This window comes from Halichoeres trimaculatus, unplaced genomic scaffold (genome assembly GCF_033239565.1).
Source record: "Halichoeres trimaculatus isolate MK-OKI-2021-1 unplaced genomic scaffold, fHalTri1.1 fHalTri1_scaffold_21, whole genome shotgun sequence".
In the NCBI taxonomy this organism is placed as follows: domain Eukaryota; kingdom Metazoa; phylum Chordata; class Actinopteri; order Labriformes; family Labridae; genus Halichoeres; species Halichoeres trimaculatus.
In genome coordinates this window covers 3971217-4115395 of record NW_027437199.1, presented here as the reverse complement: position 1 = coordinate 4115395, position 144179 = coordinate 3971217, and the positions used below count along the sequence as shown (strand labels likewise).

Here is a 144179-nt window from a genome sequence, read left to right as displayed (position 1 = left end):
TCTTAAAGTTGAATTCCATCAGTTTTTACTGATGTGAATTCAGCCTAAAGTCGCCTCCTGGTGGACAGAGTTGTAACTACAGCTACATGTCTGCTTGAACTGAGCCCAAACTCTCAGATTGCCTCTGTCATGTGTTCCTGAGCATGTCAGGTATTCATCGTTGTTAATCTGAAAATATTCTGTTAAATATTCAATCAGGTTGTTTTTAATCTGCATAATGAAACCACAGAGACTTGGCTTTGGGTGTTAAATAAGCCCTCATAAATTTGACTCCCTCAGTCTAATGAAAAGTGGGGTGTCATTTGTCTCCAGATTAAAGCTTTGATATCTGAGGAAAGTGTTCAGAGTCTCGTTTACCTGAGAGCAGGTATCCTTTGAGGCGTGGCAACAGGGTTTCTGGATCGATCAGCGTCAGTTTCCCGAGACACTCAGCCACCACGTTCCTGGTCCCCTCCTCCTGACACTCGCAGTGTTTGAGCAGCAAAGACCAGACAGACTCCACGTACGGCTTCAGACCGGACACAGACGCCGAACCTGCACAGACACACAGATTAAAACCAAGCCCACACACACTCACACACACAGATTATTTCCTCTTCATTCATAAACACAGTCAGTGATCGGCTCTTACTGATGATCTCTTTGAGCGAGTGCAGCAGCAGATACTGTCTCTTGGAGGAGGAGATCTCCTGCAAGACGAAGGGAAGATACTCCGGAAGGTTCCCCACCGCGATGCTGCCCAGCGCGTACGAGGCTGCAGACTTCACCTGAGACACAAACAGAGCGGGAAAGGTGAGTCTCTTCAAACTGATGTTACTCTACACCTGTTTCTGTTGAGTTATTTGGCTCTGATCGACATTTTCAAACGTGCATGATAAATCTGATTATTTAGTTTACGATACTTTTTGTGTAACTTCTTCAAAAGTTCCTTCTAATTTTAAAATATTATGATGTTGTTTGTATCTCTTAAAGACTTCATACAGGATTTAAATACACACAAAAAATCAGTTTTGATCACCAAACAATGACAAATAATATCAATTTTCACACTTATAAAGAGTTAAAGCTATGGTGTACGATTTGGAAGCTTTGTACATCTTAATAACACCGGTTATAGGGCTGTTATGGTCCTATGGTCCAATCTACACAATATAAAAACCAAAAAGAAAGAAAAAAATCCATTCAGTATATCCGCTGCAAAGCTGCAGACTAGTTGACCAATCCGAACCGCGCATGGTATGCGCAGTTCAGATTGGTCCGTGAGTCCATCCAATCCCCTGTCTCCCTCGCTCCGCACCATCATGCCCATGGTCCCACCTCGTCCTTCCCCACTACCCCTCTCACGTCAGCTAGCTGCTCAGCTACCGAAGCGTCATGGAGCCAGAGAAGACCGAAACCAGGAAGCTGTTACTGTTACCCTCCACAGGGGAGGGAAGAAAACAAAAACAATTCAGACAAAAAGGCTGAAGCAAGGTCCCAACAGAGACTGAATATTGGAGAAATGTACGACCTGTGGAAAAAGCTGCAGAAGAATTTGGGACTGAAGACTGACGCTGAGACAGCTGAGTTTCTGTTGAACAGGTAATGACTTTGTTTACCACAGTGGGAGATGTCAGCTGAATAACTCTGGTTAGTCTGTGCATGTACTGGCAAATGACTGAACACTGCTGGTCAGAACAGGTCGGCTCTGTCAATAGATTTTAGCATAAGTTAGCCACGCATCTTTAGCATTGTAAACTGAGCTGGTGAAGACACGCAGAGAAAGGTAAAGCCTCGCCCACAGTCGGCTCTGCTCTGGTCAGCTGGCAGTGGCAACGCCAGACCTGCTTAGCCTTAGCTTAGGCTAACTCATGGTTTTGATCGCGTCGGTCCAATTGAAAAAGCTACCACTGTGTGTTACAAGAAGGATGACTGTCTTGTTTGTTACATTTTCTGCCGGCCGCTTCTTTCTCTGTCGGAGGGGGCGTGTTGTTAAGAGGCGAAGAAGGGCAATACAAGCTGGGGGGCGGGATCTTAGAACACAGCAGGGAGGGGTGAGTGAGGCTGCGTTTTTCAAATGTGTCTCATCAGCCAAACTGGGTTTCAGATCGTAGACCATAGCTTTAATATAAGTAAATAATAATCTCCATTAAAACTTTCATTTTCTTTACATTAAGTAAAAAAGTTTTTTATAATTATATTAACGCAGGTCTCACTTATGGAGCAGTCACATAAACGTTACCTCTTCACTGGAGGAGGAGAAAGCGTCCAGGATGACCGTCTTCAGCTCTGGTTGGCTGCTCAGGTCCACATGGTGTCCCACCTCGCCCAATGAGAGCAGAGCGAGCAGCCGGATGGAGTCTGTGGAGCGGCTGTTCTTCACGTCCTGTCGGCGAGGAAATGAAAACACATTCACACCAGCTCCAGATTGAAGATTCACAGAAGAAGATAGACCAACAAACGGACAGGTGGTCTCACCTGGATGAACTGTCCGACCACAGCCGGCCCCTCCGTGGGACAGGCTCGGGTCAGAGCGGCGACACACTTGGCGATGGAGCAGTACGCCTGTTTGTGAGGCAGAGCGGCACTCTGGGAGTAAACTGGACCCGTTAGCATCCTCAGGAGGTCCATGTAGCCCAGACCAGGGGTCTCTGTGGCTACCAAAGCCTGAACACACACACACACACACAACATAGTTTTACACACAGATTTTTATACAGAGAAAGAAAGTAAAATTCCTGATGCTGGAATAATCCCTGTGTTCTGGTACCTGGTAGAAGTCCAGCATGGCGGCGAGCGCGCCCCCCTGCAGCAGCGGGGATCGAACCAACGCGATGAGCTGCTGTAGGATGTTCCCCCCGCTGAGCTGACCGAGCGAGGACGGGTGAGTCACCGCCAGCGTGGAGAGGAAGCTGAGCGCCATCTGAGACACATGCATGTCGCTCTCTGAGATGAGAGGAGGCAGCTCGGCGAGCACGGCGTCCACCATGACGGGGGTCACCGCGGAGCTGCAACATCAATGCCGTGTTACAGACAGCAAGGGGAGAGCGGGGTTTGGGCTTCAAAGAGTGTGTGTGTGTGTGTGTGTGTGTGTGTTACCTGTAGTTTCTGAGCAGGATGTCCAGAGCAGCCAGCGTGCAGAGCTTCAGGGCTCGCTGGTTTTTGCGGAGGAATGAGGCGAGGATGGGAACGGCGTCAGGAAGGACCGGCCTGAGATCGATTTTCAGTGGAGAGCCGGCGATGAGCGTCAGAGCTGCACACAGAAACATACGAAAACATCAACAGAGTCAAGAAAGTCAGGAAACACAGTCAGTCTTTTTGTTTGTAATTCACGGATCAGAGTTTTGACACATTATTAACGTTAAAAACAACTTGTCACTTATTCAAACTGTGTCAACACCACAAGCTCATGTGTTTACATCACTGGTTAACTGTCTTATCAACTATAAGCGGTGGTGAGCTAGTTTGCATGTCTCAAAGTAGTTGACAGTCGTTTGACGTTTGTGTTTGGGCACGTTGTTTGAATTTGTCACTCTTGCTCTTTAAGGAGGTGAGGAAGCTGAAGGGTGAGGTGCTTCATCATGTTCGTAGTGTTTCCTCCGTGTGTGTCAGAAGTAAGCTTCATAGACGGGCTTTGATGGGTCTATTGGTTTAAGAAGTCGCCCGACTGTCGGGTTCCTCAGCCATACTGAAATTTCGGTCTGTAGTGGTCAAAGTAGTATGCAAAAACCTGCAAAATCTGCAGTATGCCAAAAATCCGTGGTTGCTAACTGATCCAGGAAAATTTCTCAGGATGCAACGGACCAGTCTACCTGGTTTCCCACAATGCACGGCACCAACGCTGTTTGTCTATGCGGGTGACAGGTTTTGGTGAATTACTGCCATCGACTGGAATGAGTTGGCATTACAACTACAATACAACAACACTAACGCTTATATGGTCTGTGAGATAGAAGTGAAGTGATACGAAGAAACTAGAGGTGTCCCAGTCCGATATTGATATCGGACTGATATCAGCAAAAAAACAAGTATCGGATTATATCAGAATGCATCTAAAATCGATTTATTTATTTAATTGATTTATTAGGTTATTTTCTGGGTCTTCTAATTTATTCTTTATTTCATTCAATTACTAGTATTTTTTATGTTTAATGTTAAAATTCCTGTTACCCATTGGTTAATAATAAATGGGTCAGTTTTTCCTCATACCTACTGTTGCTGACTACTGCTCTTTGTTTGAATAATATCACTTAATCAAGCCTTTTCTAACATGACAGACATACCACAAAATAAGTAATAAAAGTATGCATGTTTAATGCTGACATTGTATCGGATTAATATCGGTATCGGCCAATACTCAATGCTGCAGTATCTGTATCGTATCGGAAGTGAAAATGTAATATCGGGACATCACGAGAAGAAACACCAGTAAATCTTGTCACTTCCAGTTATAAAAGAGGTGTTAACTTCTGCAAATTCATTAAAGCCCATATACACTTTTATATAGGATATAGGATTATATAGAAGTGTTTTTTTCGTCAGTTGTAAAAATAAAAATCCCTAGTAAACGATATAACTTTGGTGTAAAATTAGAAATCAAGTATGATTCTGTTTGATATAATTAACAAAATAACTAAAAGGCCGAGATCTGCCCGTAGTTTGTTTCGTACATTTATAATAAAGGCAAAATAACATAATCGCAAACCAGAGTAGTATACTACAAAACAGACCCAACTAATCAATCATACTATATACTACATGCAAAATCAGTAGGTAGTATGTAGTGTTAAAATACCAAACCTCATTTTTCACACAGCTCGTTTATTTTCCGTAATATATCAATAATTATTTGTGTACAGATCTAAACACACGAGGCGCCAGGAGTCCTCAGAGAGACTCGATTAGACACGAATCCACCTGGGACGTAACAACCTGAGGCATCAGCACGAGAGAAAAACGATGAACATCCTGGGATTTCATGTGTTTACTTTATGCACATAAAAAAAAGGGAAGCGAAATCTCTGGAATTACCCTTTAATTGCTAATCAGGGGGCGGGGTTTACCTTTCACTGTGGTCAGTCTGGTGATCTCGTTCTTGAGGCGTTCTAAGAAGATCAGCAGCGTCCCCGGCAGCTCGTTGGGCAGCCTGTCTCCTAAACACGCAGACAGGAAGATAAAACAGCTGTTAGAGAAACAGGAAGCTGCACATGATGACATCACTTCCTCATGACTGACAGGTGGCGCTCACCTAGGTTACAGATGATCTGCCCCATACAGGAAATGGCTCTTTCCTTCACTTCCTGGTCGATGTCGGCTGCTTTCAGGCGTCTGATTGTGCAGGTGAAGAGGTCGTTGATGTAAGGGGAGGGGTCGAAGCTATCGCCGTTCTCTGATTGGCTATCCAGAGGTCGGATTACCTGGAAGGAATAAAGAAACGGAGTTAGACCCAGGTGTGATTTCAGAGACAGACTCGGAGCAGGAGGTTTGATTCTCACTTTAACGAGCTGCTGGGTGACGAGCAGAGCCTCTGAGGTGATCTTGTAAAAGGGGTCTCCCACGCAGGCGACCACGGGGGGGACGAGGGCAGGGACGTGAGGGTGGAAGGCGTGAGCGGGGTGCGTGACCATGATGACGTGGAGACACGCCAGGGCGTCGATTTTGAGGTTTGAGCTGCTTGATTTATCGTTCAGAGAGAAGATGATACCTGAAACACAAACGGCTCAAGTTTAAAAACTGCGATCCTTTTAACACAGACGTGCCTCTTTTCCCCCGCCATGAGGTCGTCACAGGTCGTCATGACGTTACCTGGTATTAGTACGGGGATGTGCTGCGTCAGAGCTCCCGGCAGAACGTTCACCAGCTCCGTCAACATGTTGAAACAGCACTGACGAGTTTTCACGCTTTTCTCCTTCAGCTGCTTGTGCAGAGCTTTGACGATCATCGGCACCTGCACGCGGCGAGACACAGAGAGGAGACCGTCACTACTTAATCGTTGAGTCTGAATCAAAGCTGCAAGATGGACATCTGCTGCAAAAACACAGAAGTCCGAGGTCTTTCTGCATCCATCAGGAGAGAGCTGGTGAATTTTGGCAGCTGCAACAGCTAACTTTATTCATGCTCACCTGGCTCTGCAGCATGGTGAGCGGCGTGTCTCCCTGCTCCATGGCGTCTGGATCAGCCAACCAGCTCTGAGCCGGTCTGGTCTGTTTGAGCAACGACAGGTAGGCGTGGAAAACATCCGCCTTCACGTTTTCCTCCCGCTCCTGAAGTCACACAGATTAAAAAAAGAAAAAAAAGGTCAGAATTAGGAATCTGGATTACTAAGAGCAGAGCGTAGCCCCGCCCAAAATCCTTCCCCGTCTTCACTGTCTTTTTAAATCTTCAAGAAATCATAAGCCACTAAACATACATCGCGCTGAATTAAAGAGGCTGTGAGGAGTTTGAAAGTGATCTTGAAAAAGTCTCCCTTCTCCACACTTCAAAATGAGACTATCAGCGCTAATGTTGCTGGTTACGGGTTATTTTAAATTGCTACTTCTTAGCTTTCAGTTCGGATTGATCTACAGCACGTCTGGGTCTCCATGACAACACCACGCCGGCTGATGAAGTTTGATAAAGAGAAGAGAGATGTGTGTTTTTCTCTGCTGAAAAAGATTTCTGTGATTAATTTTGTAGTGATGGTGGAGACAGGAGCCTAACTGTCAGACAGAAAAAGGACAGAAGAGCAGAAGAAAGATAAACAGGAGAGAGATAGAGCACGAGCTACAGGCTAATTAGCTTGATGACTGGCAGGACATAGCTGACCAGGATTCGTCTACTAACGTTACACTTTGCAGACATGTCTTAGAGCACTGGGCTGTTAGCTACGCTAAATATAAACAGCTACTTAACTACTTACAAACTGACAGTGTTTACTTGTAGTCACGTTAGTCTACAGATACAACTAACTAATATACAGCTAACATATAGCCAGCTACTACAACGTTAGCTTGATGTCACGTTTCAAACCATAGAGCTACATAACTGTACTGCTAAATACCTTAACTCAGCACGTTGTATCCAGTAATAAGTTGACTTGAACAAAGGAAATTTATTTTGATCCGATCTCCATTTAATTCCAAAACTAACACACACCACTCTAAAAGTAATTTACCACAGTGTGCGGAGACTCCGGGCCACAAGGTGGCCAGGGAGTGCAATCAAAACAGATCCTCCTCACAGCATCTTTAAAGAAGAATTTCAAATAAAATAAAACCCTCTGAAGTGGGATCATTTTACAGTCTGTTTCAAATCAAACATCCCAAGACATCGCCCTCTGCTGGTCATGAGGAAAACTGCAGCTTTACTGTCTGACGTTACCTTAAAGCGACAGACGAGCGCAGGAGAGACGGAGCGATAGAACTCTGGCAGCATCTCATGACGAGTTGAGACGACGGCGTCCAAACACTTAGCGGCCGCCCGTCTGACCTTCCAGCTCATGTCGTCATCGTCGCTGTACTCATCGTCACTTCCTGGAACAAACAAGTTTAATGTTAGCATGCAAGTTTGTGGTTTCTAAAGTCAGTTTGAGAAAGAAATCATTAAATTTTTAAATTTTCTGTCAATTTCTTTTCCTTTTCTATCTTTTTTTTTGTCCCTGTTAGGATTTTGAAATATTTGACTCAAAGCTTCAAGACTTTTTCTAGTTTATTTCTTCAAAATGTCAGATGAAATCACCACTGAACAGATTTTAACCGTTAGAAACTTCTGTTTTTAAGAGCATTCCTCTTTAGCTGCTAACTAAACTAGTTTTTAAATCATGAAAATTTCAGTTAAACCTTGGTAGTCTTCGTCGTTCTGCTCGGCATCCATCGCGTTATCATCCTCGTCTTCATCGTCAAAGTTGTAGTTGGGGTCGTAGGTCAGGTAGCGCAGGCAGATGGAGATGACAGTAGGAACGTGGGGGTAAACTTCTTTGGGACACCTGCAGCAGCATCACAGATATTACAGGTCAGACGTGAGGAAAACAGGAAGTGGAGAGCTTAAGGAAGCTATGGTGTGTGAGTGTGTGTGTGTGTGTTACCTCCTGACGAAGGACTCGAAAGCCTGGATGCAATACTCTCTGAGCTCGTCATCGTCGACGTTACAAAACTTCACTACGAGAGGGATGATCTTCTCCAGATACTCTCCTGAAGAACACAAACAAGCGGTGTAACGATGCTGCTGTAGAGCTGAGATTTCAGAGTCTTTCCGTCTCCAACTCACCGATTCTGTGTCCGGCCTGTCTGCTGATGGCCGCCGTGCACTGGATGTACGTCCTGGTGGTCGACATGTTGTCGTTCCGCCCGAGCTCGGTCAGCAGGTGCTCGATCAGATCGATGAAGACCAGATTCCCACAGGACATGACGAGGTGCCCCAGGGCCATGATGGTCCTCTGAAAACAGAGTGAGACGACAGCGGTTAAAGGTTGAGGATAAAAACACAAAGCGCTGCTGTGAGGTGAAGGTCAGACGTCAGCGGCACCTTTCTGACGGCCAGTCTGGGGGAGGTGAGCTGAGGGAGCAGACAGCTGAGGATGGAGGGATGGAAGTTCACCAAGAGGCCGCCCTGTCTGCAGAGAGTCACACAGAGAGGGGGAAAGGTTACTCCCAGCATGCATCAGTACAGAATATTAGCTCTCTTTAATCTCCAACAGCCCATGCTTGTCTGTTGTTGTTAAAATCTTTATTCAGGCTCCGCAGACTGAAGCTCAAACTGACGCTTTGTCATCGTCTGCGCTTACGTAACATCATCTTAAACAGTGATGTTACTGAAAGTTTAACACCCACACGTCCACCAGCCCAGGATTAAACCTGCCTGGAGTGTTTGAAACACAGAGAGACAGAGACGGGCCGTTTACCTGCACAGCATGTCAGCCATGATGTCGAGCGCCTCCAGCTGGACTGACACGTCTTCCTGTTTGGCGATGGCACTCGTCAGGCGACCCGTTATCTTCTTACAAACGCTGGCAGCTAAAGCCGAGCCTGAGACAGGGACAGAGGAAACATTAAGAACAACTGATGCTAAAAAAATACAGGTGGAGTATTCTGATACAAGATGTTGTTGATTGTTTGTAGTTTTTGTCAAAAATGTGGAGTTTGTTTTTTGGGTAATATCTTTGTGATCTCCAAGAAAATCTGTGTTTTTTTGTAGTTTTCCTTAGAATGTTTCCTGTAACAAATCTGTAGTTATGTTTTATGAAGTTCTTGTGATTTATTAACAGTTTTTGAGTTGTATTTTAGTTTTTCAGTACATTTGTGGTTTCTGGTTATTAGGGATGGGAATTGATAAGATTTTGTCCATACCAATGCCCCGTATTAATTCTGCTTATCGATCTGATTCTTTATCAATTCCTGTTGTGAATTTTCTTGGTACAAAAAGTAGCTTTACAGGTTTCCTGTGTCAACAACATTTAATTGAGTTTATACTGTAAGTGAATAAAATGTAACTGGTCCCTGAGTCTGGATACTTCTGGGCATAATTAAACAGAAACAGGTCAAAATTTCACACAATGTGACGTTGATGTATTGTGTTGTAATATATTTATAATTCAAGTAGGCCATCTAGTGTCTCAAAGTGGTTATAGCAATGGTTTAAGTTGTTTGGAACCTTTCTGTAGTTATGAAGTCAGCCATTAGCCTTTCATTAGCCTGTTAGCTTTTGACATTTGAAACTCTCAGTGTTTTTTACAAAGAGTTGATGTGATATGTTTTTGTGATGAAAGTTGAAATTCTATTCTGAAGCTGAAGTTATACTGATGTATGCTAACTGCTAGCATATCAATGCAGTTTCCCAAATAAGTTAGCATCAAGCTTGCGCTATTTTGTTATTTTGGTAAATAAGGCGATTTATACCATTTTGAATGTACTGAATATGAATCTCCTTTTCATTTTTTTGTAATCAACTTGAAATATTAGTATCTAAGTTGTTTTTGTCAAGTTTTTTTGTAGTAAATCTGTAGTACAGTCAAAGTATGTTTGCAGTCTTCGATAGTAAATTTGTATTTTTAGCAGTACAGTTTTTGTCATGTGTTGGTAGTGTATTTGCAATACACTAGAAGTTTATTTTCAGTTTTTGCAGTGAATTCTAGTTATTTTAAGTGTAGTTGTAGTTGTTTTATAATAAATTTATAGTAAATTTTTAGTTTTAGAAATGTATATGTAGTGTGTTTGTAGTTTTTGGAAGTACATTTTTAGATTCCGCTTGTTAATTTTGATGATTTTGTCATATACTCATGGTTTTTGCAGTTTTTTGTAATATACTTAAAATATTAGTAGTATCTTTGTTGTTTTTGTGGTTTGCCTTTTTTGTTTTGTTGATAATGTTTTTGTAGTAAATCTGTTGTACAGTCAAAGTATGTTTGTAGTTTTGATGGTCAATTTGTATCTTTAGCAGTATAGTTTTTGTCATGTGTTGGTTACGTATTTACAGTATACTAGAAGTATATTTTTTAGTTTTTGCAGTGTATTTGTCGCTTTTGGAAAGAAATTTGTCGAAACTTGTAGTTTTGGTAGTGAGTTTGTAGTTTTTTGCAGTATTGCTTTAGTATATTTGTGGTTTAGAATTGTAGTAAATAAGTTATTTTTGTTTTGAATATTTGAAGTTTTTTAGTAAATCTGTAGTTTTGTTGAATACCTATATTTTTTGTTGTGTTGGGGTTCAATATGTAGTATTTCCATTTGAAGTTGTCTATCTGTAATTCTTTTTGTATATCTGTAACTTTTGTAGTTTATTTGTAAGTTCTTTTATAAATTTCTGTAGTCGTTGTAAAAATGAGTAGTTTCCTACCGCTGGAGGCAGGCGGTAACTCTCCGATCACAGTTTTGAGTCCGATGGAGGAAATGTCTCGCAGTTGCTCTTTGTCTGACAGCATGTTGGTGCACAGAGTGTCCACGATCGTCTCCACCTGGTACTCCTTCACCTTACTGACCAGGGGCCCCAGGCTGAAGAAAACAAACGCACCCACAGTTTAACAAACACAGGGAATAGACTTTCTGAAATAACAATCCATATGTGTGTGTTTGCATTTTTACCATTTGACAGCCAGGTTCTGAACTTCTCCATTTTTGTCTTCCAACAGTTTGAGAATCATCCTCACCACCTGTCGATCAATACATCCATCAATCAAAACATCGATCATAAACGACGCAGAGGAGTCGTTACAGTATAAAAGATTTACTAACTGACCTTTCTCTCGCTGTCGTCGTCCAGTTTGATTGAATCTTTCTGTAACTCCGTCATCAGGTCGTTTGTGGCCATAAACCTGCAGAGAAATCAATAATCAATTAATCAGAGAGTCAAAGCTGCTGCGGCGTCAGGTCTGCTGTTTTACTGCAGCTGACAGGGAGAGATCAAAGACCTGACGATGGAGCTGCTGTGCAGCCTGCCATGAGTTTATTAAATATTAAACCAATTAAACAACAAGTTTAAAAGGACGCAGTAAAAGCTGAGGGTGGAGATGGCAGACAGGAAGTCAGTGCAACTACTTTTCTTTGTGCATGTGGCTCCTTTACCTGCAACAAAACCAAAACATCTGAGCATTTTTTTATGCATTTTGTTGGGAAAAAAGCTCATAAGTGCTGATTTTATGAATTTGCTTAAAGCTACCAACTTCAAAAAAAAATTGGTTCCTCTTTTTTTGAAAATGTGTTTTTTTGGTGTGTGACTCTTCAGGTTTGAGGATCCAGAAAAATCACATTCCTGAATAATAAGGATGAAAACTGGAATGAAACCCTTCTTCTCAGCCGGTTTGTCAGGGGTTACAGAGTCTGAACACCCTCTGGAAAACACGAAAACCAGCTGAAGACAACCAAAATCACAACATATGACGAAGATGTCTGGTTTGTAACGCTGTGAGGATTGAGTCGATTTTTCCAGATAAAACCGACACGAGCATTTACTCAACCTCACATCCGCAGCAGGCTGTCAGGGTTTGGTACTTGCTGCAAAAGCTGATTAACTTATATCACACGGCGTCTGCTCAGCTCAGCCTCCGCTATCTGATGCACGGCCTGACAGTCTGAGCTCAGGGCGAAAAGATGACGGCGCTCCAGAGGAACTCCGACCATTTCTGTTATTAGCTTTTAATGAAACCAAAATATCGATGTTTGAAGTCCAGAAACTGCTGGCTTTTATAAACGGGGACTAAATTTAGAAAATGAGGTCATCTTTCTGGCGACAAACGAGCTGTTTTCTGGATCGTGATGACTTTATGTCTTTAGAGGAAACCCTCCCCAAAGGTTTTACTTCAGATCCCAGCCTTTTAATCCAGAGTTACATCTGCTGCCGCGAGCGTGTCCGATCCAATATTTGTGTTTTCCTCCGCTGCCTCCGAGCACACAGTAAAATTAGAAAAGCAATTTGGATCTGTGTGACAGCCGAATAAGTCTGCTGAGAGGAAACACACAGCCGGAGTTCAGAGCAGAGACACATCACCTAAAAGCGGCAGTGTAATTATCTCTCCTGCAGAGCCGCCGCTGATACAGACGCAGTATTAAAGCGCTCAGATCAGGACTGAAATGACTCGTCGGGCTTTTTCTCGTGCGGGGTCAGCAGCTATTTCTACAGCGACAGGAGCGGATACTGACAAGCTCACAATTTCACGGATTTCTGGCACTGAGACGGCGGCTGTCAGGGGGGCGATGAAACTGATTAGCTGAGCTGTGATCGTCCTCGAGCGGCTTAGAGAAGAGGCTGATGGCTCTGAGTTTTATCTGTTAACATGAAGGTTTTTACTTTGCTCTGCTCTCTGCTTCAAGGGGAATCAGTTCTGTTTAAACCTGGGATCTCTGAACATATTCGAGGGTCTACACAGACCGTTCTGGTTCCTGAAACAGGCAGTGATGGTTGCATAAAATATGTCTTTTCAAAGTCTATAATTCACTTTTAAATTCTTTGATTATTATAAAGAATCCCTGCAGTGATAAAGCTGAAATATCAGGAATTAAAGTCCAAAAAATTGACTAATAATTGTTAACATACAAAACAAAACAGATGTTTTCTATTTAAAAAATAAACCTGATTTTTTTTCTTTTTGAAGCCAAAGATCTGCTGATATTTTAATAAAGATTTTTAGACAAACCGTGTTTTTTTTAATCCTATTTTACATTCTAAATCAAAATCTGAGAAATAGCTAATGAACAAACTTAAAGTTCTCTATAAATTCAGTGCGGTAAGAATTATATATTCATTAAGTATGGTTTAGTTTTGATCACTCCGTTCGGTTTTTCTTTTTCTTTTTTCTTCGTTTTGTGGCTCAGTTTGAAGCGAGTGTGTAGCTGCGCTCATACGCATGCGCAACGCGAGGTGAAGGATACAGCGTAACAGTTGTGAGGAAGCATGTGTGTTGTTTACATGACAGAGAGTGTACCTGTGGCGTTGAGTTTTTCTGCTAAATAAGGCTCTAGTTCTCATTGTGTCTCTTCATCCTGGCAGACTACCTGCGTTTGTTTATATCTGGCACGCCGTGCCCGGACTGATACACTAAGCAGCGAGCGCCTCGTAGCCAGCGCAGAGGTAGCGCCGTTTTACGACACAATGAGAACTAGAGCCTTATTTAGCGGTGTTTTTGTGTGAAAGTAACGTGCTGAAAATTCTCTAAATAAAGCGTGGGAGTCCGTTTATTTGTGTTTTTGGTCAAGTAAAATATGGCCCCGTCTGAGTGCAGAGGAAACCGGCAGAAGAGCAGGGAGGGGGTGTTTGGTGCGAGCGCTCTGGGCTTCTGCTGCACAAAAACACTGCTGTAGGGGTAATTTCTGCCCTAAACCTTGTGATAGGACCCAACTTGTTCCATCCCGAAGTATCACTTTAAAGTAGATATAAACCACACAGGGTGAAAGGGAGAATTTCTCCTCGTGCTGACTTTATATACAGATAGAAACACTGTGATACAGTAAAGAAAACTTAGTTTACTCCGAAACTGATGGGATATATATGATGTGATTTGCATCATCACAGCGAGAAAAAGCGTGGGGCGTATCTGTAAACACTGATTGATGATCAAAGTAAACACAGGGTCAATTTTCTCCAGTAACTGCACGTCTTATGTGCGAATTGGGGTGAAATTCTGCCGTGCACGAAGAAGAAAGCAGAGAATTGTAAACTATAAAGATCCGCCTGAGTTCTGTCTCCACTAGTTTTGACCACTTTATGATCCTACTATGAGCGTGAAATTTAGTCAAGGCAATTTTAGTCGCTTGTTCAAGAGCCCTGTACAGTTTAATTCACATTTAAAATATCTGAGGAAAAAAAGATCACTTTCCTGTAGGCATGGCGGCTTTTGTTTTGGCGTGGTGGAGCGCCACGGTCATTTACATGAAGCGGAAACCCTGGATATAAGTTCTGACTGTAGCCTGCAGTGAAATGCCACAGAAGCAAAACTACACTAGTGTTACAGGATTCAGATAAACACCGATATCTTTTATCTGACTCTGACAAAAAATATAATAATTCTGAAATTGCTGGTAATCCATCAGAGCAATGAAGAACTTAAAGCTATGGTGTAAGATTTGGAAGCTTTGTACATCTTAATAACACCGTTTATAGGGCTGTAATGGTCCTATGGTCCAATCTACACAATATAAAAACCAAAAAGAACGAAAAAAATCCATTCAGTATATCTGTTGCAAAGCTGCAGACTAGTTGACCAATGTGAACCGCGCATGGCATGTGTGGTTCAGATGCCCATGGTCCCACCTCATCCTTCCCCACTACCCCTCTCACGTCAGCTAGCTGCTCAGCCACCAAAGCGTCATGGAGCCAGAGAAGACCGAAACCAGGAAGATGTTACTGCTACCCTCCACAGGGAAGGGAAGAAAACTAAAAATTTCAAGGAAAAGGCTGAAGTGAGGAAGAATTATGAGCGATACAGGAGCCAACAGAGACTGAATATTGGAGAAATGTCCGACGGGTGGAAAAAGCTGCAGAGGGATTTGGGACTGAAGACTGACGCAGAGACAGCTGAGTTTCTGTTGAACAGGTAATGACTTTGTTAACAACAGTAGGAGATGTCAGCTGAATAACTCTGGTTAGTCTGAGCCTGTACTGGCTAATGACTGAACGCTGCTGGTCGGAGCGGGTCGGCTCTGTCAATAGATTTTAGCATAAGTTAGCCACACATCTTTAGCATTGTAAACTGAGCTGGTGAAGACACGCAGAGAAAGGTAAAGCCTCGCCCACAGTCGGCTCTGCTCTGATCAGCTGGCAGTGTGTGTTACAAGGAGGATGACTGTCTTGTTTGTTACATTTTCTGCCGTCCGGCTTCTTGCTCTGTCGGGGGGGGCGTGTTGTTAAGAAGCGAAGAAGGGCGATACAAGCTGGGGGGCGGGATCTTGGAACGCGGAGGGGAGGGGTGAGTGAGGCTGCGTTTTTCAAATGTGTCTCATCAGCTGAACTGGGTTTCAGATCGTAGACCATAGTTTTAAATCCCTGAAACACTCTCTCTTCTAAGATCCCCCAAAAAGGTTATTTTAACTGCAGATCGACGGAGCTCCACTCCCTCAAAGGTCATCTCTGAATCAACAGAAGTCATATTTTCTCACTCATTCCATCAGTTCAAAAATTGACTCAAATTTTCCAGAGCAAACACAGATCTTCTTCTATTTCTACCAAAGTCAACAAGCAGAGACTTGAAAGTTGCTGCAGGCAGATGATCCGTCACAGAGAACAGAGTGTCCACTTTATTTTGGACTGATTTACAGACTCTTAGAAGCTGTTTTTCAAAGTACATCTGGCCTGAACTCATGAACATGATTCGTTTAGATCCAACACAGAAAATATAGATCTATTGCATCTTTCCTGCTTCGGATTAAAACCTTATCAGATAAGTCTTTTTCAATACAGGGTGAAGAAATCTCAGATCCTGTTGCTCGGTTGTGACATTTATCCTGTGCCTTAGTTTGCAACATCCTTCTGTTAACACATCCTAAACTGCAATTTATTCCTGTTCTTACATTAAAAACACATTTACTAAGTTAATACAATACCAAAACATCTATTCACCCTAAAACCGACACTAAAGCATACACTGGAAGGCTCTAGAAATGTGGTGATGAAGCCTGAACTCACACCTCACTTGTGAATCATTTATAGCGTACAGCAGAAGCTGGAGATTAATGTGATCACACTGAACCGTCTGACTCTCAGGCTCAAACCCGGGTGCTCAAACTGTACCAGCGAAACCAGGATGTGAAGCTTTTATTAGCTCATAGCGCTAAATTAGGAGGAACAAGATTGAATGAGGAAAGAATCCAAATAAATAAATTATTTTGTTCATCAAATTTTAAAATAATCGCTAAGAAAAGCAGGAGAGAATAATCAGAGGAAGTTGGGTTTGAGGTATTTATAAAGCAGCACTTGAGTGTTTGTTTGACCCTTGTTTGACTCCTGCAGTGAGACACATTTAAAAGAAAGACAGAGACGACAGATTCCACCTTTAGGCTGGTCTACTTTCAGGACAGGGACCTAATGGATCATAAGAACACTCCTCAGGACCACTTCAAGCACTTAAGGGGAAAAAGAACATTTTCAGTGACCGCTACAACCTCTGAGGAACCTCCAGACCTCACACACTGACCACAGAAACATCTCACACAGACACTGTTTTTTACCTGACAGCAGCAGCATCCTGCGCTTGTTTACATTTAGCATGTGCTCACTTCTTACAACCATGTTTGAGTTTCTATAAGAAGTTTTAAGACACATCCAACCATAGTGAATGCAATTTCTCTACAGCACACCAAACAACACAGGTATAGCATATTTAACACATTTACAAGTTAAGTCCAGATGTTTAATTTTTGCAAATCTCACAAGTTGTCTTGTCCCTGCTAGGCCTGTCACGATAATCAATAAATCAATTAACCGAACGATAAATAAAAACGTCCTCGGTAAGTTTGCCAGCCTCGATAAACTGACACGTGCATGCATGTTTATTTTCCTCCTCTCTTTCCACCAATGAGGCTGAATGAGAAGATGGCTCACTACGTCTATCTTTCCTAACATCGGGGTGCATAGGTTCTATAGCGGATTTAGCGGATTTATAGCGGAGTGAGCATCTGTCAAAGATGCAATCTTTGGGGTGAAGACAGGGCTGCTCGCGCATACACACGGAGAGAGCTGAAGCGAGCGTCCTGAGGGGTAAGGAGGAAACACAGGTTAATATGAGTGATGGCACGAAAGATACGGTTCTTAAGCCGCCTGCCACAGTCCCAGTGTGGGAATATTTTGTTTTTTATCAGAATGAACAAAGTGTGAGCTCATGAACACCAACAAGCTGATATGTCCCATTTGTTTGAAAATAGTGGCAACGAAGAAGAAGAAGGGGAGGTGCAGCGGAGCCTTGTTCTTTGACAATCCCCTCTTACTGAGGCTTTTGGTCTGCAAAGTAAATAGAAATAAAAGCGCCAAATGGTGGGCGCTCAAAGACAGCTACATTGTCAAAGAAATGCAGCCCTTCAACACGGTTGAAAGCCAGAAATGTTAAAAATGTTTGACAGACAGTACGGATTGACTGGGACAAAGTACATGTTACAAACAATTCAGGAACTGTATAAACTCCCTATTATTTAGGCTATAGTTTTTATTGTTGTTGTTTTTTTCGGGGGAGTTTTGTTTTTTCTTTAGAGACAGGGTCTATGTTTTATTGTTTTTGATTAGTACTAATTATTTTCACTGACATGTATTTTTTTCTAAAAGAGAGTCCATTTCATTTTCATTGTATTTTTTTTGCTCTTTCTTGTTTGTTAAATTTATTATATTTTTTGTTTAATTTATTTTATTTAAAAGATCCTGATCTTTTTATTACAGTTAAATACTCTTTGGTATGGTGTACTCACTTTATTATCCCATTTATCATAATTACATCAATGAAAAAATGTGAAAAAAATCAAAATAATATTGACAATAATATAGTTTATCAGCAATAATATTTTGGAAAATTATCATCTAGCAAAATTTGTTATCGTGACAGGCCTAAGCATGATCTCATTCTCTTCTCCTCCTCTGTAATGCTCTCTTGAACAAGCAAATCAACAAAATAGACCGTTGAAAATAATATACCATTGGGACAGTGCAAAACTGATAAAATATTAATACTCAGACATGTCCTGCACAAATCATCAAAAATTCAAGGCCTCTAAGAAGTAAAACTTACGCAAGGACTGTCTGTGACCTTAGGTTTTCAAGACTTGCTTGGACTTTTTCAAGGGCCTGCAAGAACCACAACAAAAGCAGACTGCTTGTGTCATAATAAAGCAGGATAGTTTTCTTTAAATTTCCAGATTCTCAGCTTCTCCAAGAAAAGAGGATTTGCTGAATTTGGAAATGGACTGGCCAGGTCCACATCAGATATTGAGATTGCTGATCATCTCATTTTAAACTGTGGATTATGTTGAACAGGCAAATATATGAAAATGAGACTTTTCAAAATCACTTTTAAATTACTCACAAGATCTTTAAGAAAGGGAACAGAACTAATGATCATTTCTACTTTTTTTGCATCATTCTTTCTGATTGCTTTTCAGAAACTACAAATTAACATTACTTAAGATCATCATACAAATGTACTCAACAATTATGAAACTAAATAATACACATCAAACATGCTAACTGTGGTTATAGACTATCATCGACAAGGTGACACCTCCACTCTTTGCATCCTCCCTGACAGCATCGTTGCTGGTCTGCAGCTGTGACCTGCTCGTCTGTTTACATGTTGTTATTAAACGGTTAACTATGCTATGCTAACGCTACCACTCCCTCAGAGCACCTTGCGCTTTACCTGTCAGAACACGCTAATTTCAACTGTTTGCATCTGAACTACAAAAAAAGACAAGGGTATAAGTTGGCTGACACACTGCCTTCAGCTTTAAATCCACTGTAAAGCATGCATTCATGCATACTCACACGGTAGCTTACATCACGCTAGCTTGCGGCATGACAGAAGTTGGAAAGCTAGCCAGCTAAGCTAACAGCTAACTAGCGGTATTTACGTACTGTAATGACTGTTTGGCGTTGTACGTGGTGAATTAGTGTGCTAAACGGGTAATGACTAGTGTTTAAAACGCTGTCAAGTCAAAGGATATCAAGTGATGGAAGCTAACGAGCATGCTAGCGACGTGACGATGATCAGACAGGTGGCAGGCTAGCTGTTAGCATGTTACCCTGAGGCCTGACAGAGCCACTGCAGCTAACACCGCAGACACTAATATCAGACTGTTTTTAAATAAAAGTGCAGTTAATTTAAAGCAGTGAGGTTGTATTTTACCTGAAATCCTTGTCGCTGGAGGTCATTTTCTCCAGCAGGTTGGAGATGTGGTACGAGGCGCTCGCCATGTTGGTGCTGTTAGCCGTTAGCCTCCTGCTAGCTCAGAGAGAGAAGGAGAGAGTGTGTGTGTGTTCCGGTTGCTGTCTGTCCGTCCGTGTCTCTGTGTTTCTGGCGGTCTGGAGGCTCTGGTTTCTGGAATAAATCGTGTTTTTTGCTTCTCCTGCTGCAGATGCCGCCTCTCTCTGCTTCTACAGCGACTGTCGCATCCCGGGGCGCGGAGTTTGGTTTGTTTGAATGGAGCTCCCGTTCTCTCTGCAGAGGGGCGGGGTTAGCAGAATGGACGCTGCGGGGTCGGAGGGCAGAGTTCGAATTTTTTTTTCACACGGTGTTTTATTAGTACAACAACAATTAGTCTGACATCAAATATTAAGACAATTATAACTTGATTAAATACTAATAATGTAACCGTAAATTTGATAATAATAGTCCAAAAATAAATTATTAAAGACCCTGAGAGGACTTTTAAAGGGGACATATCATGCTGATCCCCGATTTAATACTTACATATAATATAATTAATTTGAAAACAAGACCTTACACCCCCTGAATTAAAAAAAAATGAGATATTGTATTTTTTCTGATATCCTAGAACGAGATTTGATGCCTCTGAAGATAGGTCATTGCTATTCGGCTGCGAGATTTCGACCGTCGTGACGACACGAGGATCCTTTCTTTTTATTGGAGTAATCTGATAAAGCAGCTCCTCCTCTGTCAGTTAGTCACACAACTGCCACTGAGGGATACACCCACCAAGAGCCAACTGACTGAGTGCTGGATGCAGGGACTCTGCTCTGCTGAGCAGCTTGGCTTTACATGGTGAATTAGCAATTAAAACACTGTAGTTTTAGCAGACGTCGTAATACTTGTGAGACTATAACATAGTGATAACATAGTGACGAACTGACGGTAGAGGCGATCTTTAGACTACACTTTCAGCATGATGGATAAAACAGACAGAGAAAAGTGAAGGAGCAGGATGGAGCCCTGTTATAGAAATAGTTTATTGGTGAAGTCTGCCTATATTTCCATGTATAAACTCTACATGTTACAGTACCGGTTTGACTCACCACACTGAAGCGTCCTGAGATGATCTGTGTCCAGGTGGATTTTCTTCCTCCTGAGCTGCAGAACCGTCCGGGTCTGACTCGGGGTCCAATACAAAAGGACGTATCCTACACTCTGCCATTTTATTAGTGCTATCAATGCCTTATGGTGAAGTTTTGGCAAACAGCAAACTCGCTCGGTCTGCTCCATTCAATGTGGCGATTTTTTAAATACTGCCATGCTGCAAAAACCGCCCCCTGGCTCTACCCCCTCCGCCCCTCTGATAGAACTGACCAATCAGAGCACAAAGGGCTGTGACATTGCGAGGTTACTGGAGGTCATTCTCCAAACGGAGCGTTTCAACGAGATCTTCAGAATGGCCTAAAATGAGGATATTGAGAACGCTATTGTGGGGCAATGAAGGAACTAAATGACTTGTACTGAGGGCAGAAATGCTTTACAGGCATCCTAGTCTGGCATAGTGAAAAGGAGAAACAAGCATGATATGTCCCCTTTAAATTGCTGCAGATAATGATGGAAATGACCAACCAAGATCATACTGGGAATTAAAGACACTTTATCCAGTTGTGGATGAATTAACAAGCCGTTTCTCACCGTATTGAATTCTTATTAGTTCTCTTATACTGAAGGACAAGGTCTGAGCACCTGAAAGCTTTTGGTTATTCTTTATTTTGTTCTAAAAGGGACGTCAGATTGAAAAAAATATTGTGGCCTTGAGTTCTCTAATAGTGCTTTACAACGTCTTCCAGTGGTGCACATGGAGACAGAGAGTTGGGCGATTTTTTAAACACTTAACGCCACATTGATGGTGCTGAAGTGGTTTTATTGACTGAGTTTGAAGCAGGGATTGAATTTTACACACAGGGTTACAATGATTCTGAAGACCCTGGTAGTTTTTATTTTATTTATTACTTTATGAGAGCTGCAAAAACTCTTACCAAAGCGACAATATGTTGTGGAAGCAGCTGGATCTGCTTTCCCCATACCATAATCAGGGGTGTATTTAGTCGTTTGGGGGCCCAAGGCAAACCCAGTCAATGGGGCCCTCCATGTCCTTGTAACTCATCTTCCTCAGAGCTAGACTGGCCTTCCCTGAGTCCACTGTCTCTTTCCCAGAGTCAAGGCATGAGACAGTGCTAATCTTGTTCATGGTAACTTAACTCAACTAAATGCATTTCCTCAAGTTCTGTACTTTAGTTTGATTTAGAAAAAAGTGAATCCACAATTTAGTCCACTTTGTCCTGGATTTGAAATCTTTTATGGTCAATGACAGCTTATTTGTCCCACAGTGGGGAATTTACAGAGTAACAGTAACAAACAAGAAAGTATGAAGTGAAAAACATTACAATAGGTGAATATTGAAAAAAAAATTAGTCAAGAAAAAATGTGTAAATATCAAGCACAACATAAAACTGGGAAAAAAATCTACTGAAAGAGGTGATATTTACAGTTACCATACTTTTTGGTGCTATTATTTTAAAGTTAATGTATTTTATTAGACCCCCTGTCCAGTGAGTTATGTTTCCAAAAAAGAGATTTTGTACAATAATGTTTATCACCAACTCAAAAAGTTTGATTTTGAGAAAATGATCCTGTTTCCTGGGCTAGATAAAGTTCTTAAAATCCTAAAAGTCTGATATGTTTATCTCAGATCTCAGAGCAACATTGTTTTTATTTCCTACTTGGTTGAAAATAAGAAAGAAAAATGGGGGAAAAAAGTGTTTTTTACCACTTTCTTCCTGAATCAAATTTTCAGATGTGTTGTAAAATGGAATAGCCCATTGAATAAGAAGGGAGGGGGAGGACCCAAAACCATCATTTAAGATTAAGCCTTTTGATGTATTTTGAAGCATTTGAAGTAAGATTTAGAAAAAAGAAATGCTTTCAATTGAAGAGAACTTCATAAATCAGTTTTTAAGAGATGCTTTGGGGGCCCCTGGGAATCTTGGGGCCCCAGGCAACTGCCTGTGTTTGCCTGATTGTAGATACGCCCCTGACCATAATTATCGCTTTTTAACAAAGAAATTAAATATCAAAACAAATTCATGTGCAGAGAAAAAGTACCACATCTGAATAACAATAGATGCTCATGGGTAATGTAGTCTTAATCCCAAAAAAGCACAGCAGGGGAACACTACAATAAAGTTTCTTACAGTGCCTTTAATCTTTCATACTCCACTTACTTCATGTGCAACCTCTTTTTAAATTTAATCATCAGAGGCAAAAAAGGATTTGTAACAAATTAAAAGGCTTTCAGTTGCAAATGACTTCTCATGGAGCATGAGTTTGCAGCTTTCTAGCTCAGCTGTTACAACAAAGTCAAGTAGATTTTAACATCCCTGTCCTGACTGGAGTCATCACCTGCTTCACCTGCTGCAGGTGTCTCCATTCAGCCGCCTCGCAGAGAAACCACTTTCAGTTTGAATCAAAGAGACAGAAGCAAGTACAAATATGGAGCTCTGCATCTCTCTGTTTGTGTGTTTAGAGCTATATCGAGCACATTATCCTCCAATGAATCACCCACACGCACACACACACACACACACACACACACACACACACACACACACACACAAACGCAGGTGCACACACAAACACGGTTAAACACACACACTGATTTCATACGTGGAGCAGAGGGATTCAGGATATTCAGGATGCTGTTGTTGTTTATTCACGCTCAATGAATGCATTCAGTGTGTGTGTGTGTGTGTGTGCGTGTGTGTGTGTGTCTGTGAGAGAGAGGGAGCGAGATGAGTCACAGATCAGTTGAGTGGGATGTTTACAAACCCCCAGGCGCTCTCTCTCTGTCGACACATAATGCAGCCACTGACATATGCGCGCTGTGATTCTTCTGTGTGTGTGTTTTTGCGTGTGTGTGTGTGTGTGTGTGTTTGCAGATCGGTGTGTTCTTGTGTGTTAACGCATTGACAGCATTTGACAGTAATCTATGAAATGAGGCTGCAGCTGCATCGCAAACACACACACACACACACACACACACACACACACACACACACACACTCTCTCACAGTTTCTCTTCAGATGTCTCGCAGGAAATGATCCTGATTATGATTGTGATGAAGATGATGAGGATAAAATTAATATGATGAAGGTGTGATGAATGAGGATCCATTCCGCTGATGATGCTGATGATGCTGATGATGCTTCGCTTTGGATGATGAAAATGATGCAATCAGGGAGAAAAGGATGAGTAAAGAGAAGAAGAAGATGTGGTTAATGATGATTTCGAGGATGAAGTTGGTAGATTAGAGCTGAAAAAAACGTTTCATATGGGAGCAATGATCAGGTGCTTATTCTTGACCATGAGATGTACATTATGTATATTTGGCTTATTAACAGCAGCACTAAACAGATGTCAGCATTAAGTGACTGATTGAAGGAACTTTGAGCAAGGAAATAAATCAATCTCTAGACCATGGACTGCAAAAAAGATGGCCAGCACAACAGCTCACCAGAAGTGAAACCAAAGCCTTCACAGTCTGAATGTTCATTGTCATCCTTCTGTATTAACATCTTGCAGGGCTGTGCACTCTGGCTTTTTTTTTCAGATTTCAGGAGGATAAGAATTAGGGTCATAAAATTCTGGGCATTATGAAGTCGAAGGGGATTTTTGGAAATTAACATGAATATTGGGGAATTTCTATTGACTGAATTTGATTGGTCACATAGCTACATGTATAAAAATTAACCATTTTTTATGAGGAGACATGCATGCAAACATGTCCAGTACAATATTTTTAAATCAAGTTGCTAAGAAAAAAATCCAAAACTTTCAAAACAAAATTTTCTGGGAACTTTTAGAAAATTTAATTAAAGTTGACGGGACTAAAACCCAGAAAATTTTCCAATTTTCCTGCACTAAAATATCCATATAAATGTTCAGGAAACTTTCCTGAAATTTACCGGAAATTTTCTATCCCTTTGTAACCCCAGGCCCCATTTACACGACAACGTTTCATCTGAAAATGCTAAAACGCAGCGAAAAAAGAAATTGCGTTTACACGGAAACGCTGATGGACTGAAAACGCTGTAATAAGCATGCCAGGCCTGTAGGTGGTGCTGTAACTGTCTTGTCCAGAAGCAGCTTTTGGTAGATCTCCACTGAAGTAGAGTTGAGCCGATCATCTGGTGTATTGATGAATACTAAGTTAAAAAGTGGAGCAAAAGATGCACTTTTTGTGGAAAGACGGTCACAGATTCAGCAGGACAAGCACAACATGGTAGTTCGTGACGATCGTAACAACGGTATTGTTGTCCTGTTGCATGCGAGTGTGACGTAGAGTTTCCACTAAAAATGCCGGCTTACCGTTCACACAGCAATGGTGCTGGCAGCGTTTTAGAAAAATCCCACTCTGGAGGCCGTTTTCAAAAGTTTGTGTTCAGGTCATCTGAAGTGCTGTTTCCGTGTAAACGTGACAAAACTTTTGCGTTTCACCCTAAAACAATTGTCGTGTAAACAGCCCCCCCAGCCTAAACAAACTTCAATTAGTGCATCTCCAGTATTACTTGGAACAAGCATTTAAAAAGTTCAAAAGACTTTGAAAGCTCCCAACTTTCGTTTTTTTTTTTTTTTTGTGAAATTCAAAACTTCTTTTTGCAATTTCAAGAGTAAAACTGAAGTTAGCATTTGCTAAATCCTTTGTATGTATTAATAAAAACTAACCTGCCAGTCATTTTGCTTTGAATGCCTGAACAACAATAATGAAGCAAATTCAATTTGATATTAGCAACAATGATTAACTGTAATGAATGCTTTCTAAACAGATGCAGGATTCACGTCTTACTGTATTTGCCTCCGTCTTTTCTCTTTCCATATTGAGGTCAGTCTCTGCTTTTTGTCTTGTAGCCTGCAGAGACTCATTCTTCCACTTCACTGCTCCTTTTTCCTCCGCTCCCTCCTCCACGGCTCCACGGGGATGAAAGATGGCTGCTCATCATGTTGACGGCTGTCAGACAATCGCTGTTGTCTTCAGACAATTAATTTAGTGTTTAAGATCCACTGGTTTGTGTCCTGTTTGGTGTTCTGTTCATTACAACTGTCAAAACACCAGCTCCAGTCCGCTGTATAAAACAGGTTACTCTATCCAGTGAGTGAAATTACACAAGAAAGAATGAACAGATGAAAAGTGAGTTTGTGTAAAGGTAAAAGTAGTTTAATTTCACTTATTTTTGACATATTTTCTTTAAATCAAGCACATTTTTAATTGTTACTTCAGTTAGCTAGCTTACTTTTGTCAATTGTCATACTGGTTAAAAAGATAAAGATGGCAGACTTTCACACAAAATTCATTTAGGAAGAAAAGAATCATTCTCTTAATCCTTCTATGTCAACTTTACCTCCCAAACCAGCTTCAGCAGCAAGTTAGCTAGCTAGCTAATTATGCTAACTTCAACTGATTGACTATAACTGATGTGCTAATGTTTCCTGCTGACCTATTTTATGGTTAGCAAGTTTAAACAAAGTGTATCATGAGAATTTAGTCACATATTTATAATTGTGCTAACAGACTAAGTATTAAGCTGGCATATCTTAGCTGAAGTTAGCATACCGAAGCTTCAAGCTAACCATTTCCTGTGGAAAACCTGGGGAGTATTGTATAGTATGGTATATTTTAGTATAGAAATTGAATGTTTTATCTTAAGGTTAAGGGAATAAGAAACACTGTACTGTTTGCTAACTTCTAGTGCTTTGTTAGCATAGCTCTTTCAGGGTTTTTTTGTGCAAACAGGGTCTCTATGAGTAAAATTATTATTAAAAACAAATGTTTTTTTAACTGATAATCCTGTAAGCTAAAATTAAGGGTGTTTGTTTGAAGCCAGTCTGGGTTACTGTTACAGGTTGTAAGCTAGTTAGCCAGATATGCTACATTTTGCAGCTTGCTGTAGCAGATTAACACAATTTAAGGAATCTGGACAATACATTCATAAGCATACTTTTAGTTTCAGGAAAACTGGAGCACAGAAGGCAGTATCTTAAACCTTTTGAGTGGGCTTCATTTCTCTGACGATAGCTGCATGTTGGCTAGAAATACTTACAAAGGTCAAAAGCCAGAGGTGACAGCAGGCTGGGACAAATATGTGGTGTGGTGTTGTGGGGACTTCTTTACAGTTTTTCACTCGTTATGTACGGTTATTTTGTAACGCCAGTGTGGCATCATCTCCTCTGCTTTGTTCTCCACTTTGGCTTGGAAAATTAAAGGCTGAAAATTGGCAGAATTCCCCTTTAATCCACAGCCAGGTGGAGGTAGGGGGTGAATTCCTCAGGGGCAAGTCGTGACAGGACAAAGACCTCAGGAAACTTTGTGTGTCAGTGTGTATTTTGTATCTGTGTTAAAACGTCTGCAGACTCATTACTAATATACAACAAACATCAGATTTTTAATCACCAGAATCTGATTTAAGTATTAATTAATTTAGTTTGTTGATACTTGCTGTTTGCCAGACTTAGATGTGGAGGTATGGCGTATATAGCTGTGGGATATTTTGTGTGTGATGTGTTTCTCCAGTATGTTATTCTTAGAATATTTGAGACAAAATACTTTATTTGCCAACCTTCTCAAGCTTATCCTCATTACTTAAGGCTTGGGAAAGATTTTTATGACAAAATGTTTGCTTTTTATGTTATCAGGAGTATGTCATAAATCAGGCTTAAGGGGCGCGCATTAATATTCCGTTTTATCTCACATAAGACTTAATATTTTCATGCAGACAGTCAGACTAGAGCTTGAAGATTGTAGAAATAACTCCAGGCTAGCAGTAAGTGTCGAAACCTCTAGGTTTTAAAATTGACAGGTTTAGTTAGGCTGTATTTTGTCTAAAAATTGGAAGCTTTACTCTGAGTGTAATGGTAACAGCAGGGTTTTATCAGGTATTTTTTAAAATCTGAAGGCTTAAATGTGGGATTTTTCTTCCTCAGTGTCATTGTTTAAACCTTTCGATGTGATTTATCCATACATCTCTGTCTTGTATAAGCTGCTGGGTAGCCTGAGGGGTTTTATTGATCCCAGAAGATTGCTCTCTTTGCTCTTTACCACCCTCCTTCCTCCTTCAGCCATGAGCAGGGTTGCCAGATCTGACTGACAGTCTCCAGCAAAAACACAACATAAAACCTGCCCAGCTCAATAAAAACAGCCAAAATCTCAACCTCTCTTGAAACTTGTATCAAAACTGGAAAACTGTTACAGGCGTAATGAGGGGCAATCCAAGATTTTAACAGTGGATCACTCTCTCATTCCTTTTGATATAATGTTTCTGTATATTCCTCACTTTGGCATGTCTCTAAAAGACAAATCCAAACTTAGCAGGAAAGGCCTTCAGGCCAATTCTTAACCCCTTAAGAGGGGTGCTTACAATTGATAGTGACCAATACCATTTCACAGTGACCCTCCATTAACTAATGACTATCACTGATTGATAGTATCAAGTTGAACAGATTTGAGTCTCTTGTGTCTTAAATTGTGAAATACACTGGGTAAAATATGGACTTACTAGCCTAGTGCACAAAGTTTGACAGGGTAGAGTTGTCTCAAACAAAACAATGTGGCTTTGCACTTACTGAAAATGACTATCGCATTTTGCAACCAATCACAAGAGCTCTTCTGCTGTTCCTACCCATTGCGCTTGGTAGCCAAGATGGCGACCAGTAAGGGTAAGAAGTGTCCAGTTGTGTGATCAAAGTGCACCACAGCTGTCCGTACTGTCATACACTCACTTGGCCAGTAGGTGTCAGATGATTTGCAAAAGCAACAACATGAATGCAAATGAAACAACACAATGGAAGTACAGCGACAACAGAAGGTAAAAGAGTCAGTTATCCCAACAGAAATGTCGTACAAGTAAGTTAAAAACATTGTTTTTTTTTATTTTTACTTCATGGGATGGGTACCTTATTAGGTACTTTCATAAGTACTAACCGAATTCTGTCTGTAGTAACAAGTTCCGAGTTACATAAAATCAAATGGTACCATATTTCATTACCAAAACACATCTTTGTGACTGTAAGTGAGTGGAAGAGTAGGCAACTTTTCATGCTGGACATGAACACGACATTGCAGGATATGTACTGAAGAATAGATGTATTACATTGAAAAACTTTGAGATTTCATCATTAAACAAATGAACATTTATTACCACATAAACACACAAAAGTACCAAAAATTGGTACCATTGAGTATCGATACTGACTGCCAGGTACAGGCATTGGTATCATATAATTTCAAATGTGAAAGATACCCATCGCTACTTGTGGTACCCATTTCTAAATCAATTAATCAATCTTTGTTTATCTAGTGCCAAATCATGTCAAACATTGTCTTAAGACACTTTCCAAAAATATCGAAAAATCTGGACTGTTAATGTTTACATAATTTTGTTTTATTAAAATAGCATTTTATTAACAGAGACCAAACAATTAGGCAAGATAAGAAGCCCTATCACATCTTTATCCACCATGAGTACAGCACTTAGCAGCATTTAGCAAGTTACAGTGTTGTATTCCCATAATAAACGGTCATAAGTAGGGATGCACCAGTACGAAAATTTTGTCCGATATTGATATTGCTGTTATGGCTGATTACCCATATTTATCGATATCAATATTGGTAAAAAATAACAAAAAAAACAAGCCAAAACAAGATTGACACAGATGATGCGTCGAGGTAGTTCAGAGAGAAAGAGCAGCGCGATCGTAGGAAAAGATGGCAGAGATCATGGAGCGCCCAAGACGAACCCAATCAAAATAAGATGTTTTGTCTGTTTTTTGGAATCAAAAACAGAAAGAGAGACATAATAGAGGGGAGTCCACTCTTCATATGTCACCTTATTTTTAGCTTTAAGAAGACATCATGCCATAATGTTAGCATTACAGTTATAGTTAGTGTAGCTGACGTTGAAAAAGAAAACAATGTTGTACTGACTTCCAGAATTTTTCTGAGTACACAAGAAAACTGCTAAAGGTGACCTTTTAAATTCCACTGTGGGTGTACTTCTGTTGTGTTGTGACTGTTAAAAAGGACACAACAGTTCACTAAAACTGTGTAATTTTTTACTTTTCCACTAGATATTGGCAACTTTTAGTTAATATTTTCTAAAAATCTGCCAAATGTTGTGAAAAGCAGTCCAAATTTAGTCAACCAGCCCAATACTATTTAATCCAGCCTAACGTCTTCAAAGAAGCCCAATCTGGCAACACTAGACATGAATGAATGAAGGCGGGAGGCGCGCGCTCACAGCCAGCGCGTGCATGCCGGATAAATCACTTAAATGGCTGCCAAATCACTTCAAATAAACGGCTATTAAAAATACTTTAAAGGAGAAAAGGGGCGGGGCTATTCGGCGCGTGGAGTTCGGGTTCAACCGGGCTTTTTAGATGGACCCGGTACCCCGTCCGCCTCGCGAGCTCCTTCACGGTCATCACGTCACCCCTTCTCTCTCTCCCTTCTTGCCCACTACTCTACCTCGCTCACCCACAACCAGGCTCGCGGGGTAGAGTTACAGAGAGGGGAGGGGGTAGAGCGACATAGACAAAGAGAGGTGAAGAAGGGAGAGAGAGGGGGAGAGAGGCTCGCGTGCTTGTGAGAGGTTGAAAAGGAGAGAGAGAGGTAGAGTGAGGTAGACTCAGAGTGCAGGGGGAGGTGGATCCCTGTGTAGTGTAGCAGCTTAAGCTAAAGCTAACTAGCCATGTTGCTGTCGCTGCTGCTGCTCCTCCCGCTGCTGGTGGTGTGTGTCTGCTAGCGGGCCGCCCTGGACTCCCTATCCGCCCTGAGGTGCATCATGCCCGGCTGGAAGAAAAACATCCCGGCCTGTCTCCAACCGGACCAGGAGGGAGGTAAGACCGGACCGGACCGCTTCGGTTTACAGGCACCGGCGCGTGTGTCCCCCAGTGTGTATTTGTGTGTGTATTTTACCTGTGTGTAGTCATGTGTATGCGCCTGTGCGTGTGTGCGCGCGTGGAGTAATTATCGCCGGTGCAATCTCTGTGCAGCGTGGCTCGGCGCCGCCGGTTGAGCTCGCGCAGACGGTGGCTGTGTTGAAATTAGTGAAAGTTGGTAACTGATACCGTACGAATGTGCGCGCGCGCGTGTGTATGTGTGTGTTGTCTCGTGCTAATCTGACGCAACGGGTGAGGTTACAGTGACGTTACGGTGATTTCACGTTACAGGCTACTTAGTTGAAATGTGTTTATCATAAAGAGCAATTATCGGTTAGCAGGGGGTGCTAACACGCTAACGAATCGGTTAAACTAGGCGAGGGGGAGCGTTTGGGGTTGGTCAACCGAGGGTCTGCCCTTGTGTGTGCGTAAGTGTGTGTTTGTGTGTGTGTGTAACGACCACCTTCACCGGGGCTGCGGGCGGTCGCAGCCCCGGTGTTGAACGGTGTTACAGTAAAATCTGTGACCCTTCAGTTGTGCCGCTTGAGGGTCAGGTGTGGGGGATTTATTCCTTCAAGGTTTGTCTAAATATTGACAGGTGAGCTGTTAATGCTCAACATACAGACCTGTGCGCTGCTGGCACGGTTCCTGGCCGTTAAAGGCCATTAAAACCGGTGACTGTAACAGTTCCTGGCAGCACTTTGCAGCCCCCCCTTGATGTTGTCACAACACCCCTCAGATAATTTAACACGGTCCGCTCTAGTATGTTAATCTGCTTTGGTATTCTGTTTAGATGGATGCTTATAATTGTGTTAGATACTTGTACATAACGAGCAGTGATTTTCGAGTATTCGAATAATCGATTAATAATAATTAAAAAAAAATCGAATTGTTGTATTTTTTTCTAGTTGTTTTTTAATTGCCCCTGTTTGTAGGGCATTCAATTTTGTTGACTTTTTGCTTGTAAAGAACAAAAACCTTCCATACTAACATTAAATTTCTTTTTTTTTTTTGATCAAAGCATAAACAACAACAAACAAATAGGACAGTCGGGGACTAAAAAAACAAAACAAAACAAAAAGACCTGTCTTAATCCCCCCTCCCACAATACAGGATCATCAATATTTGGCCAGGCAATCAAAAAATAATAATAAAAAAAAAGAAAGAAAGAAAGAAAAAAAATAATAAAAAAAATGAAATAAAATAATAATAATAATAATAATAATAATAATAATAATAATAATAACAATAATAAAACGAAATAAAAGTTGATAAAAAAAGAAATAAATATATTTTCCATGTATATGTTTACACACAAATATACCTAACACACTCTTAAACACACATGTACATAAATGCATTCACACTCAAATAAAAAGATAATTAAATAATTAAATAAAAATAAATAAAATAAAGGGGAATAACATAACAAGGGGTTACAAAGCCATATTGGTAGCTACCATGTTTTCAACATATGATAGAAACACTTGCCAAGTTACAAAGAATTTCTTTGTACAACCTCTAATCGTATATCTAATTTTTTCTAGATGGACATTAAATTTCTTAATAACACAAGAAAGCATATGCACAGGGCAAGACTTCTACTTCCCCAAAAAATTCTGGGAGGAACCTCTATGAGAAAAAGAAGATCAAATGACAAATTTGTCTGTAAAACTAGAACACTCATTCATAGATGATATTTAACTAGGGTACAACAATCAGTGAATAATTAGCAGTGTCTGTCGAATGTTATTTACGCCTGAAAAGCCCATCTATAGTATTATAGATTCTGTAATTTTCACATTTACACCTCTATATCACAGCATTGATTTAATTGAAAACCATTTAACTGCACTTGATGAGTCAAATTATAGATTATTTTGTGAAAATGGGTTCTGGAAATAAGCTACAACTTTGTAATAGGCTGCTATATAAAACAAAACAAGTCAAGGGGAATAATCCGATGACTTAAACCTGCAGGAGTTCTCGTATTTAAGTTACTGTTGGGGCACTTTAAGGCGCTTTACTCTAAAATCAGAACATTTACTCAGTTAATTAATCTCTGCTGAATCCCGCCTCTCCTTCACCCCTCGAAAGCATCACGTTTTGGGGGGAAGTGGGGCTCTCATACACAACATGTCATAAATTAGCATAAATGTGCTGCTTCTTGCAAAGATAATTGGGTAAACAGAGCATGTTGTTAGGCTAAACTAGCCGTGCTCCAGATTTAGCAGTTTATGTTTGTTATGATTATTCTGAAGCTTTCTTTATTGTTAATTGCAGCAGCAGCGAAACATTGGTGCTGTTTAACACCAGCTACATGAGAACTAGTCAGTCCATAATCAGAATAAATCATCAGGAGAATTTTAATAATTTATCAGTATTTATAACTTTTGTGTTCCAGCTTTCAAATTCAACATTTTCTCATTTTTATGTCTCGAATGTGGGAATATTAAGTGGATTTATGATTTCTTTGATTTTATGCTAAAAACTCAGCGAATAACTCAATAAATGTACAGTTCCCTTAAGAATAATCTGCAGTTTTTTGCCTTTTGGTTAATTTAATGTCATTTTTTCAAGATAAAACTCTTAAACTGTCCTTTTTATCCTTGATTCATGAAAAATGTGAGCAGACAATAACTCAAAGGAGGACATATGGTTATGCTTGCTGTATTTTTTAAAATGTATGCTTTGTCATCAATAATTCAAGCATAGTTTGAAGTCACTGGAATGCTTTTTTTTCATTATTTAATATGTTTCATCCGTCTTAGGATGAAAAGTCTGTTTTACAACCCTGAAGCTTCTAAATCTTTCCTGAGAGATTTCATTTCAAGATGATTTTAAAGACATGAAAGTATTCTTAAGTGTATTTTTCTTTCTAATTTGGGTTAAAAATCTGAATCCAGAGAGAAAAAGATGCAGATGAATCCACACGAGACCAAAAACAGACACGTCAACACTCACCTCATCTGTACTCCTGAGTTGTAATTCTCCTTTTACACGAGGTGTCAGATTCAACAAACCATTTTTAGCTCACATTTAAAAGCTTTGAACACCACAAACCGTCGACGACTGGCCTCACCGTCAGAGGAGACATTATGCTCTGAAACTGTTAATGAGGGAACGCGGTTAAAAATGTACCACACATGCTTTATGTGTCTGCAGTTTATTCTGTAACATCATTTTCTACTTCACTGAGGATTTTCTATAAGACGTTGACAGATGCTTCTTGTTTCTGTAGCAGAGAAATGTGAAATTTCGGAGGATAAACTCTGATTTAGTAATCTGATATCACCATCAAAGAGCTTAACTGGAATTTTTTGACATTTGACTCAACCATGAGCTGATGTTTACGTTTTCTACCTGGGTGTCAGCAGTTTCTGATGCAGCCGTGTTTCTTTAAGGCAGTAGGAGGGAGCTACAGTTCAAGCTGTTTCAGGATTGAGCTTTCAGACCTGCTGCACCCGAAGTTCCCAGGCTACTTGTAAATCAGGCTCAACCGAGTTGATAATCAATTAAACCGTGCCGTTAGATCATTTCTCTGTATTGGCACACACCTCAAAACCAAGTATAACTTCAAGGTTTAAAAAAGTGTGATTGTTGATGTTACAGAGGCTTTTGTGTATAAATAACATTTCTATAACTCTGTTCAAATTCAGTTTTATCGTTGACCGAATGAAACAAAACATTACAGTTTTCGATTTAATTTCTAGATTAAAGTGTGAGTCTTCCAAATTATGAGGATTTAATTAGCCTTGACTTCAGTGGACTAACAAATCAACTGACTGCCCACTAACCAATTATTTTTAACCTGTTATCAAACAGAATAGATGATTGTTTATTGAATTAAATGACGAAATTAGTGAGAATTTTGAACAATTGATAAAAAAAACTTCAACCTTTATGGAGCTTTGTTTGTTTTGACCTGACTTTACCCTCTCATTAACCAGACCAATCCCTTTCATTTGACTTTTTAATGTTCGGTTTTCAGACCTTTTAATGAAACTTTGAAATTAAAGCTCCAGCGAGAAGTTTTTGACCAGTTATGAAACGCAATAAAATTTACAGTATAAGGCCTCTCTATGACCTACAAGTGCAAATAACCCTGTTAATGTCAAGGTTGGCTTTCTACAGAGGAATTCTTTAAAGAGGCGTAACCACCCTGAGGGGGTAGGTGATGAGACGGGAATCGAAAACCGGTTCCTGTTGAGAATCGATAAGAAATGTTTCAGTCCATCGATATCGTTAGCCTTTGTGCTTAACCATTCTCTTATCAATTCTTTACACTGTACCGGAGCCACCAGGCTTTACGTCCACTAGTCTGCTGCAGCTAGCTTAGCTTAGCAGTTAGATAACGTTTCTCAAGAAAACTCTGATTCAGGATTTTCAGCTTGAAGTTTTACTGAAGAACTGACTTCATTAAGAAATGTTCATCACTCTCTCTCTCAGGATTCATATTCAGTACATTCAAAATGGTATAAATCACCTTATTTACCAAAATAACAAAAAAGCGCAAGCTTGATGCTAACGTGCAGAGGAAACTGCATTGACATGCTAGCAGTTAGCATACATCAGTATAACTTCAGCTTCAGAATAGAATTTCAACTTTCATCACAGAAACATATCACATCAACTCTTTGTAAAAAATACTCAGAGTTTCAAATGTAAAAAGCTAACAGGCTATTGAAAGGCTCGTGGCTGACTTCATAACTACGGAAAGGTTCCAAACAACTTAAACTATTGCTATAACCACTTTGAGACACTAGATGGCCTACTTGAATTATTCACTTACAGTATAAACTCAATAAAATGTTGACACGGAAAACTTGTAAAGTTACTTTAAGTACCAAGAAAATTCACAACAGGAATTGAAAAGGGAATCGATAAAGAATCAGATCGATGAGCAGAATCGATAAGGGCATCGGTATTGACAAAATCTTATCAATTCCCATCCCTATACTTGTATCCCTCTTCAGCCACATACAAAACCTGCTGGATCTTTTCGTACAAGGGTTTGTCTTAATTTTTGGCTCTGTCTTAATTTTGCGATGTTTCTTTGCACCTTGCTAGAAGTGCTGGGTCCCCTCTTCCGACTGCTGCTGCTTCAATTTTGCGGCTACTTCAATAACAGGCAACTTTATCAGCAGCTTTGTTTATTAAAAATGTCTGTTTTCCACCCCCTCATGATCATCATCTGATCAACAGTAAAAAAAAACGGACGTCATCTTGCTCGGCTCGAAATGAGGTTGCCACAAAAACTGCTCCCCCTGGTGGCTGGCTGCAGTATAGGTCAAAAAAGCCTGGAGCCTTACATAAAGATCAGGCGCTAACCCAGGAACTAGCACTAGCTCTGTCGAGAAGGAACATTCGTTTTTCACTCTCTTCATCCTCTCTGTAAAAAAGTCTCAAAACACAATACCAGAGGGATGAGACTGTAATTCTGAAAACATGTCAACGCTGACATGTACAAGACAAAATTATCTTCAAAGTAACAGATAACATTCGTCCACAGGGGGCGCCAAAATCAACACAGACTGACAGCTCATCACAGGAGCTCTGAGCAAAAAAAGCCAAACAAATGAAAACTTGCGGCTGATCAGTTTTACAGAACCAAAACCCTGAAATTGTGACCTTCAGTGATTGCCTTCTTGTGCTTAATTTAACCAACGAAAACTTAATCAGTTCTAAAAAAGAAGTTTCTAATTAATTTCCTCTTGAATCATTCATTTGCCGCCCCTCCAGGTTAATTCACAGCATTGATCACGCTGCCTTTCATTAAACTCTGTGGCTGTCAAATGTTTCTGCGTCCGTCCCGCAGGCTGATGTATAAAACACATAACAGAGCTGATTTAGAGCGGGGTTGTAAAACTGTCCGTGGTTCCCGTGGAGGGATAATAATGTCACCCTCAGGTGTGCGGAGAGCGGCTCTGCTGTGGTCACAGCACTTCACAGGTAAATAACACGCTGTGCTAATGTCAGAAGAAGAAGGAAGCATGTAAAACCAGTTGAACAAGGCGGGAAACATCCAGCGAGGACGGGGCGGGAGGGTAAAAATAGATAACGGGTAAATAATAGATGGATGAAACATAAGAGACACACTACACGGCGGTGTACTTCTGTGACGTGTTTTTGTAACAGCAGATTTGACGCGCTGTATTAATAGGCTCCAAAATAACAAGACGCTTCTTCAGGGACTGGAGCAGAGAGGAAAGTCATTACTGGGATCTTAATTAGCCCATTTCAACTCCAGTTTAGCTGATTTTATCGTCTGGAATCAGCGTACATCCTGATTGTTTGTGGGTGTATTAACGTGAGGAAGAAGATGAAGAGTCAGACGCCGTAGGCGGGATGTAACACACCGCTGATGACAACGGTGTCAGGTTCACGGCCTCAGTTTTTCACCTAAAGAGGAAAGAGAGAGTCCAGAAGGAAGGAGCACCTGTGGGCCTGCAGGCCACGCTGAAGCCCTGATCCGTGGAGAGACCTCTGCTGTCTGCTGCTCGACGGGAGCGTCCTTCACAAACATGACTCACAACTGTGGCGAGAAACCCACGACTGCAGTTTCCTGAGGAGAGGAGAGGCTTATTTCATCCTCTGACAGTTTCCCTCTAAACTGGACGATTAATCCTTCAGTCTGATTCCACTTTTCTAGCTTTAGGATGTTTTGTGTTTGGGCGTTAAAGGGCGGCTGCGGCTCAGGAGGGAGAGTGGGTCATCCACTTGTCAGAAGATTTGCGCTCCTTGTCCAGGTGTCAGCGCGTCCTTGGGCGAGATGCTGGATCACAGATTGCTCTCTTTGGCTCAGCCATTGATGTTTGAGAGCGAGTGTGAATGTGCATCAGATTAGATCCTGATGAGCTGGCAGGTCGCTGCGGCCCGTGCGATCAGTGTGTGTGCGTGGACGTGGACAATAAAGCGGAACGCATTGATCAGACGACTGGAAGAAAAGATAGAGGAGTGCACAAACATGCTGCGTTGACAGAGTGATTGGAAAAAAATAGGCCGCTTTTCTTTAAAAACATTTCCATCATTTCAGGGGAAAAAAGTGAAGTGACAGCAAGAATTCAGTTTAAGATGAAAAGACATTTTTGGTGTTTTTGGTCGTATGAGGAAAGCAAAAAACACAAAAGCAACACATCAAGAGAGGAAATAACTGCCAGTCAGCCTCTCTGCGTCTGTTGCTCTGTGTATCTTCTTCCTTTTTTCAAGGCTGCAAAACCTTTTTACCTTCTCGTACACCTGGCTACGTGGGGAATGCAGCTTTAGGTTTGAAAATAAAAAAACTACATCACCTCTGACCTCGTCCTGCCCCAACTCCTACAGCGGGAGGTGGGTGTCTGATGATTTGCAAAAGCTGCAACACAAATGCTAGAGCAAAAACACAAATGCAAAAGCTACAAGACAAATGCAAGAGCAGAAAAATACGAATGCAAATGCCACAACACAAATGGAAAAGCTACAAAATGAATGCTAAAGCAAAAATGGAAATGCAAAAGCCACAACACAAATGCAAAAGCAAAAAAGCAACAATGCAAAAGTGACAACACAAATGCAAGAGCAAAAATGCAATTGCAAAAGTGACAACACAAGTGACAGCAAGTAGGCAAAAGAGACAGCTCCAATGCAAACACCACAACACAAATGCAAAAGCTACAACATGAATGCACAAGAAAAAATGCCACAACGTGAATGCAAAAGCGACAGCACAAATGCAAACACTACAATACAAATGCAAAAGCTACAACACAAATGCAAGCACAAAAAACGCAAATGCAAAATAGAAAACACAGATGCAAAAACAAATGCAACGAGGTGAATGCGAAGCCACAATACGAATGCAAAAGCTATAACATGGATGCTAGAGTAAAATCACCACAATGCAAATGCAAAAAGCCACAACACAAAAGCAAAAGCTACAACGGGAATGACAGTGCAAAAATGTAAATGCAAAAATGTAAATGCAAAAGTGACAGCTCATGCAAAAGCTACAACACAAATGTGAAAGCTATGACACAAATGCAAGAGCTGAAACACAAATGCAAAAGCTACAAGACAAATGCAAGAGCGGAAAAATAAGAATGCAAATGCCACAACACAAATGGAAAAGTTACAAAATGAATGCTAAAGCAAAAATGGAAATGCAAAAGCCACAACACAAATGCAAAAGCAAAAAACACAACAATGCAAAAGTGACAACACAAACGCAAGAGCAAAAATGCAATTGCAAAAGTGACAACACAAGTGACAGCAAGTAGGCAAAAGAGACAGCTCCAATGCAAACACCACAACACAAATGCAAAAGCTACAACATGAATGCAAAAGAAAAAATGCCACAACGTGAATGCAAAAGCGACAGCACAAATGCAAACACTACAATACAAATGCAAAAGCTACAACACAAATGCAAGCACAAAAAACGCAAATGCAAAATAGAAAACACAGATGCAAAAACAAATGCGACGAGGTGAATGCAAAGCCTTTATACAAATGCAAAAGCTATAACATGGATGCTAGAGAAAAATCACCACAATGCAAATGCAAAAGCCACAACACAAAAGCAAAAACTACAACAGGAATGACAGTGCAAAAATGTAAATGCAAAAGTGACAGCTCTTGCAAAAGCTACAACACAAATGTGAAAGCTATGACACAAATGCAAGAGCTAAAACAAAAATGCAAAAGTGACAATACAAATGCAAACGTCAAAAGTGACAGCACAAATGCAAAAGCTACAACATGAATGCTGGAGCAAAAACACAAATGCAAAAGTGACAGCTCATATGCAAACGCTTCAACATGAATGCAAAAGCTATGACACAAATGCAAACGTCAAAAGTGACAGCACAAATGCAAAAGCGACGGCTTTAATTCAAAAGCTGCAACACAAATGCAAAAGCTGTATCATGAATGCAAGAGCGATAATGCGCATGCAAAAGTGACTGCACAAATGGAAAACACCACAGCATAAATGCAAAAGCTACAACGTGAATGCTAGAGTAAAATCACCACAATGCAAATGCAAAAGCGACAACACAAATGCAAAAGCTATAACATGAATGCTGGTGCAAAAATGCAAATGCAAAAGTAACAGCTCCAATGCAAATGGCACAACACAAATGTAAACGCTACAACACGTTTGCAAAAGTAAAAACGCCACAAAGCAAATGCAAATGCTACAACTCAAATTCAAAGGCTAGAACATGAATGCAAGAGCAAAAATGGAAATGCAAAAGCTACAGCACAAATAAAAAATGCCACAGCATGAATGCAAAAGCGACAACACAAATGCTAACGCCGCAACACAATAAAAGTGCGGTTAATTATCCAAACAGACTAAAAAGTTGTAAAATAAGTAAATGATTAATTTTATTTATGATAAATAAAGCTCTGTAGGGGTGTCACCTTGTGTTATCCTTCCTAGTACTTATATTTCTTTATTTAAGTTAGCATTAAAGCTACATTTATCATAGCTTACATTATAAAAGAAAACAATCATGAACTGACTTCCACTTTTCTGTGTATTTTTGGAAAACTGTCCTCTTAACTTCTGTTGTGTTGTGGCTTTTACAAATCAGCTGACACCTTTCAGCCACCGTACCTTTCTGCACTCCCTGCTCTCCTTCTTTCTGCTTGTGTCTAATCACTCATTGATAATCATCATTATTTATTAAGACGCCTAAATAACTCGGTTACATTTTAAAATCTCTTTATTCAGTCATCTCACAAACCAACAAGTGATCTGTGTGTTGCGTTTCCCAGCAAACCCTAACTAGCAGAGCGCTGTCTGACATTTGCAGCATCTTTCAAACGGCGGTAAAATATGGAGATGGTCACATTCCCTTTGAGGAAAATGCATGGAAAGCTGATAATGTGTTGCAAAACAGAGCTGAAAAGCTTCTTAATTAACAGGAGGGATTTACTGAAGGTCCTCTTTTCTCTCTGACTCGCTCTAATCACCTGCAGAGCGTGCATCAGGCGCTGCAGAGAGCTACGAGAGATGGTCCGGCTTATTGATCTCAGAGGGCGATCTTACAGGAATATAAAGACACAGAAATGCAGAAATAGTGTGCAGCATATGTGGGCGGCTGGGTAGCCCTTCGTGGTGTTGTTAATGTGTGGGAAACACCGAAGAGACACACTGATCTGTTTTCTTTCGGCTTCAACTTGTAGCAGTCCCACACTTTGGACAATTTCTGTCATGAATCTTCTCATCAGCTCAGTGTTCAGTGATTTTAAGAGAAGGATGTGTCTCGCTGAAAGTCGTCAATCAACAGGCTCGTTTTTTTGAGCATGAAGCATCAGTCGATCTCTGCCGTCTTCATGCTTTTGATGGTGGAGCTGGATGGTTTGGTGTTTCACTGGTTGAAGCTGTTTTTTGGGCTTTACCACAAGCTTTCATCCTCTTTCAAGTGTCGGTTCAACAAATTTGCAGCAGAGGCTAAAGGCCTTTGAACACTGAGTCCGCTTTGTTTATCCAAAATTGACATTCGTTAGAAAATAGGGATACACTGATATGAAAATTTTAGCCGACACCAATATCCGATATCAATATTGGTTAAAAAACAAAACAAAACAAAATCAATCTGAGATGTGTCGAGGTAGTTTGAAGAGAAAGAGCAGCATGATCGTGAGAAAAGGCGACCATTGAGAGCGCTCAAGATGAACACAATCAAAAAAGCACGTTTTGTCAGTTTTTTGGCTCAAAAAGAGGGACATAAGAGAGACATGTCAGCTTGTTATCAGCTGGAGCTGCTACGTGAGACTACGACAGGCTGTAAGTGTGAGTGACTGGGGGAGAAGCTCCACAGCTGTAGCTGTAGCTGCTTATTGGTGAAAACAGAGAGAATCTTTAAACACAACGCTCGTTATTTTTAAGAAAGGTAAACTCATTGGGGATGATAAAGTCTCTGGATCAGTCCAGAACAACTGAGAAGATGCTCCGGTGGAGGGTTATACTTCAAGATCGCTGACTGGCTCATTTCACTGTCAATCAAAAAGGGATTCAGCCTCTGACAGATCATCCAATCATCATGCAGAAGCCCAGCGTCCAGGCCAGCCCACTGCCTCATAGACCCCCAGAGACGCTGAGCGTCCGATGGGCAGGACAAAGCCCAGCGTTTATCCAATGACCGTCCAGCTTCCACAGTGGAACAACCCACTCTACGCTTCCCCGCTGAAGTCAGAAGACGCTCAGCGTCCGACTGTGTTAAAGCGCTGAGACGCTGTGGGGATGAATGAGAAGGAGGTGGAGCCAGTTACCTGTGATAGGAGCTGATTCTGAACAAAAGATGAAGGAATTCTAGCTCAGATTTTGTCAGTGAAATGTTCACACAGCAGAACATATCAACACTTTTTTGGGGACATTTTAGGGGAAGCTGAGCTTCCCTTGCAGTCTTAGAGCAATCACCACTGGTGTTAACATAGTCAGAGAAACAAGACTATTTGGGTCTTGAAAGATCGTTCAAGATGCTCTGAAAATGGCTAGCAGCTAATGAGTAAACATCAGCCGATATCGATATTGATATCGATATATCAACATCAAGTTTTGTCAATCATGTTTGCACACTGGTACCAAAACGTTTGTCCGTCATTATTTTATTCTGAACAGGTTCGATTTTCTGTGTTTTTCTTATTCGGCCAGGTCGTATCGAGGCTTGTTTGACTGGTCAGACGTCACATTTTCTGTAACATCAGGCTATGTTTAAACTGCTCAGCTCCTTTAACAGCAGGAGTGGATGGACCCCACGTTTCCTTTTTCTTTTCTCAGGTAGAGAAAGAACCACAGGATCATCGTCACCGCTCCATGATTTTATTTTTCTCATCTTTGAGTGATTTTTTTTCTTTTTTTATTAATTAAGGAACAAAAAATGCATCTGAAAATAACTGACTCATGGCTTCTTTCTCCATGTTACTGCCCTCTACTGGTCTGGTGGTGTTCTGCAATTACTTTTATTTTGTTCTCTATACATCACTTGATCTTGATTTTCATAATCTACCCAAGTTTTTCAGCCTATGGTGGACACACAGACAAGCAATGGGCTACAGGAAACATATGGTTCCTGGGACTGTTTTACCAGAAGCTGAAAGTTCCTGGTCCTTTGGTCGACTTTGGATGGGACCATAATTTCCGAACATCATATTTTATGAAATTAGACCTAAAATTTCAGATTGAGATCATAAACTCTTCAGGAAAATGTTATCCTATCCGCTAAGATGCTGGATGGTTTCCTCATGAATATTCTACACAGTGAGACTTTGTGTGATCGCCCCCTGCTGGTCGTCAGAGAGAATGCAGTTTTTCATCACTTATAAAACCAAGACGCTGAGTCTGTCTGTGAGTAAAAAACAGGTTTTTAACGGATGATGACGCACACGAGGATGAGTCTTCAGGTTGTTAAGAGTGTGTCTGATTGATTGTGATTAAAGTGTTTTTGTGTGTGTGTGTGTGTGTGTGTGTGTGTGTGTAAGTGTGTGTGTGCAGCATGACATCATCCACCAGTTTTAGGCTTTCTGACTTCGACGCAGAGAAAAACACACACGCTGAGACTCGCAGTTACCCACAACATCACGACACTGAAGTGCACACAGACACACACTGTAACACACACTCCTGGAAGCGCACACACACACACACACACATACACACCGTCCTTTAGGAGGTGCTGATGTCAGAACTCTGCTCATCTTTGTCCTCAGGATTACTGAAGCAGACCTGACTGCGCGTGTGTGTGTGACAGTGTGTGTGTGTGTGTGTGTTTCCAGCTTAATGTATTATCCCTATCGTCTCTGACACATTTTAGCAGAACCTCTCCCTCTCTGTTAGACAAACTGCTGACTCGTGTGTGTGTGTGTGTGTGTGTGTGTGTGCCTGTGTGAGTGTGTGTCATTGACTTCATCTATTTAAATATGTGTGTTTTAAGAGAGTGTGTGTGTGTGTGTGTGCTGCTTCTTTTATTTCTGTCCTACATGTCCAAAAGTGTGTGGACGCCTGAATATTACATGAACATGACATCATGTCCATTTTTAAGCCGCTGTTCTCACATTTGTCCTGAAATAAACATGGCAGCTCCACACAGGAGGAATACCACAACCTGAACACTTTTATGCACAATTAAACAACATTTTCCTTTGTCATAATTTAATTTGACTCATTTTTATTCATTTTTATTTACATACGATGTTTGAACGGTAAACCTTTTAACACCTGGGCCTCAAAATACCTGCCCAGATATTTTTGCTTTATTTTGGCCATAAAATGGTCAAAAAATTGAATAGTTGGAACTCACAGTATCTGGAGTTATTTCCATTTTGCTACGTGTTATATGAGAGTAAAATAGTTTGAAATAAAGAAAAACACAAAGAGAGAATATCGGATTTTAAAGTTTCTTTTTTTTATTATTTTATTGTTTTTTTTTTCCCTTGGTGTATACAAATACAAAAATGATTAAAAGATATAAATATATGCATCTGCTTACACATTCATGGCATGATATAAAGGTATATCCACATACACACATAAATCTGCACACATATATATACATGTATTTAGCTATATATGGATACACCAATACACACACAACACAATTTTACATACACACATACATTAGCTTGAAGAAAAAAAAAATCAAAATAAATCAAAATAAAATATGAAAAAAATAAGATAAAATAAAATGGGGTTATTTTCTGTAGTAATATTCTATAAATGGTTGCCATATTGTGTGAAACATGTTAATCTTTCCACTCAGGGTGAACTTGATTGTTTCTAAATGTATGGATTTTAGAGGTTTAGTAAAGAAAAGTAAACAGAGGCCAGGTGATGCTGTCAGCAACCTTTTTTTTTTTTTTCAAATAAAATGAGAGACAAAGACTCAGAAATTTTAATGTGTTCAATAATAATAATAATAATAATGATAATAATAATAATAATGATAATAATAATGATAAATAAACAAATAAATAAATAAATAATAATGATAAATAATAATAATGATAAAATATAAATATTTTTTAAATTAGATTTTCTAAAAAGAATAAGATAAAATTTATTTTACATGAATCATTCTTTCATATAGACCGGGCTTAACATAAAGGGAAATGAAGCATGGATTAATAAACTTACTAAATACTCAGTCTAGTATCCTGCAGTCTAGTACGTGCTCATTACAACAGCTCATATTTTTAGCTATATTCTCTGTACAAAAATCTGGTTTTCAGATTTTCTGTGTCAACATTTTTTGAGTTTATAGTTAAATAAACATAAAATTGGTCACTGGATGTGGATATCTCTGGACGTAAATAAATAAAAATAAGTAAAAAATTTTGTTTCATATGACTTTGATGTACTGTTTTGTTAAATGTTATTGACTGAAGTAGGCCATCTAGTTTCTTAACATGGTTAAAACAATACTTAGAGTTGTTTGGATAAAACCAAAGTTCTATCAATGTATGCTAACTGCTAGCATACCAATGCAAATTCCTGTATACATTAGCATCAAGCTAGCGCTAGGTTATCTTTATGTTTTGGGTCCATTAGGAGATGTATATGATTTTGAAGCAGAAAATCCTGAATCAGTTTTCTTAGGAAACTGTTTTCTAACTGCTAAGCTAAGCTAGCTGGGTCAAACAGTCAACCTAAGGTCCTCGCAGCAGTAGAATTGTTTAGCATTAAAGCTAATGATGTCAATGGATTGAGCCATTTCTAATCTGTTCTTAACAGGAAACAGAAAACTAAATTAAATTTCCTATATTTAGGTTATTAGTAAGTCTCATTGTATGTACTTCTGGTAGATAAATATCTAATTTCTTTACGTTTGCTTTCAAAAAACCTGTTTTTGTTTCCTAATTGGTCTGTTTGTGGACCACATGTAGATCTGGAGTACAGTGAATGTTCCTAATGAAGCTTTCTTTTGTTTTCTCTTTGCCTAATTAGGTAAAACTTTGTTTCTGTGTGTGTTTTTCTCTCAGTCGGACTCTGTCGCTGTGATTTCTGTCTGCACATGAAGCTGCTCTTCATTACCCAGAGATAAAACCTGAAATAATGAGGCAGATCGTTCAAAAAAATCAGATTATCTTTAATCTTTCAACAGGAAACAGACGCCGGATCAGAATCTGTTTTTACCGCCCTTCATCTGTTACTCACACACACATACACACACAGACACACAGCCCTGGGCAGGATCCAGGTGGACAGCCGAGCTGCTGGCATCATACACATACACTCATTTTCTACTTGGATAAGCCCAGCATGGACACACTAACGTGAAAAAACACTTATTGATATACAGCGCGCACACACACACACACACACACACACACACACACACACGACAGAGTCTGTATTTCTTGCCGTCAGTCTGACTCTAAAACCTGCAGAGAGACGAAGGAGAGAGTATTTCCGCTTCTTTCTCTGATCTATTTTTTCCATTGTAGTCCTTAAGAAGCTCCTAGACCGGCAGTGTGTGTGTGAGTGCCTGTGTGAGTGTGTGTGTGTGTTTGTTTGTGCTGCCTGCATCCTAAAGATAACCGTTTCTCCGTCTGAGGTTGAGTGGAGGGACTGTCGGGAGCCAAATTGTTCTTTTCCTTGCTTGAGAAAAGTCCAGTTTTAAATCCTGAAAGTGGAGAAACAGGAAGTCGGTTCATGTAGATTTCAAATTAATATTCATGCCGCTGCTCCGCACATCATGTGGAGGACGTTCCGGCTTTATGCAAACGTCCTCTGGTGTGGTCCGAGCTCCAGCGGAGGCTCTTATTGTCAATCAGTGTTGGATTGAGGAGATTTAAGTGCTTCGCTGCTAGTGGCCTTTAGATTTCAGATTTATCAAAAAGTCTTTCAGAAGTTCTCACAAATTTTTTGCCTTTTGTTGGTGATACAATGTGCTTAAATGTGATTCAAAGCCAAATCTGTCTGAAAAATCCTCAATTAACATCTGAATGATCCGTTTCATTCAAGGACGTAGGTTTTCTTTCAACTTTTGGTGGACAGAATAATTAAGCGTTCATGAGTTATATTTCTGGTGTCATTTCAGTTTTAATTAGGGAGGGAAGCTTGTTTTCATTTTCTCTTTATCGGCATCCACAGACTAAATAATAACCCCTGAATCATGTTAAAACCTGATATGATGGTAGTAAATCTATCAGCACAAACTCTTTTGATTTGTTTTGAGTTATAAAAGCAAACGCTGATTTTATTAAATCAAAATTTGAGAGCTTGCCTTCCTTTTCTCAGAGTTTGAATGTTTAATATTAAAAGCTTTGGATAACCTGTCACTCTTCCTCAACTATTGAAGGTTTTTCCATGTTTTGCCAAACCCAGTATGATATGAAACCTGACACCTTACATTACTCAATTACTGGACGATACCCAACATGGTTCTGGTAGCTGAAACAGAAGGATACCCAAAACATTACCCAGAACCCAAAATGATAGAATATCCAAAAGTATACCAAATGCAAAGTGATACCCATACTCAAAATGATGCCCACAACTAAATTTGAGACTGTACTTCATAGGGTACCTGGTACCCAAAATGATGCCTGATACCCAAATACCCAATACTCAAAGTGATACCCATTACCAAATATAAGACAATACCCAAAACATATTTCCCTAAACAAAGCTCATCACATGTGAGTCTGTTTTTAAGATTCAATCAGGGGATCTAACATCACGTTACCAAACTGTAGAAAAATAACGTTATGCCCTCTGCTGGAGAAAAGCGGTAACTTTTTTTCCAACCCAGCTTGTTTTTTAAATTATTTTTGGGGCTTTTCATGCCTTTAATGAGATAGGAGAGGACAGTGGGTAGAGCAGGAAATGGGGTGACATGTGGGAAAAAGACCACCGGACTCAAATCTGGGCCACCCGCTTGAGGGCGAACCTCATGGGGCGCAACCTAGACCACTAGAGCATCTGCGCCCCCTACTAGAGATAGGTACCTTTCACATTTGAAACGATATGGTACAGATTCCTGGTACCTGGCAATTGGTTTCAGTACTTTATATTACCAATTTATGTGTTAAAATATATCAGTTTGTTTGATTATAAAATCTCAATGTTTTTCAATAAAACATATTTATTCTTCAACCTTGTAATGTTGTGTTCATGTCCAACATGGAAATCTCCTGCTCTTCTACTCCCTCACAGTCACAAGGATGCGTTTAGGTATCTAAACATGGTACCTTTTGATTTTATGTGAATCAGTACCTGGTACTTTTGACAGAATTCAGTTGGTACTAGGGCTGGGTGTTGCTAAGAACCTCACGATTCGATTCGAAATCGATTTGATTTGATGTTGACTTAAATGCTTCGACTATTGATTTTCATGCCCCATGTGACATATGTGGTATGTCCCCTCACCTTTTGGAGCAATAAAACAACCCTAACGTCAGACTTTAAAGCTTAAGGATCTGGCTTTATGCTTTTGCTGCTGCTTTGGCTGCCATTTTTTGTTGTTTTGTGGAACGGGAATAACACTCACAACCCCCCCCCTCCCCCATTTGCCAGGAGATGAATCAATTCAGAGGATTTGCTGAATCAATATTGAATTGGGCGAGGCAATATTTTGATGCATTGATTCATGGATATTTTTTACCCACCCCTAGTTGGTACCTACAAAAGTACTGGATTTGGTACCCATCCCTACCCCCAACCCAGCTTATTAGCAAAGACAAAAATGAAGGATTTGAATTTGAAAAAAAGATCAAAACTTTTTTTGAACCAAAAGTTGCAATTTAAAGATTGTGAAACAAAAAAAACCCCGATTTTTGTCCCCTAATACCCAGTAGGGTACCCAGCACCCAAACTGATACCCACAACCAAATATGAGACAATACCCGGTTACCCAGTACCCAAAGTGATACCAAATATTATTCAATATCAAACAGGATACCCAGTTCCTGATTGATACCTGATACCCAGTACCCGATTTGATACAATACCTGTCATTTTGTCCTTTCTGACGCCTCATGTTAAATGATACCTGATACTGACTATGATAGAATTCCCAAATTGATACGTAGTAGGCAATATGGTATGATACCCAATCCCCTATGACATACAATACCCACATATACCCTTACTGTAATAATATGTTCTACAGTTCCTATTATGATGTATTATTCTGTGTGATACAGTTACCCATATGATAAATGTCTTGGTATGATAACACACCTGGGACCATTTTGGATTGTATATTGTACAAATACTCGACATGTTTTTGAACCTTTGAAGTCCAAACTGCTCGTTTTAATCAGACCTCGGCAGATTTTTGGTCTATTCAGAGGAAACATCCCTTCCTCCTGCTGACAGCTGCCGTCCAGCTGTTTGTTCATCTCTATCTCTCCGGGTTTAGGTTCAGGTTGAGCCGGGCCTTCAGGGACCGAATGGCAGTCAATGCAGTGTGAGTGTGTGTGTCTGAGTGTGTGTGTGCGAGTGTGTGTCCATTAGGAATCAAGGTCAGTCACTCAGCAGTCCATTAAGACCATAGATTCACTCCTCTGTCTCTTTTGTTCACTTTGTTTCTGGGTCTCCTTCTCCTGTCTGTCTCCTTCTCCCTCAGGCTTTATCAATCACTGTCTATCTGCTGGCTGCCTCAGTGAATCATGGGTAATTTCTTCAGGAAGACCCAGACGTTCTGAGAGGTCTAAATGTGATGTTTGAGGTCTTTATGCCGAGGCTGCAGTTCCTCTGAGCAACCAGCAGGGGGAGTAAGAGGATAAAATCTGTGTGTGTGTGTGTCTGTGGAAGGTTTTTGTGCATGTGTGTGTGGGGCATGGAGAATTAGATTACACACACACTCACACACACACATACCAACGAGGCGTCCAATCGTGTTAGAGCGCTGCAGAGGCTTGAGAGCGATATGCAAATGAACCTGCGCTTGTCATTTTTAGCACCAACACACACTTTCCCTCTTTACCCTTTCTCCCTCTCTTTTCCCGCCTGTGTCAGTGGCTGTGACTCGCCCATCTGCCCGCCTGTCACTCCTGTCAGTGGCGTGTGCTCGTGGGTCGTTGAAGCCCTCGGGGACGTCTGACAGGTGAGAGGAGGCTGAGTCGTCTCCTCCCTCGCTGTCCCGAGCTAACACTGGAGCTAATCTGACTCTGTGGATGAATCAGGAGATTATCCCTCACATTTATCGGCACTTTTCAAGTCAAAAAACTCCTCGTGTTAATGTGTCGGCGTGGCTGGCGGTTTCCTGTAATGTGAGGTTTGGTTTTGCCCCGTCCTGTGCGTATTTTAAAGAGTCCACGGACCACAAATCACTTTGGATTTGCTGCGTCTTCTGCCAGGAAGAGTGTGAAGAAATGTCCTGACGCTGCCAGAGACACAACAAAGCATTCAAAGGGCTTAAATTTATGCCATTTTTTCTTGTTTTTGTCACTTCTTCTTGTTGAATAAGTCGAGAATGATTCTGGAAATTTCCAAACCAGGAATCTGACGACTCCTGTTGGATGGAAAAATCCTGAAAATTTAAGGAGCAGCGCTGCATGACAAGAGAGAGTTTCACCTGTTCAAACAAACAGCTGATTGTGACCGTTTGACTTCCACACACAGCTAACAGCGGCAATAAACTGTCTCAACACACACACACACACACACACACACACTGACATACCTGAGTTCATGCGAGAACAGACAGGAAACACTCTGACACCGGGAATCTGTTTGAACTCCGACCTCTGACCTCTGAAAGCCGTGGCTGTGATTGACAGGTGGTCTGCAGGGAGCACGGTGACACTTCATGTGAAGTTTGTGTGTTTCTGTGTGTGTGAACTCTAACCCTGTCATATCCTGACAGCTCTTGTTTCCCACGATGCCATGCTGCTTCATAGATAGGGAAAATGCTGGTGTGAATATAACAGTCACATCAGCTCACACACATGATGACACAGATACACGAAGGAGGAAAAACAAGATCTGTGAGCTCAAACCTTTGATTGCTTCAATTTTTCAAGAAAAAGATAAAAATAATGTGATTTTTCTGAAATAAAAATAAGACTCGACATCAAAAAGTGCTTTGCGAGTGGTCACTTAAGCCACAAACAAAAGCATGAGTCTGAAACCCAGAATCCCAGGAGCAGAGATCAATAAACACAGAGCTGTAGAGGTCGTATTTACCAAACGCCTCTCGAAATGTTACTTCGTACAGCTTTCTGAAGATATATCGGCTGATTCTGCAAAGCCTGAGTGGGAACAGATCATTTCTCAGCTTTGAAGCCACAGCCTGGAAGGCTCTGTCACCACGGGATTTAAAGTGTGTGTGTGGAGCTGTTGGTAAATATAACGTTTCAGACCTCAGGGCTGAATTAGTTCGACTGGATTCTCAAAGCAACAGGGAGTCGATGGAGGGATCTTAGTACGGGGTGGGATGAGACGGTACTTTTTAGACTCTGGTGGCAGAGGTCTGTACTGATTGCACTCTGAGAGGCAAAGAGAGTTACGGGGGTCAGTATGTGAAGAGACGAAGGCATGTAAAGGCATCTTTAGCTCAGGGGTTGACACCTAACTCCAAGGGTCTTCAACCTGCGGCTCTGGAGCCTTATGCAACTCATTTGCAGTGGCTTCTTGTAGCTTTAAAAAATCCTGAAATATAGATTTTTAATTTTTTAATTTTTTTATATTTTAACTTTATTGTCCCCTAAAGGTAAATTTGGAAAAAAAGACCAAAAATAAAAATAAAAATAAAAAAAGACAGCACACATACTCATGCAAAATTTCTAAATTTTAATATTTTTTTTAATTTTTAAAATTTATGTTTTGAATATTTTGCAAATGTTTGACATTATAATTCTTTTTTAAATTTTTACAATTTTTTTTAATTTATTTTTTTTTTAAATTTTCTAACTTTTTGAAAATTCTGTGAATTTATTAAAAATAATAAACCAAGAGTTCACATGCATAAATTTAAAATACTTCTTGTTCAGATAATTATTTACTAGATTTTAACTCTGTATTTAATTTTATTCACTTTTTTGTCTTTATTGTGAAGATAAAGTAGATTTTGTGGCTCTGGGATGACTTTAATCCAGGTGAACTGAGACAAGATGGCTCCATAGACTGTATAATACATGGACGTAGTCTCTGTGATGTCACCCATTTGTCTCTGGTTCGGAATTTTGAAGCCTATTGTCAACAGCGGCCATATTGGAAAGCTGACCTCAACCTAGTTCTGTTTGAGTTAGAATGAGGGAAAGACTGTATCCTGTTTGAGTTATAGGATGTCCTCCTCCTGTCAGTCAAATTAGCCATGCCCTTATATGGACGAGACTCAAAGCTGTATAACTTTGAAACGTTTCAGATTTTTGCTGTAGAAATAGTCTTTTTTTAGGTTATTTGTACACATAGTCCAATGTTTCTGCAATCAGCCTCAAGTGGACACTCAAGGAACTGCAGTTTTTGGCACGTCCATATGGGCTTTGTTTCTCAGGGCCAAAGTTCTCTGCTTGGTTGACACTGAAGCTCTAAGTTTGCAAACGTTAGTTGGTGCTAAATTTCTCCTGTTTGACTAAATATCTCTAGATATGTGTCGTCATATATTTGGGGTCTAGACATGTGGATGCTCCAACAGGTGCCATGTAGGGATGCAAATACCGATACCTGGGCTTTGGGTATCAACTGATACTTATACCAATCTAATACCAGTCTTACATAATAGCCTGCATGCCCCACTGTGGGATAAGACGGGTAATGTTTTAGGTAAAAGGCAATAAATGAGTATATGAAGTCACAGAAGTTAATATTTATTGAAAATATAAAATATTTAAATGTTTCCCAGCAGTTTGGTAAAAACCATGCATCAGAATGTGCAGAAATTAATATTAAATTATAATATTTTTTACCCTGTAGACTGGTAATTCAGCAAAAACAAAGAAAGTGCTTCGGCATCATGGATTGGCCCCTTCCCACTGATACCAATCCAGATTTGAGGAGTATAGATGCACCAATACCCGATACCGGGATCGGTTTCAGTACATCCCTAGAGCTATGTGACCAGCTGTGACTCACAACCCCAGCACCGTAGGGATGAAAGGTGGAGCATCACAACGATAGTTCAGAAGAAAGTGACTCAAAAGTGGGCAAAGTTTCTTGTACTCTTATGAATTACGTTATAGTGGCGTAATCTTAGCCTGTAACCCAGTACCCTAAACGATACAATACCCAATATGGTACCCGGTACCTAGTACAGTGTCTGGTACCCTGTAGCCCTTTTTCCGCCAAGCAGTTCAGATTGGTTTGTCTCAGTACAGAACGCATTTTGTGACGTTTCCTTTGACTAAAACGGGGACAGGTTCCCAAATTACCCACCTCTTTAGGTACCCCTCTTTTGGGGTTTCCAGACACACCAATCCAACCCCAGAAGGTGGAGCTAGAAACACTACAGTCCATTGATTGGTGGAAACAATCAATGGCCTTGGCCTATCTAAAAGGGCACCAATCCAACCCGTACCAGACTGTACCGATCCATACCAGACCGCTTGGTGGAAACAAGACCAAAATGATACAAAAATGCCTCCACATTGCCACATTCCCAGTCGTCTCTCGGATAAATATTCACTGCAACCTCCAGTCTGTATATCCTCATGTAGGAGGTTTGTTTTGTCTGCTTCACACCTTTTGTTTGGTTTATTTGTTAAAGACCAAATGAGTCAAATTTACATATTAATGCCTCCTTCCTGTGACATCCACACTGTCAAACCAAGAGCTGCAAAATTAAGATCAACACAGCTAAGAAATAATTCAGTAATTGGACCGTTTTGGCAAAGTTTAAAGAGTCTGACAGCAAATCTTTAATGTTTTATAGATTTTATCTGCTGTGGTGTCACAGATAAATAATTAATCATGGGAATTTTAAGAACCTTTGGGGGGTGAAAATAAGACATTTAAATGTATGAATGAAGCAAAGCTGCTGGGTAAATGTAGTGAAGCTGAAGTGAAACGTTTCCCGCTGAGATGTAGTGACAGAAAAGGAGATACTGGCGTGAAAAAACACTTAGGTAAAGAAAAATATGTTTTTATGTGTCAGTGTGGTTATTAAAGGAGTTGAAAGGATATCAACACGCCTCCACAGATTGAAGACGAACCAGGATAAATGCTCCGCTTTGAGCCAAACCAAATGGTTAGGTGCGAACTCGGCATATGCAGTTTTGATATTTAAAAATCTGGCGAGTTTTGTGAGTTGTTGCTGTTCAAATGGACCGACAGATTGACCCTGTTTTTAGCTTTACGCGTACAGTAACCGGGTTATTGGTCCTCCTGTGAGCCTGATTAAAGAGCTCTGATCACAGTCTGCTCTCCACACAGACTGTCGGTTTTCTCAGGTCCTCCGCCAGCTCCGGCTCGTGTGGGAGCGCTTTGGATGAGCTGCCAGAGGAGCCTCGGTTTGGAAACATAAATGGATTAGGAGGAGAAAGAGGGAACATACAGTGAACAATGTGGGAAAGAACAGATTAGCCCACATAGTAAACAAACAAAAAGTTATCCCAGAGTCCGCCCAGGACAACATGAAATATCACAAACACAATCTGTTCTGGGGCGTCAAACAGCTACGACTGGGAGCGTGTGAGGTCAGGAAAAGAGCTCGTCTGAGGTCCCCGAAAGTTGACGCTTTGGATTATTTTTCATGCCCTACAAATTCAACTGTTAAACTGTCACACGAGGCGTTCACTGACACTCCTACTTCCCCGTTGTGGTCCCCTTCTGCTCAGTCATTAACTTGAACTCTGTTAATTACTCTGAAACTGGTCTCGGGGTCTTCAGGGGTCTGACGATTATTGCACCACATGGGGCCGACTCGTAACTCTCCGAGGCCTCATTAACAGCCCACATGGGCAGATCCACACGGGGGCCCATCTGGAGCCAAATTAATGTGCAACACCAGGTCCAACCCAACATGTTGGTCAGCAGGTTACTGGGCTAAGAAAGACCCTGCTGGGAGGATTAATTTAAATCTGTCAGTCATATACATTTCTAAATTTGTGCCTCTCTGACATTTATATCACTCTGTTAGAAATCAACCCTTCTTTCTCTTCAGTCAAAACAAAAATTACGCTGACTCCAACCAGGAATAAAGTGATCCAATAATAGCAGCATTACTTTAAAGCATCTTGTGCTATCTGTGAATATCTGAGTGCACTCGTATTGGTGTAAAGAAAAGTAAGGAAGTATGGCAAGAGTCGAGTTACAGTTAGCAGCTAATCTAACTGTATTTCTCCAGTTTTTAACTGTCCTAAAAAAAGTTAGACAAATTTACGATCCTTTCTTTCCTGAACCATTCAGTGTGTTGTCATCCAAAGCTTTTGCAGTTGGAATAATATGGCAACACTTTCAGAAACCGAAAGTAAACAACTATGAAAACAAGTCTTTCTAACCCAGACTTCGAGGTTAGCAAAAGTCTTTCGAAACTTTTTCTAACTCAGGTAACTTCTGATGGGACTGCTGAGATATTATTGCTGACAACCTTTTTAAACTATAGGGTTAGGTAACACTGCAAAAAACTGAAATCTTATCAAGTGTTTTTGTCTTATTTTAATTAAAAACTGTCTTGTTATACCTAATATGAGCCACATTTAATTGATCAGTCCAGAAAAATGTCTTGTTTCCAGTTAATTAAAGACAAAATGAGGTCTGAATTGCTTGTAACAAGTGAAAAAAAATCTGCCACTGAAACAAGAAAAATTTGCTTGAAATCAGAATAATTTTTTGATAAAAGTAACTTTTTTCTTTTTCTATTGGCAAATTTTCAACTTGTTACAAGCAACTCAGACCTCATTTTTGGAGGATGTGGCTCATATTGAGTCTAAAAAGACATTTTCTACCGAAATGAAGACAAAAACACTTGATAAGATTTCAGTTTTTTGCAGTGTTAACTTAATTTGTACACAGGTAAGTGGTGTGGCCCGTTTGTGTAGCCAATGTTTCCCTTAAAAGACAATCTGCTCAATAAAAGTTACTATGAAAATGTTTTTTTTTTTCAATTTACTACACTGTAAAAATGAAATTCAAAATGATTTTAAATCAACAGAAAAAAGTAGAGTACAGTCTACCAAAAAGTAGAGTCAAGTTAGAGTGATGTCTACAACATACTTAATCACTCAGTCCAACAAACCCATATTATCTAGTCTAGAAATAAAATATTTAAATAAACTTTGAGATGATATTTCATCAGCATAACGTCTGGGAAGCTGAATTATTTAACACGAGTCATGTTTCTGTGGTTACACCATTTAAGAAATTAATTGGACTGATTCTCTAAGATAAGATATGATTTACCTTTATTAGTCCCACAGGGGGAAATTCAACATTTACAGCAACAGCAGGATACAAGAGAGATATCAGAAAGAGATTAACAATGAAACGATAATTAATCAGAATAAAAACAGAAATAGCATAAATGCAACTAAAATGAAAATAAATGAAAAAGTATTAACAATAACAATAAGAATTAACAATATTGACATCACAGTTTTGTTTAAAATGGTAGAAATGTCAGATAAAATACAATGACACCAAAAGAAATTTCTAAATTACACATTTAAACAAACATCTAACATGTTGTTTTGACACGTTAAAAGCATATTTTTTTTTATTTCAACATCGTGCATACATTCTTGATTTGATATCTGTTACTGTCCCAACTGTTGGTAGAGTTTAAGAAAAGCTAACAATCAGCCCAAGACAAATTCCTTAGTATTAAAAAGGTTACAAGAAATACAAGAAAACAAGTTAAAAAGAGAAAAAATACAATGCTATTTTGTCCCTTTTAGCACACTGTAGTTGAGCTTCCGCAGTGTCTTCCTGCTTCCCACTGCTGAAATAAAAACACCACTTGCTTAAGCATGGCACGTTCCACTTTCTCACTGTTTTGGAAACAGTGTTGCTAATCTTTACTTCAGAGTAGATTTGCAACATTAAAGCTTCGGTCACTTAGTTTTCCTTTCAGCCAAAGAAGTGAAAAGTTTGGACGCTTGCAATCACAATATTTTGGTATTTTTAGCGCACAAAGTATCTGAAGATTTCATGTCGGTCTCTGTCTCAGTGAAACATTCAGGTAGAAGGTTAACACCACGGTCGGTCTCTCAGTTAAAGTTTCACTCTCATCATATCAATAATAAATCGGTTCGAGTTACAAGTTCTGTACCAGGACGACCTTTTGGCACAAGAATCCAGCGTCACTTTAAGAAACGGGGTCAGTAGGCGGCAGCTGTTATTTCAGAGAGCTGGATTCATATTTAATCAACGCTGCGTGTCCTCACAGCGATGACGATTATGTTAAGTTTATCAGAGCCAGTGGTTGTTAGTTCTCAGGTAACTGCTTTGTTGGTTTTTCTGAGGTTGTTGGTGTTTTTTCACCCCACATTAGGTCTTTTGCTCGTGGAGTTTATTGAGATTTTAATTCGTCCTCTGAAGGTGATCTGAGGTAGACCCTGAACAACCTGCAGGGATCAGGTTTCCCATCTGGTCTGGGGAAGCCTCGGGGAAACCTCTGAGCAGCTGGAGGAAGACCCTCAGTCACCTTTGGTCCTGATTTTTAATTTGAGTTTCAGTTTCAACATGAATATATTTCACTTTTAGCCCTCTTTAAGTTCCTTTCTTTCAACCTTTCCTTTCTTTTCAAACCTTTTCTTGTCTCCTTGCTTCCTTTCCTGTTTCACTTTGATGTCTTTCCTTTCCTATTGTCCTTACTTCCTTTCCTTCCCTCATATCACCTCGTTCAGATTTACTTCGCTTTCTTTCCTTTTCTTCTGGCCTCATATCTTGTCCTAGCTTCCTTTCATCTCCTTGCATCCTCCTTTTAACTCCTTGCTGCATCTCTGTTCCTCATATTCAACCTTTATCTCCTCACTGCCTTTCCTGTTCAGGTATCCTCCTTTATCACCTTGCTTCCTTTCCTTTTCTAGCATTCTCTCCTTGCATACTTTTCTTTTCTCATCGCTTCCTCCTTTCCTAGTATCCTCCCCCTTTCTTGCATCCTTCTTTCCTCAGCTCATCTCCTCACTTTGTCTCTTTGCTTCCTGTCTTTTCCTCCCAACGTCCTCTTTCTCCTTTACTCATCTCCTTGTCTCCTCATTTCTCCTTGTTTCCTCTCCTGTTTTACCTTGATGTCTTCCCTTTCCTTGTGTGCTTTCCTTTTCTTTCCTATTTCATAACTTTAACTTGTTACTTCCTTCCCTTCCATCATATCACCTCGTTCAGATTCACCTTGCTTCCTTTCCTTTTCTTCTGTCCTCATATTTTGTCCTAGCTTCCTTTTATCTCCTTATAACTCCTTGCTTCATCTCTGTTCCTCATATTCAACCTTTATCTCCTCACTGCCTTTCCTGTTCAAGTATCCTCCTTTATCACCTTGCTTCCTTTCCTTTTCTAGCATTCTCTCCTTGCATTTCTCCTTTCCTAGCATCCTCCTTCCTTGTCCTATTTTTCTCCCCTTTGCTTGCATCCATCTTTCCTTAGCTCATCTCCTCACTTTGTCTCTTTGCTTCCTTTCTTTTCCTCCTAACTCCTTTCTCCTTAACTTATCTCCTTCTTTTTATCCTCATTGGCTCCTTGTCTCCTCCTCATTTCTCCTTGTTTCCTCTCCTTTCCTTATGACCTAATTTTTAGTCTTTCCTTTCTCTCCTTCCTATAATCTCCTCTTTCATTTTACTCCCTCTTGGTTTTCTTGTATCCCTTTTTATTCTCCTTAATTCTCTTTCCTTACCTCATCTCCTTGTTTCCTTTCCTTCTCCCCTGTCCCCTGGTTCCCTATAGTCTTTCCTGCATCCTCCTTATCTCCTTTGCTTCCTTCTCTCTTTTCCTAAAATCCCTCCCTCTTTTAGCCTAGTTTTCTGTTCTTCCCTTTCATCCTCCCCTCCTCTCCTCTCCTTGCATCCTTCACCCTTCATGGTGTTCAATTACAGACCACTCTCTGGAATTCACACACACACACACACACACACTGCCTCCCCTCCCCCTTGCTGGAATGAGGTGTGTGTGAAGAGGAGGAGGAGGAGGAGAGGTAGAGGAAGGCAGGGGAAGGAAACATGGCAAAGATTGATCGAGGAAGGAAGGAAATAAGGAAGGAAAAAGGAAAGAGGGAAACAAAGGATATGAGGAGCTAGGGAAGGAGACGATGCTCTGCTGACTCTTCAACACACTCACACACACACACACACACACACACACACATACAATGGAGTGCTGAGATGGAGAAGTGGTGTGTTAGAGGGCGAGAGCAGCAAGCTTGTGTGAGTGTGTGTGTGTGTGTGTGTGTGTGTGTGTGTGTGTGTGTGTGTGTGTGTGGTGTGTGTGCGTGCGCTGCGAGCCCTCTGATTGGCTGAGCCCGGTGAGATGCACCAACAGTCGAAAGGAGACGGGAGCAGAGGAGGAGAGGGAGGCTGCAGAGAGAGCAGCGAATACAAAGAGCATGTGAGTGTGTGAGAGTGTGTGTGTGTGAGTGTGGCATCCAGAGGTGTGTGAGTGTGTGTGTGTGCAGAAGCGGCGAGCGGGGAGGAAACCTGATCCCCCTGTGCCTCTCTCCGGCTCTCTCTTGCCGTCATTAGCTTTCTGTGAGCGCTCTAGCTTAGCCCGGCCCGGCTCGGCTCGGCAGGGCCCGGTTTGGACCTGGTTCTGGTGGTGCAGGTGGTGCCGGTGGAGGTGATGGAGCGGTTCATGGCCCTGCTGCGCCTCCTGAGCAGGAGGAGGCGAGGGAGGAGGTACCGGGCGGATGACGATTACCAGGAAGGCTACGAAGACGTTTACTACTACACCAGCAAGTACAACACACACCTACTGAGTGAGTGAGTCCCATAGAGCATCACTGGAGAGAGGGTGTGTGTGTGTGTGTGTGTGTTTCTTTATTGTCTACAGAAAGGGCGAGCGAGGTAGAGATAAATGCAGAGAGTGAAAGAGAGAGAGGAGCTTATCAACAGATTATGAAGAAGCATGTCTGTGTGTGTGCGTGTGTGTGTGTAGGTCTTGTATTATTGATGAAGGTCGTTAGTGAAGAGCTGCTCAGTTACAGCAAACACACACACACAGACACACACACGCAGGTATCCAGGTGACGAAGGGCCAGGTGGTCTCTGGGTAATCACAAAGCAGGAAGTGTTGACTGTAGCAAAGAATGTCGGCGATGTGGAGAAACACAGGCTGCTTTGTTTGTTGCTGTAGATTAAAGGGGTCTCAAACTGAAGGGGGGGGGGTCTCTGTGGGGTGGGGGGGCAGGTGATGAAGGTGAGGAATGTTGTGCACACCTGAAGTCGGAGGAACATGACTCATGTGGAGACATAAGAAGGCACTCCGGAGACAACAAAGCTGACAGGCTGACCCAAATGTTTTGCTAATTCTGGACTCAGCTTTTTAAAGTGTTGTATCAGCAAAAAGGGGCGTGGCCTAAAATGTAAGGGTGTGTCTTTACTTAAATGTCTTATCTTTCTAGAATCCATTAAACTTGTCTGTGTTGAGTTGCTGTTTTATGTTCTGTGTGTCTGTTGGATTGTTGAAAATTTGGGGGTGTGGTTTGAAAAATTTGGGGGCGTGGCTAACTTGAAAACCCTGCAGATTCAGTTCGGCTCTGCTTGTTTGACTGACTAAAAGTAATCGATGATGTTTGCGGTGCAGCATTGTTGGCAGATATATGATGGTTTGTTGCACATTTTTTTTGACTAGAAGCAGTTTTTGAATTCAATGACTCTTTAGTGCCTAACCGAGAAAATAGTAGTTTATTCCTTTATCCCTAAAAAATTCAGTTGTTTTGATCACATAGGAAAGATACTACAAATGTCACTACAGGGATATGAATCTTCATAATGTTATATTTAGATCCTGAGATCAAAAGTCATTTGAGATGTTACTTTACAGGGCTGCACTAAGCGGCAACATCCAGTCTGAGAATATGAGACAATGCGGAAGTACTAAAATCTGCTGTTTCTCGAGTGTTCGCTTGAGGCTGGGCTAATTTTACTACCGGCTCCCACAGTAAGGAGGGTGAATTTTTTTCTAACTCGGGCGTTCAGAGGATGTTAAGATCGCAAGCTCCCCCAATAAGAGACACAGCTGAGGGTCACATGACCAACAGGCACCCTATGGTTGTAGGCGAAGCCCTTGCCACTACCAATATGGCCGCTAAAGCCGATCTGCTTCATTTTCTGTTTCGGAAACAGACGGGTGACGTCAGCGAGACTACGTTCATGTTTTATACAGTCTATGGCCTGCACAGTGGCGCAACGGTTAGTGCTGCAGCCTCACAGCAGCCTTCTGTCTGTCTATGTGTCAGCACTGTGACTGGCGGCTAGTCTAGGATGTACCTTGCCTCTTGCCCATTGACAGCTACTTGCAACCCTGAACAGGATAAGCTGGGTCGGAAAATAAATGAATATTTTCCTACTACTTTAAACAAATTGATCGACTGAAGAAAATTCCAAATATGGCTGATTATTTTGGAAGTCTCATTTGTTCAATGGTTTTTAAGTCAGATAAGATAAGATAATTGTTTTGTTACTTTAGTTGACAGTGCAAAAGAAAAGCATCATGCAGTTTGCTTTTCCAAAACAACAAATACAAGACAAAAGAATCAAACAGTTAAGTAGAAATTAAATATGAAAGAAAAATAACTTTGTAAACAAGTTTCATAAATGTGCACAAATCACGAAAGGTCTAGCAACTTTGGGATCTTAATGAGGATGAACGCCTTTCCTAACTTGCTAACACTTTTTTGGTTCCTGGCTAACACATTAAACAAAAATTAACCCCTAGTTTCAGCCTAGAAAAACACTTTGTTGCAATGTTTATGACTTTGCTTGCACTAAAATTTGTATTTTGATCCTTTACATCACAAAGTAAACAAACAGGAAAAGAACTAAACAGATGTCCACTCTGCCGTCTCGAGGTTAGAGACGATATTTATTGAAATACTGTTTAAAGTTTAGCCTTTAACTTGATAATTACTATAAAATCTGGAATATAAATCTGTTTTTTGGGGGGTCCCAATGGGAAAAAGCTTGAAACTGTCTTCTAGTATGAAGACTTCCATTGTCTTCAGAAATGTGCAGTTTCTATGCAGATGCGTAGCCATCTGTCTGACACTACCCTGCCATTGTAGCATTGACTCTCGCCATCTCCACCTGCTGGTCACTTGTTTTTTACAAACTTAAGGGTCTTTTAACTCAACTCTGCACAGTGGACAGGACATGGCTCACTTTTTAGTTGACAAAAAACAGTTTCAGAGTGAGTCATTTATCCAAATTTGACCGTAAACATTAAAACTGGGGTACCACAGAACAGAACACCAAGATCCAGGTCACTTCAGGTTTTTTATGCAACCCTAAATCATAAATCTGTAATTGCCAAACCCTCAAGACAGAAGGAACATCTTCCCCAAACTTTTTTTTGTGGATGGAAAACCTCAGAAGGAGCGACAGAGGAGCAGCAAAAACTTTTATATTCTGAATAAAAGCATCAAAGTCTGCTGAATCAGTATCCAGTGACAGCTCACAGTGTCAAAAATAAAACATAATGTTCTTGATTTTCTTTTAAAGTTTGTCTTCATTAGAGAAAAAAGGCTTGAGGCTGTAGGCTCAGTCTGATTCAGTTCAATTTTAAAGCAAGCCTAATTTTTAATTAACACCCAAAAGTAATTATCTCACTGTGACCCAGATCAGGATTTTACTCAGTTTGTAGTTTTAACTTTCCTGAAATTAAGAAAACATCTTCGCTAACTTTGAATAACAAGTTGGACTTGGTTTGTTGCAGTCAGGGTGAGATAATGTCGACATCCAGGAGATAAAACAGCAGAGTTTAGGATATTTAAGAGTCTAATCTGACGTCTTCAGACACAGTCCAGTCCCTCAGAAGTTATCGCTCTGTTTACAGGCCTGTTGTCATTCGTTTTGTAGCATTTGACTGGAGCAGACAGGGCGGGAAGATTCACTTTTATCACTTTATCTGAAGCGTTAGATACAAGATTGTGAAGCTGTATTTGTCACAGGCCTCGAACAGATCCACTTTCCTATCTTTAATACCAGGTGTTTCCTTATGATGTTTCCTGTGTTTGATTTAGGATTAACACATTCATCCACTGTTGTATCCCAAGTTTGCTTTGGTAGCCACCTTTATGGATTGATTAACCTGGATTGGAGACGGGATGTACCAATCCGACCCCAGAAGGTGGAGCTAGAAACACTGCAGTCCGTTGATTGGTGGAAAGAATCATCACTTCCTGTGCCACAGTGGCTGCTGTATTCCTCCTGGCGGCACAAAGCTTGATGGCGCTTTGTAACAAAAACAAAACAAATCTTCCATCATTGCTCTTTGTTTACTGTGCCGCGTTTTTATTCTTTGTTGGATTTATTAGTGGGGTAAACTGTGTCGGGCTGCGATGGCGCCACATTATTACGTAGCTGATGCTGCCTCTGGCATATGGTTTACACGCCACCCACCAAAAGGGGGCACTGTTGGCTGTAGAAACCCAAACATGATCAGGCTTTACTGATCCAAACCGGACCACTTGGTGGAAACAGGGCTTGATAATGATGTGCATCTGAGATCAATACTGGTACAAACAGATAATATTAAAGATATGGACCATTACAGATACTGGTATCAATGTCTATACCAGGGATCTGCAACCTTTACTCTCCAAAGAGACATTTTGCCTCAGCTCACCTGGATTAAAGTCATTCGGAAGCCACAAATTCTACTTTATCATCACAATAAGACAAAACATGAATAAAATTCTACACAAAGTAAAATTCCAGTGAATAATTTTCTATATATTATGATATAATAATAATATAATAATAATATATATATTATATATATATATGATAATATATTTTTTTGTGTGTTTGTACATTCTTCTACAGTCTCTTTTTTTAAATTGATTTGCAGAATTTTTAAAAAATAAAATTATGTTCATACATTTCATAAATTTGCAAAATGTATGAAGTTTCAAAAATTACAAAATTTCCAAAAGTTGCAAAAAATTACAACTTTTTTTAAAGAAAATTTCAAAAAATTGCCAAAGTAAAAAAAGAAAGAATTTAAATAATGCGAAAAAAATGTATAAATTAAAAAAAATTGGAATTTTCAAAACCTAAAAAAAAATTGATTTTTTTTTCTGAAGTTGAAAAAATGTCAAAAAATTGAAAAAGTAAAACATTTGCAAAAATTCTGAAAAAAATAGAAAAAAAGATTTTTTTTTTAAATGTAAAAGCAATGCAAAATTTGATTGAAATTTGCAAAATAAAAAATGAAAATAAATAAATAAATAAATAAAAGTTGAAGTGTATTACATTTTGAATAATCCTTTCCAAAACATAAATTCTTTATTTCAACATTTTTTTTTAAGCTACAAGGAGCCACTACAAAGGAGTCAAAGAGCCACATGAGGCCCTAGAGCTGCAGGTTGCAGACTTTTGGTCTCTTCAGATCCCAATTCCATCACATTTAAAGATACCAATAAGGATCCTGATACCATAACTGTCATGATCAATGAACGTTGTTTTGTTTTTGTTGTACTGGACACCGAGCCTTTCCTGTTTGAGATTTTATCTGATGGTCTTACCCAGTGTCTCTTTGGTTTTGTTTTGATTTTTTATTTTTTTTTTATAACTATTCTTTTATTAGGGTTTTCCAGGTCTCTACAATCAATGACAATTCATATCACACTTCTCATTTACCTCACAAGTGTGTGTCTGCCATCTGTCCCTGATCACTCAATGGGCCGTACGTTTCGACTTTACTCTCGAAGCTTTCTGACTCTCCTGAGTGATAACCAAACCCTGGGTTCAGGTGTTTAATAGATTTCAGTCAGAGTTTGGTCGCTTCTCTTTCTCTGCTTTTATATATTTTGGTGCTTTTTCTCACTTTATACCATCAAAGGATTTCAGAGAGCTTAGAAACGATGACACAGGAGGTGGAAGGTGTTATCTCCTCTTTCTCTGAGTCTAAAACCTTTAGACAAGTTTGTATTCCAGCAATTAACACGTCTTCTCTTACAGTTCACACTTTTTTCACAGCGTTGCTCTGAATCCCTCTGAGCCTTTGTTGCCTCTCTGTCGAAACCAGCCCCATCCAGATTTTACTTATCTTCGTTTCTCATGTTTAACGTCTCCAGAAAACCAGACGCACAGAGATCTGAGTTTCCCAGCGAGCCTTTAACCTCCCCCCGCTGCAGGCCGAGCTCTCAGATCAGATGCTCCTTTCTGTGGGAGTTGTGGTTAACTCCTCTTCATGTCTCGTCTTGTCCTCTGACATGTTTGTGGTCGTCGGCCTTTGAAACCCACACACTCCAACATCAGCTGATCGATTTCTGCTGTTTGCAAAGAAAACAACTTTTTTACGTGACATGCATCATGAAATCACATGCAAATCAAATCTAGTATCATCCTGTCCAGTGTTTTTCACTTAAATTGGAAATTGTTGGACTCCATTTAAAATTTGCCCTGACGGAAATGTTTACATGGATGACACACTCATTTAATCTGACTGAAGAGTCAAAGTAGAATCTAAAAGTCCAAATTCATCCACTGCTTTGAGTATTTTCTGCTGAATTAACTCTCGGGAGTCGAGATGAGGTTGAAAAATTCTCATTTTAGTGGTTGAACTCCGGTTCACGGCTCATTTCTCCATCTGTCTCCCCGCGCAGAAAAACCTCCAACATCTAAACTGTTTACTCTGATTAAAGTGTGTGTGAGCACCACCAGCTGCAAGCGCGTGATAAAGGATTCTCTTTGGTGTCCGGCTGCGTCGTCGCTCGTGTTTCTGAATGAGTTTCCTGCTCGCCGTCGTGTGTGTGGACGGGAAAACCTCAAAAAAACTCAAATATTTCACATTACTTCCTCTCTAAATTTGTTTCTATGTTAGATCAGCATGACTGTGTGTGTGTGTGTGTGTGTGTGTGAGTGTGTGTGTGATGCTAATAAGTGACACTGAACTTTGTGAGTCCTCTGTGCAGGATGAGTGTGAGTCTCAGAGCTGCCAGGAGACATTTCCTGCAGCTACCAGCTAGCAGCCAGTGTGTGTGTGAGTGTGTGTGTGTGTGTGTGTGTGTGTGTGTGTTTAGCGCAGCGTGTGATTCTATATGAAGGCCGTTTTACGGTTGGCTGACTTGGTAACCCGCAGACACACACTCACTCACTCTTTGGACCTCTCTCGGTGTGATTTCACTCTGGATTTTCTTCCCAGTCAGACTTTTATTTAACCTGTTTTTTTTACGACTCATGCGTTAATTCAGTCGTATTTTGGCCTCGAAAACGTCATAAAGAGTGTGTTTTATTTACAAAGCGTCTTTTGTACTGTTTGTTGGAATGCACGCCACATCCTCGCAGCGATATCAATAAATCAAAAAGCTTTGCAGAGGGGAGAAAGAAACCTGGAGTCTGCAGCTGAAACTGGACTGCGAGAGCTCGGATTTATGGTTTTGTTTCCGTTAAATGAAAAGGACGCGTGTTTTATCTTCCTTTTCTCCAAACTTCCAAGAGAAATCTTTGATCTCCTTCGACAGAAAGCTGTTTGACGTGTTCCAGATTTATCCCAATCAAAATTCATAAATTCTCATGATACATTAATAGAATAAATTCACCAACACTGAACCGTGTTTGTCACAGGATGACTGTGGAGGAGGAGGCGGTGAAAGGAGGCTGTGTTCAGATTTTGAATTCATTAACCTGTCTTTCTTACGTTGCGTCATCTGTTCCTCCTATTAATAGACTTTGTTCCAGGATTATTTCAGTGTAAACTCACGAATGACTTCAATCTGCTCTGGTAACTTAAAATTCTGTTAATCCCACTCTCAGTCCAGGAGCAGTTAAACAGTCCCAGGAACTGCATGTGGCCTGAAGAGCAGGGTGGCTAATGTTAGCTTAAAAAAAGAAATAAAAGGAATTGCAGCACATCACAAAGCCAGTAGAGGGCAGTAAGACAATGATGAAAGCCATTCAATGCTTAAAATTAGAGCAGAGGTCTTAACTCTTATTACAAGAGAGCCACTGAGCATCTGATCTTGTCACCAGGGGGAGCCACTTTGAAAAAGTCTCCCTTCTAGATATACGCCTGATCATAATCCACACTTTAAAATGAGATTATCGGCGGCAACGTAGGTTATTCCTGTATTATACTTTTCAGCTTCCCGATTGGATTGATTTATGACACATCTATGTCTCTATGACAACACCACGCCGGTTGACGAAGTTTAGTAGAAAGGAGTAGGGATTGGTACCTTTCACATTTAAAACAATATGGTACCTGATAATCGGTACTGGTACTCAATTTTTCCTACTTTTTTGTGTTTATGTGGTAAAAAAGTCTCAACTTGTTTAATAATAAACTGTATATATTTTTTTCAATTTCACATATTTATTCTTTACTTTATAACTTTGCAATGCTGTGTTCATGTCCAGCATGAAAAATCTCCTACTCTTCCACTCCCTCACAGTCACCAGGATGCATTTAGGTATCTAAACATGGTACCTTTTGATTTTACATGAAACAGTACCCGGTACTTTTGATAGAATTCGATCAGTACCTATAAAAGTACCTAATTCGGTACCTATACCTAGAGAGATCTGTGTTTTTCTCTGCTGAAAACAATTTCTGTGATTGTTTTTGTTGTGATGGTGGACACGGGAGTCTAACTGTCAGACAGAAAAAGGACAGAAGATCAGGAGGAAGAGAAACAGGAGAGAGATAGAGCACAAGCTAAAGGCTAACACAGGGGCTAAACACAAGCTAAAGACTAAAATACATGCTAAAACACAAGCTAAAGGCTAAAATATAGGCTAAAGACTAAAATACAGGCTATAACACAAGCTATAGGCAAACACGGGGGCTAAAACACAAGCTAAAGACTAAAATATAGGCTAAACACAAGCTAAAGGCTAAAACATAAGCTAAAGACTAAAGTACAGGCAAAAACACAAGCTAAAGGCTAACACGAGGGCTAAAACACAAGCTTAAGACTAAAATATAGGCTAAAACACAAGCTACAGGCTAACACGGGGGCTAAAACACAAGCTAAAGACTAAAATACAGGCTAAAACACAAGCTATAGGCTAACACGGGGGCTAAAACACAAGCTAAAGACTATATTACAGGCTAAAACACAAGCTAAAGGATAAAACACGAGCTAAAGGCTGAAACATGAGGTAAAGTTTCTGTCATGACTCAGCGCACTGGGCTGTGAGAAGCGCTAAATAAAGACAGCTACAAAGCTACGGTACAAATCTACAAAGTTAGCATGTTGTCATGGTTTAAACTGTAGCTCTTTCTAACTGTTAATAAATACCTTACCTTGTGGCGTTGTATCTGGTGAAAAGTTGTCTTGAACAAAGAAGAGTAGAGTTAAAAAGAAGATCTGATCTTCATTCATTTCCAAAACAAACAGGCACTTTATTAAAGGTCACGTCTTCACGACAGTGTGCGTGAGACTCCGGGCCAGAAGGTGTCACTGTAGTCCAAGTAAAACAGATCCTCACAGTCTCTTTAACCTCATCCAATTTGTTGAGTTCAGGGCTTCAAAACTCTCTATTGTAAACAAATGGGTGACATCACAGAGGTGATTTGTGATGTTTTCTGGTTTGATCAAAGGCCCTTGTCTTAATCTTTGAGTTCACTTTGAATGGAGTTAATTTTAAAGGGCCTGTACTCGTGTCACAAAGCAAATTTTTAATCAGTTTCAAGCTCTCAGTTACAGCTCAGAGGTCAAGGGTTTCTATCTCCGCCTCCATCAGGTGATGTTACCTGTATCCCCCGGCCTCCCAACCTGACAGCTGCCTCTTGGCCCGCCCGCCGTCCTCTCTGCTCCCCCAACGAGCTCATTACACATGGAAACATCATGCTGCATAAATTTACACACAAATGAGGTGAAAGGATGTCGGCTGCTTGAGTTCAGAGCGGAGCAGCAGTCATGTGTTATGTGAAGCTTGTTGACATAGAAAAATTTGCTCATTAATGCTTTAAATAAAGACTTAATCTGCATAACTGGTCCTGTGTTCGACATGATGGAGATTAAGAGGAAAACGAGCATCTGAAGGAAGGCCGGGTCATCACTTAGCGTTTAGTTTGTTTAATCTTTTGTTCCATTTCTGCAGATATAAAGCAAAAAAAAGCCGAAACATCTCTATTTGCGTGTGTTTTTGGCTTGTGATGAACGAGACATCACTCCTACCTGTTTTTTAATAGCCCCCGTGTGTGAATGTGTCAGACTCGGCTCCACTCCGCTGCCTCTCAATCCCACGTTTTCTCCACTTTTCCATTCGCTGGATTCGATTCGTGTCGGTCTGTAGGCGGTGTGCTCAGTTATCTTCAGAGAGAAATTCACTCACACACACACACACACATGTAGACACACACTACACACACACACACAGAAGCAGAGAGAGGGAGAAAAGTGGAGCATGAATCTGCACAACTTCACCTTAATTAATCTGGAGGCGTCTGGGGATTTGCAGCACTTTCCCCTCATTATTTGGATATGATGTTTAATTAGTACTTTGAAATTAAAGAACAACTGCTCCCTTTTTCTGCACTAATTCCTCCTAAACTCAAAAATTAACCCTGGAAAGTGGAAAGCTCACAGAGCCATGAAGGAGGGACACTGGTGGATCCATAAACGCACCGAAAAAGTTATTTTTATATCCAATTTCATGGTCTGATTGTGAGTTAGCAGTTTGAAAATAAATGTGAAACAGGTAACAGAGGGAGAGGGGAGGCGCTCACATACATTTACATTCCTTTACTCCTCGTCATTATTTTGGGACAAAGTCATTTCTCTGCTACATCATCTATTTGTTTCTGATACTTACTCCTTTTCAACCGAAGTGGTGCTAGCGCTAGTTCCAGGCCGGTGTCTGACTGAGCACTCGTTCTTTGCGTTTCCACAGACAAAGCTCTGGCTCCAGATGCTCAAAACTTTTGCTAATTAAAGCTCTACATCCGTGCTGAGTGGGTCCTTTATCGTTTTGTTTGAGCTTCTTTGTTCAAAAATTGAAATGGAGACAGAATTGAAGTGATGCATTGTCTCATATACATCAGGTTTATATCTTGTTCTTTTTTTAACAAACTAAACAGTAGGGGTGGGTGAAAAAAATGTAGTATCATGCACTCCAAAAAAACTGAAATCTTATCAAGTGTTTTTGTCTCATTTTAAGCAAAAATGCCTCATTATACCCGATATGAGCCACATTCAACGGGTCAGTCCAGAAATATGTCTTGTTTTAAGTTATTTAAGGATAAAAATGAGGTCTGAATTGCTGATTATAAATAAAGTAAATTCTGCCAAAAAAAAACAAGAGTAACGTCTTAATACAGATAACTTCTCTCTTGTTCCATTGGCAGATTTCTTTAACTTGTTACAGTGATTCGGACCTCATTTTTGTCTTTAAATAATTTAAAATAAGACTTTTTTCTTGACTTTTCAGGTGAATGTGGCTCATATCAAGTGGAAAAAGACATTCTCTACTGAAGAGAAAACAAAAACACTTGGTAAGATTTTAGTTTTTTTCAGTGTGACTTTTTTTTTTTAACTTTACCTCAACCCTAACCTAACTGTTTGATTACTTTAAATCAGAATTTTTTGTTACAATAAAAACCTTTTTTTTTTTTAAATTAAAGTCCTTCATTTTAGTCTTTGTTTATAAGCAGGTTTGGAAAAAAGTTGACATAACAGACCCCCATGAATCAATCCTAAAAACGGACTCACTTGTGATGCTCATTTTTGGGGGGAATATGGCTCCAGATAAAGTGTGTAGAAACCTTCAATTTTTTCACTTGGTCGGGTGTTAAAAAAGTGAACTGAAAATCTAAAAAAAATGAGCTGAAAATCTGAAAAAAATGAACTGAAAATCTAAAAAAAATGAACTGAAAATCTAAAAAAAATGACCTGAAAATAAAAAAAAATTAACTGAAAATCTAAAAAAATGAACTGAAAATCTAAAAAAAATGAACTGAAAATCTAAAAAAAAATGAACTGAAAATCTAAAAAAAATGAACTGAAAATCTAAAAAAAAATGAACTGAAAATCTAAAAAATGAACTGAAAATCTAAAAAATGAACTGAAAATCTAGAAAAATGAACTGAAAATCTAGAAGAAGAAAAAAGAACTGAAAATCTTAAAAAATGAACTGAAAATCTAAAAAATGAACTGAAAATCTAGAAAAAAAAAGAACTGAAAATCTAAAAATCAGGAATATCGAAAAATTGCAATTTAAATCAAATCGGCACCTCAAAAATCATAAAACAATCAAACTGTGAGAAAAGCATCGCGCTCACAGCCCTTTGTTAACAATCTTATAAACATGACGGGATGTAATTTCTGTGTGTGTTCATGTTTCTTATCTGCTCTATCCCACACGGGAGAGACATGTCCTGGTGTGTTCACGGTCACAAGCACAAGCGCTGGCACCAACCGAGCACTAGTGGAAAGAGGGCAACAGAGTTTTGAAGCCCATTGACAAGGTCATAGTGGGTATTTTGGACTCAACCTTGCACCGAGTTTGGATGAGGCGTAGAGGCGGGACTTTAGCCTCTTTGCAGAGCGCTTCAAGGCACCTGTCAGTCAAGTCAGCCACGGACTTAAGTCGTCAAAAGTTGTGAGTTTAACATCTTTGAAAAAAAAAAAGTAATGAGTCATAAAAAGACTCAAATATAGACAAGATCCACTTAAATCCAAATGTTTTTTGTTCAAACTGGGCTGTAACATTTTTATTTCTGCTGTAAAAATCTGCATCTTTGAAATGTAACGCATGTGGTTTCTGGTGTTTATGCAGCCAGCCTCTAGTGGACTCTTTAAGAACTGCAGCTTTTAGCGCTTCATTATGTGCTTTTTTTTCTTTCTTTTCTTTTTTTCTTTTTTTTCTGCCTTTAATTGGGTAAAGGAGGAAAGTGGATAGAGTAGGATACAGAGAGCTCAGCCCTTGTCCAATGAAGAAGCTTGTAGCTTGGCGTGCACCTCCTCCCAGACGGCAAGTCCTGTGATTGGTCGGCGTCCTACTTTCTGCAATTACAACCTTTCTAAAATCACTGATCATCGACTGTTTACTTCACTTCCTGTGATGTGTCCTCTCTAAACTTTATTGTATTAACTGTTGTATAGACGTGGCGACATGATCTCAGCACGCTGTAAAAAGGCGGCGGAGACTCACGATCTGACGGCGGTGAAGCCAACGCTGCCCACAAGTGTTTCAGCCGAGTCTAGAAGTGATGCTTCATATCGTCTCTTACTGTCGGTAACACCCGTGAAAGGACTCTGACCTGCACTGAAGTAGTTTGACTCCAGCCCACACACACCATCCTGTTCACTCAGATTCATCCGCTGCAGAAAATAGTCCCAGAGGAAATGTGCTGTTTAATCCTTCTGTTTGGTTTTTGTGTTGAACAGCAACAACAGCTGTTTGTTTTTAGCCTCTTTGGAACTGAAACTATATTTCTGAGCTGTTTGGGAAGATTTCAGGAGGAACGTATAGATTTGCAGCAGAGCGCCTTGTGTAGGAAGTTGGAAAGTTCAGCAGGAACACGATTTTTAGAGAAACACGGGTTTAAAGTTTCTTTACTTTAAAGTGTCTCAGAGTTTGTCTGAGTCCACGAGACGATGATACTTTGAGATGTTCTGGTTTGTTGTCGACATAGCTGCTGTCTGTGAGTCCATCTGTTTCACACACACACACACACACACACACACACACACACACACACACACACACACAAACCTGTCAGTCTGACTGCAACTGCTCGCACTAATTAAAGGGTTACACATCCGTCCTCTTTGCCTCCAGAACAGTGTTATTAGCACTCTCACTGTGTTTGTGTGTGTGTGTGTGTGTGTGTGTGTGTGTGCACTTACATAAGGGGATGTCACGGTGACTCAAACCCACGTGTTTAACTTTGGGCAGTGGGTGTTGACATGCACACTCACATCCCTCTGGTTTGCTTATTTTTAAAATGCTGGTGGCTGCGATGATAACCTGTAATGTGTGTGTGTGAGTGTGTGCAGGTGTGTGTTTGCATTGGGATTAGAGCGCTTGTGTGTGTGTGTATGTGTGTGTGTGTGTGTGTGTGTGTTTGCTTGGCATGTGAACTCTTCTTTCATCTCTCAAAATCACTCTTTGTACGGCGCAGGGTCGCTCACTTGCCTCAATTATTCATCAGCTTGTTTCCATGGTAACAGCTGCAGCCGTGTGTGTGTGTGTGTGTGTGTGTGTGTGTGTGTGTGTGTGTGTGTGTGTGTTGTGGGGGGGTTGGTTGATGTGACAGCAGCATGCGCTCTTTCTCTGCTCATGATAACGTATGATTATTACATGTGATGCTGGGACGGCGTCTGAGGCTGAAACCAGGAATTATCTGTAAAAGTCGTAAAAGTATGAAAGTCGTTATTTTTCACTTTTTTATCATTTGATTATTGACACAACATCTGCTGTGCAACTTCTTTCTGCTTTTAGAGACAAACAGCACAAGAAACTTTGGAAATACTACCAGGAATAGTCATAGAGGTTCAAGCAAAAAGGAGCAGAAGTCTTACGATGCCTTACGAAATGTTTTGTAATAGTTTTAAAACTGGCACCAGCATTAACAAAGATATTGCCAGTACTTTTTGGAGGTTACATTTAATTATATAACAAGAAAAAGTGTCTTTAATTTGAGCTTCCCAGCTGTTAAAACCTCAGCACAAGGGGGATGAAATACGGAGAGACACAGCGATCGATCAAAGTATCGGTATCAGGCCGATACCAGCCTTTTTTTTTAGGTATCCGTACTTGTTAAGGCAGCAGATACTCAAGCCAAGAAAATCTTACATTGAGTAATTTCTCCTCGCAACTAGTTGCTGCTAATTGCTGCGGTTTAACACCACGGCAAATGTACACCAGGTCCTTTTCAGACAACATTAATGAACCAGGGAGTTAACAGTTAAACTGTTTTATTTTGCACTTCAGTTTACTTCAAAATATACTTAAACTCTGAAAGTTGTAAGCTTTATTGTGCACTAATAATATATATTTTTTGAATTCTTATAAAAAAAAATGCTAAACTCAGCGAGAGTTGTTTGTGTTTTATTTGGACTTAATGTCAGAGTGACTTTGCTGTCTTTGATTAAAATAATCTGTCACTGTTAATTGAAATTTTCAAGTACTCAGTATTGGTGAGTACTCAAGAGGGAGTACTCGTACTGGTATCGGTCTGAAAAGAAGTGGTATCGAACATCCCTAGTGGTACGCAGAGTTATTCTACGGCTGTGATGCTGGTTTCAGGGCTAATAAGGATTCAAAAGTCCTGGCTGCAGCAGGGAGAGACTGCTCACGTCAGTTTCCAAACTCCAGAAAAGTTGCTAGATTTGTTGCTATTGTATTACAATTTTTGGGGTGTCGATTCAATTTCAAATCATGATTCTTTAATATTTTGATTTTTGCGATTTTAAGTTTGCTTCTTCAACACCAAACCATGGGAAACAGTTAAATGATGATAACGTCTACAGACTATATCAGGAGCCATAATTCCCCACAAAATGCACATCAGGTGAGTTAGAGAGAGACATTTAGCCCTCTGCTGGAGAAAAGTGGTAACTTTTTTCCAATCAAGTTAATAAAAAAAGACTGAAATGAAGAATTTGAATTTGAAAAAAAAACAAAAAACAAAACAATTTCTTGACAAAGAATATTGATTTTGATACTGTCCAACAAAAAAATCCTGATATATGGTATTTTGATTTTTTCTCCCAGCCCGACTAAAGGGGTATGAAAAGTTGTTAGATATAGCAAAACAGCTGATCATTAACCCTTTAGGTACCAAAACTTGACACTTGACAACTTATGTTGCTCAGTAATACAGAGGCATTTTGGTCATTGCCATAGATGAACTGTACCAAGCCCTTACTGCACGCACAACTGCCAAAAATTGGCCAGTTAATTATTCACGCCATAAGAACGAGAGCATCATATGTACAGGGAACTTTCTGGGAAAAAAAACCCATCCAAACATTCCAGCTGCATACTCTGCATTGGGATAAGAATGAAAAATATCTTTTAAATCTATATTTGCTGCATATCAAAATCGTCATGATTTTTCAAAGTCTAAAAAGTCTTAAAGTTTTCTTTCGTCTTAAACTGTGACGTACGAGCTTGACATCTGCCATTTTTAAAAAAAACAAATGGTCCGTCTCCATTGGTCATGGCTGGATGTGGGGACCAGCCCTGGTCTGAAGTATGTGGATTACCAGAACCACCATCCTGGGAAGGGCCTCTGGGATCACCACCGTGACCACATATGGTTGTGTTTCAGAAAGAAAACCAAGATACTTCAACTCGTTTTCATGTCTGGGGTGTTTTAGTGTTAATGGGTCGATCGTCTCTGAGTTGGAAGGTTGGGGGTTCAATCCCAGGTCCATGTTGAGGTGTCCTTAGGGAAGACGCACAACCCCAAACTGCTCCATGCTGTGTCCCCAGTGTGTGAATGATTGGCAGAAAGCTATACAAATGTTATTTCAGTCTTCTTTTCCTCGTTTGGATCAGAAACCAGAGCCACAGCAGGAGGAACTTAAAAACAGTCGTCTTTTCGTGGAGCATCAAACAGAATATTTATCCACCAGGTGTTTGAAGAGACTTTATTTGTTCTAAAAATACCTGCAGGACCTTCAGGAAGTGATTAACGACTCTGTTAGTCGGGCATGTTTTCAGAGAAACAGGAGCTCAGTGACTCTGCTTTAATTATGATACATGAAGTAAACAGAACTCTCCTCGTGTTGGACCCGCTCACGGATTAAGAAACAGAACTCTTCCTTCTCCTTCAGGTTGAATAAAGTTCTGGTTTCACTGGTCCATTTTAATCTGGTCTTCAGTAATCAGAGTTCTGTCGTCCTAGCAGGTTATCATTTGAGTTAGTCCCAGTTTTTCTGGTTATGGTTCTGATTTGTCTTGGTCTTGCTAATGAGCCCTGCTATGATCTGGTTCTTCGAGTTATTTCCCACTTTTTCTAAACTGGGTCACATTTTTGTCTGGTTCTACATGATTGTGGTTTGATGTTTGGGTTCGGTGTTGTTTTGGCTGTGATTCTTCTGGTTCTGGAAAATATCTAGGGTCTGGTTTAGTTTTTTTTTTTGAGTCTTGTTTGACCAACTTTGTTCCACGTGGTTTTGCTGGTTTTGACATCATTGTTCTCTTTGGTTCTTCTGTGGTTTTGAATAGTAAAAGATACTTTTCCTGGGCTCCAGTTTCTGAGATTTTGTTGATTGGAACTGGTTTCTATTCTTCTACTTGGTTCAAGTCTCTCTGGTTCTTGTAGGTTTATGCTGTCTCTGATTTCTTTAATAGTCCTCCCCTGGTTTGTAGTTTTGTTCTGGTTTCCCTGGTTCTGATCGGTCCATTTGTAATCTCCTGAAATGTTAAACCATTTTGAAATAGGGTCACATTGTTCCTGTTCTGTCTGGTTCTTTTAATGGTGGTTTAAGGAGAGCCTGATTTTATTTTAGGGACCGTGATCTTGTGGTTCTATCTCTGGTTCTCCTTATTTTTGGTTCTAGGTCTGATGTGGTCTTTTTTTGTTATTTCCAGTGTATTTGGGATCTGTTTTCTCCTGTTCCTGCTGGTTTTGCCAAACTTTGTTTCGTTTGTTTTATTGGTCCTCTCTGGTTTATCCTGGTTCCTGTTTCTGTGGTTTCTCGTGTTCTTTTCTGGTTCCCAGTATCTCAATGGTTCTTGTTCCTGGGGTACTATTTTGCCCAGATTTGATGTTTTGTGCTTGTCTTGATATTTTGAGTTCTTGTAGTTTGTAGCTTGACTTTTTCAGTCATCTCTGGGTCTGATTGCTTTCTGGTTCTGAGTGGTCCACTTCTGCTTCTGCCTTGGCTAGATCCAGCTTTTTGTTGTTTTTGGTTTATAGCAGCTGTTGCAGTCGTATTAACTCTTCTAGTATAGAAACACTTTAGTCAGAAAATGTAAAACATCATTTACTGGAATATAATCCAGATATTCTGAACTGTCTTTAATCTGACTGTTCTCCACATGCTTCATGACACATGTGCTGTAACATGTGAATTTAATGTGACTCTGCTGACGTGTAACTACAGTGAACCTCTGTGCTGTAACTCTGCTGTGCAGTCATGTTGTCTCCAGCAGGGGGCGTGGTGGTCTCAGAGTCCATCTGATAACCTGAGAGACCAGCAGGGGGCAGCAGAGGTCAGAGCAGATCAGAGGAGCTCCCAGTCCAACCTCAGTTATATAATCCTCACTTTTATAACTCTGAGTGTGTGAGCGTGAAGAGCGGTGGAGAGACACTCACACAGAGGGAGAGAGAGAGAGAGAGAGATGTGTTTGATGTGAACTCGTCGTGTCGACCTGCGTCTTCCTGCAGTTATGGTAATATCATGGTTAATACCTCTAATACACACGCTGACACTAATCCTCTGTAATCTGCAGCTGGAACACTGACCCACATGTCTGACCACTTCCCCACCTGCTGGATCAAGACCCGCCCCTTTCCTGCCGTCAGCCAATGGCAGCACAGAGAACAGAGCAGCTGCTGTTCACCCAGATCCTCTCAAATTAGTCACAAACATTATTTAATAAACATGTGAAATAATAAAGTCAGGTGCATCACAACGTGTCTGAGCTTTAAGAAAATATTAAAACCACATCCCAAAAACTTCCTTTTTGATAACAGTCAAAAAAAAAGAAGTTTCTCTTTATGTTATCTTAAATCTCGTGTGATATGAAGTTTTCAGAGACGATGAGCAGCGTAAACGTCCAGTCACTGAGTGATATTTGATACAGGAGTGTGTCTATTGGTGAAAAGATCATCCCTCCTCTGTCCTCGGAGCGCTGAAACGACTCTTAGCGGATCCATAAGTACTTCCTGTTCTTTGGAATCCACCCGCAGTCTGTCCTTGATTGTGTCCTTTCCTCTGTCCTTCCACATTCCCTTATTAAAGGTTTTTATTTCCTCTCCTAATTACCTCCATCTGTCTGTAAATTCTTCCTTTTTTGAACTGCTGACTCATCTGTCCTACCTTCATCCTCTTTCTTTCCTTCTTTACTCTTCTCTTACCTAATTTCCCCAATCAGTTCCCTTTTTCTTTGCATCCTTTCTGTCCTTCTTTTCTCATCATTCCTGATTTCCTTCTCCCCCCCTTTCTGAATTCCAAATCTCATCTTTTCTTCTTTCTTTCCTTCCCTTTATTGCCTCCCTTACCTTTTGTCCTTTCTTCATTCTATTCCATTTGGTTACTTTTTCCTTTCCTTGTCTTCTTCACTCATTGCCTTTTTCTGTAATTATTCACCCTCTTTCTTTCCCTGTTTAATTAAGCCTCTCCTGCAATCCTTATTGGTCTTTTCCCCTCACTCCCTTCCTTCAATCCTTCTTTTACTTTCCTTGCACCCACTCTCCTCCTTCCTGTCTGCTTTCTATCCTGCCTTTCTTCCCTTCCTTCATCCTACTTCCTTCCTCCAGTTCTTTCATTCACCTTTTCCTCCCTTATCCCTCACCCTTTTTCTTTTCTTTATTCCATTCCTTATTTTTTGTTCCTTTATCCTTCCCTTACCTCCTTCACTCACTCCCCTTTTCTGTAATTATTCGATCTTTTTTCATTCCCTCTTGAATTGGACCTCCTCTTTGATCCTTTTTTGTCTTGTCTTTTTTTTGTCTTTTCCTCACTCCTTCCTTTAATCCTACTTTTACTGTCCTTGTTTCCTACTCTCCGTCATCCTGTCTGCATTCTATCCTTCCTTTTTTCTCTTCCTTTATCCTTCTTCCATTTCTTTCACTCACCTCTTCCTCCCTTATCCCTTACCCTTTTCCTCATTCCATTCCTTATTTTTTGTTCCCTTTTCCTTCCCTTATCTCCTTTACTCACTCCCTTCTTTGTAATTATTCACCCTTTTTCCTTCCCTATTAAATTAGAGGCCTCCTTCATTCCTTTTCTGTCTTTTCCTCACTCCCTTCCTTTAATCCTTCTTTTACTTTCCTTGCTCCCTACTCTCCTTTCCTTCTTGTCTGCTTTCAATGCTTCCTTTCTCCCCTTCCTTCATCCTATTTTCTTCCCTCCCTTATCCTTGTGGCCTTGTGTCCTTCTGTTTTCTTTCATTAATCTTTCCTTCCCTTATCTCCTTTACTCACTGCCTTTTTCTGTAATTATTCCACCTCTTCCCTACCCCTGTTAAATTAGACATCTCTTTCAATCCTTTTCTGTCTTTTCCTCCTTCCTTCCTTTAATCCTACTTTTACTTTCCTTGTTCCCGGCTCTCCTTTCCTTCCTGTCTCCCTTCTATCCTTCCTTCATCCTATTTCCTTCCTTCCTTATCCTTGTGGCCATGCATCCTTCCTTTTCCTTTCATATATCTCTCCTTTCCTTCCTTTTCTCCCCTTCTGTTCTTAATTCCTCCATCCTTGCTCCTTCTCTTTCCTTAAACCTTGATGAATTTCCTTCCCTCCCTCTTTTCTCTCTTTTACCTCCATCCCTTCTTTAATTTGTTGCATCTTTCCTTCTTCTCATTATCCTTTCATCACCTCCCACCTTTATCCATCTCTAATCCTTCCTTTTCTCCCCCTCTATCCTTGATTCCTCCATCCTTGCTCTGAATTTCCTTTCCTTTGCCTCTTTTTGCCCTTAAATTTCTCTGTTCCCTTCTTCTTCCTCTCTTTTACCTCCATCCCTTCTTCAATTTGTTGCATCTTTTCTTCTCATTATCCTTTCATCACCTCCCTCCTTTTATTCATCTCTCATTCCCATTGCTCCTTTTCCCTCCTTCATTTGCATCTTTCCTCCATCCTTTCTCTCCTTTTTTAAGTCTCTGCGTCTCCCCTGAATCGTTTCCCTCCGTTTTCGCCTCCCTTTATTCCTCCTTTCATCCGTTTATCTCTATTCATTGCTTTATCCCCACATCCCTCCATCCAGCTGCACGGAAGCACATCACTACCCTCCCTCTGCCTCACTCCATCATCCCCTCCATCACCCCCTCCTCCTCCTCCTCCTCGTCCTCCCATCTGCGCAGACTCTGCTCCCCTCCTCCCTCCTCTCCTGCCTCATTTTATGGTGGAGCTTCACATCTGCAGCGCTCCCTCTCTCCTCCTCCTCCTCCTCTCGCGCTCTCGTCAGCCGAGCCTCGGGAAGCGTCTCCATGATGGTTTCTGTTTGAGGAGGTCGTCTGTCTCTCGCTCACAGAGGAGGTAGAGGAGGAGGAGGAAGAGGAGGCGTAGTTTGGGGCAGCTGCATCTGCATGGCGCCGGCGGGGAGTCGATGCTCGGCTTGGCTTCACCATGATCGCCGTGTCGTTTAAATGTCGCTGCCAGATCCTGCGCAGGGTGAACAAAGGTAGAGAGACATCAGCACACACTCAGGGAGAGGGAGAGAGAGGGGCTGCATGTGTGTGTGTGTGTGTGTGTGCGTGTGTGGTGGAGGCATGAGCATGTTAGCGTGTATCATATGTGTGTGTGTGTGGCTGGTTGAGCGTCATTTGGTGTGAACTGCTGACATTGAAAAGACAGAGACAGAGGTAGTTGTTTATGACCACAGCAGCCTCAGTGTGTGTGTGTGTGTGAGCATGTGTGTGTGAGTGTGTGTGGCGTTGAAAATGATCTCCTGATGGATTCATTCAGTCGATGTCTGCAGGTTGCTTCGCACGCGAGACGGAGAGCGCGTCTTATTTTCATGAATGTAATATTCATGGTGTGTATCAACAGAGGAAGAAAAGAGGACACACACACACACACACTCAGAGTGTTTGTGTGTGTGTGTGAGTGTGTGTTCACATTTTTGTGACCATTCCTTAAAAGTCTGTTTGAAGCTTCAGGTGTTTGTCAGTTTGTTGTCTCTGCGTGTGAAGCTGGGGAACGTCACCGAGGGTGAAGTATTTATAATCTGTCGACGTAGTAGAGGTTTTTACAACCAGCTGAAATGAATGAAATCTGAAATCTGGTTTGATGCCAGGAGGAAGTGTGAGGAGCCCGTCCTGACGTTTGAAAGATAAATGAGGAAAAAGAGGAAGCAGGAGAACAGGAGCGCTCTACTATCAAGACGAGTTGATAAAATGAAAGAAAAGATTCAAAATGAACGGTCAGGTCTGATTCTTTGGATGCTGCTTTACAAACCATCGTACTACTCTACAACACCAGTTAGTAACACGTTCAGACTGTTTTTAAAATGTTGATCTGGACAGGTTTGATGGTTTGAAAAAGCATATTGGTGCATTACTTACTGAAAATGCTAAGACAACGAATCAATTATTTTTATGCAGAGATGTGCTGATCCAACATCACGATACGATGTGAAAACACTGAAGCGATACAACACTGATACCCATACCGAACCAGCACGACATGTCAAGACAGGACAATACGATGAGGTTTGATGGGACATGACATGATACTGATACAGATACCCATACGGGTAAGGAATCAGGTACCAACCAAGTTCCGTCTGTAGTACCGAGTACCAATCCACGTAAAATCAAATGGTACCATATTTTGCACCATATTTTATACAATGTCATTCCTCTCCTCTTGCACCTTATTCTTTTTACTTCCTGTATCATACCTTGGTATTTTATTCTGCACCTTACCTTTATTATTTTATTATATGTATGTATATTTTTTATCTAATTTTATTTTACTTTATTTTCATATTTCGTATCTTATTTTACTTTACTTCACTTATGTTTGCACCTCACACTGTTTTGCACTGACTGAAGGGCTTTTGCGATTTCGTTGTACTTGTTGCAATGATAAATTAAGTTCTATTCTATTCTATTCTATTCTATTCTATTCTATTCTATTCTGTGTTTAGGAACCTAAACACGTCCTTGTAACTGTGAGAGAGTGGAAGAGTAGGCAATTTTCCATGCTGGACATAAACACAGCATTGCAAGTTTGAATATATTAAACAATAAATATGTTAAATTGAAAAACTTTGAGATTTTATTATTGAACAAATTGATATTTGTTGCCACATATGAACACACAAAAGTACCGAAAATTGGTACCGTTAAGTACCAATACTGATTGCCAGGTAATGGGCATCTGTACCGTATCGTTTTAAATGTGTACGGTACCCATCTCTTACAATACAAAACAAATGACAAAGGGCTGAACAATTAATCCAATCGAAACTGATATAGGAATTTAACAGAGGGCAATGTCAAATAGCAAAGTCTGCAATTAAAAAAATAAAAAGAAAGAAAAAAAGCTTCATGTACCCAGACATGGGGATATAGCAACTAGACATAAACTGATCGATTGGTGTTGATTTCCTTAATTTGGGGTGATTGGTGATCGGCCCATCCTTACATATGAAACTGATCTTATAAACCTCCAGGAAGGTCTGACAGCCAGCCGTTGTTGCTTTTTGCTCTGACCTAAAACTCAGGACACTTTATTGGTTGTTTAAGTTAAAACATAAAGATTTTATTGTTTCACAGGAATTGTTCAATGATTTTCAATAAAATAAGATTGGAACACTGAAGGTATATGCTGTCAGTTATAAAAAATAAAAAATAAAAACCAGTATCAAAATCGGTATCAGCAGGTCAGGCTTTTTAAAGATCTGTGATCGGCCAGAAAATTGTGAACAGTGCCCCTTGATAGTTGTACTCATACTTTATTGTAAAAGCAGCAAAAGTCAATATGCTAGTTTTTCTGGCAAGTAATACATGTCCACAAGGCTTAGAGTCAAATCAATCACTCAGCATTCTACTATGACTATGATAGTTATAGTTAAAGATATGTTATTTGTATCAATTCATGCTTCATGCATGTAGGCCATGGCCTACATGTTGGTCGTACTGTAAAATGACTTTTTGCTAGTGTTAAAAGTGAACAATGCAGAAAATTATGTCTTCCCAAAAAAATTGCATTCAAAATCCCAATTGGAATGTTGGTCCAAAAAAATTGCAATTAGATTATTTTCCAAACCGTTCAGCCCTTACATGACTCAACAGGACTTAATATGATACAGTAACGATTCGATGCAACATGATACAGATTAAAGATTCATTCAATCACTGCGAGTGTTTGCTGCTTTCAGTATTTATAGAGGTATCAGTCCTAACTGAAGTCACTTTGGGGCCCCGAAACCTCCCCTGGATCCTGGTCAGGACCAAACAGTCAGACCTTGGTGAGACCAAAAGATGTGGTCTTGGTACATCCAGTGCAAAAGCATTATATTGAAAGGTTTAGACCTTTGTACCAATGATGATTTTATAAGGGGTCAACTTAAAGAGATACACAAAAATACTGAAACTTTCCAACTGTTCTCCAAGAGAATCAGTGTAGACTTCAGAGACGTGCAAAGTATGTAGTTGATGATGTTATCATGTTGGTCTGTTAGCCTGTTTATAATAATGACAGTGTGATACTGTAACAGTCTGAACCAAACGTCCACAGTGTAACAAAATCACTGACTTTGGTCTAAACTTTCCGGTGTGAAAATGCCCTGAGATAACAGTCAGAAACCTGTCCAATCCTAAAAAACATGCTAACGTGCAATTTAGCAGTAATTCTGTAATTTAAGAAGAAAATGAGGGGACACTAATGGCACGGTGGTTACAGCTTACACCCCATGTGTGTGTCTTCCCTCCTCTTTCTGCTCTCCATGTTTTCTGTCGCCCTCCAGTTGTTTTAACCAATAAAGGAAAAAAACGCTCCAAAAATTGACTTAAAGTTTAAAATGAGCACCAATCAAACTGAGACCATGAATGCTTTAAAGGTTTACGGACATGATATAGTAAATTTAATTTGATATAAAGTCATAAAAGACTTACTCTGGACATTTTTTCACTTTTATTACATTTTTCTGATTATTCTCCACATCTCTTTTTCCTGAGCCTTTTGTTCATCCAACACCTTTAAGTGTGTGACCTTGTTGGAACAATGGCACCAGCTTGAACACAACGTGGAGCTACTTACGTTTTATATAACACACTACAGTGTGTGTGGTATAGGTGTGTATAAGTGTACACACAGAGTGCACTCGAGCTGTACATGGAAAGAAGGAGATGCTGCTGTCCTACATGGAGAGAAGGAGGAGGAGGCTCAGCTTTCATCTTTAGTTAGCTATGGTGTGTGTTTGTGTATATGTGTGTGTCTGCATGTGTGTGTATCAGAGTCTCATTGTGTTTCAGAGCTCTGTTGCTGGAACCGAGCAGAATAGATTTAGAGCAGATTAGAGCTGACTGGAAGAAAATAAAATAAAAACAAACAGAGGACCAAATCAGAACAATGTCACGTTAAACTGTTATGAGAAGAAACACAAAAAGCAGCTGACAAAAGCGATCGAAATGAAGCGTGAAGGGACAATCCAACAGCAGCTCTTCTTCTCTTGTTGTGACTTTTGACTCAGCGTTTACCCTTTCCCTTAAAATCAAATCCAGCTCCATCCGTCCTGAAAACTCTGCATTTGAATAAATTCCTGCTGCACACGAGAGCCTTTTTAAAACCTCTCTCATTTTATAAACATGAAGGACCACGGGCGCAACAACAAATTTAGCAGATTTCTCTGCTTCGGTGCTTTTGACAGCCTTGGCCAAAAGGCATTTTGTCTGTTGATTGTGTTTTATCCAACCCTTGCTTTTGAACACAATATTTCAGGAACGCCTGGAGGAAATGTTTCCAGAATTTGCACCAATTTCCACTTCACACAAATGTCAGTGGGGGTAAAATACTGAAGTGAAGAAATTTCAAACCCAAAGGTCAAAGGTCAGCTAACAGGTCGACGTGTATCCAGTCAGTTTTGCCGAGTCATTATCTTCGAAACTAGAGTATGAAATGCCTTTGAATTGGCACAAGCTCATGTGACTAAAATACACTTTTAGAAGGTCAAAGGTCACCTTTACATCATGCAATATTGTAATGACCTTTACAAGAAACTGCTTCCTGGTCCTTACTGACGTACCATTCTTGTTACTTCAACATCTTTTAAACTACTGGACAGAATTTCTTCAAATTTGGCACAAACGTTACCTTGGACCTAATGTTAATGTTACTAGAGTTTGGCTTTCAAAGGTGAGGTGTTAAAATAACAGTGACATCATTATGTTTTGCAAAAATCTGCTCCCTTTCAGGAGTTTCCTGGTTTCATAAAAAAAATCTCAGCTATGCCTGGAGTTGTTATCGTAAGTCTCAAAGATCCTCTTTCTATCAGGTGTAGATTTTTAGAAAGTCCCTCCAGCTCCAGCATCCTCACTTCTGTTGGTTTTGCTGTCTCAGAACTGGTCTACTGAGAATCACGAACTCTGGAACAGAGAGACTGCAGAGATGTTTCCTTCTCTTATTTTCCTCCCAGAAATCCGTGTGTTGTGAGCGCTTCCCTCAAATGTAGGTCTGTTTTCTGTTGTTGGGAATATATTATGTGAAATACTCTCACAATACAGTTACACCTCCCATCCCAGCTCTGTTTGCTCTGTGACTCTGTGATAAACAAACGACTCTGTGCTGTAAAACATTTTGCTGTTGGAAGTAAAGTTTCCTCAGGTCATTCTTTGGTCAGGCGGATTACTGAGACCGATTGATGGTTTTGACATGGAGACATCCTTACAGGGGATGTTTTTTGTGGTGGAAGCTTCACAGCCAGTTGGAAGAGCTGGTCGAGGTTTGAGGCTCTTAGTTACAGGAGCTAATAAAGCTCTACGTCTTGTCACAAGCATTCAGAGGAGCCTGTGAAGCTTTAGAAACTTTGTATGTAGTACTATGTAGGAACTAATTGCTAAGGACAGGAACCACAAAGTGTGAGAGGGTCTGTGTAAAGCTGTGCATGAATAAGTAGTCCATGATCAATTTGATGAGCTTGATGTCTTGCTGGAGAAAGTCGACGGGTTAAAAACAGTTTGAGGAACTCGTAGAGTTGCAGAAACCACAAGCTTTACCAACTCCAAGGTCTTTTAATGAAACTCTTTTTGGAGATTTGGAGCAATCTCAATTCGGGGGATTTCTTAAGTCTTTGAAACCAGCAGAGGAAACTGACAAGTCTGGAAATTGGTAGACCACCAGGAAAAGTTAAAGGTCCAGATTATTTAATATTGAATATCGGCCAATCCAATTTTTGGGTTGGAGATAAACTTTGCTGAAGACGTAAGAAAGTGATGCAGCAAAGTTTTTTGTTTTGTTTGTTAACAATACTAAATGGTACAAAATGATAGTTAGAGCTTATTAAGTCAATTTAAATGAGTCCACTGCAAAAAAAATGAAATCCTATCAAGTATTTTTGTCTTATTTTCAGTAGAAAATGCCCTTTTAGACTTAATATGACTCACGTTCACTTGATCAGTCCAGAAAAATGTCTTATTTCAAGATATTTAAAGACTAAAATGAGGTCTAAATTGCTTGTAACAACATTATTGTAGTTGCAAGCAAATTTTCGAGCAATTTCTTGTTCCATTGGCAGCTTTTTTTTACTTGTTACAAGCAATTCAGACCTCATTTTTGTCTTTAAATGACTTAAAACAAGACATCTTTCTGGACTGATCAGTTGAATGTTGCTCATATCAAGTTAAACGAGAAAAGTTTTTCTTTAAAATAAGACAAAAACACTTGATAAGATTCTAGTTTTTGCAGTGTAGTTTTGAAGTTTAAACCCACTAGATCCCAAACCCGTCAGCGGCGTCAAAATACCACTTATTTTGACGCCACTGACAGATGCTCGTCAGATACTCAAGTTTCCGAGGGTACCTGAATGTATCACAGGCGAAGCGGGAAACATGTCTCAACATGACGCAGAAGACTGGAGAATTTCTTAAACGTCGCTTTGAATTTCATGTTTTCTTGGAACATTAGCAGAAAACAATCGGTTTGCTCTCTAAATGTAGTTGGAAAAAACATATCTACGCTTTTTACGTCTTTCAACAAACCCTGAACGGTGGAAATCTTTTAGCATGTAATACAGTACGCTAAAATCAGAGACTACCCTGAACGTAACTCACCGAAGACGGTGAGAGACTTCGAACGGACATATTTGAAACCAACGGGATTATCTCATGTCTTTCTCCTTTTGCTACAAACTGGATTATAATTTAAACTGACCTGAACCATCCATGGTAAGGGACCAATGTAGTGTGCTGCGAGGCTCAGCAGAAACACCGGGCAGACTTCTGTTGTCAAACTGATCTCACCATCATCACATCCTCACTTGACATCAGTGCATGACACTACGGTTTGTCGCCTTTGAGCCGTTTGTCCCCGTAGAGTTACCGTAAGATGCTGTAAAGCCGATGTTATTGCTGTAACATATCGTGACGTGGTTGTACTGTCGGTTGTACTGACGCGTTGGCATTCGGCAGCAATTTTCGCGGGCTTACGAGATCGATCCGTTGAGAGGATTGACAAGAATTCCCGGTCACCGATACTTAAAAAAATACAAAAATCCCTAGTTAAAGGCAAAGTTTGAGCTTTTTAACAAGAGAAAGAAGTCAGTAGATCTCTAGATGTGGTCAAAACCACCAAAGGAAGCTGTTAAGATTTGGAAATACTTGGTAGACTAAACTCACAAGAGCAGGAACTTTCAGGTGTAAGCAAGGCAAAGAAACTAGAGAACAGATATGTAATCTAGAAACGATTTGATGAGCTTCAGAGTGTTTTAAAGATACTGGTAGAGCTTGAGAACTGGTCATTTGAGCCAATTACTTTATATGCCATGCTGAAGAAAGTTGTCAGGTTTGAGAAACAGTTTAACAAACTTCTGGTGAATAGTTAGAGAAACTGATGATGAAGATTTGAAGCAGAACTTGTTCGGAACAGCAAAGAAATCAAAGGATATTCAGAGTTTTTGGGGTATTTCTGAAGTCTCAGAGGTTTTGCTGACTGGTAGACCACCAGGAAAACTGTAGAAATGGTAGATCTTCAAAACCAGTTTACGATTTGATGAAAGGATGGCATCAGTTTGAGGTGATTGACTATTTGATCTAGTGCCAGGACTCTCAGATGAGCTGAGTCTTCAGAAGCGTTACGAAGCACTACACAGAGATTCAGAGCCAGTTAAAGGAACCTCTCAACAGGTTAAACTAACGTCTTTGTGTTTCTTTGTGTTTCAGATGAAGGGCCGTACACCAAACACTCAGCCGGGTCCCGACCTCCGGATGGAGCGCTGGCCATCAGGAGGCAGAGCATACCCGGTAAGACACGTCCCCTCTGCTGTTTCCAGATTAGTCTCTTCTTTGTTATCCGCTCCATCCCTCCCTTTCTTCTCTTCTCTCCTCTCTTCTCGTTGGCTCAGTGTGATTCCTCCTGCAGAGCTAATAAGCGCAGCGATGAAGATAACAGCTCTGAAAATAGAACACAAGCCGTTACCTGATGTTTTCCATCGGTGTGACCTGCAGGAAGAAGCTTGCTGGTGCAGGTTTTTCTCCTCCCACCTGGAGCTGGTGGCCTACTTGCACACTTGTATCAGGCTGCTGCAATCAGGATCCCCCAGTTCTTCTACCCAAACTTTAGACTGGACTCTGGTTTGATGAGGAGACGATCCCAGTGGTATAATAGGGCTGCAAGGGTGATGGACAACAGGTCAAAGTACTGCCACTCCAGTGTGCTTGGAAATGTGGAGAATGGGGGAAATTGATCTTAACTTGTGGTTTTGAAGAGTCAATACAGTTTTGGTGATTTTACAATTTGAAGTATGATCAGAAAACCAACTGTTGGTGAAGTTTTGAAAGTGGTTTATAATCTGCAGAACACTCAGACCAACTGGTTCAGCCTTACAAGTATAAAAAACAGTTAGCGACACTTCTTTATGCGAGCAAACGTGGTACGAGTGTCTGTGAAGCTAAGGAACAAATAAAGGATACTGTTGAAGTCAGTTTTGTGGTCCGTAGGGATGGGTACCGAACTAGGTACTAGTTAGTTTTATAGGTACCGACCGAATTCTGTCAAAAGTACTGGGTATCAATTCAAATAAACCCAAAAGGTGCCATGTTTAGGTACCTAAATGCATCCTTTGGACTGTGAAGGAGTGGAAGAGTAGGTGATTTTCCATGCTGGACATGAACACAGCATTACAAGGTTATATATTGAACAATAGATATGTCCCTAGTGGTCCAGGGGGGACATTTCAGCCGCGTTCCCACCAAGCAGTCCGGTTCGGTTCAGTACGGTTTGGTATGGTTTGGTACAGTTAAGCCTGATCCCGTTTGCGTTTCCACAGCAAACTGTGCCCTCTAGTGGTAGGCGGCGTGTAAGCCGGATGCTGAAAGCCGCAGCTGTTAGACAATATCGTGACGCCGTAGCAGCGTGACACAGTTTACCCCGCTAATAAATCCAACGAAGAAGGAAATCGCGACACAGTAAACAAAGAGCACAGATGAAGACATGCAGCATTTCACCCTCTCTGTGATTGGCATGTAGCTCTTTGATACAAAGAACAATCAAGCTTTGTTTCAGAGAAGTCTGTGTGCCACCAGGAGAAATACAGCAGCTGTCACACAGGAAGTGACGATTCTTTTGACCAATCAATGGTCTGCAGTGTTGTAGCTCCACCCTCCCAGAGCAGATCGGTTCAGTGTGGCACCCATATGAAAGGGTCCCAAAAAGTGGGACGGCTCGTCTCGGTTATTTGCGGATCAGTCCCAGTATAAGTCAGTGGAAACGCCACAAAATACGCTCTGTACCGAGACGAACCGAACCGGTCTGCTTGGTGGAAATGCGGCTTAAGAGGTCCCTGGAACCTTCGAATGAGCTTGTTGATCTGTGGAGACAAAGCTGAAGGTGGAGGTTCAGAAACCTGAGAAGAAGTCGTCGACCAGTTCCACAAGTCCAATTTCTGAGCTCCTGAACTCATCACAGAAGATGGTTTACGCTGGTTTTGTCGGACTTATAGGAAAGCCTCTAAACTGGGAGAAACTGGTCAAACTCAAAAACCTGGAACTGTTAGTGGTCCAGAATCAGACAAAAGCACCGCGTCCAACTGTGCCTTCTTGGTAGGTGGCGTAATTTGGGGATCCGTCCTGGTTTTAGCCAAAAAAAACGCCACAAAATGTGAACCATATCGAGACAAACTGAACTAAACTGCTTGGCGGAAATGGGGCTAAAGTGAGCTTTAGAGCCACATAGGTCTACTTGAACCACTTTGATCCAGTCAAAGGATGAAGGGAGTTGAAAACCTTCAGTAAAAACCAGTTCGAGGAACTGGTTAATCGTAGGACCTGGTCACAGCACCATGAGTGGTACCAAAATCTCTAAAAAAGTACCGTGTGAACTTGGGACCACAAGGAGGAACTTGTTAAGCCTCAGAGCTACAGACCAAAGCTGTTACAGGCCCATCATAGAGCTTTTAAACTAAGTCAAAACCATTTCGAGAAACGTCAGGAACCAGCAGAGTACCAGGAACTATTACAGAAGCTGACAGATGTCCAAAATCAGTTCCTGTAAGTGCTACGCCTAGTCACTCACATTTCTTTGAAAACCAGTTTGAAGACCTGGTGGAGAATGTGGTAGAGCTACTGTCCAGCCCAGAGAAGATCTAGTACGTAGATCCAGGACCCTCAGAACCAGACAGACGTCGTTTCAGGCTGAACAGAAGCAGCTCCGTGTTTCCAGTAGGAACAGAAATAGGTCAGACTTAACCTTGAGAGAAGTTTTGTTGTAATTCATCTCCTTTCAGCGTGGAGCTAACTGGCACTATGTGAAGCAACACTTTGAAAAGTTGCTCCCTCGCCGCTGAAAGAAACTGGTTCATCCAGTATTTCATCAGAATATTAGATTTGGGGTTTTCTTTCTGCGACTGAGTCAGCGCGGCTTTTTAAGAAAAGTTGAAAAGGACACTGAGGCTTTCTGTAAAGCCTCTTTGGAGGACAAAGATAAGGGAGAAGAAGATGAAGAAGATGATTGTCAGCGCCAAAGATCTCAATCCTGTCAGAATAAGAGGATGAAGGCCGGGTGATTAATATTAAAGCACAACATTTTCATGAAATCCTGCTTTGTGTTTTATCACCTGAGGACACTTCACATTAGACTCTACCAGGTCTGCTCTGGAACAGTCTCTCCGTCTATCCGTCTCTCCTCTCTTGAATATTTCAGCGTTTTATAAAATATAAATGGACGACAGAATGGACCATGACTTCACTTCGCTGCTCTCTCAGTTTTTTATTCAGGGAGGAAACCGTGAAGTGTAGAGAGAGGCAGAGAGAAGAGGAAGTGTTGTAAGACTGGTCTGTCTCTGGTGTGATGTAGATGAGTTTCGGGGATGCACGGTGGTGGAGTTGATGAAGAAGGAGGGGACGACGCTCGGGCTGACGGTGTCGGGAGGAATCGACAAAGATGGGAAGCCCCGGGTGTCAAATCTGCGACAGGGAGGCATCGCAGCCAGGTAAACAGCAGCTCTCTGACTTTAACATCTGGATGTCTTTCCTCTGTTTCCTTATGAATTTAATTTACTTCTTAAATGTGACTGAAATCAACTCTAAAAAAGCTCATTAATCCCTCAAGAGGCCTTTGGTTTGGAGTAGGGATCAGCATTTTAAACAAAAACACTATTTGGAAGATAAAGTTGTAGATATGTGAGTTAGATATGATACATGCGCAGATTTAATCTAACAGTTTTATTTGAAAATTTTGCATTTTAACGCATTTTTTATTCATTCTTTCATAGAAGTGACTTGTTTTATCTTGTAGTTTTATAAATATTGTTACATTTTATGGAGTCTTTTATTACTGATGGACAAAATACACCAAATACACACTTCAAAAACTGAAATCTTATCAAGTATTTTTGTCTTATTTCCAGTAGAAAATGTCTTTTTGGACTAAAAATAAGCCGCATTCAACTGGTCAGTCTAAAAAAATGTCTTATTTAAAGATATTTTAAGACCAAATGAGGTCTAAATTGCTGTAACAAGTGACAAAAGTGGAACAAGAGAAAAGTTACTTGTATTAAGACATAATTCTAGTTTCAAGCAAATTGTAGAGCAAATTTTCTTCTTCCATTGGCAGATTTTTTCACTAGTTAAAGCAATTCAGACCTCATTTTTTACTTAAAACAACTTAAAATAATACATTTTTCTGGGCTGACCAGTTTAATGAGGCTCATATTGAGTACAATAAGACTATTTTAACTTAAAATAAAACAAAAACACTTGAAAAGATTTCAAAAACAAGAAAAACAAGACTTCTATTTTTGCCGTACGCCTGAGCAAGTGCATCAATTTGCAAAGAGCAGATCTACGGCGACAGGAAGTCGTGCACAGAAACAACCCAACGCCCAACAAACAACGCCCAGTGACCTTCAAAATAAAACAAACCAGGTCAAAACCAGATGTTACGTAACACGACATTGGTTTAAAACTCTTATACTGTATAAAACATGGGCATAGTCTCCACGACGTCACCCGTCTGTTTCTGAAACGGAAAATGAAGCAGATCGGCTATCGCAGCCATACTGGAAGTGGCAAGGGCTTCTTGTACAGCTATAGGGCGCCTGTCGGGTCACCTGACCCTGAGCTGTGCCTCTGATTGGGCGAGCTTGTGATCTTACTATCCTCTGAACTCTGCTAGAAAAAAATCCACCCCCCGTACAGTGTATGCCAATAGTAAAATGAGCGACTCAGACAGGAGACGTTTTTTGAACCAGGCTGTAAATAGGTTGATTTCTGCTTTGAAAACAGCTTTTTTTTACTTGGTGTGTTTCTGACTTCCTGTACTTCTGGATCCAGCCTCAAGCGAACACTCGAGAAACAGCAGATTTTAGCACTTCAGCATTGTCTCATATTCTCAGACCGTAGGTTGCTGCTTGTTGATAATCATGAGATTGAATCGACACAAATATCTCACAATCAGACATCAAGAAAGTTTAAAAGAGCTGCAAAAAACTGATATCTTATCAAGTGTTTTTGTCTTGTTTTACGTTAAAATTGTCTTTTCATACGTGATACGAGCCACATTCATCTGGTCAGTCCAGAAAAATGCCTTGTTTCAAGTTATTTAAAGACAAAATAAGGTCTGAATTGCTGTAACGAGTAAAAAATCTGCAAATGTAACAAGATAAATTTGCTCTAAAATTTGCTTGAAACTAGCCACTTCCTTGACAGATTTTTTTCTACTTGTTACAAGTGATTCAGAACTCTTTTAGTCTTTAAAAAACTTGAAACAAGACTTTTTTCTGGACTGGTCCGGTGAATGTGGCTCATTTTAAGTCTAAAAAAACATTTTGTGCTGAAAATAAGACAAAAACACTTGATAAGATTTCAGTTTTTTGCAGTGTATGAAATGAAAGGTGGAGTGATGGTGTTCAGCTTCTTTTTTAGATTGCTGTTGGCTTCTGGGAAGTGTAGTTCTTTTCATTTGATTGTGAGTGTGGGGGCAGCTTTTAAACATGTAAAGCACTTTGTGTTACGTTTTAAATTTATGAAAAGTGCTCTTTAAAAAAAAGTTTGTTTTGATTTGATTCAAGGAAAAATTACAAGTAATCTCTTTGATTTTTTAAGTGACTACCCACACCTCTTTAAACCTCTCAAGTGCATTTGAAGAAACCCTCCAATCATGTGTCGTTTCACTTTCACTCTCAGTTGTCGGAGCCGGCGCTTTGCTCAGAGGTTAATCCAACATAAGCAACACATTTTTCCTCTGTTAGAAAACAGAGTCAAGCCCAAGGCTGATTTATCCATTACCATAAAGTTTCTAATGTTGTTGAGAGCGATACATAAAGAGCATGAGCCGTCTGTTACATGGAGGGTTAGACATGAGCTGCAGGCGACCAGCAGCAGCACAGGGTGTGTGTGTGTGTGTGTGTGTGTGTGTAACCACATGATTCAATGGAAGCGCTTGTTGGCCTCGGTTTGGTAAATTCGTCTTTTTCTTTAAATCTGGTCTCAGGCGAACTTGATTCACGATGTTTTCCTCTCCGTGCAGGAGTGACCAGCTCAACGTGGGCGACTACATTCGAGCCGTTAACGGCATCAACCTCGCCAAGTTCCGACACGACGAGATCATCAGTTTGCTGAAGAACGTCGGGGAGCGCGTGGTGCTGGAGGTGGAGTACGAACTTCCTCCTGTCTGTAAGTGATCGGATTCTCAGAGTGTTCGTAAACTGCAGATTCTGTCAGCGGTGGTGCTGATGTGTTTGTGTTTGGCCGTGTTGCAGCAGTGCAGGGGTCAGGGGTCATGTTCAAGAACGTGGAGGTCACGCTTCACAAAGAAGGGAACAGTTTCGGGTTTGTCATCAGAGGTAAGACGAGCTTACAGTGTGTGTATATGTTTAAATATGTGTGTGTGAAATAGAAATACCTCAAACACTTTTGTTTTTTTAGGTGGCACCAATGAAGACAGGAATAAGTCTCGACCCATCGTCATCACAACCATCAGGCCCGGCGGTCCAGCTGACAGGTGTGTGATCTCTGCTCTCAGGTGTTTACATCGTTGGTAGAACGTCAAATCTGCCTCAAGTGGGTTGAATTTGACCCTTCTTTCCTTCTTTTAAACACTAAACAACTAATTTGAATTAGAATTGAAAGTTTATTTGATTGAAGTTTTTCCCATTTGTTTACATAAAGGATTTTAACTGGTGATCTGTATTCCAGCCAGTAGGGGGAGCTCCAAATGTGTTAGCTTTACTTTTAAAGAGCTGAAACTTTCTGCTTCCCTTTTTCTAGTTAGTCCATGGCTGTTTTCCAAACCGCCTACTACACTAGCAGTGCCGAAATTTAGTATGTAGTAGTCGGTATGCGAAAACTTGCAAAATCTGCAGTATGCCAAAAATCCCCAGATGTTCGGCTGATCCAGGAAAATTTCTCAGTCTGAAACAGACCAGTCTACCTGGCATACTGTTTCCCACAATGCACTGCGCTGACACTGTTTGTCAATGTGGCAGGCAGGTTTCAGTGAATTACCGCCCTCTAGTGGAATGAGTCGGCGTTAAAACTACAATACAACAACGCTAACGTTAGACGGTTTGTGAGATAAAAGTAAAGTGATGAGAAAGAAACACCTGTAAAACTTGTCATTTCTGGTTCCAAAAGAGGTGTTTACTTCTACAAACTCATAAAAGCTCATATAGACAACTAATTACCTTTTTTTAATCATACATGGATTATATGGAAGGAGTTTTTTCATCAACTGAAAAAATAAAAATCCAGATTTATTTTCAGTCAATGATATAACTTTTGGTGCAAGATTAGAAATCAAGAATGATGATTCTGCTTTTATGTGACTTACAAGAGTCCCAGAGTCAGAACCAAACATGGAGAGGCAGCATTCAGCTTCTATGCTCCAAATATCTGGAACAAGCTGCCAGAAAATATCAGGTCTGCTGAAACTCTGAGCTCATTTAAATCCAGGTTGAAGACCCACCTTTTTACATCTGCCTTTTATTAGAGCATTTTAACAATTCATTTTAATATCTTATCTTTAATTCTGCACTGCAAAATTTATCTTAAAATCTGTTTTAAATATCTATTTTAATTTTTTAAAATTGTTTTATTGTATCTTTTTAATTAATCTTCTTTTTAATTGAATTTTAATTATTTTCTATAATTTGTTCTGCCTGTAAAGCACTTTGAATTGTCATGCTGAAATGTGCTGTATAAATAAACTTGCCTTGCCTTACAAAATAACTAAATCCGAGATCTGCCCATTGTTTGTTTTGTATATTTATATTAAAGGCAAAAAAACAACATCATCTTTAGCTCCGCCTCCCAAAACTGAAAACTAGAGTGGTTAACTACAAAACAGACCCAAAAGAAAAGTCATGCTACGTACTACAAGCAAAAGCAGTATGAAGTATGTAGTGCCTACTACATATTAGTGTTGTTGTATTGTAGTTGTAATGCCGACTCATTCCAGTAGATGGCAGTAATTCACTAAAACCTGCCACCTGCATTGACAAACAGCTGCTAGTGTAGCAGGCCGTTGTGAAAACAGTTCATATTTGTCTGAATGAAGGTTTTTTGTCGCCTCCATGTTACCTAAGAGACTAAAACAAGCTCTCTTTTGAACCACAGGGAAGGAACCGTGAAGCCAGGCGACCGGCTCCTCAGCATCGATGGGATTCGTCTTCACGGCAGCACGCTCTCTGAGGCCATGAGCATCCTGAAGCAGTGCGGGCAGGAAGCCACGCTGCTGATCGAGTACGACGTCTCAGTCATGGGTCAGTAGAAGCTCAACTAACTTACTCAACTGAACTCAAAAGCTGTCTAAATGACGGCATGCAAAGGTCAAGAGGATCGAGACCTGAACCCTGTGGAACTCCAGTTTCAAATCTTGGATTGTAACATAGATAAAAGTCTTTGATTGTGTGTAAATGTTGATTAAAAACACAGAATAAAAACGTGGGTGTCGTGGTTTTCAGACACAGTTGCGTCAGCGTCTGGGCCTCTACTTGTGGAAGTTGCCAAGGCGACCGGTTCCAGTCTTGGCGTGGCGCTGTCCACCTCCATGTTCTGCAGCAAGCAGGTCATCATCATCGACAAGGTGAAACCAGCCAGCATAGCAGACAGGTACCTGGACCCTGACCTTTAATCAGAACAAACTTCTCATCCTCAGAGTTTGATTTACAGACCCGGTGTGAAACTGATGGTGTGTACGTTTGTGTGTATTTTGTGCAGGTGTGGCGCCCTCCATGCAGGCGATCACATCCTCTCTGTCGACGGGAAGTCGATGGAGTTTTGCTCTTTAGCTGAAGCCACTCAGCTGCTCTCTAACTCCTGTCAGACCGTCCGCATGGAGATACTTCCACAGCATCAGGCCCGACCGGCTTTGAATGCACCTCAACATGGTACAAACACTCGCACGTTTACTTCCAGACAGGCCCTGAACGCACCACTAGGCAAGACAAACAGTACAAAGTGGATTTATTAAACAGAAAACAGATGCAACTGACCCTAAACACATCACAGAATGAGATTAATACACAACACACGTGACAAACTAGAGCTCCAACTGGCCCTGAATGCATCACGTGTTTCCATCGATCATTTACAGTCATTAACAAACGAGACCAAACACACATTAACCAGCTTTAACTGACCCTGAATGCACCTCAACATGACTCAAACACATCAATACTGGGTCTCACGAGCCCTGACTGTGACGTTGCATGGCGTCCTTATAACCTACTGACCCTGAATGCAACACATCACAGATTATACGTTAATATTCTGTAGATATAAAAGATTACACCTGTGTGATGTAATCTTTTAAGAAGCTGCCTGACCTTTAACCTTTGACCTTTCCTCCTGTTTTAACCTTAACACCCTCCTCGATCTGCATGTGATTGTGTGTGTGTGTGTGCGTGTGTGTGTGCGCGTGCAGTCAAGGTGCAGCGTAGTCCCCGCCCCCTCCCTTGGGAAACCGGAGGCTCCGCCCCCATCCTCCCCCCTTACCACTACAATACGTACCACCCCGACCAATCAGGTGCCAGATCGCACAACCGGCATACGAACAACCCCCGTACGTCCCCCCCTCCCGTCTCTTTGGGATCTTTGGGTTAAAGATGGAGCGACCTCCTCTCACTTTCTGTTTCTCCCTGCAGCTCTCAGTCACTCCTTCTCCCCCGGCTCCATGTCGGCCTACAGCCTCTCGTCGCTCAATATGAGCACCCTGCCCAGGAACATGTATCCCACGAGTCCACGGGGCACGCTGATGAGGAGGAAGGGGAAGAAGAAGGATTTCAAGAGCTCCTGTGAGTCTGACGGACCTGACGAAGCTCCACGTTTCTCTTTTCACTAATCATGATGTCATAATAGGAAGATAAGGAAAACAGAAATCAGCAACTGTTCCTTTAAATTTTTATTGTTATTTCACTAATTTCATCAACCAAACTTTACCTCCTCTGTCTACCTCTCTCTATCTCTGTCTCCAGTGTCTCTTGCATCCAGCACCGTGGGTCTCGCCGGTCAGGTCGTCCACACAGAAACCACGGAGGTCACGCTGCTCGGTGACGGCATCATGGGGTTCGGTCTGCAGCTGCAGGGAGGAGTTTTTGCCACGGAGACGCTCTCCTCACCGCCGCTCATTGCTTACATCGACCCCGACAGCCCCGCTGAGAGGTAGAGCATCACCAACATCCATCAATCTCTCTTGCTTATCCGGGTCATAGGTCATGGGTCAGCGAAGAGCCGTGGCTTTTGTCCCAGGCCACTTTTGCCAGCTCCTCTTGGGGGATACTGAGGCGTTCCCAGGCTAGCCGAGAGATATAACCTCTCTATATCTCTACAGCCTGCGGCTCCTTCACTCCTTTGCAGTGGCTCCTTGTAGCTTTAAAAAAATATCATTGAAATAAAGATTTTTTCTTTTACAGAGGGTATTGATGATAAAAAACATTGACACTAAATGAAATCACATGTTAACATATTTTAGATAAATATGCATCACCTCCTGCAATATAACTTTCATTTTGAGGCAAAGCCAAGTCAAAGTTTATTTGAAGAGCACGTTTAAAAACAACCTCGGTTGACCAAAGTGCTTTACAGGGGTCCAAAAAATCTCTCATACACTTTATATCAAAAACCAGTCATGAAAATAGAAACAGTAATAAAACAAAAATGAGACAAGCATGGAATGTGCATAAAAATGGAAAGAAAATAAGGATAAAACAATAAAAGAAGAGTAAAAAAGGAAATAGGGAATAACATATAACGGATAAAAGAGACAAAGATAAAAGAGATTAAAAAAATAATAATAATATCAGAATTTTTAAAAACTTTTTGCAGTTTTTTAAATTAAATTTCTCCAAATTTTTTCAAATATGAAAAAAATAACATGTTTTTTAAGGATTTGGCAAATATTTTAATTTTTGCAAATTTCATGTTTTTGAATTTCTGCAATTTTTCAAAATAATTTCAATTTATTTTTTTCAAAAAATTTGCAGACATATAAATTCTCACAATTTTTAAAAAATGTAGTGATTTTTAACAATGTATAATTTTTGGCTAAATTATAAAATTTTGGTGAATTTTTAAAATTTACTTTTTTCTTTAACTTGTGAAAAATTTTGCACATTTTTCAAAAAAGAAAATCTTTTTTTTTTTTTTTTTTTAAAGGCAAATTTTGGGAACTTCAATTTTTTCCCAAAAAAATGTTGCAACTTATTAGACTGTCTTACATTTTGCAAATTTATCAAATTTATTGTATTACATTTTTTTAATCCTTCTCTTAAAAATATTTCCAAATTTATTAAAATTATCATCATTTTCGATCTTGTTTTCGTGGTCACTACTCTCAGCTCGTGTCTATAGGTGAGGGTTGGCACGTAGATTGACGGGTAAATTGAGAGCGTTGCCTTCTGGCTCAACTCTCTCTTCACCTTCATCTTTGACCAACATTTCTTCATCACTAGCATAAAACACACAGAGACTTCTGCTTAAATTCTTATTGATCAGTATTTTAACAATGATACGAGTTCACTTATTTAAAGTTCATAGGAACAAACTGAAGCTTGAAGCGCCTTTAAAAAGAAAAGCAGAAAAACCAGGAACACTTGAATCTGTAAAACAAAACAGGATCCTCAAAGGAAATAAAGGGAGCTTTACCTGTGTGTTATTTTGTGTGTGTGTGTGTGCAGGTGTGGCATCCTGCAGATCGGAGACAGGATTCTGTCAATAAACGGGGTCCCCACTGAAGACTCGACTCTGGAAGAAACCAATCAGCTGCTCAGAGACTCCTCCATCACCGCTCAGCTCACACTGGAGATCGAGTTCGACGTGGCCGGTAAACAAAACAGAAACACTCACACACACTCACGCAAACAAACAAAAACCCACACACACACAGTTTCATTTTTAGGTTTTCTTTCAGGGGAAATATTCGTGCACAGTTGTTAAAAAGTAATCTGATCAGATTAAAGCTGTAAGGTTTGATCAAACCGTGTTCAGAGACAAAGAGGATCAAAGACTTTATCGGGTAAATCCTCTGGATTTAGTTGTTTTTGTGTGTTTTGATTTAGAAAAAAAGAAATGTTAAGGTGTGTATCAGAAAGGATCTCCCATAACCATGTCCGTTTTTCATATTTAAAGATTTTTAAAGGAAGTTTTTTGCTTATTTCAAACTGGATTTGTAGTTTTTTCTCTTCTGAGTCTGAAGTTTTTATCTGAGGACAGTTTTAGTTTTCCTCTGTTTTTAATTTAAGGATGACGATCGACCTTGAATCTTTGAATCCTTGAATATTTTTCCTCTTTTTACTTTTCCAATTGTTTCTCATTTTCTCATTTTCTCTGTATTTGACTCGTGTGACGCGTCTTTCATTCTGTCGACTAACAGCGCACACACACCATCAATCTGCCGTCTGTGTTTTGGCTGATTGACGTCCAGCCGGTGTTAAAATCTGTCTTTCTGTAACTTGTCAGAGTCTCTGTCACTTTAACGCGCGCTGTCTGGTATAAATAACCTCCCACGAATCAGCTGAATAAAACACGCTGTCATTAATGACTCACGGTGAATGAGTTTGTGATTTAGAGAGCGACGATGCTGCGGGATGAAATCTTAACGAGGGAAAGTATCTGAACACCGACGTGAGTTCATCCTCACATCTCTGATCTGCTCGGTGGTGGGGATAAATCTCCTCTTTGATGAAGAAATGGCAGCGTAAATCAAAGCTTTTGATGTCAGAGTTGATCAAAAATGGCCACAAAAAGCAGAAGATTAAAGGAGAATTCAGAAAATGAGCTTCTGCTTTGAGGCAGGAGGTGGAAAAACATGCCCCTCGCTGCTGAAAGCCTCCGCACAGATGGGGAGAGGAGCAGACGCCGAGGGCGCAGAGATAACATCACGATATTTAGATGTTGAAGTTTTCCTCGAGAGCAGTTTTTAAAACTATAAATGAATGAAATCGAAGGAGCAGATGCTTCATGTTTCTGTGCGTCTGTGTTTTCAGAATCTGTCATTCCGAGTTCAGGGACGTTTCACGTGAAGCTGCCGAAGAAGCCGGGGGTGGAGCTGGGAATCACCATCAGCTGTGAGTACAAACAGGAAACCTCCACAACGTCTGCATGTCAGCGTTTACGTGTGAAAACAAAAATAAAAACCCCAAATAATCCACTTCATCATCTTCTCATGCTGCAGTGAATATTTTCAAGTAAAATCTGTTTGGATTTATTTTTCAGAAATAAGAATATTTTGAGCCACTCGTAGAAAAACAAATTGCTGGGAGTGCTTTTTATCTCGCTGTGAATAAATTATTTTGTCATCCTTGACAAAATATTTTCAACAAGTGCAATTTTTCTTTTTTCTTTCTCCAATCTGAAATTGCTCCAGTTTGAGAAGTTAGCTCTAAATCTACAGTGTTTTATAAATGTAATATTTAACTTTTGAATATATATTTTCCATTTGCTTGATTTTATTTTTCTATCTTGTTTTTTTTTTTAAATTAATTTCAAAAATTACGAATTATGAACTATTTGATTTTTTGCGATGTAAATAACTGTTTGAATGTTTGAGAATCATTGCCTATTCTTACTTCTTGGAAATAAGTCTTATACCGTCAGTTTATTTCCCTTAATGGAGCCACATTTTAAGGAACATGCATTTGTTGGATGAGCAACAGAGCAGTGTATTGGATATAAAAGCCGTCTTAACATCTAAAAGCTGAGTTTGACTTGGCTTTGAAGTGGAATAAAGGATATCTGTAATTCCCATTCTTGATATACAAAATGACGTTGCAGATATCTGTAATTAAGAAACCCCAGATTTCTTTTTGCTTTCTAGAGTCTAATCACTTCTTGACTCTACGTCCTGACATATTTTGCAACCCTGAAAAAAATACACAAGAACGGCATTGAACATGACGTAAAACCTCATTTTAACCTCTTATAACTAATGAAAACAAAACTTTTCAGAAAAAAAGAGGACTGGAATACAAGACAGCCAAATGATATCTTCAAATCACCACAACAATCAGACGGGAGAAACATTTCTACCAGGTGTAATAATTTTTTAAAGTTTGACTGCAGCCCATCTGGAATGACTGGGGAGATGGATTTTTTGACCTATACTGCAGCCAGCCACCAGGGGGAGCAGTTTTTGTGGTTATTTCAGTCTATGGTCAAAACTGATTCCTCAGGAGTTGTGCTAAGTTTATTTCCCAGGAGTCACATCTTTCTACCTGTGAATTATGAATTTATTCTGGGTGTGGTATAATTTTACATATTTCACCCTGTGACCTGCAGCTTTTTTACACTAAAGCCTTTTTTTTAATAATATGCCCTTGAGCATATCTGAGAATGTTTGTAGTGAAAGCAAAGTCTTCCTGTTTTCTTGTCATAGACTCAACGTACAGCTCTGTGTCTCTGCACGCTCAGCTTCTCCAGTCTTGGAAGTGTAATGATTCATGACGGGGTTTAAGTATATTTTTAGCGATGTTAGCGCCGTGGCTAAAAATAGACAGTTGTTAAAACCGTCACTTTGGTCCGGGCTGAACTCCACAGTTTTCACACAAAGGGGAGAATTAAACCAGAGACCTGCTCCACACACAGGTTTGGTTTATGAAGCTCACCAGGGTCACATCAGGGAGTCGGTCGGTCTGAGGCTGGAAACAAAATAGGTCAGCGGCTCAATCTGACGGGTGTTTCATCGATTAGATTTTAATTAATTCTTTTTACTTTTTGTGACCTTGTAGTATTGAGTCTTGCAGCTCAGCTGTCCTCATGATTTGACTTTAAATTTTTTCTCTGTGTGCTCGTGTGGAACGTGAAAAATTAAACCCTGGCCCTCCTTCTGCTGTCGTACACATTTATCATTTTAATATTGCATAACCTGCAGTTGCTTAATGAGTCTTTTTAACATTTAATCAGAAACTCTTGTACTTGAAGATTAAGATATTCACAGTTTTTTGTTTCTTTCTGTTTCTGAAATCATTCAAACTCGTGTGTTTGTGTCTGTTTTTGTGCGTCTGCAGCTCCGTCCAATAGGAAACCAGGAGATCCTCTGATCATCTCTGACATCAAGAAGGGAAGCGTCGCCCACAGGTAACGCAAACGTTCAACGACGCGATTTTAGATGTCCTCGTCACTGTTTTAAAGCTTCTTATCGTTGGTTTTCCATCGTTACTTTAACGAGTGGAGTATCAGCTGTGTTGCAGCTCGCTCAGCTGGTTGGTTAATTAGGCTAACCGTACAGTCTGGTGTGTCTTTGAAACCGTGTGTGTGTGTTTTGTAGGTCATGTGATTTGGAGTGTGAAGCAGAAAATGTGATCTCCACAGCAGCATCTGTTTCACCCAGTGTTTGGTTTTACAGTGAGGAAAACACTGAAGCATGTGCGGCAGATGAAAGTGTGAGATCATGTGTGTGTTTTTGTTTTCAGGACGGGGACGCTGGAGCTTGGAGACAAGCTGCTCGCCATCGACAACATCCGGGTGGAGAACTGCTCGATGGAGGAGGCGGTTCAGATCCTGCAGCAGTGCGAGGAGCTCGTCAAGCTGAAGATCAGGAAGGACGAGGACAACTCAGGTACGACGTTTGACGTTTCAGAGGGAGGGTGTGTCTGAATCTACTTTGCATTCACGCCGTGTTTGAATGAACCTTTATCGATCGTTCTCAGACGAACAGGAAGTGTCCGGCAGCATCATCTACACGGTGGAGCTGCAGCGCTACGGAGGCCCGCTGGGAATCACCATCTCAGGCACGGAGGAGCCGTTCGACCCCATCATCATCTCCTCTCTGAGCAAGGGAGGGCTGGCTGAAAGGTACACACACACACGCGCACACACACGCACAGATATAAACACACCTTATTAAATTATTCAATAAGTTCTGGGAGCAATGAGCAGCGAGGCAGACGATTACAAGCAGCTAACAGGTACGCTGACCTTTAGACGCTGAGTTAAGAAAACATTTTAGCTTAAAGCTGCTCTGCTCAACGCTTTTCAAGAGTGTTTTACAAATCATTCACAAAAATTCATTCTTCTTACATAAAATATGGAACAAACCATGTTTTATTAAATTTTTAAAAATAAATTTACATCATTTTAACACTTTTCTTTAAATTATTTACATTAGACAATATTTTTATTCTGCTAAATTTCAAGTAATTATTCCCAAATATTTTTATGAATTTTTACTCATGTTTTTGTTTATAACAGTAAATAATAATGAGAATTAAATCTCTGAGCCTGTGAACTGTGCACAGCCGAGGTTAAAAGATGAAGTGTTGAGTGTCGCCATCTGCTGGTTGGACTGAGACAACACCTGCATTTTATCTCTTTTTTTAAATATTATATTTTAAATTTTATTAAAATTTTCCCTGATTTTTTTTCTCCATTTATTTTAATTAAACATTTATAAAATATTTTTAAAAATATTTTTAATTTTCAATTTTCCCATTTTTTTATTCTTGCTTGTTTCCTTGTGTTTGAGTTTTGATTATAAATGGCTTACAACAGCTCTGTATTGGTTTATCAATATACTTTATTTTTCTTAGAAGCTGTGTAAATTATGTTATATTGTGTTTTTAAATTAATCAGTCAAAGGAATTAAAATCTAGATGTACAGCCAAGCTGTTTCTGCTCACAGGGATTTTAAGTTTTGATATTTTAAACCCTGAATAAATAAAACAAGTTCTTTCGAAGTTATTTTTTTATAAACCTGAAGACATGAATTAAAATAAATGTGAGAATTAAAATTCTATCAGTGATGCGCAAAGGAAACTGTGGAGAAGTGTGTAAGTGTGTGAAAATCAGATCTCACGTCTTCCTGTTTGTTTATTTTTTTCTGTGTTGTTGTTTTTTTTAATCGTAGGACCGGAGCGATCCACGTCGGGGATCGTATCCTGGCGATCAACAGCAGCAGCCTGAAGGGGAAACCTCTGAGTGAAGCCATCAGTCTGCTGCAGCAAGCTGGAGAGACGGTCACACTGAAGATCAAGAAGCAGGGAGACTGTACGAACACACACACACACACACAGACACACACACACACACAGACACAGAAGATTAACGATCCCTTTGGAGTCAGTTTAAAGTGCTTCTTATCATTTCTTCAGTGTCTAGCCCAAAGTCCTGTGTGATTGGTCCAGGTCTGATGCCGGGGGCGGGGCTTGGCCTGGAGAACCAGGACGGGGAGGAGGAGCCTGTCGTCATGGTCGCACCTCCACCCAGTCAGAGAGTGTTCAGCACGCTGCCGTCTGTTGACAGCGCCGTGGAGTCCTGGGACGGGTCCAACATGGACAGCAGCTTCACCACGCCGGGTAGGAATCTGAGCAGGGGTCAAAGGTCAGAGTCAAAGTTTAAAACAAAGCCCCTCATGGTCGTATCTTTCTGTCTGCGTTCAGCTCCCCCGTTCCAGTCGTCTCCGTACAGTTTCCACGAGTGGCGCAACGCCAAGACAACGAACAGCCAATCAGCGTCTTCTCGGCAGAGAGCCAATCCACTGTCAGATCTGGGTCTGAGTGACGACGACTGGGACCGTCCACCACTTGGAGGGTAAGGGAGAGGAAATTAACTGAAAAATGTCTTTAATTTTTAAAATATCTGTTCAAATTTCACTTGAAAGACGGATTAAAAAATAAAAAAATCATAAAGACGAATAAAAAGTCTCATAAAGTCCATACAGAAAAACGAATAACTCTTTGAAAGGAAGTCAATGATTTTTTTTTTGTGTGTGTGTAAAATCTTAAACTTAAACTAATAACAGATGAAAATTTAATTATGACAAGTTACAGGACTTAACATCACATTTAAGGAGTACAAACATAGATTATCTTCCTGTGCAAAACTTTGTTTATAATTTATGTTGTATATCAGAGAAATGTTGAAGAAAAGAAATAAATAAAAAAAACTTTTTAACCTATCTCTAAATAACATGTTTGGTCTTCTAGAAAATAAAAATGCTTGAAAATTTAAATATTTGTTAATATTGTTTGGATTTTACTAGGCTTTTTATTATAAGATAACTAATATTTTTTTGACCGGGACCTTGTTTTGTTTATTTAAGGGTCTGAATGACAACAAAAAGTACAAATAGTGTTTAATTTTTCCTGCAGATTGCTTCAGTTGGCAGCTGTGAAATATTCTTTAATGGTTTCAGTAATATTATCTGGCTTTTTCAGAGTCAGTTTGGATCTGATATTCACAATAAAAACAACAATCTAAGCACTTAAAGCCGAGTTTTGGGAAAGACGTTAAACCAGTTACCCCAAAGTATCACATTACAGCCGTTAAAGCCTGTTTCACAGCTTCCTCCTGCAGAAATCTACCTAAATCTGTGTGAGTATCACTCGTTAATTAAGGGAGAATGAGCCCCATGTTTAAGAACCGTCTCTGAACTCAGAGCAGCAGCTCACAGCAGCGAGCTAACCGCAGTAACAGCAGTGTGTCTCATCCTGCAGAGCCTGTAATCTGCCCAGCGGTCTAATCACTGACAGCAGGTACCACACTGACCTTTAACCTCCACACAGTCCTCTGTAACCCCCTTAGACACCCCCACCTGGTGACCTTTGACCCCCGTCTAACTGACACATACACCTGGTGGAAGTGTATGTCGTCTCTGCACATGTCCCCCACCTGTCGCTGAAACACAACTCTCCACCAGCATGACGTGTCCGTCACTAAACCCTCCTCTGTGCTGTGTGTGAGTCCGTCAGGATGTTCTGCGCTCTGATTGGCCGATGGCTCACCTGTCCCTGCTTCCTCCTCAGGTTCACTGTGGGGCATGATGGGACAGAACCGGACCAGGAGGAGAACTTCTGGTCTCAGGCTCTGGAGGATCTGGAGACGTGTGGGCAGAGCGGCATCCTCAGAGAGCTGGAGGTGAGACGAGATTTTATTACTGGATGTACGAGCAGAGGAAGAAGTTTCAGGATCAACCCCTTTACTGTGACATTTGTAAACAGTGACGTCTGCGTGCGCATTTTGGCAACGGAAGGAGGAAGTTAAATAGCAAATAATCCCGTTTTCACCTGGATGACATCACTTTGACGAGCTCAGTGTATAATCAGTGAGTGGTCAGGCGTTCTTCGTAGATAAAGCCAGTGTATACATCAGAGAGGGATTTAAACAAAAGTCACTTAATGCTCATGTCTGTCGCGTGTCAATAAACCAGAAACCCTCCCAAACTAAAAACGAAACCACTGAGTCTGAGACCTAGGTAATGCTAAACAATCCAAAAAACTACATCCAGATGGAAAACTGCTCCAAATATATCAGAATATTACAAATTTTACTAATTAATAATTGCATCTTACTGTGTTTTATTTATTTTTCTGCATAGCACTTTGGTTAACTGTTTTTAAAGTGCTTAACTAATAAAGTTTGATTGGACAATTAGCGTAGTTAACTGTTTGATAAATAACCACAGTTTTATTCTGAACATAAAACCTGTCAGCCGCTTCGAAACTGACGCTTTGAGGATTTTTTTTAATTAGCATTTTTAAGGCGGTCTCTTTGGACACCCCATCTTCTCACCCCAGTTGTTTGACATCTGCTGCATTGACCATCATTATCTTACAATTAGCATCGTAACTCCGCCTCAGTTGTCTGATAATTCGCCCAATTTTTGATCCACTTTGCTCTGGACAATCACCGCCCCGCTCCATTTTCCATTTCCTGTCACTGTGCCTCAGCTGAGACTGACAGCAACTATCAGCATGTGTCAACGGTTAGAGCCTGGTTATATGACGACCACACTTTTTCACATTAATTTCAACAAAAGAAACCTCGTGCTTTAGTTGGGTCAATACAGTATTTAGCTAAAAGTCTTCCATTAGCATGGTAGTCCTTAACTCCAAAACACTAGTTGCTCTGTAACGGTCATGATTCTGTCAGAGCTCGATAGACGTCGACTAGGCCTGGGATGATTGCCAAAAAATCAATTAATGGTACAGTAAATTATATGAACTGGATAATTTTCCTGGCCTCAACATGTCGCAATGTGCATGCCTGTTTGTTTTCTTGACTTTCTTCTCTAAACAGGCTGGATATCAAAACGGTTCAAGCAATTTTTGACTGGGAGCCCGTTTTATTTTATTGTTTTTGTTTGTTTTTGAGGATATTTTTAAGTTTTTGATAATCCAATCACAATAAATACAATTTTATTGCATTTGAAAGGGTGTATTGCAGTACTATAATATAATATTTTTACATAAATGGTTAATTTGGTCTGAAATAATATTGTCAATTATATCGTTTATCGTCAATAAATGTGGGATGATACATCGTCCACCAAAATGTGTTATCGACCCAGGCCTAACGTTGACTGAAAACCAACCACAGGACAAACTGACACTTTTTAAGCTACTTAAAGGTTTAATTAAGAGTTTAAAGGATGAAAACTTGTCTAAAAGAACGGACCTTAATGCTGCTTCCGTTGCCAAATGCGTGAGTGTCTTTATGACGTTAGTTGTAAGGGGATGTATGAGTTAGGGCTGGGCGATGAGGTTCGAATCAGTTACAAAAGTTCAATAATTACTGCATTTTATTCATTTTTAAATCTTTTGGAACAATGAAAATCTAGATCCAGGTTTAAACACTTGCCTTTTGTTGTTTTTTCCACACATTTGTAAGAATTAGAGTTTTTCCAACACTCCTCAGCAAACACAGGATGTCAAGTTAGGGGGCTGCTAGCTAAGCTGCTATGCTAATAGGACAGTTCAGTTGCTATTTTTAGCAATACTTTAAAAAGGGACCTCACTTTTTAATGTGCCTTCATTATTTTATGCACAACACCTCCACTTTTATTTTTATTATTTATTGCCCAGCCCTAAGTACGCAGTCACAGCAGTGGTAGAAGTAGTTTCCTGATGCTAGCGGTCAAAGTTTTCATTCCTCTGTTAGAAATACAGCTGCAAACTTGAGCTGAAAAGAGAAATGACTCCTTCTCTTCCAGGAGTCTGGAGAGGAAACACACCTCCTCGCTCTGGTATCCTCCCTCCTCTCCTCTACTAACTCTCCTCCTGTCCTCTCCTCTATCTCCTCTCTGTAACTGGACTTTTAGCGTTGTGAAACATCCGACATGTTAGCTGTTTTTGAATGTGACTCTCTAACCGCACCCCCAAAAAGCAACAGCAGCCAGCTACAGACCATGGTGGCGTCATTGTGACATTTTTAAGTGACATCACTCAGCTTCTGACCAATCACGTGGCAGAGTCATGTTGCACCGGGCATGGCAGTTTGAGCAAGGCATGTTTGGAGAGCTTGTGCAAGGCCTGATGGGTAGTTTGTTTTGGCAGTCATGAAGCAGATCTGTGAAGTCATGCATGCGTCTGATGAGTCCTTGATTGGCTGAAAAGTGGGCGTCTGTCGAGTGATGGAAGAAAAGTTGGAGAAGCTAGAAAGGAAGCTAGCGTGTTGCTAACTTTATCTACAAGTCTTTGAAACATCCTGAAACTAACCAGCATTGAAGTAGACGTGTGAGTAGATTAAAAGATGGAGTTAGCCAAATTAACGATAGAGGATCTGTTCTTAGAAACACATAGACCTTGTTGGAGGAAACATCCGTAGATCTTGAGGAATGTCGAGAAGAAGAAACAAGGAAATCTTTTCAGTAGCTAGAGTCTGACTCTATTTTTTTTTTTGATAATCAAGAGTTTTGGTTGAATCTCTCCAGGCGACCATCATGTCAGGCTCCACCCTCAGTCTGAACCACGACCCCACTCCAATGCGCAGCACTCTGGGGCGCCAAGCGAGCTTCCAGGAACGCAGCAATTCCAGACCCCAGGTGACCACCTTCTTCTTTTTTTCAGCTCAACTTAAGTCGCTACATCGACGTTTCCGAAGACTGACTCTTGTGTCTTCTTACAGGTGACAGCTCGGTCAAACACCTTGCCCTCTGACCCCCAGCGTCGAGCCTTTGCAATGAGGAAGATGAGGCAGGAAGTCAATGAGATTCTAAACCAGAACCCTGTGGAACTCCACAAGGTAAAATTCAACCTTTGGTATAACCTGTTGAGTTTGTGTTACATGTCGGTCGTGCTGTGATCCTGACTACGTGTCTCTGCATTTGTAGTTGACTCTAGAAAAGGCTTCAGATCTGGAGGACTTTGGTTTCAGCGTGTCAGATGGTTTGTTGGATCGTGGTGTTTACGTTAGCAACATCCGACCAGGAGGTCCAGCAGAAAAAGGCGGCCTCCGAGCGTATGATCGAATACTTCAGGTACAAAAGAAAAAGTGGCCAAACACTCATCATCACACCTTGCTTGGGAAAATACCAGGATGTTCACCTGATGTGTTTCCTGTTTCAGATTAACCACGTGCGGACCAGAGACTTCGACTGCTGCCTCGTCGTTCCACTAATCGCAGAGTCCCCGAACCATCTAGAGCTCGTCATCAGCCGAAACCCGTCGTCCTCCACGACCTCCTTACTGGCCAATCACACGGAGAGCACCAACAACACCCACTCCTCTCAGCCAAACAGCAGCGAGCTCGGACCCACAGAGCTCTCTGTTGGCCCGGTAGAAGATGGGGGTCCGATCAAGTGGAGCCAACCAGGAGACATGCTGGGGGCGGGGTTTACTGTTAGTCAGGTGACTAACAAGTCCTTATAGCAGACAAACACTGGATCAAACTGGATCAAACCAGACTGGACTGGAGAGGTCAACAAGGCAAACACAACTACAATAAACTGGTTTAGACCCATCTAAACTGGTTCAGAGTGGACCCCCCATGGTGCTACACACCCTATGGATGGACTTTGACCCTTGACCACTAAAGTTTGACCTTTGAACTGCTGAAGCAGCTTGAAAGCACATTGGACTGAAGCAACTCCTCACCTTCTCCTGAGCCAGTTCTGCACACTGGAAGTACTGGTGTCACTGGAACCAGAACTATGACTACTGATCCTTCTGGAGCTACTGGACTAACAGGTCCCAGAGTAACAGGCACTGGTTCTGTTAACCCAGAGCCATTTCTACTGATTCTACTGAAGACATTGCCACAGCCAATGGTTTGACTGGTCTTAGCTTAATGGTTACTGGTCCTCCAAGCCTGGAACTGCTGACACCAGCGCCACAGCCAATGGTCTTACTGGTTCAAGACTTGATGGCGCTGGTCTTGGTGGTTGGAGGATTACGGCTACTGATTCCTTCGAAGCTTGAACAGATGGTCGCACTGGTCTGAGGCACATGGACTCGAGTTGTAGTTGTTGCTGAACCATGGCCTTGCACAAGCCACAACTCATGCTTACCGGTCCAAGACGCATGGGTTCAGGTCTTGGTAGTGATGGACTGAGGGGTACTGGTCCAAATGAAGTCAAAGTCTGTGGTCCGACTAGTTCAAGGCATGGTTCTTGTTCCCAGTAACAAATTACCGGTACCTACCCACAGCCACGACCACTGCTTCTACGAGCCCAGAACTCTGTCTTGGTCCATCTGGTCTAACTGGAACCAGAACCATTGCTTCTGGTTACACTGGCCAAGAACCACAGCAGCACAAAGACTGATGAGACTTCAGAATCCAGATCCTGTTGGTGGAGAGACGGGTTGCCAAGAACACTAGGGATGCTCTGATCAGATTATCACTGGGAGTCGCCAAACCAGTTCCAATTTTTCTTCTTTAGGGAGTCTGCCTGGAAACCATTTTAAACCCAACCACTGTGATTTACGAGAAAGTCTTAACCTTGATAGTCTTTAGGCTGGGATCACTTTTAGGAAATGTTTTTATATCATGCTGCTACTCGCTTCAAATGTTACGAAAGGGAACTCTGGTTGGTTGAGCAATGGAAGGTGTAGTTCTTGTCCGAATGGTAACTTTTACACGTTTGGAGAATGCTTTGGTAAGGTATTGGTCTTGAGATGGTTATTTGTAAGTGGACAGTGATTGACTTTGCTGAGTCATGGTTGGTGTAAGGTGAAGACGGTTTTGGCATAGGGTTGAAAAGAAACCTAGAGGGAGGAGATTTTTAAGAAAACCAGAATACAGTCCCCAAAATACAATCCCCTTGCACTTTTCTGTACCAAATTATTATCATTCATGACAAATTCTTGGCTCGGACATTGGGAGCTCCAAAAGTTTTGCCGCGAACACCAACACTCTTGTATTTGTCATATTACTAAAAATTAAACAGAGACATCACTCTGTTGTTAGAAAAGAAACCTGACAATGTCATTATAACCATTATTATAATTTGTTATTTATTTTAATTTCTTGGACGTACTAAGCTATTACTGTTACAGTATATCATATACATACTGTAGACAGGGGCGTATTTAGTCGTCTGGGGGCCCAAGGCAAACCCAGTCAATGGGGCCCTCCATGTCCTTGTAACTCATCTTCCTCAGAGCTAGACTGGCCTTCCCTGGGTCCACTGTCTCTTTCCCAGAATCAAGGCATGAGACAGTGCTAATCTTGTACATGCTAACTTAACGCAACTAAATGCATTTCCTCAAGTTCTGTACTTTAGTTTAATTTTGAAGAAAGTGAACACATAATTTAGTCCACTTTGTCCTGGATTTGAAATCTTTTATGGTCCATTGACAGCTTATTTGTCCCACAGTGGGGAATTTACAGAGTAACAGTAAAAAAACAAGAAAGGATGAAGTTAAAAACATTACAATAGGTAAACATTGAAATAATTTAGTAAATAACAAAATATGTAAATATCAAGCACAACATAAAACTGGAAAAAAATCTACTGAAAGAGGTGATATTTACAGTTACCATACTTTTTGGTACTATTATTTTAAAGTTAATGTATTTTTATTTGACCCCCTGTCCAGTGAGTTATGTATTCAAAAAAAAGATTTTGTACAATAATGTTTATCACCAACTCAAAAAGTTTGATTTAGAGAAAATGATCCTGTTTCCTGGGCTAGATAAAGTCCTTAAAATCCTAAAAGTCTGATATGTTTATCTCAGATCTCAGAGCAACATTGTTTTTATTTCTGACTTGGTTAAAAATAAGAAAAAAATGGGAAAAAAGTGTTTTTTATCACTTTCTTCCTGAATCAAATGTTCAGATGTGTTGTAACATGGAATAGCCCATTGAATAAGAAGGGAGGGGGAGTACCCAAAACCATCATTAAAGATTAAGCCTTTTGATGGATTTTGAAGCATGTGAAGTAAGATTTAGAAAAAAGAAATGCTTTCAATTGAAGAGAACTTCATAAATCAGTTTTTAAGAGATGCTTGTGGGGCCCCTGGGAATCTTGGGGCCCCAGGCAACTGCCTGTGTTTGCCTAATTGTAGCTACGCCCCTGACTGTAGATGTGGTGGATATAGCTGCTGGGTATCAGATATCACTGAGGGTTTTGGGTTTAGCGAAAGCTGTTAGGATGAGACTTTGCTTTAGTTTGAGTTAACTTTAATTTGTCAAAAACCAAAAATTCAGGTTTGTTTTTGAAAGTGAAACTTGCTGAAAAATTACCTTGGTAAATTTTGTTTCGTAGCTGCTGCTTCCAAAGTGACTTGTTTTTTTGCAATTTAATGTGCTAGGTTTGGGATTAAGCTAATTCTGTTATTTTTCCCTGAGTAACAATATTTTGTTGTTTTTCATGTTAGGAATATTGAATTTTAAACCAATCCCAGACCTCAGTGGAGGGAAGCAGGCGGCCTTGAGTTTTCTTGGGTGGAAAACAAAAATATAATGATTTTTTTGGAACATTTGTTATCGATCAGAGCATCCCTAATAAATTTGGGTGGAGAGACGGAGGGTTTACTGTTAAAATTTAAGTTCTGTGCCATGAATGAGCTGCAAACTGGAAGAGTAATGATGATGATGATGATGATGATGATGATGATGACGACGACACTGAGCAGTTCAATAAGAAACTTTTTCTACTGTTTACACCTGTTGGACTGGCCACACTGTGTGTACGTATGTATGTGTGCGTGTCTGTGTGTGTGTTTGTATGTAATGTGAGCGTGTTAAACACAAGGCCAGTTAAATCCCTCCCACCTCAATTCCTCGTCTTGGCTTTGCCCCGCCCCCACCCTTTTCCCCCTCGACCAATAGGCAACAAAGATGAAAGGCAGATAAAACCCTGAGAGATTGAACTGATTGGCTGGAACCAATCAGAAAGCATACTCTCCCCTGTCTGTGATTGGTTCTCCCCAACACACAAATGGACCAATCCGCTCCTAAGAAGAAGCCAAGCATGCCCCCACCCGACTCCCCCGACACCCCCAGTAACAGTGATCTATTATGCTAATCGATCGGTGTGTTTTTTGATTGACTGTTGTCAGTTTTCTCTGTTTGTTTGTTTGTTTTCATGGCGACTGAACCCAAAAATATGTAAAATAGATTAAAAAACGGTTCAGTCCCATCGCTGTTCACATCAAACCATGGAATCCCGAAAACCTTCACCTCATATCCACGAAAACAACAATGTTACACGACAAAAAAGAACCTGTTCAAAACAGGAAACCTGTGACAGTAAATACCTGTGTGTGTATGTGTGTGTGTTTGTGTAAGAAGAAAAGAGTGTGTGAATACGAGTGTTTGTTTTTGTGTTATTTCAGAGTGATGTCAACATCTTCCCACTCTCACCTCAGTCTGACCTCACTATTTAAACTGGCCAATCAGAGCCCTCCCTCACCGCCAACCACCACAAGCGCTCTGCTAAAGGGCCTGTTCACTAGAAACAGAAAGCTGTGATTGGTTGTTTCTTTTTGGATAGAAACTATGAAACAGTGCTAGCATACAATTAGCAAGGCATTTAGCACAGGGCTAGCATTGGCCTAATGGTCTACCATAAGGTAAACAAACTCAGCACAAAGCTTACACCAGCTATGGTAACCATCTTGGTAACATATTGCTAGCATGCAGCTAAACCAAGAAAAACAGCAAACCACCACATCCAAGAGTTAGCACATGTTTAGCCAGGGTAAAATCAGTCTTACAGCTCATAGTCTGTCAGCACACAGCTAATGTACCAGGCTAACAGAGGCTGGTACGGGTAGTTTAAAGTCAGAGCACAACTACCACAATGCTTCAATGCTAACACAGTGTTAGAGCTTAATTCTGCTCATAACTGGTTAGCTGGTGTTAGCAACTGAGTAACAAAGCTAGATGGTTACACATGGCTGGTGCAGCGATAATACAGGGCTAACACGTGGTGAACATAGCCAATATCTATTATGCACACAGCTAACACAGGGCTATCATGTGGCGGAATTGTCCTAAAGTTGTTAAGCATGTAGCTTAAACAATGCTAATATTGGGGTAAAAAATATACGAGCAAGGCTAACACAGTTTATTTATAACTAATATGGTGTTAGCACATAGCTATCACCAGGCTAATATGTCCAGTTAATGGTCTATCAGCTGTCTTAAAGCATGGTAGATAGATAACAGTTTGTTAGCATGTTGATAACACAGGGCATAAATGGCTAACAACCTGAGGCTAACACTTAATAAACTGAGCTAATATTAGATTCTGCTACCAGTTAGCACATGGCTAGCACAGCTTACACAGCTAGTATTGAGAAAGCTCAGAAGCAGAGCCTTGCTAAATGATTAGCATAATTTTGTTTTGGACAAACCGTTCCACCAATGGGAAAAAAGCCACAGAGCTGAGGGGGCGTGGCCTCAGGAGGGTTAAATGAGTGAGATCAAAAGCCATACACACTGTGTTTGTGCGCATTTACTAACTGTGTGTGTGGGTGCGTCGTAGAGTGTTGAGTTTGTATACGTGTCTGTAAGTGTGTGTGTGTGTGTGTGAGTGTGTAACATTGCAGGGATTTGCACTCTAGTGATTCACCTCAGCAAGACGTCCCACACACACATACAGACAGACACACAGATAAAAACACGAACACACACACATGGACACACATGCATTGCACTGCCATTTGAAATAGTGGGTCAGATTAGTTTCCATGTAGCTTCACCAACCAACCAAACTGTATTTTTCTTTAAAGGAACAGGGATGTTGTAAAGTATTTTTGTACAAATTTAATACTTTGGTAGCATGACGTTCCTGGTGTTTGTCCTGTTGGGCTCCACTGCTCTACTCCACCCCCCTTTGTATGGACGACTACTGAGCAACAATAAAGACAACGAAGACGATGACTGGACTCCTTTGTTTTATTTTAAATGAACCCAACTAGGGCTGCACGATTATCGCAATCGCAATCGCAATGTCAGCACATGCAATTACGTAATTGCAAAAGAAGATATCGCAATCGCAATCGCAATGTCAGCACATGCAATTCAGATTTTTCTCCATGATAACCAAGTAAGTCTGTAGACTCATCATTACACAACTTTTTTTATTAAATCGCAAGCACAATCGCAATCGCAATATTGTCCACCTAATCGCAAATCGCACCTTTTCCCCAAATCGTGCAGCTCTAAACCCAACACAAAGTTCAACACAAATTTGAATATCCAATTTGATTTTCAAATAAGAAAAAATCATTAAATTGGAAATTCTGTCACATTTGGATCTTTTTTTTTCTTAAAGGCTAAATTTCACAGGTAGCAAAAGTAGAATCAAGTCACTAAAAGAAAATGGATTTTTGTCATTGTAGTGCCAAAACAGTGATCAGACTATATGTATTCTGGAAAACTTGCAGGGTTTCGAAGTAATGATATTACTTGAATTACTTTTGAGTACTTTTCCCAGAAGAAGGAAATAATCTGATAATATCCTTTGGGAAGAGGTAACCAGATTAATTAACCGATTGTACAACCTAGATGAGGATTTAATTGAATTGGTTTAAATCTCTTCTTGTCATTAAACTGTGTTTGGGACAGAGCTGACCTGCAGTTGAGGCCAAATTTGTTTGGAATAACTGTAGAAATAGAAGATAAGACAAACTTGGAAGGTAATACTAAAATTAGTATCATGCTAAAATAAATAAATATGTCTCCAAATCAAGTTAAAGTTTTGCTTTAATTTTTTTTTTTTAAAGATTTTTTTCCCCTCTGTTTCTTATTCTAATACATATATTAATTTTTATTTTATTTATTTATTTATGTATTTATTTATTTTAATTAATTAATTAATTAATTAATTAATTAATTAATTAATTAATTAATTAATTAATTAATTTTGCTGTTGCAACAACAAAATTTGTAGCCCATTCTGTTTTATTCCTAATAAAAATAAATATAATAAATATAATAAATAAATAAATAAATAAATAAATAAATAAATAAATAAATAAATAAATGTGACCATACAGTCTGGATGCTCGGCGCTCTCCTCTCCTGCCTGCTCCTTGAATCGGTAGTTGATTACCCCTGTCTGTTCTCCGCTCTGTGTGGTTGCTGCGCTAGTTAGCATCTCTGTCGTCTCACCGTTACGCGCCTGTGACGTTTTATCGCCACCTAACCGGTGGAAACGATTTACCGACTTCTCTGCTGGATAAATAATCCTCGGGTCCGGCAGGAAGGATGTCCACCGCCCTGGAGAGCTACATCAACCGTATCCTCCTCCTGCAGCTAGCTAGCTGGCTAACATGCTAACTCCTCGTCCGAATGAATGAAGACGTGCTAGTTAGCTTAGCGTGGGAGCTAGGGGATGGAAGCTAGGAGAGATAAATGTGTATTTTAGTTAAAGTTAGCAGTGTATAGTGTCATTTTTTTCCAGTTTGTGAGGGTTTCTTCTTGTTTTGTGCGTTTTTTCCTTTAACTCTTTCCTCTCAGGCACCGTGGCTATCGTCACGTCAGACGGGAGGATGATAGTAGTGAGTATACCCCACACAGCCTGTGGTATAAAAACACCTTATATCACCTCTATCACTAGTTATGTTTTTATTAGTAATAATTCAAATAAGCTTGATTTTGTCTTTAAAGTCAGACTAAAGCCCATTTACTTTGGTTTTGAGGTGGTAGCAGTTATTTAAACATTTGTTTTGCTGTGCTTTTTTTAAATCAACATCCGATTTAATTGTTTTTAAGGGTCATTTATGGATGACAATGTCTCAAGACATAATTTGTTAGGACTAACAAATTATTTTTATGTGATCTGGCTTTGCCCTCAGTTGGTCTTTTCTTTTTCTTGCAACTTCTTCCATTAAAATTCCCCATAAAAGAATTAAAAAGTGGGTTTAATTATAGATTATAAACAGAAATCCTTCATCTACCTGTGTGTGTGTTTGCAGGGCACTCTGAAAGGCTTCGATCAGACCATCAACCTGATCCTGGATGAGAGTCACGAGCGGGTGTTCAGCTCCAGTCAAGGTGTGGAGCAGGTGGTTCTGGGACTCTACATCGTCAGAGGAGACAATGTGTGAGTGACCTTTGACCCTTCCAATCCAGAAATGTGACCATTGGTGAAGAAGACTGTTTCATAGTCTTCATATCATGGTGTGTGTTTGTTCCAGGGCTGTAATCGGGGAGATCGATGAGGACACAGACTCCACTCTGGATCTAGGAAACATCAGAGCCGAGCCGCTGAATTCTGTGGTCCACTGACCTCTGACCTCCTGGATCCTCTGTTCCTAGTGCAACAGTAGACTGCATGACTCAGTTGTAATGGGAGCCTGTTTTCAGATGCAGGTTTACTGATAGCTCAGTGAGCTATCCTCTGAAAACAAACTCCTTTCTCAGTTTGTATTTTGTATAAATAAAGGTGTGAAATTGAGCGCTGTTAGAGATAGCTTTTTTATGCTCCAAGTTGTTTTTGTCAGATTGTTAAATAAAGGTTCACGACTCGTGTTTTGATTTGTATACCTGTGTTTATGAATCCACTCATCAGTCTTCTTGAGGTTAAAATCTGAACTCATAAGTTTCTTTTTTTGAGCCTTTAAGGAAATTTTTTGATTGACCCAAATATCCAAAAGAAGAAATATCACTACACCTCATCTCTTTTCTGCTTCTAAGGTTACAGCACAACCAAATGGCCACTAGAGGGCAGAGTTTGGCTTGAAATAGATTGACAGAGAGCCATCCTGTGCCACTGAGAGACAAGACCCCAAGAAGAGCCAAGAAAAGCGACAATAATACATGGCAATATGTCAGTTTATTTTTTGTTTTTTAGAATTGGCTTCTATGCTACACTACTAAGAGTTCAATAAATCTGAGTATCAAGTCTGGGAAATAATTATGCAGTCTTGTTTTCTGAACAGCTCAACTTTGGAGCTTAGAAACTACTTGTTCCAGTCTTTATGCTAAGCTAAGCTAGGCTAACCAGCTTCAGGTATAAATGTGCATCATAAATGTTGAACTGTTCCTTTAACTTGACAAACTCCCCTCTGATTTAAGACGGGGATTGCCTCACACTGGCAACAGTTGCATCATCGCTGCTGTGAAGTGTGTGTGAGATAACAATCTTCATATCTCACCTTTACCTGCCTTGCACCCCCCTGGGACACACATACACACACACACACACACACATACACACACGACAATTGAGTTTTTATCCATATCAGAAACAGAGGAAACCAGAGGTGTGGAACAAAGTCATCGAGAGTTAATCATTTCAGGGAGCTTTGTGTGTGTGTGTGTGTGTGTGTGTGTGTGTGTGTGTGTGTGTGTGTATGTGTGTGTGTGTGTGTGTGTGTGTGTGTGGTGGATGTATGAGGTGTTAAATTAATCTCTTTAATGAATGCACTCCTATCATTTGATAACAGTGCACACAGCACAACAGGAGCCTTGTTTGTCAACAGAGCTGTCAATCATGAGGCCACGCCCTCTTTTCCACAAACATTAAAACTCAGTATATTTCTCTAAAATGAGAACACCGGCCACAAATCAGCATGATAAGAACAAACTCTAACAACAGAGACTGGGTTTGACATGATACGATTTTAAAAGTTTTGTCTTTTTGTCGCTTGGAGCTCACTTTTAATTTTTTCTTTTTGGGCTCAAACGATTGTGTAAAAACACAGGTACACAGAACACCATGAGCAAGGAGGATATGACTGCTAAGGTGGTTTCTAGGTTTTATGACCATGACCTCCAAATTAAAAATATAAAATAAAGGAAAAAGAAAAGAAATTGAAATGATATTGAACTGGACTGCAGCGCCACCTTTTGGTCCTGGGTGCTACGCACACTGTCATGAAGACGTCACTTTTAACAAGGCGTGTGTTTGTTTTGGAAATGAATTGTGATCAGATCTTTTTCACTCTACTTTTCTTTGTTCAATACAGCTTTTTATCAGATACAACGCCACAAGGTAAGGTATTTATCAACAGTTAGAGCCACGCTTTGAAACGTGACAACAAGCAAACTTTATCAGTTTGTACCGTAGTTTAGTAGCCGGCTATATTTAGCTGTACTTGCAGCCCGGTGCTCTGAGACATGTCTGTAATGAGTAACGTTAGTGAATCCTTTAGCTTTCTTCTGCTCTTCTGTCCTTTTTCTGTCTGACAGTCAGGCTAGGCTTGTCCACCATACACCGTAAAAAAAAATGGACGTCCACTTGCTCGGCTCAAAGTGAGGTCTCCACAAAAACTGCTCCCCCTGGTGGCTGGCTGCAGTTTAGGTTAAAAACTGGCTTTCCAGTCATTCCAGATGAGCTGTGGTCAAACTTTAAAAAATTACATTAATACACCTGGTAGAAATGTTTCTCACGTCTGATTGTTGTGGTGATTTGAAGATATCATTTGGCTGTCTTGTATTCAAGTCCTCTTTTTTCTGAAAAGTTTCATTTTGATAAGTTACTCGAGGTTAAAAACGAGGTTTCACATAACGTTTAACAATGATTGACAGCTGCTGTTCTTGTGTATTTTTTAGGGGATTGTAAAATATGTTGGGAGGTAGAGTCAAGAAATGATTAGACTCTTGAAAGAAAAAAAATATTGTTATTTTTTTCACCCGGCTCCACTCAGATTCTCCCAGAATCCCTCACTGTCTCTACTGCGCAGACTCTGGCTGCACAACTGCTTCAATGGCTGCGCCTGTGACGGGGGAATTTTGGCTTCAAAACTGTACAATGATAAATGGCAGAGCCACACTGTCCACTCTATGTACAGTCTATGCAGCCAGCGTGGTGTTGCCATGGAGACTTTGACTTGCCATGAATCAATCTAGTCCTGTAAAACCTGATCAGGAAGCTAAGAAGTTGCGTTTAGGAAAAACCTCTCTTGGTGCTGATAATCTCATTTTAAAGTGTGGATTATGATCAGGCAGATATCTAGAAGGGAGACTTGGGAGCATCAGCAATGTAAAAGCCTTGGAGGACGACCATTTCTGAGGCTTTGTGGCTTGAAGATTACTATCTTACCACGTACTGATCATTAGGTGCTAGCAAAAAGGAAACCAGGTCAAGCTAGAGGCAGTAAGACATTGTAAAAAGTCTAAAATAGTCAAATAATCTTGCATGTCATCATCATTGATTAATCTTTAAAAAACTCAGAATAAACATTAAACTGAACCACCAGATTAAAAACCTTCCACCACGTATAAATCTGTGAGGATTACTCGATAGGTCGGTGAAAGTGTTAGCTTTTGATCGCAGTTGTCCTCTTAGTGATGCGTCAAATGGGTCAACACAAAAATACGCACTAAAAATGTGACCACTTGGGGATGCCAGGAAGCAGGCTTCAAATTCTTTACTACATCCACCAGGGGGAGCTCTAAATGTTTTGGTGTCACTTTTGGGGACACATCATCATGACCCCCAAATAATTCAGTGACACAGTTTAAACATTTTTATCGCATTTGTTCTTTATTTTTCTCCATCTTCTACTTCTTCCCTTCCACTTAATTTAACAAGAATGTTTTAATATCTTTGCGAGTAACTTTAATTTAGATGAAAAGCGTAATCACCTCATAAAATGTGATGCACTGTTATCGATTACAGGCCCACGCACAGGTGTTTCCACTGACTGGGGCTTGATGCTCATGTTGAAGTGATTTAAAACCCTGCAGTGATTCAACTCACAAGTCAAACATTTTAATTAAATCAAACACATTGAAAACAGATGATTTCATTATGATTTATTTCATTAATTTACTGGATTCATTGGTTTGTGGAGGTTTCACTTGTTTATGTTTTCTGTTTGGTTTTTAAAGAGGGGTGAAGCAGACAGACTGACAGACACAGGGGATATAAAACTAAACGGTCCGGACACCCTGTTGTAGTCTGAGTGGAGGGAGTCACACACATACATTTACACACACACACTTGAACACACACACACACACACTCCAGCTCTGCCGCTCCACGCGTGCAGCCTGGAAAGCGACCAAACTGCAGCCTGCACCTCAAACAAACAGGACTTTATATTTCAGCGTTCATAATCTTTGTGCACAACTTCCAATCCAGATTAGGTGAAGTTAATCTGAACTCTTTCCAGCCTGACTCATGTGAGCAGAGCCAAAACAAGCACAAACAACGTGATCCGGATCCCGGGCTGCTGCAGCTTTTCTGGTTTTATCAGTTCAGAGTTTTATTCCTGATTTCCTCTGGACCTGAAACTTTTCAGCCTCCGTGGACAAACCGCAGGGGACATGCGGGGGTTTGTGGTGCTGCTGGCCGCGTTTGCGCTCCTCTCGGCGGGGTTGAGGAGCTCCGGTGCCGCGGGGGAGATGCAGAGCTCAGTGGCCGGGGAGGAGAGGAGTGTGGCCGGGGGGAACAGCTCCGCGGTGGCAGCGGGGCGGACCAGCTGCCCTGACCGCTGTCGGTGCGAGGTGGACGGGCTGCTGCACCGGGTGGACTGCTCGGACCTGGGACTCCGGGAGATCCCGAGCAACCTGAGCGTGTTCACCTCTTACCTGTAAGTCCACACTCAGGTTGCGTTCATTTCAACCTGTTGCTCCTATTTTTCCTGTCCTGAAAGTTTTGCTTGTGAGCGCGTGCGTGGATGTTTTGCAGCCGTGAGAAACGGAGCACCTGTCCTCGCGCTCCTGCAGCTGGCGCACATGTCATGTTGTTCATATGCTCCTAAAGGGATGAAGATATTCTCACCTGGGACAGAAAAACAAGAGAGGACTGAAGGTTTAGAGCAAAAAGTCACATCAGAGGTGAACTGAGGTGGTGGCTGTGGTTCTTATCAGAGGGTCCACAGGTTCCCCAAGAGGTTCCTGGAATCCCAGGAAAGGGTTCCAGGAGGTCTCCTGCTCAGGTTGTTGTTCTCTTTTAATAAGTTTAGTTATTAAGGAAGTTTAACATAGAGTTAAAGTTTTCACTGATGATTAAACATCCTGAGAGCTGCAGAGCTGATTAAAGAGCTCTTAATGATGTTCTTCTGGAGATTATTCACACGTTCAAGGGTTTAAAAAGGAGCTCCTGATGCTGATCTTTTTCCAAGTGTTTAGAAAAACTCCTTTGTGGTTTTAGGAGTCCTGGTGATTGGGAAATGGGTCTAATAGTTCCTGAGGAGGTTTTAGTTTTATCTCCTTAAAGAGGTGAAGGATGTTCTTGTTGTTTATAGACTTAGTTCTTTAACTGTGTCCAGGAAACAGCGGGTCTTTAAGATGAACAGAAAGGGGATGGAAGTCTGTCAGGTGATTCCAAAACAAATGCTGGGGCGTAAAGGTGAAAATTCTGCCTGTTCTTAATGAGATGTTTTTTTCTTCTTGTCTGAATCTTACCTCTTTGTTGACGTCTTGTTGGAGAAATTCATAGCTCAGGTTGGCTCTAAAAGGCCCCAGAAGCTTCAAAGTTGATCTCATTGAAAACACTTAAATATACTCAAGAAAGTCGTCTTGAGAGTATCCAGGGGTACAGGAGTTAGAAAAATGCATTTGTCTCTTTTCTCCTGAGCCGATGGCCTGTTGTGTTTGTGAAATGTTTATAAGAAAGGTCTAAGCTCCTTCAAGAAGTTCCTGAAAACTTGTCTTGAAGAGGGAACATGAACTTGTTAAATTTCTTAAAGAGGGGGTATGATGCTGTAAAGCAGGGGTAGGCAACCTTCAAAATACACTCATGCCCAAAGTGCCAAGACTTATTTCTTTCATAAATCAATGACAGTTGATAAGAAAGTCTTCTCGAATGGATTTCCATGCTTAGCTATGTAGTGAGAGATAGTAAAAATCTCCTTCCATTACATGTTTTTTCACAGTACATAAAGTTTTGAATGTGTTGCTTTGTTTTGCATACTTTTGCTGTTTGCCGCCAAATAAATGGGGTTGTGAGCAAGCAGACTGAATCCCAAGAGATTTGCAGTGACGCACTTGCAAGATACATTTGCACACTTGTAGCATCAATAATTTAAATTTATTATTTAAAGTTATTTGTTAAAATTTTACTTAAGAACATAAATAGTGTGCTCAATTTCTTAAGTATTAAATGGAATACAACACCATATGTTTTATTAACCTTTTTTATTTATTTTGTCCTCTGTCTCATTGCAATTATTCTTTAAGTGCCAACATAAGTAGCCTTGCGGGTCAGCTCTGGCACCCATGCCCTAGGTTGCCTACCCCTGCTGTAAAGGCTTTAAATGGTCTTTTATGTGATTTATAGCCAAAAACAAAACAAGTCAAACAAAAAAGATTCCTATTTTTCGGCATCTGTCTGAAATGCTTTGTTTTAGCTGCTGTCTCTTAGAGAATCCCCACTCCACAAACTTACTACTTTCTGATTGGCCAGCCCTCTAGAGGCCCGTCAGAGGCGGAGCTACAGGTAGACTTGGTGTTTGAGGCCCGCATGTCCAAATGTGTCATCAAGGAGATCTTTATGTTATGATCTCATCATTTGAAGATCTGATGAAGCAGATGAGTGTTTTGATCTGCAACATCTGAATACGTAGAGGTTTGGAATGCTGCACATGCTCAGTCTGAACATCCAGCGTTATTACTTTAAACCATATTAAAAACACAATGACACAGAATACCCCCTCTTTAACAAGAAAAAAACATTTCCTCATCCAACTTTCAGACTAATTAAAAGAAATTCAGCCTTAAAATAAAACATTTCTCTAATTTTGTTTTTGATTTCTCAGCTTTTTCAGTGTATAGTGTCAGAACCCAGTGACCTTTGACCTTTGGTTGGTCAGTTTGTGCAGCAGTGGTATTTGTTTGTACACTTTTATTATGAAGAGCAAACTTTTTGACCCCCAAAAAATCAAGTTAATGATAAAACAGGATTTATTTGATCCAAAATGTTGTGTTGATTTGATTTTATGAGGATGACGGCTGGTTAAGCTTTTTCAAAATGTGACAGAAAAATGTTTTATTCCCACTGAGATGCTTCATTCTTTGGTTCTTGAGGCTGCGCTGCAGAGTTCAGAGGCTTGTTTTGGAGAAAACAGTCACGAGAAACGTTTCCCAAGTTCATTATTTGTACCTAAAAGCAGAGAAAACTTTGTAATGGCCCTTTAACAACAGTGTCAGTGAAGTTTCAGTGTTTCCATTTGGGTGTAAACTCCTGTTAAAGCAAAACACTAAAACTAATTCAAACCCATTTCACCTCACAGCAGGTGACCAGCCTCGATACCAGACACGTTTCAGCCCTGGCAAAACCATTACATCACTGTTCTGAGTGTGTGTGTGTGTGTGAGTGAGTGTGTGTGTGGAAGGAGAACCTGCCCATCTTGGCTGTGGTCTAAAAGCAGCACAATGTCCAGGATTTAAATTTCACTCTCATTAAAGAAAAACCTTCCTCTATTCAGGATCACTCTGTGTGTGTGTGTGAGTGTGTGTGTGAATGGAAGCACTTTCCTTACCGTTTGTCTACGACAGGCAGATGGACACACACACACACATAGGCACACACACGTATGCACACACACACTGGCAGCGACAGGCGATCAAAGGTTCTTTGTGTCTTTATTAAAGCTCCAATCAGGAGTTGAATCCAACAAAACATCAAGGAGTTTGTGTGTTTGGGAGAGTCGGAGCCGGAGCCGTGTCTCACCAGTAAAACCACTGGTTACCAGCTTAACCAGTACCACACACTTCACAGCTGGTCACCTTTAGTGCTGCATGCAGGCGGTCTGATGTCTCTTTTGGCTGGAAAGAGACGTCTGATTGGACGATATCTGCCAGATGTTTGTGTCCTTGTACGGTGGCCTGAATGGTCCAACTGAAAGCAGCTTGAAGCAACTTTTGGACGCTGGTTTGGTTTTAGTTTGCAGAGCAGGGACACGTTTACAGATGCTCAAATCCTCTAGCATCAGTCCAAAGGTCGACTCCTGGCCTTGAACTTTGGATGCACATTTCTTCTCTCTTTAGCTTTTTTTTCTCCCAAAAAAAAGCAAAAAAGTCAAAGAAAATAAACAAAAATGGTGTTATTTTAACTGATTAAATACCAAATATTGATTTTTCTCTTGTGTCAGATCAGAACTTGGTGTAATAAAGTTTAAAAGTAAGGTTTGATGAAGGGACTTGGTTTTAGAGCATCTGTAATCATAAATAATCTTAAAATGCCTTTTTGGAAAAATAAAATGTTGCAAAGTAAGAAAAAATGCTAAAAATTGCAAGTCTGCAGAGTCTACATTGTTTCCAGGGGACTCAAAGCAGCAATCCCTTATGATAAGAACTGAGCTAATGAAGCCGTGCGATAAAAGTGTAATTCCCCAAATGTCCACTAGAGGCTGTCCCAAAAGTCAATGAGGTTATGTTTTTGGGAGAGTTTGTTTGTGAACAACATAACTCAAAATCCAACAAACAGATCTTGATGAAATGTTCAGGAAATGTTCAAAATGGGATGAAAAAGAAGTGATTAGACTTTGGAGGTTATCTGGATCACCGTCTGGATCTAGGACTTTTTTAAAGGATTCTTTATCATTGTGAGATAGGGCCGTTTTCACCATATGTGTGTATAACTCCACCATAAATGGTCGGATTGCTTTGCAAAACAACACAAGACAAGGTCACCATAATTTCTGACAGATGTAAAAGTACGATCCAGATCCTGCCTATATTCTGGATACTTAGATCTGGAATATGAAATACGTACTGGGTCATCATAATTTTCAACACTGTCAGGAAACAAATTATCGTACAAACCTGCAACTAACACCAAATTGTAGCAGACAGTCTGCTGAAAGGGAGTATAACATTAAAGTCGGGCTAAAGTGTTGGTGACAATCACAATATGCTTGGTAGAGGTCTGTTCTCTTGACCCCTTAATTAGCCCTAAATTATGCAAACTTGTGAATTAGTTAGAGTTTTGATATTTAAAAAAATGGATAATGTTACAATAATGTAACCCCGTCAAGAGGGTTAATAGAGAAACTGGCAACTCAGACCACTTTTTTTTTATCACCGTAAATGACTGTAAACATATTTATCGTTGATTTAAAATTGAGCATTTTAACATGGGTTTAATGGAGATTCTTTGGATTTTGGAGCTAGCCTCTAGTGGACACTTGAGGAACTGCAGTTTTTTTGCACATCTGCACTGGCTTCGTTTTTCAACATTGCAGCTGTTGGTTTGTTGTCTTGGCTCAAGATTAAACATGTTTATAACCCAGAAACCCAATTTTAAACTAAATCTAAGGCTCCGCCCCCAAGTTTCTAGACTCAGAGTAAATTATTAATTTAGTGACGACCATTTCTGGGCTTCATTTTGCCTCTGGATGGCTGATGTTTTGTGACTACACTCATGTTCCTTTAACAGTTGCAACAACTCAAGCAGCAAAAACTGAGTCCAGATTTGAGGATTTTTGTTCCTCATTATTCATCTTGCTTCTCCCAGCTCCAAACATCATTTCATCCTCAGTGAGGCTGAATATTCATGAGAACATTTCCAGAACTTTCTCAGAGCATGAAACAGTAACTGATCTGAGACAGACATACGGACATCAGGAGAGTCAGCTTACAATCTCCTTCTGTTTGACCGCCGTCAATCTGAATACTGCCATCTGTCAATGTCTTTGTGTGTGTGAGTGTATGTGTGTGTGTGTGAGTGTGTGTGAGTGTGTGTACACTAGCTGCATGCCTAAGCAGAGCTGTCTGAAGCCTGAATGGGCCTGTAAGTCTCTATTCTGCGTCTGACTGACAGCAGGAGCACAGGAATGCATTTAGCCTCCGTGTGATGAATGAACTGATGTACATATGAAGGATGCTTTGGCCACGCCCCCTTTTTGGGCTGCCATATTGGCTGTACTGGCGCTGACGTCGCCACGTTCACCTCCAGCTTTCTGTACTTTTATTTTGAAGGATTAACTCGCCGTTGTCCCGCGACCTTTCTCATGACCTCAGAGGAAAGCAGGTAGTCGCTTTACCTGTGCAGGATGTTTGGACTGCTGCCGTCTGGAGGGCGTTTTGTCACGGTTCAGTTGAGCCCAGCTGTCGTCGGGAAGCTTCTAAAACACACACACTGTGCTAGTTCAAACACCACGGGCAGGTAAACGGACTACCTGTCGTCTCCCTGCGAGGTCAGGAGAGGTCAGGAGGGTAACACGCGGGCAAAATGAGGAGCTGCAAAATATTTACTGCTTTCCTCCAGGTTGTGGTGTTTTTGAAAGTTTCAAAGAAATAAAATAAAAGCAGAAGAAATCCGTTCAACATGTCTGAAAAGCTCAAGGACACAATTTTGGAGCAGAGAACTGAGTTTGAACCAGGGAACAAACTCCACAGGGCTCCTTCAAGGGTTGTTATCTTGACCACAGATTCACGCTTTTGGAGTCCTTTAGATAAGCAGAGATACTGTATAATATTAACATAATTAAAGAGTTTCTTTAAAACTCTCCGCGGTTTCCAGCAGAGACTGTTTGTTTGTGTCTTCGCTCACACAGAAACAGATCCTGCTGTTTCTCCTGTCGGGATCTCTTTCTTTGGGAGGAGGCCGCTCAGACTGACGGGACCGATCGGGGAATAAACCCCCTGCGTTCACTCGCCCCGGGGGGCCCCCGCTGACCCGCCCCCAGAAGACTGAAATAAAGACAGAGAGAAAGAGTGAAAGAGGACAAAAAACAGAGGGAGAGGCCTCGCTGTCACACTACGCCTCCAAACTACACAACTCTCTTTTCTTTCTTTCTGCAGAGTTTGTCTTTCTGCAGGCCACGGACATTTGAATAATCGTCTGATATCCATCAGTTAGAGCCCGAAGAGACAGAAAAAAAGACAACACACACACACACAAAGCTTCATCTCACTCATTACCGAGAGGGAAAAAACACACACAACATGGATAATGTATTCCTCTTTGCTTTCATCTCCCCGTCCTTTTGGTCTTCATGCATGCCTCCCTTTTCTCCTCGGTCACATAAAAACAAGAATCAAGTCAAGGATCTGGACTCACACTGGGGCTGCTTCATTTCAGTTTGATGACGTAAAGTGGGAAAAATCTAGTCATAAAAAGTTGGAAAGGCTCAAAAACAAAATGAAAGAAATGTCGGTTTACAAGTGAAACAGCTGTGCAATGATTATAACCTAAAGTTATACAACAAATAAAGTATTTTTTGGAACAGCTTCACAAAAAAACTTAAATCCTTTCTCTGAGATGAGCTTAGCTCTAATCCTATGAAATTAAAGAATAAATACAAAGACAAAAAAATAAAACAAAGATACTTTTTAGTCACCAAAATCCACTTTTTTAAGATTAGATTTCAAATTTTTGGTAAGCAATGGAAGAAATTGTGTATTTTTTAAAACTTTTCTTTCAGGATTATCAAAAAATTACTTACAATTTACTTAAAAAGCAGCAACTGATTTTTTAATTTAATTTAATTTTATTTTATTCTAATTTGATTTAATTTAATTTATTTTAATTTATTTATTTATATTTTATTTTATTCTACTTATTTTTTATTTATTTATTTTTATATTATTCTACTGATTTTATTTATTTTATTTTATTTATGTATTTCTATTTTATAGTATTTATTTATTTTATTTTTATTTCATTCTACCTATTTTATTTTAATTTAATTTAATTTAATTTATTTTCATTTATTATTTTTTTTATTCTACTTATTTTTTATTTATTTATTTTTATATGATTCTACTGATTTTATTTATTTTACTTTATTTATGTATTTCTATTTCATAGTATTTATTTATATTTTTATTTTATTCTACCGATTTTTTTATTTTATTATTCTATTTTATCTGTTTTTAATTTATTTATTTAATTTATTGTGACAATTGGACTTCATAGAATTTTATTTTGAAAATCTTACAAATGTTCTCAATTTTTTTGATTATTAACAATTAAACATTTACTTAAAATTTATTTACATTATAAGTTGCTCCTTCACCAGGTTTTTTTTTTTTTTTTTCGGAAAATCTTATTGTGACTGTCCATTGGTGCTAACACTTTAACTTGCTGCTCAACTGAAATATGTTAAACTGAGTAAAATGAGCTCAAAAATATTCTGATTTTGTTTTGTGTCACTAAAAACTTCAGGTTTTTTTTCTTGGATGGAAGATTAAAGAGTTGAAATTAAATTGACTTTATATACGGTGTATTTAAAAAGTGAAAGATTAAGGGTGAAAATGGACAAAAACAAACAAAAAACAGATTCTCCTGTAAACATTACATTTGGGCACAGATATAATGAATGTTGCCTGTTCCCAATAATTCAGAATATTTCCAAACAGCCCACGTGTTGGAGCTCTTCTGAGTGCAAAAAATTAATGCGCCACTTGGTTGGCACTGCTGATCTTAAGACATTTTCAAACCTGCCAAGACTATTTTTTAATCTTTTATCTGCCAATATTGATATTCTTCTTTTAATCTTGCATCCCTGGAGCAAAAATTTAATATCATGCCAATTTTATGACAAATTGACTGATACTTATTTGGTAAACTTAGTGCAGAGTCTTGGACGCTAAAGAATTGCCAACAAGTAGTTTGTCAAGTTCTGTAATCAACTTTTCAAAATAAAACGAGCAGAAAGTCAGAGCGGGAGATGCCGAGTGTCAAACCTCACTTATGACTTTTCTTCATACAGAATGAGATCATGTTACATCATCAGCGTTTCAGCCAGCATGGTAATCAGTGCTGTGTGTTTCCTTATTGTTAGAGCACAGCTGCCACCACCATCATCTTCATCATCCTCACCACAGTGTCCTTTGTGTCTCTGACTCTGGGTATGTCCCACATCTCAGGGCTCAAAAATGAAAATAACATGATTCTACACAGGAAAGTGTATTTCAGTCCCATTAAAGACACTTACTTTCTATTCCAAGCTAACAGGGCTAGCAAAACATTTCAATGGCAATGCTATAGGAATTAAATGTGTAGGTTACATGAACCAGGCTAAGTTTCTTTTCATTTAACATCAACCAGCAGGACAGGAAGTGAACACATAACATCATATATTCAGCTGTTGATGTGCTAGCAGCAGCTAACAAGGGTAGAAGCTATCAAAACATTTGAATCTCATTAATACTATCTTGGATCTAACATCAGTTAGCGTGACAATAAAGTAATATTACATTATATATTGAGCTGCTGATAAGCTAGCAACATCTAGCATGCCATGGCTAAAGAAAAAAAAAAAGTATATCATGGCTACAAGAACTAAAACCTTGCATTGACTAGCTTAAACGTTTCTTAATTGAACATTAGCTAGCAAGACATAGCATTTGTTAGGTTACTGGTCAATCATAAAAAGCTAACTTATGCTGCTATCAGTGAGCTAACACAAGCTTGGAGTACTCGAACAAATGTAACATGAAAGGGTAAAACGAACTGTAATTGTAAGCTTACTTGGAAAATGCTTTAACAGAAAAGTATGCTAAGCTACATGTGTTAACAGAGCTTATAGGTTACATAAAATTAAAGGATCTAATAGCATTTGTTAACAAAGCTAACACAACACAGAGCTAGCCCTCACTTCTGATGATTTAAGTTAATTGAAAGAATTCAAAGCTGACATAGCATTAGCTGGACTACATGAAATGCTAACATGGTACAATGCTAAAAATGAAACACCAAGATCATGGCTACAAAACCTACAAGCCCTATAGTAACTAGGTTAACTTTTCTTGATTAAACATCAACTAGCTAGACATCCATATAGCATTCGTTAGGTTAAAGGTCAAGCTGCTAACATTAGTTAGCAGGGTTCTTAGCTAATTTACCATTGAAAGATCATTGATTCAAAGCATAAAAAGCTAATCTTGTGCTGCTATCAGTGAGCAACCAAAGCAAATTTAACATGAGAGGGCAAAACAACCTGTAATTGTTAGCTTACTTGGAAAATGCTTTGAATCAAACATTAACAGAATAGTATGCTAAGCTACATGTGCTAACAGAGCTTAAATCTTACATAAAATGAAAGGATTTAAAGTTATAGCACTAGCTAACAAAGCTAACAAAACACAAAGCTTCCCCACGCTTCTTGTGATTCAAGTCAAGCTGACGTAGCATTAGCAGGACTACTGGAAATGCTAACATGGTAAATGCTAAAAAGGGAAACATTAAGAGCATTGCTACAAGAACAACAAGTTTTATAGTGACTAGACTGAGCTATATTTGATTGAACATCAGCTAGCATGACGTCATGGGAACAGTTAGCCAAAACTTAAAAACAGTCATGAAACAGGAAGGAGTTTCTCTTTGTTTTCTTTTGTTTTTGTTTACTCATTCGCGTGGCATTTTTGTGACGTCACCACGATGCTAACAATAGCACAGAGTGAATGATACCCTATGATTGTGTCACTCTATAATCTAATCTAATCTGTTGGTGTGGCTCTAAGAATAGTTGCATCTTTTGTGTGATGTATTTTAAGGTGTAATGTTTGTCCTCCTCGGGTCGCCGACAGGACTTCAGATCTCCATCAGGTTTTTAAAAGTAGCCTCGACTCTAAAGGTTATTTCAGTTGTCGGAGAAAACAAGGTGACATCAGTGTCTCTGAGCCGCCATGACGCTTCTCCTCCGCTCTTTTCTTCCCTTATCAGACTCATCTATTTCCAGCTCTTTGTGTCGTCTGATGGCTATCGGCAGGTAGCGTCTCCGCGCTCAGGAGAGGGCTCGGGTCTGAAAGGAAGCGGAGACAGACTGTCTCTGTCTCGCACACTGAGGGTGTGTCTGCAGGTTGAATATGCCGCTTGTCAAGGAACTTTCTCAACACTCCATAAAGCCTGTTAATGTGTGCGCGGGTTTACAACACTGTCGACAGGTAGTCCGGTCCCTGCAACACACACACACACACACACACACACTCGGGCCTGTTTGGGCCTATTTCAGCGGAGCGTTCCTTCACTGTGACCAGACTAACAGAGCTACGGCTGATTGGCTTTTACTGCTTTAACACACACACTCTCACTCACACACACACTCACACACACACACACTGTATTTGAAAACAGATTTTATTGACTCCACTCATTAGTCACCTCTAATATATACAGATACACAGTGTGTGTTCAGGCTTTGACTGAAGCCTCTGTGTTATTTTCATACTCACATCATACAAAAACAAAAATCTATACGAAGCTTAAAGACGTTTTTAAAAAAAACATAATTAAATGTGAAGAATCTGATTTCAAAAATGGATCGAGGGACTTTTCAAAGAAGAAAATCCTACAGATCGAAAAACACTTGATTCCCTTTTGGGGGTTTTTATGATTATTTAGCTCATTAATTGTCTCTGTAATTACTCCCCTGAACTTCTTTAAATTGCTTTGCCTGAAAATTAAAGAGAGTGGATAAAACTTACTCAATGGTACCTGTTTTCTGTAGTTTTGTGTGTGTTTATGTGGTAATTAATATTAATTTCTTTGATTATAATATCTCAAAGTTTTTCAAATTAAGATATTTTTTCTTCAACATATAAACGTACAATGCTGTGTTCATGTCCGGCATGGAAAATCGCCTACTCTTCCACTTAAGTGAATCAGTTCTCGGTGCTACGCACAGGATTTGGTCAGGGATGCGATCTACTGGTATCCGCCGATTAAAAAAAGGATGTGAAGTCTTGGCTCATTCTTTAGCTGCGTTTCCACCAAGCAGTCCGGTTTGGTTCAGTACGGTTTGGTACAGTTAAGCCTGATCCTGTTTGTGTTTCCACAGCAAACCGTTTCCTCTCGTGGTAGGCGGCGTGTAAGCTGGATGCCGAAAGCTGCAGCTGTTAAACAATAGCGTGACGCCATAGCAGCGTGACACAGTTTACCCCGCTAATAAATCCAACAAAGAAGAAAAACGAGACACAGTTGAAGACATGCAGCATTTCGTCCTCTCTGTGATTGGCATGTAGCTCTTTGATACAAAGAACAATCAAGCTTCATTTCAGTGAAGTCTGTGAGCCGCCAGGAGAAATGCAGCCGCTGTCGGGGTGTAAGTGTTGATTCTTTTGACCAATCAACGGTCTGCAGTGTTGTAGCTCCACCTTCCGAGAGTGGATCGGTTCAGTCTGGCACCCATACGAAAGGGTCCCAAAAAGTAGGAAGGCTCGTCTCGGTTATTTGGGGATCTGTCCCAGGATAAGTCAGTGGAAACACCACAAAATGCGCGCCGTACCGAGACGAAACAAACCGGTCTGCTTGGTGGAAACGCGACTGAAGTAACTTAAGATCTTTGCTGCTCCAGTTAGCAAAGAAGTGTCCCCTCCCTTTCTCTCAGCCGCTGAGTCTCTTTGTCCCTCTGTAAAATCAGACTCTTAAAGATGTCCTCTTGTCTTGTCTTCTTCTCCTGATCTAATAAGCGTCGTTTTCAGTCAGTGTGTTTACACGCTGAAGTTCATCATAACCATACAAACTTTATTGATAGAGCACTTTAAAAACAACCACAGCTGTAAACAAAGTGATGTACAGGTAGATTAAATTAAAAAGAAAAAAAACAGACACATACAAAAAAGAAGAATACTAAAAACAATTAAAAGCAAATATAAGGGAATAAAAGAAAATGAAAGGGAATAAGATCAGGCAAAGAAACTCAGTCTCGCTGAGGTTGCAGGACCAGCCAACATCCTGTGGCTTTCAAAACGAAATAAAGCCTGTCAAAATCAGACCATATTTTACTTTACCTCAGCAACAAACCAAAAGAGAGTTTATTTTGGCATTTACATTAGGTTTAAAAGGTATTTGGGGTGTATGATGTGAACATTTAAAGAATTATTCCACTCCATCGTGTTTCTACGTAAGTCCAGTGGGGAAAAAACTTAAATGACTGAAAAACAAGCTCTGGTTTACTCCTCCATTCATTTTTTTCTGTCTTCCAGTAACTTCCACTCCTGTCTTGTTTCTCACTCAGGTGTGTGTTGACTTTCAGCAGCTCTTTGAAGGAGTCGTGAAGTCGTGTGTGTGTGTGCCTGAGTTTCTGAGTGGATGCTTTGTTGAACTAAATGTTTTCACTTGTGAAACGTGATTTTTTAAAGTTTTCTGTGTTCAAACATACGACTGCTCTTCGGGGACTTGTCTCTTTAATTAGGTAGTGACACGTTTTGCACTGGATCTCCATCACATGACAGAGATGTGGAATAATTATAAAAAAATCATGTATGTTAATTTATTTTTCTGTTTATTGAAAAGCTGCTGAGTGTCATTACACAAGCAGGCGTTAACAGTCATCTCTCTTCCTGTCTCTGCAGTGATCTCAGCATGAATAATCTAACTGTGATGTCCACCGGAGCTCTGTCCAACCTTCACTTCCTGGAGGAGCTGTGAGTCACACACACTTATACACACTCATACATTCACACACACACACAGGTTCATTCTTTGCTGCTGTGTCATCATTTACAGTGTTTGATTTTAGGAGGTGACACAGGTTCACTTCCTTCTCACCTGTGTAAATTCTGGAAATGTCGGTGTGGATCAAAGTGATAAGACTTCCAGACGTTGAGCTGAAAGATTCAATAAACGAGCCGATCGATTGATCAAGACTCTTTTGATATCTGTTTTACTCTGAGGCTGAGGGATCCTCTACCTGAGTGAAAGTGTCATTAAACCAAGCTGAGACGTTACACATCATTTTAGAGATTACCTGTAAGTCTCTTCACACATCAGCTGTCAGCTGTCATCGTAATAATGACGTAGACTTGGCCAGATGAGTCATATAATTTGTTAAAGATTTACTAACATATTTTACAAACTTTATCTGAAATCTTTAAATTCTAATCTTATCATATCATAAGGTAGCATATTGTATCAAACTGTACCTTCAAGTACTCCATCATATCACATTCTAAAGTATTGTAAAATATTCCTTGTAATTGCTGTTAAGAATGGTATCATAGTGCATTGTACCAAATTCTATCACATTACATCATATTGTGTATTCAAGTGTTGTACTATGTCATATTGTAAAGTGTTGTTTTGTTCCATATATATCGTATCAAATCTTAACGTATCATATCGTATCTAAAAGTACTGGATCATTTCATGTCTTAAAGTGTAAATATATCATATCATATCATATCATATCATATCATATCATATCATATCATATCATATCATATCACATCATATCATATTATATCATATTATATCATATCATATAAATTCACATCATATAATTTCATTTAATTTCACATCATTTCATATCATATCATATCATATCACATCACATCATATCATATCATATCATATCACATCACATCATATCATATCATATCACATCATATCATATTATTTCATATTATATCATATCATATCATATCATATCATATCATATCACATCACATCATATCATATCATATCACATCATATCATATTATTTCATATTATATCATATCATATCATATTATATCATATCATATTATATCATAAATTCATATCATATCATTTCATATCATATCATTTCATATCATATCATTTCATATCATATCATATCATATCATATCATATCATATCATATCATATCATATCACATCATATCATATATTGTGTCAAATCATATCACATCACATCATATCATATCATATCATATCATATCATATCATATCATATCATATCATATCATATCATATCATATCATATCATATCATATCATATCATATCACTTCATGTCACTGCATATTATATCACATCATATCATAGGCTTTTCCCTGATAGAGTTCATTATCTTATCATATTTTAAAAAATGTATCATAAGGTAGTTTAAAGTATAGCATCATGATGTATCTAAATGTATCATGCAATGCTGTACCATTAAGTTTTTCAAGGGATTATATCCCATCATGTCATATCATAAAGTATTGTTGCTTATTATTTCACCTTTTTTATCGTAAAATCATATCAAATCATTTATCATTGTATTTGAACCCAGGTATATGTAACCATACTGTATTCTGTTTTATTATTGGGTATTGGGTTGTATCGCTTTGTATCATGTTGTATCATATCATGACATGTTGTTAAGTATAATGATTTTGTATCGTGTTGTATCATGTCATATTATATCGTGTTGTATTGTATCGTATACTATTGTATCATATCATATCATATCATCACCAAACAATCTGTAGTGTCGTATCATATTGCATTACATCATACTGTGTAGTATTGTATCATGTTGAGATGTATTGTATTCAATCATGTTGAGTCCAATAATGTCATACCGTATTGTGTTGTGTTGTCTCATTTCCTATCTTGTTGTACCATATCGTATCTTGTCGAATTGTGTTGTATTTTATCATTTACCAGTTACCAGTTTATTTTCACCCAGGACTCAGATGAAGGTCTATGTAGCAAGCTTTTTTCAACCCATGCATTACCTTAAACATGCACCTCCCCCTTCTTTTCTGCCACATTACCCTGATTCTTCTTATTTGTCAGAAAAATGAGACTCTCTAGAGGTTGCTCATTCACCCACATGGCTGTTTGTTGGAAGGAAAGTAATACAGAAAGCAGGGGTTGTTGACAGGCATTCATGCAGCCATACATGTGTTTTTTTCTTGGACCAAATTATGGTAAAAGTGAGCCCGCGCCGTCCATGCATCAGCTCATTCGTGTTGGATCTGAAGATGTTTCCATGAACTCTGTTTAGAGCCTGAAACGCTCATGTTGATGGCACCTGGTGAGCGTTACAGTGCAGGCGGTGATCTCAGATATCTGCGAGGATACGATATGTAACTCCATCTCTCCTCACCTCCTCAGAGGAGTCATGATATGTATGAACACTTTCACAACATCCAGAGTCTCCAGACAGAAGCTGCCGGACCGAATAAAAACACGGCAGAGAGCAGAGAGACCCAGAACCAGAGCCAGACTTCTAACAGCTGACCTCACAGAGACCTGAACATGACTCTGCTCTGCCCCGCTGCCAGCTATCAGTGTTTATATGCGTGTCTGTGTGTGTGTGATATTTGTCACTGTGGCGTGAGAAACGTCACAACCGCGATAGGACACCGCAGAGGTGCATGCTGGGTACAAGCGGACTGGCTGAACTCTACATGGCCTCTGAAAACAAATAGACCTGCAGGTCCCAGTACAGCTCGGTGTTTTTCAAACCAAAGACTGATGTTTGACTTTTATCCATAACTAATCAGATCTGTTGGTTTTGTTTTAGAGAGCTTCTGTACGGTTGTCATGAATGATAAACAAGCTTCTAACACCATTTGTTTATCATTTCCAAGACTACCAATGTGTTTCTATGGTCTACTGAGAAGTTGGGTATTTAACATTAAAGTAAATAGGAATAAGCTCATACTTGGAGTCAAGTGGCCACTATTGGAACTACATGCTTCTTTTGTTTGTTTTTGTATTTTGATGTATAATTCTTTTTTTTTTTAGCTTAAAGATTCAAGAAATTCATAAATATTACCAGCCTTTTAACATGAGAATTGTGCCTAGTGGACACTTTTGTAATTTCAGTTTTTGTCACATATTTAACGGCTTCATTTAAAAGCTCTTTCAATTAGCAACTCAAAGAACAACATTATTTTCATTTATAAAGCTGCAATTTGGCTTTTTACAGCTGCTAAGTTTGATTTTAATAAAGAGCTCTTTGGTGATTGACTCACTTTTTATAGCCAGCCTCTAGTGGCCACATCAAGAATTACAATATTTGGCACTTTTTCAGAACTTAACCCTTTTTTTTTTGTCTTGTCCCTACAGTAACCTTAAACCTTTTATGTAGTTTTGATGGGAAGATTGCTTAACAATCCAGCCCCTAGTGGACACCAATGAAATTGCGTTATTTTGCACTTGCATATTGGCCTTATTTAAGGATCGAATTACAGCTTTAATCTTTTTTTTTCAAGGCTGGAAACATGTTTTTGCTGCTGTAAAGTTTTACATTTCTCATGGTTTTTGATAGGAAGCCTCAAGTGGACACTTTAGGAACTGCAGTTTTTGGCACTAGTTTATTGGTTTAATCCTTCAGAGCAATTGGCCAGTCAGGCCTTTTTGAACTGTTTAGTTATAAATACTTCAATAAAGAGCTCTGTAGCGATTGGCCCTCTTTTGGTTCTAGCCTCTAGTGGTCATGTTAGGAATAACAGTTTTGGTACTGTTTTGTTATTTATTAGTTATCAAATTTCTACTCAGAAAATGATTTTTAGAGGTTTGAAATATAAATTTGGTGACTCTTAAGTTTGACAGTTAAACATGGATTTAAGGAGGATTGACTTGCTTTAGAGCAAGCCCCTAGTGGACACTTTTAGAAATGCAGTGTTTGGTACATCTACTCAAAAAAAAATATTTTACATATTTACTGGGCTGTAAGGATGCTTATTTAATCTGTTGAGTTTGATTTCTAACATTGATTCCAATGGAGATCGACTCACTTTTGGAGCCAGCCCCTTGTGGACACTTCAGGAATTGCAGATATTTTTACGTTATCTTTTTTTTTTTTTCCTGGAGGTTTTTTATTGACTGTTCGGCACTTGAATAATTGTGTTTAAGGCAGATTTGAATACATTTAGTAACCCCACCTTTCTCTCTGTTTCAGGCGTTTGGCGGGAAACGATCTGTCATTCATCCCTAGAGGAGCATTCAACGGCCTCTACAACCTCAAAGTGCTGTGAGTCCTCATATACAGTCCTACATTATGTGTTTAATAACCAATATACGACTTCAGAAACTCATACCCTACCCCAGGTGAAGCTGGGCCTCACAAACTCACACTCTCTGACACACAAACTGTAATAACGTGTGGTATGTTTACTGGTGCTAATCATTCACAGAGACCCTTTGAAGATTTCAGTGTCTCGGTTTAGTTTCAAGAGTTTGGATTGACGCCACTGTTCATTGTTTACATATTAAACAGTTGCTACTGTTGTGTTTAATCCAGGCTTCTTTTCATGTGTGGATTATTTATCCTCATCATTTTGTGTTATTCTATCCAACCGTTTGATAAACATACGGAGCTTTACTCTGCTACTTCACCTGCTACTAAACATATTGTTGTTATTTGAGCTGTTTCCAACACAAATACTTAGCCTGATTATTTAATATGGGCAACAATTAGCTGGACTGACACAAACTGAACTCTGAGCAATATTTTATCAGAATTATTCCATTAGAAATAAAATGATGGATGACGTGGCAGCTCTCCAAAAGTGAAGCTAAGACATTCAAAGAGAGTCATGGTTTCTGTATTTTGCTCTTATCCTGGTGGTTGTGAATAGTTTTAGACCTTAAAAATGAATATTTTCCCTTTGCTTTAACGTCATACCGATAATTTCAAAGTTGTGGCATCATCCCAGCTAAGCTAACCTAGCTAATTAGCTGAATACCTACCAAAATAGACCTGGAACCAATCAGAGAATCTGTCTCTCTGCAATAAAAGCAAACAGTTGTGTTTTCCAAATGTGGGTTTAATCTTCTGTTAATCAGTGCGTCGTTTGTTTCTCATTATGTTATTTTCTTTGTGCGTTTCCAGGATGCTCCAAAACAACCAGCTGAAATCTGTCCCTGCCGAGGCCTTCAACAACCTGCACAACCTGCAGTCGCTGTAAGACACACACACACACACAAACACACACACTCATCCTTTTGTCTCGTCTTACTCTTTGGTGGAAAGGAATCCACACACATGGAGCCGTATATTAATGTATGTAGTGAAGACACAGTGTTCCCTCAGCCTGATAACACACCGTAATTATACTGTAACTGTACCTGTGTGTGTGTGTGTGTGTGTGTGTGTGTGTGTGTGTGTGTGTGTGTGTAGATAAGGGTATAAGAATGGAGACGTCTCAGTCTTTCTCTTTGTCTAAGGTCCCTCTCTCCCTCTTTCTCATTTATCTGATGGACCATTATGTGGAGTCCCATCCTTCTCTTCTCCCTCTGCTCTGAACAGAGGAGGTATTGTGAGGACAGACAGACAGACAGACAGACAGACAGAAAGACAGACAGACAGACAGACAGACAGACAGACAGGACATGCATGTGTACATTTCCTAACCTGAGGATCCCTGTGGTTTTCTATCTGTACGCCCACAAGAACCAGAAGAAGACGGGTTAATTAAGAAGCTTGGATGTTCAAGGCCTGAAACCTGAAGCAGCGACCTTTTCAGAGTCCCCCAAAGTCTAATCCGTTTAATTAGAGACTAATACGGATTCAAACTTTTCAGATATGCTGCAGTGGAAGTTGCTGCACTATAATTTTACCTTCAAATGCACAGAATCAGAGCAGTAAAGATCCCTACAGAGACTTTGGAGACAAACATCACCTGTTGTTTTTGTTCAAGCAGGGATTGTTGGTCTACCTTTGCCTCAATTTTGATGTGACTTATTGTTTGATTTTAAAAATTGCAAAATTCCAGGAGTTTTCAAAGTTGGAAACTTTTCTGGAAATGAACAGGACTTAACAGGAAATGTTTGGAAATTTACATTAACTGCATTTACCTGGTCATATACATGTATAAATATATTAAGGAAAAAAATCATAAAAGATTCTGGTTTATAAGCAGACATACATGCAAAAATGTGTTACAAAATATTTTTCAATGACATTAAAAATCAATTTTCAAGAAGTTTAACTGTCAGAAAGAAAACAGTACAGAGCAACAATAGAAAGCTAAACAGGAGAGTAATAAAGCACGAGCTTAAGGCTGAAACACATTCTTAAGGCTACAACACAAGATAACAGGCTTAAACACAAGCTAAAGGCTAAAACAAAGGCTAAAGGCTAAAACACAAGTTAAACGGTTAAATAACAAGTTAAAGACTACAACACAAGAAAACGCTAAAACACAAGCTAATGGCTAAAACACAGGCTAAATGTTAAAACAGAGGCTAAAGGTTAAAACACAGACAAAATGCTTAAACAAAAGCTATAGGCTAAAACAAAGGGCAAAAGGCTAAAAAACAGGCTAAAGGCTGAAACACATGCTAAAGACTACAACACGTGCTAACAGGCTTAAACAAAAGGAAATGGTTAAAACACAATCTGAAGCCTAAAACCCAAGCTACATGCTACAGCACAAGATAATGGCTAGAACAAGGGCAAAAGGCTTAAACACAAGCTAAATAGTTAACCACAGGCTAAAAGGCCAAAGCACAAGCTAAAGGCTCAAACAAGGACAAAGGCTACAACACAGGCTTAAACACAGGCTAAAGTCTAAATCACAGGCTAAAGTTTAAAACACAGGCTAAAAGCTTAAACGCATGCTAAGAGGCTAAAACACAGGCTAAAGGCTTAACCTCAAGTTAAAGGCTGCAACACAAGCTAAAAGGCTAAACCACAATCTGAAGGGTAAAACACAAGCTAAAGGCTCAAACACAAGCTATAGGCTAAAACAAGAGCAAAAGACAAAAACACAGGCTAAAGGCCAGAACACAAGCTAGTGGTTAAAACACATGCTAAAGGCTTAAACATAAGCTAAAGGCTACAACACAAGATAAAAGTAAAAACACAGGCTCAAAGGCTAAAACACAACCTAAAGGCTAAAATAAGGGCAAAAAAGCTAAAACATGGGCTAAAGCCTAAAACACAGGCAGAAGGTACTTCAACACACGCTTAAAGCTAAAACAGGAGCTAATCTGTTAGTGATAACGTCCGATCCAACCCACAGTCAGCAGTTATTCTGCAGTGGTCTGTTCAAACTTGAGAGTCTATCAATAAAATGAAGAGTGAGGTTACGTTAGCTCTGATTGGTAGATGACTGGCAGGACATAACCAGGATTCACTAACCTTACACATTACGGACACGTCCTGGCAACTAAACTACGGTACAAACTAAATTGTTGTCTTGAACTTGAAGAAAAGTAGAGTTGAAAAGAAGATCTGATCTCCATTCATTTCCAAAACAAACACACGCCTTGTTAAGAGTCACATCTTCACCACAGTGTGTGTGAGACTCCGGGCCAAAAGGTGGCGCTGCAGTCCAATCAAACAGATCCTCCTCACAGCATCTTTAACCAAACAGGGCTGTAATGTTGTCAGTGACAACAACAAGAATTTTGACTGGTTAAATTATGTTCATACTCTTTTTTCCTCATTGTTTGGACTCAAAAATCTGGGGCACAGTGTCTGAGTTCTTACCTGTATTAGTCTTTCTACGGATTGCTCCGTCTTGAGATTTCAGCGGCAGTGACTGACACACAAACACCCTCAGAATTAAGTCTCAGCTCATTAAAATACCTCCGTTTAGCCTGAGAGCTCGTCCTTCGCTGGAGTGTTTCTGGAGGGGCCTTCCCATCATTCCTCGGCTGTTCAAACACTTGATCTCTAATGTTCCTCTCAGGCTGCTTCAAAGTGAGTGAAGCCTTCATTTCATGTCCTGCAAATAGGGCTCTTCATCAAAGCTCAAAGCCTCTTTTACATGTTGAAGTGTTTTTCTGTCATTTTTGTCTTCAATTTGCAAAAAAAAAAGCCTTGAATGGAAATGTCAGTAAGTCTACTTGAATGCACTTTAATCGCCAAATATTTCAGCCATCTTTCTCTCGCTGCTGCTCTCATCAAGGCGAGGAAACACAAAAGTTTTGCAGCACTTTTGGACTATTTATGGCAAAGATCTTTGTGTAGGAGTTCAACATTCAAGGAGAGTATTTTTGCTTTTTTATTTTCTCTCCACAGCCGCCTGGACGCCAATCACATCTCCAGCGTTCCCGCCGGATGTTTCTCCGGCCTGCGCTCGCTCCGTCACCTGTGGTTGGACGATAACTCCCTAAGAGAGGTGCCGGTGGACGCCCTGAGCGAGCTGCCCGCCCTGCAGGCCATGACGCTCGCCCTCAACCACATCAGCCACGTCCCGGATCACGCCTTCAGCAAGCTGGGACGCCTGGTGGTGCTGTACGTGCAAAAATCACTCACTGCCTCAATCAAAACGGAAAATCAACCAAGTTTGGAAGTGGAAAATGACTGTGTGTGTGTGTGTGTGTGCACGTGTGTGTGTGTGTGTGAGTGTGTGCACATGTGTGTGTGTGTGTGCAGGCTGTTGCTAGGAGCTGTTACTGCATTCTGCATTAAGTTTAACCGTAGCAGTGACCGTCCTTGTCTGTCTTTAATAGCTCCTTAATAACACGCAAACCTTTCTGCTTGTGTGTGATTGGTGTATGTGTGTGTGTGTGTGTGAGAGAGTATGTGTGTGTGTGTGATGGCATTCAGCGCGGCAGCATTGAAGTCTGCTGTCATTTCTTTTGTCCAATCGGCTTAAAGCTAATTTGCATGAAATTACCAAAAGAAAAAAAACCTTCTTGAGAGGCCCCGGGGCCCCTTTTAGAAAGACACACACACACACACACACACACACACACACACACACACACACACACACACACACACACACACACACACACACACACACACACACACTCTTTGTCTGCTTCATTAGTCAATCAGTCTCTCTCTCTCCGTAGGCATCTCAACAACAATAGGATCGTTTCCATGGGAACGAACTGCTTCCACGGACTCCACAGTTTGGAGACGCTGTGAGTTTTAGTGTGTGTGTGTGTGTGTGTGTGGGGAGGGGTTAGAGAAGTCAGGGTTGAAATGGGGTCAGGATGAAGGATAAGGAGGTGTGAGGAGGATTTAATTTATACGTCTGTGAAGGATGCTTGATCTGTGGCAACAATGCTGCAACATTTGGGCTGTTTTGATGATAGCTAGCTTCAATGCTAATAAGCTAATACTGGTCCTCTGAGGTTAGTCGTCTTGTTTTAGCGTGAAGTTATTCATTGCAAAGATGTAAACGGAGTAAATTATACATTTTATTGAAGAAAAGTTAACAAACATACATTTCTGAATGTTTGTTTGAAGATAGCACAAATGCTAACAAGCTAACTCAGACCTGTGCATAGGTGTTGAGTTAAAGCCATAAAGTTTGATACCACAAAACCAAAGAAACAAGAGCTGCTCATACCAAACAGGAAATCAGACACAAAAACATTCAGAGCATCTGTTGCATCAAAATATTGCACTGTCTTTTGGTTCCTGATCATAAATCTCATCCTTGTAAATCAAAACTACGTCACTGACACATGAGCAGAAGTCATCAGCAGGTCAGACCCAGAGGAAATCTGACGTTTTGGATGAGGACAAATAAGGACAAAAATCAAA

The 144179-nt window shown here is 40.2% G+C and overlaps 4 protein-coding genes across 16 annotated transcripts in view; 3 read left to right on the top strand and 1 right to left on the bottom strand.

The window, feature by feature from the left end:
* The window catches only part of cand1 (cullin-associated and neddylation-dissociated 1), a 22508-nt gene extending 2901 nt beyond the window's left edge, over positions 1-19607 (bottom strand). Inside the window, exons 1-21 of the mRNA XM_074698292.1 lie at positions 19262-19607; positions 11185-11260; positions 11031-11098; positions 10786-10940; positions 8858-8981; positions 8482-8569; positions 8224-8392; positions 8042-8147; positions 7797-7942; positions 7339-7490; positions 6102-6242; positions 5785-5926; positions 5475-5683; positions 5228-5396; positions 5043-5132; positions 3079-3232; positions 2750-2987; positions 2458-2646; positions 2222-2365; positions 632-767; positions 358-534 (exon numbers count right to left, since the gene is read on the bottom strand). Of these exons, the coding sequence (XP_074554393.1) occupies positions 358-534; positions 632-767; positions 2222-2365; positions 2458-2646; positions 2750-2987; positions 3079-3232; positions 5043-5132; positions 5228-5396; positions 5475-5683; positions 5785-5926; positions 6102-6242; positions 7339-7490; positions 7797-7942; positions 8042-8147; positions 8224-8392; positions 8482-8569; positions 8858-8981; positions 10786-10940; positions 11031-11098; positions 11185-11260; positions 19262-19329 (2941 nt within the window). The 5' untranslated portion in view covers positions 19330-19607. The remainder of the gene's footprint in view (positions 1-357; positions 535-631; positions 768-2221; positions 2366-2457; positions 2647-2749; positions 2988-3078; positions 3233-5042; positions 5133-5227; positions 5397-5474; positions 5684-5784; positions 5927-6101; positions 6243-7338; positions 7491-7796; positions 7943-8041; positions 8148-8223; positions 8393-8481; positions 8570-8857; positions 8982-10785; positions 10941-11030; positions 11099-11184; positions 11261-19261) is intronic.
* A 10379-nt stretch (positions 19608-29986) lies between these two features.
* On the top strand, positions 29987-115059 carry grip1 (glutamate receptor interacting protein 1). 13 transcript variants are annotated; one of them, XM_074698017.1, is made up of 27 exons: positions 29987-30233; positions 87246-87326; positions 90376-90511; positions 93049-93194; positions 93281-93364; positions 93447-93522; positions 95136-95281; positions 95483-95630; positions 95739-95908; positions 96445-96582; positions 96665-96814; positions 96995-97181; positions 98696-98841; positions 100004-100084; positions 102023-102092; positions 102428-102573; positions 102665-102809; positions 103861-104000; positions 104105-104308; positions 104393-104543; positions 105449-105487; positions 105758-105869; positions 107944-107976; positions 108664-108774; positions 108858-108974; positions 109063-109209; positions 109298-115059. In XM_074698017.1, exons 1-27 carry the CDS (start codon positions 30179-30181, stop codon positions 109598-109600), a joined length of 3462 nt encoding a protein of 1153 aa, XP_074554118.1. In that variant the 5' UTR covers positions 29987-30178; the 3' UTR covers positions 109601-115059. The 13 variants fall into 13 exon arrangements, with proteins under 13 accessions (XP_074554118.1, XP_074554113.1, XP_074554111.1 ...); XM_074698012.1 differs by lacking the exon at positions 29987-30233 and adding an exon at positions 58640-59047 and having other exon boundaries at positions 104138-104308; XM_074698010.1 differs by lacking the exon at positions 29987-30233 and adding an exon at positions 58640-59047.
* Positions 115060-116191: 1132 nt separating this feature from the next.
* Positions 116192-117947, top strand: lsm8 (LSM8 homolog, U6 small nuclear RNA associated). The gene is made up of 4 exons (XM_074698466.1): positions 116192-116422; positions 116644-116684; positions 117102-117229; positions 117324-117947. The coding sequence occupies exons 1-4, from the start codon at positions 116392-116394 to the stop codon at positions 117412-117414; spliced, it is 291 nt and encodes a 96-aa protein (XP_074554567.1). The 5' UTR covers positions 116192-116391; the 3' UTR covers positions 117415-117947.
* A 3101-nt stretch (positions 117948-121048) lies between these two features.
* The window catches only part of LOC141810356 (leucine-rich repeat-containing G-protein coupled receptor 5-like), a 40755-nt gene continuing 17624 nt past the window's right edge, over positions 121049-144179 (top strand). Inside the window, exons 1-6 of the mRNA XM_074697803.1 lie at positions 121049-121667; positions 134323-134394; positions 138627-138698; positions 139560-139631; positions 142698-142913; positions 143480-143551. Of these exons, the coding sequence (XP_074553904.1) occupies positions 121402-121667; positions 134323-134394; positions 138627-138698; positions 139560-139631; positions 142698-142913; positions 143480-143551 (770 nt within the window). The 5' untranslated portion in view covers positions 121049-121401. The remainder of the gene's footprint in view (positions 121668-134322; positions 134395-138626; positions 138699-139559; positions 139632-142697; positions 142914-143479; positions 143552-144179) is intronic.

What these genes read in the sequence shown, in the direction of transcription:
- grip1 (XM_074698010.1), top strand. Translation starts at nt 58,912, where the DNA reads ATGGAGCGGTTCATGGCCCTGCTGCGCCTCCTGAGCAGGAGGAGGCGA. An exon ending in CCGGCATACGAACAACCCCC is followed by an intron (nt 96,583 to 96,664) that starts GTACGTCCCCCC and finishes TTCTCCCTGCAG; the next exon opens with CTCTCAGTCACTCCTTCTCC. An exon ending in AAGGGAAGCGTCGCCCACAG is followed by an intron (nt 102,093 to 102,427) that starts GTAACGCAAACG and finishes TTTTGTTTTCAG; the next exon opens with GACGGGGACGCTGGAGCTTG.
- lsm8 (XM_074698466.1), top strand. Translation starts at nt 116,392, where the DNA reads ATGTCCACCGCCCTGGAGAGCTACATCAACC. An exon ending in CCTGGAGAGCTACATCAACC is followed by an intron (nt 116,423 to 116,643) that starts GTATCCTCCTCC and finishes CTTTCCTCTCAG; the next exon opens with GCACCGTGGCTATCGTCACG. An exon ending in ATCGTCAGAGGAGACAATGT is followed by an intron (nt 117,230 to 117,323) that starts GTGAGTGACCTT and finishes TGTTTGTTCCAG; the next exon opens with GGCTGTAATCGGGGAGATCG.